Source organism: Molossus molossus, unplaced genomic scaffold (assembly GCF_014108415.1).
Source record: "Molossus molossus isolate mMolMol1 unplaced genomic scaffold, mMolMol1.p scaffold_m16_p_6, whole genome shotgun sequence".
In the NCBI taxonomy this organism is placed as follows: Eukaryota; Metazoa; Chordata; class Mammalia; order Chiroptera; family Molossidae; genus Molossus; species Molossus molossus.
This window is the reverse complement of record NW_023425399.1, coordinates 28,683,331-28,827,509: the sequence shown is the minus strand read 5'-3', so window position 1 is coordinate 28,827,509 and position 144,179 is coordinate 28,683,331. Positions and strand designations below refer to the sequence as shown.

The 144,179-nt window shown below is 41.6% G+C and overlaps 1 protein-coding gene and 1 pseudogene across 4 annotated transcripts; one reads left to right on the top strand and one right to left on the bottom strand.

The window, feature by feature from the left end:
* Positions 1-28,318: 28,318 nt before the first annotated feature.
* On the bottom strand, positions 28,319-28,427 carry LOC118619485 (annotated as a pseudogene).
* A 13,349-nt stretch (positions 28,428-41,776) lies between these two features.
* Positions 41,777-98,619, top strand: GPCPD1 (glycerophosphocholine phosphodiesterase 1). 4 transcript variants are annotated; one of them, XM_036244418.1, is made up of 20 exons: positions 41,777-41,820; positions 47,646-47,722; positions 50,816-50,912; positions 55,232-55,316; positions 61,418-61,493; positions 63,701-63,742; positions 65,129-65,252; positions 68,506-68,737; positions 71,799-71,961; positions 72,287-72,419; positions 73,696-73,750; positions 78,696-78,788; positions 81,979-82,056; positions 82,957-82,996; positions 84,872-84,933; positions 87,568-87,633; positions 89,573-89,709; positions 90,362-90,497; positions 90,921-91,081; positions 96,589-98,619. In XM_036244418.1, exons 2-20 carry the CDS (start codon positions 47,674-47,676, stop codon positions 96,776-96,778), a joined length of 2,019 nt encoding a protein of 672 aa, XP_036100311.1. In that variant the 5' UTR covers positions 41,777-41,820; positions 47,646-47,673; the 3' UTR covers positions 96,779-98,619. The 4 variants fall into 4 exon arrangements, with proteins under 4 accessions (XP_036100311.1, XP_036100314.1, XP_036100312.1 ...); XM_036244421.1 differs by lacking the exon at positions 96,589-98,619 and adding an exon at positions 93,349-93,370 and having other exon boundaries at positions 41,779-41,820; XM_036244419.1 differs by lacking the exon at positions 41,777-41,820 and adding an exon at positions 41,985-42,029.
* Positions 98,620-144,179: the final 45,560 nt, after the last annotated feature.

The following is a 144,179-nucleotide window of genomic DNA, read 5'->3' as shown; positions in this document are numbered from 1 at the left end:
CTGGGGCTAGGGGTCAAATCTGCAACCCAGGTTCATGCCCTTGACTGGGAATTGAACCTGAGATCCTTCGGTCTGTGGGCCAATGCTCTAACCACTGAGAAACTGGCCAGGGCAAGGAATTCTCTATTTGAGCTTATAAGGAAAGAGGTTTGATTGGTCTAGATAGTTGCTTTGCTCCAAGGAAAATGTCACTCATCCAGAAAGCATATGTCCCTTCTCCAAACCCCAAGGCTCCACCAGGGCACAGCACTAATAGCACCACAAAGGGGTCATGTTGGGGCAGCAGTAGAGGGAGTGAAGATACCCAGGATGAGAAAACATTTTGCTGTCTACGTAGGTAAACATGTCAGAGATACAAAAGGAATGTCCAATGACATTTTTTCTTAAATAAAAAATAGATTTCAACACAGCACAGGCACCACAGTTATCTGTTTTATAGATGGAAAAGTAAATTGCACAACTTTCCTGAAATGAAAACATGAAACTAGCCTGAAGTTTTCTAGGTGGTTTTGCAACACTTGCACAGCTGCTTGCCCTTCTTTTCCAGGCTGTTTAACTGGCCTTGATCCATCACTAACTTTTAAACTGAAATAATAATGTGCATTGTCTGCAGTAAAAGGAAATCTCTGATGGTGAAGGAGAAATATGTCAAAGTGTTGACATTTTTATTTCATGGATTTGAGTTCATTTCCCTCTCATGTAGTTCTGCATTTCATAACTCATTTAATGACAAGTGAAAACAAAATGCTTTGTTTGAGGTGATGAAACAGAGAAGTGAAGGCTATCGAGTGTTATAATGGAATACTGGATCTATTTCTCACCCCAAGCCTGCAATTTTCAGTCTCCTCCCCAGAGGCAACCATTTCTTGTTTCTCGAATATTGTCCCTGAAGCATTTCATGCACACATAAGCATTTCACATCTTTGGAATTTTTAAACAAATGCCAACTTTCTAACACCTGCTTTTTCACATCTTGTCTTTTTCATGTGGAAAAAATCTTGGCGTTCATTTTATAAGTGACTTGCATTTCAAGAGGATCCCTCCAAAGTGACAAGAAAACATGGGAAGCCAAGACAGTTCCGAGTTGTTGGCTAGTGAAACAAATTAGCAAGCCATCCCCACGAAAGCACTCAGCACGTTCTCTATTCGTGAGCTGTGTGTGTGGAAACTCAGTACAAGACTGAGAAACCGACTGAAGATCCATCTACTGCGAACACTAACAGCACTAATGTGTGCCTCATGATAATAACCAGTTTTGTGGTTTTACTGTCATTGTTGGAGATTATGAGGCATAGGACAGAGTACTCGTTAGCGGGGACATGCACATTAAATAGCAATGATCTATGATTTCAGAGCCATTAGATTAGCAAAGTTTTCAAGACTGATAACATCACCTGTGGCAACAGTGGAGAATCAGAAACTGGTTTTCATGTTTGGTCTGTGGAAGAAAAACATGGAATAATGACAACAGGGAGCAATTTTGAAATACTTAGTAATGTTAATATGTACATAATCTCAACTCAGCAAACATATATATATATGTATATATCTCCAGGCAAGGTTACTGCACATATGGGTTGGCCATGTGTACCTAAGCTTGTTCAATTCGGCACTGTTTGTGATAGTCAAATGATGGACTACTATAAGGCAGTAAAATAAATGTATAAATTAGAGCTAGATTTTTTTTTCAGCATGGATAAATATAAAAAATATAATGGCAAATGAACATAAGTAAGTTGCAAAAGCACATGTAAACATATGATACCATTTAAGTAAATCTGTAAAACATACAAACAATGCTTTGTTTTGTTGTGGACACAGATTCTGGACTTCATCTTCCAGCTCTCTTCCCTCTGGCTTTAGTTGGGTTCACCTGATAGGAGGCTCCGGGAGGAGTGTGAGGGAAGGAGAGAGGGAGACTGGGTATCACACCCACTACCCCTGGCAGAGGCTGCATTTGTTCACTGAGGGTCACAGGTATCCTGCACCTACCATGGGAGGTCTTTCTGGGTCTGTAGTGAGTACTTCCCCATGCCCCTCCAAGTCTAGGTGTAATCATGACTCCCTTTTGTTGCTACCTCCCAGGTACTTCACCACCCTGTGCTGAGCTCCACTATCACAGCCTACACATCTGCAGTAGAATCTTGAACAGAAGTTCTCAATTACCTGCCAAGGTCCTCAATGCTGCACATCTTTATGTGGGGAGACTTACAACTAAGCCTGCTAATGTTATACACTCAGTTCAGGACACTGGTTACCTCTGAGAGAGGAAGTAGAATTGAAGATGGGGTGAAAGCAGAGGAGAAGGCGTTAGCTGTATTTGCAAAGGTTTCTTTTAAATAAAAATTTAAAAATCACAGAAGCTATTATGTAAAAATATTTAAATCAGTTAAATTTGGGTGGTTAACACATGGGTGTTATGTAATGTTTTGATTGAAATATTTCTAAAAATATTTTCTTGTAATAACAAGCTTTAGAAAGTGAATTGTTCCTCATTCAGGATGACACAAGAGTGTCACATGAAGCCCTAGACACATGCATCTAAGGGAAAGTGCTTCTCCCTCACCCTAATTTTTTCTTCATCAGCACTTCTTCCAAAGACTGAGATAATTCCAGACAACTGGGTTAGGGGTCCCACCCTCTTTGCTTAGAAGTCGTGGGGAAATGCAGTTAGAACTATGCCACCTGAGGAAAGTGAGGTAAAATTGGCCCCCAGTCAACTCTGGAAGGTGTCATAGTAGGTGACAGGCAGTGTCTAAACAGAACACATCACTTATCTTTCTGTTTCTGCAAATTATTGTTAATCAAAGCCTCAACTCATTTGTTTCCATGTTGCTAAGGAAGTTGCTTGTCTCACCACAATAGACAGAAAACAGGTTTGAAAATTGCACAGTCATTCAACTTCCTTGAGGAAAACATGTTACGATACATCTTGGAACTTACAATCAAAGCCTGCACTGCCTTGCCTTAGGCTGTGTGTGTGTGTGTGTGTGTGTGTGTGTGAACATACACATGAGACTGTTATTTTAAGGTTTTTAAATATTTTATTGCTTTCTATAGTATTCATACAACTTACATTTATTTCAGCAGCAAAGTAATCAATACAAAGTGTAGAGTTGACAGGACAAGCCTCCTTGGCTCTTCCAGACCCTCTGTTCCCCAGGAATGAATGCTGTTATTAATGAGGTATGTTCTCCTGGACCATTTTCTATGCATATTTAGGCATGTGCATATAGAAATATTATCTTTGATATTAAAGTTTTTTTTGTAATCCTCACCCGAGAATATTTTTCCACTGATTTTTTTTAGATAGAGTGGAAGGGAGGGGCGGGGGAGAGAGAAACACATCAAATTGGCTGCCTCCCACACAACCCACACAGGGGCTGGGGATTGAACCTGCAACTTTTTGGTTCTAAGGCCAACTCTCTAATTGCTGAGCCAAACCAACCAAGCTTCTTTAATATTAAAGTTTTGATATTCTTCTTGGTGTTCTACAACTTACTTTTCTCATCTGATAATATGTGCTCTAGTAACATTAGATATATTTCTATGAATCAGGTACAATTAATACTCAATTTAAAAGAGCACTTACTGTACTATTATTTTCCCCATTTTACAAATGGGAAAGCAGAAGCAGAGAAAGCTTGTCTGAGCACAGACAGCAGGAAATGCCAATACCAGGACTGGAATGCAGACAGGCTGGTGTCAGGACCCTTATGGGTTACCACTGTACTATACTATTCTCGTCACTACATACAGGTCTTCCTAGATCTTTTTAGGTGCTGCATGGTTTTCAATAGAATGGATGAATTATAGTTTACATAACCATGACTCATGCATCTTCTCGTATGTACTCCTTTGTGTACATGGATAACTATTGCTCTGGGCTAGGTACCTAAAATTGAAATGCAGATGTACACACTTAAGAGTGCTGACATATACCACTAAATTCTTTTTAGAAATGGCTCTGCCCAATTTTCAGTAGTACATGTACTCATAGACACTGGTACATTTTTTAAGAGAATTCGCACCCTCACAAACTTTCTATATCATCAGTTTTTAAAAGTGTTTCCTTAGCTGACAGGCAAAACACACACACACACACACACACACACACACACACATATATATACATGTATTTCATCACTGCTTGTAACTTCTATGCCCTTGTTTTTTAATGAGGCTGAGATGTGTTTATATGTTCATGGGACATTTTTATTTAAATGTCCATAACTTGCTGCTATCTTTGGTCCAACTTTATTGGGTTCCTTTTCTTATTGATTTGCATGAATATATGCATATAATGATTAAAATTTCCACCAAACATATTGCAATTATTTTTTCTCAGTCTGTTTCTTCTTTTTTAAGTTTATTTTTGATTTCTTTGACTCAAATATCACTTAATATTTATAAAGACAAGTTTATCAGTCTTCTTTTTTGGTTTCTGAGGTTGAATCTTTCTCATCCCCCACTTTTAGATATATAATACATGTTTATTTCATAAAATACAGGCACTACAAATAAATAAAAATTAAAAGTAAAAATGATATATAATCTTATCCCCCAATACAAACAAAAATTCGGTACTATTATTTTGGATTATTCTTAATATTTTAAATTTAAGAACAAATATATAGTTGACCCTTCAACAACATGGGGACTAGGGGTGCTGACCACACCCCCCCCACACACACACACAAACCATGCGGTTGAAAATATACTTATAAGTTTTGACTCAAAAAAAAAAACAAACCCTTAACTACTAAATAGCCTATTGTTGACCAGAAGGCTTACTGATAACATAAACAGTTGCTTAATACATATTTTGTATTATATATTATATACATTTACAATAAAGTAAGCTAGAGAAAATATTAAGAAATTTATAAGGAAGAAAAAAAGCACATTTATAGTATTTATTTAAAAAAATTCATAAGTGACCCATGCAGTTCAAACACATGCTGTTCAAGGGTCAACTGTAGTTATTAAAAAATAAAAAATAAAATTTTTTTGGTACGTGCCCCTAGCGGGAACCAAACCTGGGTCCGCAGACCGATGCGCCAACCATTGAGCCAAACTGGCCAGGGCACATAGTCCTTTTGTAAAGAGTATCTGATGTAACTGTCTTTTAAGTTATGGTGTGTTGTTTTAAGACACTCAAGACTGTAGGGTAATCATATACCAGGGGAAGCACTGGGTCCTTACAAATCTGGGTTGGAAAAATGTAAAGGAGACATTTCCAAGCTGCTGTAGAATTTGCCTCTTCTATTCCCGGGCGAGAGGATACCCAGAGGAGCCCAGGCAGCCCCATTTGTTAAGGAGATGCCTCTGCCCCCACCAGGACTTTCTATCCCCTGTCCCCACTACTCTGGTTATCCCTTGTGCTGTAAATGGGTGACCAAGGTCCCTGGACCCTAATCCTCCCTCCCTTCACCACAACCCTAATCTGAGCATTTAACCCCTAAATGTTCTGGAACTTTGCCTGAGCCCCAAGTCCTCATGGGTCTCATTTGCTCTCTTGCTCCAGGCACTAAAGAGGCTGGGCACAAAGGTCTCATTTTTTTCCAGAGGGGACTAGCACTAACAGAGCTCCTGAGGCCCTTAGAAAAATATATGACTTCAAGCCCCTGAAGTTAAAGATGGGGATTTTTTTTAGTGGAAATAAAATAATGCATTTTAAGAGCATTGTTTCATTCTCAAGTTCAATTACTGCAGGAACACCATTACAATAACATAGAAGAAAAGAACACAATCATTTGCTGCTCCATTATGACCTGTTTTCACATTTTTAATGCCTTCCAGCAAAATCAGTATGTTTAAAAGAACAGCTCAATTTCTTCTTACCTAAAGTGAATCAAGCCCAGCTGGTGTGGCTCAGTGGGTGAGCATCGACCCTTGCACGAGAGGTTGGGGCACATGCCTGGGTTGTGGGCTGGGTCCCCAGTGGAGGGTGTGCTGGAGGCAGCAGGTTGATGTTCTCTCTCGTGGATGTTTCTCTCTCTCCTCTCCTTTCCTCTCTCTCTCTAAAGATCACTAAAGGGAAAAAAATTTACATAAGCGAATGAAAATACAGGCAGATTCTCTACTAGTGAATTTCCCTAGTTTGTGATAAGCACTTCTGTTACAACCTGCATGTGTTTATTTCTGTCTATTTCTCTCTCCAGCTATTAAACCCCTCACAGTTTAATTCATGTATATTGTCAGATAAGACTATTCTGAGGTGTGTTCTTCATACTTTCCCAGAGGTCCCAGTGGGATTGAGGTCCAACTGCCCATTCTTTACTAACATATCCATGGCTTCCTTTCTTTGTTGCTTCTCTACTTCCCTGCAGGTGCTTCCTGGGATCATCCCCCAAACAAACCACTTACAAGTACATCCTTGTCTTCAGGTCTGTTTCTTGAAGAGTTTGCAGCAATACTCATACAATGCAATCTTAGCATCCCAGCATTATCCAAGCTGAGTGGGCACCTGGCTATGCCAACTGGATTCCCTCTCCAGGTTTCTCATATTGGAAATAGATAGAACATTGGTCAGTTTCTGCAGAAGACTAGGGCTCTGACATGTGAATTTAGCAGTTTTGTAAGATTTTAATGTATCATATGTGTAGGAGAAGCAGAGAAAGCCAGTCTGAAGGTGAGAGAGAGAGAGAGAAAGAGAGAAAGAGAGAGAATGAGAATCAGAGGTGAGAGATGAGTTAGCTTCCTGTTGTAGGCTCCCTCCCTTCCTGAAGCCCTCTGACATCAGCTTCCTGGTCTGTGAATTACGCCAATGTAGGTGTAATAAATCTCTCCTTTTCTCTCAAACTAACTAAAATAACTTCTTTTCTTTTTTATCCTCACCCGAGGACATTTTCCATTTTTTTGTTCAGATAGAGTAGGAGGGAGAGAGAGAGAAACATCGGTATGAAAGGGACATATCGAGTGGCTGCCACCTACACGACCCAACCAGGGCTGGGACAAACTGCAACCGAGGTACATACCCTTAGCAGGAACTGAACCCAGGTCTCTCAGGACTGCAGGCCGATGCTCTAACCGCTGAACCAAACCGACCAGGGCTAAAATAACTTCTTAAATACTACTAAGCAATGGTTTAATGCTGAAGATCATCACACAATTAAACTTATCCTGGAAATTTATGTTCCAGGACACTCTCCCTCCCTACCCCCCATTCACTTCCCAGCCTAGTTCTTTGCTGGGACTCAGGAAGAGAGGAAGCTCTGACCTCTGACCTCCTCCTATGACTGGCTTCCTGGGAGGGCTCCCTTAGATTGGCCCTGCTGCTTGTGGTCCCCAAAGAGTTAGTGGGCTCTGCTGAAATGGTATATTGCTGCTAACCCTCAGGCAGGGGCAGTCATGTCTGCTCTCAGCCTGAGCCAGCCTCCACGCCCTCAGCCCTCTCTGGTTGAAGCATGTCCTTGCTGGACAACATGTGCAACCCCTTGCTGTCAGCCTGTATTTTATTCTGTGGTCCTTTATCAGGAGACTGGTGATCTTTGAGGTTCTCTTTCATGTCCTCTGCCAAAGGGAAACAGGGTGAAGAAAAAGCTCTCCCCACCCTCTCCTTTGGGGCACACTGCAATGTGGTCACTGTTCATCCAGTGCAGGCTGCTTTATCAGAACCCCGGTTTCAGAATTTTTTTTATTCAAAAAGAACTGATCTCTAAATTCATGAGCACCCCCAAACTCCAGGGGATATATGTCAGTTCTCTCAAAAATCTCAAATGCCCCAAACTGATCCTATGATATCCTCCCCAAACCTGTTCCTCTAGAGTCTCTTCCCATCTCAGCTGATGTAATTCCATCCTTCCCACTTCTCAGGCCAAAACCCTTCTTCACGCTTCTCTTTTTCCCTACTTTATACCCAGTCGGAGAGCAAATCCAGTCAGTTATACCTTCAAGATATATCCAACATCCTACCACTTCTCACCACCTTCACGCTATCCTCAAGTCTTGCCTGAATTACCGTAATATCCTCTTACCACATCTCCCTGCTTCCAGCTTGCTGCCTAAATCGGTGAAGAAACAACTGCAAAAACTCAGTGGCATTCAACAGTAATGCATCTGGGGTTAACTGGAAGTCAGCTAAGTGGTTAATATCTATGCCTGGGGGCCAGCTTGTTGGTTGACTGAGGTGGGTCAGCTATGCGCCATGTGTTGTTCAACCTCCAGTGAGCTCATCTGGGCGAGTTTTTAGGATGATAGCAGAGATGAAAGACAGCAAGTGGAAACTTGCAAGGCTCCTTGAAGCCTAGGCTCAGACTGTCCTGCCATCTCTTCCACCAGTTCATCCAGCCAAAGATAGTGACAGGGTCAAGCCTTGGTGAGAGAGGGCCTTACCAAATCACCTGGCTGAAATCAAATCAAGTGACAGGGAAACACATGTTGCCTTTTAGGAACAAACCCAGACATAATAGAATACACACAGTATGAATCCATTTATTAGAAATTCTAGAAAAAGCAAAACTGTATAGACATAAAATCAATCAGTGATTGATTGAGGCCTAAGGTTGGGGAAGAGGAATGTCAGAACATTTTGGGGTGGTGGAAATCTTCTGTCTTGATTGTGGTGATAGTGAAACTCTGTTGAAAGGTAGAGCTCCATCTACTCTTCAAGGGCAGATATACAGGGAGGGATGAAGGATGTAGTGTGTTTGGAGGGTGTCAGTCTTCCTGAAAACTAGGAATGTTTACAGATCTTTAGGCATAGGGCCTCTGAATAGACTGGCTGCAAGTATGAATAGGGTTTGGGACCCTAGATGCTTCTCAGGAGACTTGGCAAAGAGCCCCTCCCTGAACTTGAGGGGAGGAGACCATGGAGGAGGGTTGTTGAACTCCACTTTTTCCAACAGATCAAATGGCAAAATATTTGGTCTGAATAAGTCCTGGGTGAAGGTATAAACCTAAGTGAGTAAAGAGAAAAATTCACTAAAAGTCTAAGGTTCAAGTTCTCCACTACTAAAGCCAATAGAGGCTGAGTCAAATTTAGTTTCATTTGAGAATATATAAGAAGGTGACATTTCTTGAGTTTGATTTTTGGGGAACCGGTTCATACAGATTCCTATATATGAGCACAAATCATATTAATAGAGAGCTGTTATAGAAGATGTAATATCCAGAGGAAAGGACACTAGAGGTGGTTTTGGCACCAAGAGAGGTGGTGGGGAAACTCTTCGGCAACAACCAAGCTCTTTGCTCCCCTGTGATCGTACTAGAGAGGCTGGTGTTTCTCACCCCGCTTCTTTAAAAGGCTCAATTACTTGGCCTTAGAGACTTAGAAACATATTTCACTAGTTTGTCATACAGGAAATTGACAAAGTCAACTTAAACATCATGTTCAAATTTTCAAAGACCATCATTTGCCAGGCAATTTGTTTTGAACAGTTGCCCTGTCTGTGAAAGGCGGTCAGCAGAAGATAGCATTGTATTGCATCAATATGAATGGAGACTATCTTCTTATAAACATGTGCCCTAGCCCAGCTGGTGTGGCTCAGTGGTTGAGCGTCAACCCAGGCAACCAGAGATTGCCAGTTCAATTCCTGGTCAGTACACATGCCCAGGTTGTGGGCCAAATCCCCAGTAAGGGGCATGCAGGAGGCGGCCAATCAATGTTCTCTCTCATCGATGCTTCTATCTCTTTCTCCCCTCTTCCTCTCTCTCTAAAATCAATAAAGAAAAATAAATTAAAAAAAAATAAAAATAAACATGTGCCCTAAATATCATGCTCAGCTAACTCACACAACCTTGGGAGTTAGAATAGCTTGTTGATACCATAACGCAGAGTTTTCAGGAAGGGAAAACCGTACAAATCTATCCATCAGGGTAAACTGAAGAGATGAATTATGTTAATATCAAATTATTATACATAGTTATTGTTGCAATGGAACCAGCTCCTTTCACAGTGCTTGACTTCATGGTAATCGAGGAAAGCATTTCCTTATGTAAATAAGAAACTGTGATTATTTGTGGGAGTGTAGATGTTAATGGTCTTGCCCTGGCCGGTTTGGCTCAGCAATTAGAGCGTCGGCCCTTGGACCAATAAGTTGCAGATTTGATTCTGGTCAAGGGCATGTACCTCAGTTGTGGTTCGTCCCAGCCCTGGTAAGGTCGTGCAGGAGGCGGCCAGTTGATGTGGCTCTATCACATCGATGTTTCTCTCTTTCTCCCTCTCTCCCACTCTCTCTGATGATAAATGAAAAAATATCCTTGGGTGAGGACTACAAAAAAATGTTGATGGTCTTTAATGATTAATCAGTTAAGACTTTTGAAATGTCTAAGGTTTGTCCCAGCGCAGGATTTATCTGGATGGAGAGGAACTTGGAAGACTGTCTTCATCTACTAAGGCTGCCATAACAAAATACCATAGATTCCATGGCTTAAACAACAGAAATTTAGTGTCTCACAGCTCTTGAGACTGGAAGTCTGAGATCAGGGCACCACTGTGGTTGGGCTCTGGTGAGAACTCCCTTCCTGGCACGCACATGGCTACCTCCTCACTGTGCTCCCATGGCCTTTCCTCTGTACTTGTGTGTGGAGAGAGCAATCTCTTTCCCCTCATCTTCTCATAAATTCACCAAGTCTATGACATCAGGACTCCGCCCTTATGACCTCATTTAACCTTGAGTATCTCCTAAAAGCCCCATTTCCAGATATAGTCCCATTAGGCTTCAATATATGAATTGGGGGGGACACAATCCAGTCCATAGTAAAGAGTAAGCAGCTCTTCCCTTGTCTCAGATGAAACTTTCAGTTTAGCCACCATAGAACCTACAATTCATAAAGCAATAATAACTGGTAAGGATGGTGGAATTTACAGCTCAGAGAGAGGAGGGCCTTGGCCGGTGTGACTCAGGGTTGCTGGTTCTATTCCTGGTGAGGGCACATGCCCCAGTTGATATTTTGCTTTCATGTTGCTGTTTCTCTCTCTCTCCCTCTCCCTTCCTCTCTCTCTAAATATCAATAAAAATATAGAAAGAAAGAGGAGAGCTGGAGGACTCAAAGAAGACTTTCTAAGGTTGGGACTCCTGTAGGATAATCAAGCTTGAGTTCAGGTTTTCTAAACCCTGAGTCCAGCCAGATGCTCCCATGCTCAATGGCTTCCCATTGCTTTTAAGAAAACATACAGCCCTGGCTGGGTAGTTCAGTTGGTTAGAGCATTGTCCCGGTACGCCACTGTTTGAATCAAGATCCAGAGTTCATACTTTGTAAAGCAATACTTAAAACTTTCCACCGAACTATATTACATATAATATTTACCCACTGCACATCCCTTACCGCATTGGTTGGACCACAAAACATTTGTTTGCCCCTTATCCCCCAAACCACAAACTTGGGATGCAAACTCATAGTCCACACTCATATTTATAAAACTAATCTTAAACCACAAACTACAATTAACATTGTCCTTTCAAAGAGAACTCACCCAAATTTATTGACACACAACCCAGATATACCACCAATATGGTCATTTTCAGCACAATCTGCCCTCACCGCAGGGTTCTCCAAGGGCTAGAAAATTGACAATGTGCTTTAAAGGAAGAGAAGGGGGAGGATGTGTGCTGCTCCAGTTGGCAGCTGCAGGCTCATCCAGCACAGCCTTTGAGGGCATCTCGGGAAGCCTATAATCAGCTGGGTAAAGTGTTTGTGCACACGCACCCTGTAAGACATACTGTACCAAAAGCTAGATCTAAGTTTACATGGATTCCAAGCTCTTTCCCCTCCTGAGATCCTCTAAAAATAGTTTCTGTGTTACGTAGGAAATCTGTCTTGCTCCTGAATACGAATATGCTTTGATTTGATTCCAACAGAAAAAGATATTACTGGGCTCTTACTGAGGGACAAAGATGGGTAAGGAACTTTTTGAAATTATTTTCCTTGTCTTTTAGGTATACAGTGTGCCCTCTCCCCATCGCTGCCGTCTGTGCTGAGGGGGAGAGGGGGCTTCACCACTGAAATTCTGTGAGTGTAGGAGGGAGATACAGGCAGCATTCTAAGGCCTGCTTTGTAACACAGAACATGTCGGAGAGAGAAATGCTGAAAAACAGAATAGGGGAGGATTTATATTTCCGTGTTGGCAGTCGATCACATTCACTCTTATTCAGCGAAGCTGCTTCAGTGGCCGTTGCCATGGGAACCAGACGTGAGTAAGTAGTTTATTGAATGCAGCTTTCAGGGACTGACATTCTAAAGCTGGGTCAGGGTTTCGCCCTCACTCCAGGTGCCCTAAAGCTGCCAGGATGTTTTCTTCCCATAGATGTGTTTTTAATTGCACTGTCTATGAAAACCCAAAACATCTGAGATAAAATGGCTCATGAACCTAATATTTGTAGGATTGTGATTATTTTGTCAGGATGAATAATTGGGTGTACTTGCCAGAAGGGGCTGTGACCATCATTTCTGTGTGTGTGCACGCGGAATTTTCATCACAGTGCAGAAGGGATCATCTCACTTTGTGAGGTCACCAAGGCCTGATTTTCAGTATTTTCTCTTTCCTGACTCTGCTGATTCAGGAAAACATTCATCATTGTACTGACTTCTTTGTAAACCTTCCAAGTTCTTCATTATTCCTCGTTTGTTCAAACTGGAAAGTTCTCTGATGAGAGTCTGGCCAGACGTGTTGTCTCCCTAACCACTCAGGGGAGTGGAGCGTCACTGGTTTCCTCCTCACGCACGGTCTCTGCTTACTCACCCGCCACACTCGGATGAGCAGCTGACACTGAGACACTGTGTATCTGGGATTCTTTCCAGAAGCGCTCTACAGCAGCCAGTGTGTAAATCAGCACACACTGGGCAGCACGCACCGAGGTGGGGCAGTGCCCTCTAAAAGGCCTGCGTAGGGACCTGGGCTTTGCTTCTTAGAAGCTGGGTGACTTGTTTCCTTTGCCACAACTGCTTCACGACGCCTGGGATGCACTGCCCAGACTCCTTTTCCAGCCAGAAAGTCTTATTCTCCCAGCTGCTGAAAGTTTTGTCAGCTGACAGCCGAGTGCCTTTCTAGGAATTACCTTCTAAAAAGAGGGGCTCCCTCAGGGCCATGCCTGCTATCTAGCTCATGGGGTGGTGTGTGTGGGGGGTGATATGAAGGCTCCGCCCCCTCACTCCCATCCGTCTTGCTGTAACTCAAGATACCTCTGAAGGCTCATCCCAGCTCCAGAGGTTCCTATAGAGTTCTTGCAGCCCAGCTTCTCCCTCTGCTTAACCCTGCTGCCTTCCCCTCCTCTCCACAGGTGCTGCTCACAGGGCACTCCCTAGCACATGTGTCCACTCATGTTTATCTCAGAATCTGCTTCCCAGGAGAAAATCTGCAACAACTCCGAACTTGCTTTGGGAAGTTCCCTCCCCTATTTTTGCAATGCAGTTTTGGGGTGATTTACTCCATACTCAGCCTCAGGCTTGTGACATTTGGGTAAATCCATCCTCTCCTCCACCCCCAGGCCACACTGATATCTGAATTAGAACAATGAAACAATGAGAAGAGGTCTGAGGAAGGCGCTGGAAAAGAAGTTTATGTAGCTTTCCAACAGATCGACCAGAGAGATGTTCTGTCTGTCGTTGGATATGAACAGGAGGCATGCGTGTGGCCTCTGAGTTGCTGACAGACACCTTAAAATGGTGAGAGACGCTGGCAGAGATTGTAGCCAACACAAGAAAGTGGAGGTGAGCCCTGGCCGGTTTGGCTCAGCGGTTGGAGCGTCGGCCTGTGGTACAGAGAGACCCGGGTTCGGTTCCCGCTAAGGGCACGTACCTCGGTTGCAGTTTGTCCCCGGCCCTGGTTGGGTTGTGCGGGTGGCAGCCACTCGATGTGTCCTTTCACATCGATGTTTCTCTCTCTCTCTCTTCCTCTCTCTCCCTCCCGCTCTATCTGAACAAAAAATGGAAAAATGTCCTCAGGTGAGGATAAAAAAAGAAAAAAAAGAAAGTGGAGGTGAGAAGTTATCACAAGATTTGAGTCACTGGCTCAAACTACACCTGTACTAGTTGCATCTGAAGCCAGCCCACCTCTGGATTTCTCAAGAGGTGAACCAATAAATTCACTTTATTTTCTAAGTCAACTTCAAGGTCTCCAACTGTAAAATTGCACTGATGATACTGGAACCTACTTCATGGAATGTTTTGGAGAATAAATGATCAGTTCTTCCAGCACATCGGAAGTGCCCTGTGGATGTTAGCATTTCACATGGTTTGCAAACCCTGTGCTGATTTCTGTAATGGAAGGCCACACATTTCCCTTAAGCAGGGGTTCCTCAGAGGTACAAAGGTCTTTGTTGGACAACGTATCTGGGATTTTCCTTCTACTTACAATATAAAGCTTGATCCAGAGCTGAGAGTTTCGATTTTTAAGCAGTGGCATTTTTAAAAACTGAAATATGGCCCTGGCCGGTTTGGCTCAGCGGTTAGAGCGTCGGCCTGTGGTCCTGAGAGACCCAGGTTCGGTTCCCGCTAAGGGCACGTACCTCGGTTGCAGTTTGTCCCCGGCCCTGGTTGGTCGTGCGGGTGGCAGCCACTCGATGTGTCCCTTTCACATCGATGTTTCTCTCTCTCTCTCTTCCTCTCTCTCCCTCCCGCTCTATCTGAACAAAAAATGGAAAAATGTCCTTGGGTGAGGATAAAAAAAAAAAAAGAGAGAGAGAGAGTCTTGCCCTGGCCAGTTTGGCTCAGCGGTTAGAGCGTCCACCTGCGGTAGCGAGAGACCCGGGTTCGGTTTCCGCTAAGGGCATGTACCTCGGTTGCAGTTTGTCCCCGGCCCTAGTTGGTCGTGCGGGTGGCAGCCACTTGATGTGTTCCTTTCACATCAATGTTTCTCTCTCTCTCTCTGTTCCTCTCTCTCCCTCCCACTCTACCTGAACAAAAAATGGAAAAATGTCCTCGGGTGAGGATAAAAAAAAAACAAAAAACCTGAAATATGTAAAAACCACAGATACGTGTATTCATAATAATAACTTTTTAAAAATGCTCAGGGCACTTGCTATGTGCCAGGTACTGTGCTTAGCCTTTATTTATAGGTTATATGTGTGTGCTTGTGTTATACATGAATTCGCCAAAACTGCCCAACAACCTTGTGAGGTAAACACTGTTATTATCTCTATTGTAGTTTTCAGGAAACCTCTCCAATGCAGGCCCAAGAGTACAGAGAATCCTATGTGGAATTTGATAACTTGCACTCTTTATTGACTCCAGATAATAGGTAGTTTGAATGCACCTTTGGGTCACAAGACTTTTTTATTTTTAAATATGTTTTTATTGGTTTTTTTAGAGAGAGAGAAAGTGAGAGAGAGAGTTAGAAACATTGATGTGAAAGAGAAACATCCATTGGCTGCCTCCTGCACGCCCCCTACCAGGAGTTGAGCCCACAACCTGGGCATGTGCCCTCACCAGGAATCGAACTGGGACCTCTCAGTCCATGGGACAATGCTCAATCCACGGAGCCACACTGGCCAGGCCACATGATGTTTTTTAAAGCAGGAAATGGAGTATAGTTAGCGCTAATAACCTGAAGTTATCTCTCTCTCTCTCTCTCTCTCTCACTCACACACACACACACACACACACATACACGTGCACGCAGAGATGTTTGTTTGAGCTTCAGCTGGTCTTTGTGTAGCTGAGAGCGGTTGTTGAGAAATGTTGCAGCTCAGTCACTGACCTTTTTCACATTCAAAACAGGTCTAAGAAAACAATTTGAAAGGGAAATGGGGAGGGAAAGGCAGATTAAGGAAAGAAATGAATGCTACCTTATATAAAAATGTAAAATTTTATAATCACTGGGGAGAGAGAACTGTGCAAATTATAGGGTGTGTTAGGAAAATGTTTTCCTTCCTCATTTGGTGGTTATACAACACAGTCTGAGAATTAATGACTGTCCTTGAGAAGCAGCATGTGCGTTTGTGTGTGTAGGAGCCTTAAGTTCCCTGATGGGCAACTAGGAAAGTAAGAGTTATAGCTGCAGCCTTGGCCATGTTTCTCAGTGGTTAGAGCCTCAGCCCAAGGACCGAAGGGTTGCAGGATCGATTCCGGTCAAGGGTTTGTTCCTGGGTTGCAGGTTCAATCCCGAAACTGGGGCTGATCAGGAGACAACCAATTGGTCTCTCTCTCTTCCTCCCTCTCCTTCCCTTCTACTCTATCTAAAAATCAATGGAAAAAATATCCTCAGTGAGGATTAACAAAAAAAACTTTCTTTTAAGAGAGAAAAAATGAATTATATCTGCAACTACTTGGAGTTCAAAACTAAGGCTTAGGGACTCTTCGAAGGAACTTGGAATGCTAAAACCTTTGAGAACTGTCCTGACACCCACACTCCCAAGATGTTGATCCAGACCAAGTGTATGAACTTCAGGGCCATTTTCCGCTCAGGGAGGGACGTGATGAGGACCCAAGACCAAGTCTGATAGCAAGATATCTGGGTAACAAGAAAGAAGAGTGGTGTGGGATGGGGAGCCAAGAGCTCCTGTTTCAACCCACTGCCAGCCAACAGGGTAACCACGGGCATTTCTCCTTGGCCTCTTGGAGCCTCAGATCTCTCTTCTTTAAAGTGAAAGGTTTGCAGATTCCACAATTAGAGATTCGTTCTTTCAGCCTAAAGTGTTTCCTCCTGCTGAAATACACATTCATCTAAGAGTGTTGTCAGAAACCATAATCAGGCATTTATGCTGAAGTGCATTTATTCAAGAACAGGCTCTGTTGTTGTTAATCCTCAAATGAAGATATTTTTCCATTGTTTTTTTTCTCCTCATTGATTATTTTAGAGAGAGTAGAAGGGAGGGAGGGAGGGAGGGAGAGAGAGAGAGACATTGATGTGAGAAAGACACATCTATCGGTTGTCTCCTGCACAACCCCAGCCGGGGCTGGGGATGAAACCTGAGACCCAGGTACGTGCCCTTGACAGGGAATCAAACCTGCGACCTTTTGGGCTGTAGGCCGACACTCTAACCACTGAGCCAAACTGGCCACTGTTCAAGAACAGGCTTTGATGGGAGAACTGGAAGGGGCCAGTGAAGTGGATAAGGAGTACAGAAAGGGGAGGCCGGACAGGCCAGCACACATTTGTGATTGGAGCTAATAAGCTAAGAGAAGAAAAAAGTATTTTGACAGTGTCACCTTGTCATGGGAAGAGGGAGGTAGAATCTGTATACATGTCACCACAGTGAGAGTTGAGTTTCACTCTATATTTGTTCCATGGATAAACAGTTGCTAGCAGAGTTGATTGAAACCCCAGGATACAAAAGCATCATCTTGAGTTTCTTTCTACGTGGTGGTATGATTGCCAGGTATACCTCTGAGTGGGAAGATTAATTCCTTTCTTTCAGATCTCCTCTCCAAAATGTATGCCTTATGATCATTTCCTAACTAAGTCATTTATATATTGAGACTGTAGGAAAGCTCTACTCTGTTTTATCAACTCTAAAATCAAAGATTGGTCAATGAGCCCTGGTCAGTTTGGCTCGGTGGTTACAGCATCAGCCCACAGACCAAAGGGTCACAGGTTCAATCTCTGGCCCCTGTCAGGGTCATGCAGGAAGCAACCGCTTGCTGTGTCTCTCTCACATTGATGTTTCTCTCTCCTTCCTTTCCCCTCTAGCTAAGAAAACATTTTAAAAGATTGGTCAATGATTAATTTTAAAAGTAGAGTGTTAGAGAAGATAATCCCTATGTCCCCCTTCCAGCTTTGGAATATTTTGGCTATGTGTCATGCCTCAATTCCTGAAAGTGGGGGTGTCTGAAAGAGGCCCAGGCCCATAGGACCCAATTAAAGGAGAAGGCACCATGCTCAGGACTAGCCAATTCTGCTGATTCATTGAAAGCAGAAATACACTCTGTCTGCATTTATTGAGAAATAAAAGAAGAGCTGTGTTTTGTAACTTGTGGCATCTTATCATCTCTTCCAGAGGTTCAGCAGACTCTGTGAATTAGAAATCGAACTAATGTAACTTTCTACATAGAATTTAAGCCGGGCAACTCAGTACAGGCTTAGTATAAACAACTCCCTTTAGAAGCAGCCAAGAAAGTGGTCTTAACAGAAACAGCATGCTTAGATGGTTTAGAACAATCTCTGAGCCCAATCATCTGATCCTTAGAGTTCAAAAACAAAATTAAAATGCCTCTCTCCATATCATTTAAATTTTTTAATTAGGTCCTCATTAAGGACTTTGTTAAAGTAGCAGGAGAAAATATAAAGAAATTTTAGTTCTGAAATAAGCTTTCTTCCTCCCAGAAACAGATATGAATAATTGGGCACATTTCCTCCTCAAATTTTCCCCAGAGAATGATGAGCCCAGGATCTTTGACCTTGACCTTGACCTTGTGGTATCTGATGATTCACTTTTTACATGCAAAAGTTATTTTAGTTGTCTGAAGAAGATTTACTAGTACAGGCTTATTCCCTGCAAAATAAATCCACCCCCCCCCGCCCCCAAAAAAATTCTATTTATCTACTCACTGTTTTATAATTTATTTTGAAGCACTTGAAACGTTTTTGGTTTCTTGGGGGTGGGGTGGATTTGAATTCACCTAACAGCATGTAGGCTGCTTTGTGAGCTAGAATTTCAGGATCTATGATTCAACAAAGGAAATTTATGGCTTTTATGAATGTTGGAAAGTGGGTTATAATCCACTGAAAACCTGTTGGTGATTTGTACCCAACATTTAATGATTTATTGACAAAACATAGGAGAAGCTGTCTAAAGTATTAGAACAGAATTCAAATTCCTGAGTATGTTCTAACCAAGTAAATGATAAGTTCTAGTGCAAAATTATTAGGAGAGCTGTGGTCAGCTCAGTGTATATGACACAGTTTTGCCATAGACATAAAAGTGAGAAGTTAGACTTTAAAGGGTATATTTTTTTCAATGTTATTTTCTATCAATGTAAGAATTTTAAGGTACCAGAATCTCATCTGGAGTTTCACTCATGCACGCATACAAAAGAATTTAAGTTGAGTTCAAACCTTCTTCTCTTATTGCATCAAGACAATGCCCATCTCACAGGACTTTGGTCTTAGAGGAGGAAAAAAGAGAAAAACAATAAACTCCAATGGGAAACACAGGAAATGAGACTTGTGAGAAAATTCTCTCAGTCTCTGCATGTTAAATTGAATGTAGCTGTGTCATTGAAAGCCAACACCGCAGAAAAACAGGAACTGTTTAGATAAACACTTTTCACTGGTAGAGTCTCAAGAATGTCTTCATTTTTGGTTTAAGATGCTGATTCACCTTAACAATTTGTAGATATGGGTCCTGTTGAATGTAATTGGTCACATCCAGCAAGATCCCCAGTTGGGAGAGAAGTAGTTCATTGTTTATGTTGCCTTTGCTTTATTTCAAATCTAATAAGTTTCTTAAAAGTCTCCCAATGTCCTCATTTGTGGAAAAATTGGACAGGCATTATAACTATGTGAATAACTGTGATGATGGACATTTTAAAAAGGAGCTAAGAAGAGTACAAAAGGAACAAATAGGATTACTTCAGATAGAATGGTCAGAAGAGACCTCTCAAGTGAACAATAATTAAGCTAAGATCCAAAAAAAAGAGAAAGAACCAGCATAAGAAGAGTATGAGAAGAGCTTCTATGAAGAAGAACCAGCATATGCAAAGGCCCTGAAGCTAGACAGGGCTGGTGTAGTGAGCCAAAGAGAGGGTGGTATCACATGAGTTTAGGAAGGTGTGTAGGTCCTGCAGTAGTTTAGAGGGACTGCTATTTTATATTTAATTCTACGTGTAGAAGAAATCCATTAAAGGATATTAAGTAGACTGTGGCATAATCTGATTTTTATTCTAAGATCAACTTATTTTCTGTGTAGAGACTAGAATGGATTGGATAAGGCAAGGAGATCGGGTGGTAATGGAGGTGGACATGTTTCAAATGGGCTTTCAAGATAAAATCACGAGAACTTCTGATGAATTGGATATAGAGAATGAGAGAAAGAAGGAATCAAGATATAATGAAGTTTCTCACCAGGGCAACTAGAGAGAGGTGATACCATCTATAAGACAGGTAAGGCTTAGGGTGGGGCAACAAGTTTGGGAGGTGAGAAACCAAGAGTACCAGGAAACACATTGTGATATCTTTGAAATTCCCTAGTGGGCATATCAAGAAGGCAGTTGGAATCTTGAGTTCCAGAAAGATATCAAGGATGGAGATGTTAATGATAACATTGTTGGCTCTATATGGTAGCAAAGCCATGGGATTGGATAAGATCGTGCAGAGAGAGCACAGACAGGCAAGGGACAAAATGCTCAGGATTCTCAACCTTTAGAAAGAACTTACATAAATGGCAAGGAGATGGCAAACAGAAAGAAAATGGTATCCCAGAAATCAGGAGGAACACTTCCAGAAGCAATAGGGTGGTCAACTGGGTCAGAGTTGCTTAGAAATCAGTAAACACCCAAACAAAACAAAACAAAACAAAAATGCCCATCCAGTTGGGCAACAAGGAGGTTGTTGTTAACCATGATGAAAGCAGGTTTGATGAAATGGTGGGGCCAAAACCAGGCCAGAGGGAAAGGGGGAGGTGAAGTAGTTGAGACAGCATGTAGAGGGCATTCTTCCAAGTAATTTGGCTCTGACAAACGTAGTTAAAAAACTTCTTTCCTACATGTTGTAAAAGAACAAAGCTCTAAGGTTTTGTCATATTACAGTCTGGTTTCCCTTCCTGTTTTGAATGCAAAGTTCTTTTTGCTTCAATTTTCAATTAGCACTAAGCGGAAAATCACCTCCTTTCATCTCAGCATGAAACCTGGACATTATTGTCCTGTAAAGTAAGTACTAATTACGTTGGCAAAGGTAAACTTCCTGAAAGCCTACGTCCTTGCTGAATAAAGATATCATTTAGGTGACCCTGATTTCTTGTTAGAAGTTGAAAGTATCTTTCCACGTTCATAAAACCAATTAATTATTCAAGAGAAATATTCCCCTTATAGTCCAGCCAAGAAATTGAAGGGCAGGAGCAGCGTGGTTCCTACTGTTGGTATAAGAATAACTTTGAAAGAAGAGGAATTGGTCTGTATTCTCCTCACTTCTGTTTCACCTCCTATCTTTGGCAAAATGCGTGAGGAACTAAGAGCTCTCAAGACTTTCCAGCCCATTCCCAGCTCCAGAACCCAAATCGGTGCTTTAGTTTTCCTTACAATGCTCCTAGCTCCAATATGACCTCCTTTGTCTTCTCTTCTCTCTTCTCAATCTTATTATCTTTTCCTTGGCTTGACTGAATTCAGTTGCTAAGATGGCCCCCAATGGTGCCCACTTCCTAGTATTCATGCCCTTGGGTAGTCCTCTCCCTCACTTAATAGGGTTGACCTCTGTGACCAATAGGATATTACAGAAATGACAGAGAATGACTTCTGAGGCTGTCACAACAAGCACTGTGGCCCCCACCATGCTCTCTCCTGATTGCATGCTTTGGGCGAAGTCAGCCACTTTACAGAATTATGTGAGTGCACGATCTTGGAAATGGATCTTCCAATCCCAGTCAAGCTTGCCGATGACATCTTACTGCAGCCTCCCTTAAGACCCAGAGCTGGGCCCTGGCCGGTTTGACTCAGTGGTTAGAGCGTCGGCCCGTGGACCAGAAAGGCCCGGGTTCGGTTCCCGCTAAGGGCACATACCTCGGTTGCAGTTTGTCCCCAGCCCTGGTTGGGGTCGTGTGCGTGGCAACCATTCGATGTCTCTCTTTCACATCGATGTTGCTCTCTCTCTCTTCCCCCCTCTCTCCCTCCCGCTGTGTCCGAAGATAAATGCAAAAATGTCCTCAGGTGAGGATAAAACATTTTTAAAAAAGACCCAGAGCCAGAACTACTCAGCTAAGGTCTTCTAAATTCCTGACCCACAGAAACTATTATATAAATGATTATTGTTTTACAACACTAAGGTTTGGGGTTAATTTTAGAAAACAGAAAAAGTAGCATAAAAGTGTTGCCCTGGCCTGTTTGGCTCAGCGGTTAGAGCATCGGCCTGCGGTCTGGAGAGACCTGGGTTCGGTTCCCACTAAGGGCAATTACCTCAGTTGCAGTTTGTCCCCGGCCCTGGTTGGGTCGTGTGGGTGGCAGCCACTCGATGGATCCCTTTCACATCGATGTTTCTCTCTCTCTTCCTCTCTCTCCCTCCCACTCTATCTGAACAAAAAAATGGAAAAATGTCCTCAGGTGAGGATAAAAAAAAAAAGTGTCAAGGCAGGAGGTAAGAAGATGATGTAATTTTGTTGTTGTTGTTGTTGTTGTTGTTGTTGTTGCATATGTGTGTTTTGGAAAGCAAAAGAGGGCAGAAGATGCTAATATATAGTTAAGTAGGTCCTAATAGCCTGCCTTCAAAGCCAGCCCCTCCTAAACCTGTACTTCTTCTCAGAGCTTCTTTCCTTTAAAAAATATTTCATTGCCCAGCCGGTGTGGCTCAGTGGTTGAGTGTTAATCCATGCACCAAGAGATCACCAGTTCGATTCCCGGTGATCAGGTTGTGGGCCTGATCCCTAGTCGGGGGCATGCAGGAGGCAGCCAGTCAATGTTCTCTCTCATCGATGTTTCCAGCTCTCTCTTCCTCTTCCTCTCTCTCTAAAAATCAATAAAGAAAAAATATTTTTTTAAAATGTCATTGAAGTAGATGGCAGTAGATTTAAAATAGCCACTCTGGCGGAAGCCAGCCAACATGTAAGGTGTCTGACTATCTTTAGACCACCATGCTGGCAGGAATCCCATGACAACCGTCTGGAGACGTACTTGAAAGGAGTGATGCCCAACCAGCTTCCGGCTATTCCAGCCATCCCAGCTGAGGTTCCAGACATGCACGTAGAAAGCTCTCTTGGACATCTGGTCCAGTCTGCCTTTCAGTCAACTCCAGCCCCACCCATCATCTAACTGCAACTGCACATGAAACCCTAAGCAAGAACCTTTCGGCTGAGCCCAGTCAGCCAACAGAACTGAGACAATAAAATGGCTATTTTAAGCCACTAAGTTTTAGAGTGGTTAGTTCTGCAGCAAAAATAATCAGAATAACAAAAAGGAAATTTATCAGAGAACACTAGGAATCCTTGTCAAGGCTGGTAATGATTAATTTGTAATAGAACCACTGTCTGGCTGTGTGACTCTCTCCAGTTCAGTTTCTCAGGTTCCAGAGCAGAGAGAATGAATAGTAAGGCTTGTACAAGATTTCTACTTTGCCACATGGCATGAAGAGACATCAAACACCCAATAAGAGACAAATGGTCATTTAATGAGATTTTTGATGACCAAATTTTTAAATTTGATTTTAAAAGGAGAAAAGGAATCCAGAAAATAAAGGTATGGTTCCCAAAGCTTTGTGGTCTAGGCCAGTGTTGTCCAAAGAATTAAATTGTTTTTTAAAAAAATGTTTTTTTCTTATAGCTAACGGTTGACCATTAGCAGTTTTCTCTTCTGAATTCTTGGCCACTTTGTTTCACCCACACTTTTGTGCCTTCTCTTGTAATTACGTAGTCATTTGAGTTATTCCCCGCTATGAGATGGTGACATCCAATATGGCAAGGGCCTTCTTATTCTTTTGAACATCCCTGTAGCCCCCTTGCCCTGTGCTTCAAGTAGGCCTTCATTTGTAGTGCTGCTAAATATTTCGTTTTTAAGAGTATCAGTGTAAGAATGTCCAAACCTACCGAGAATTTTTATATAATTTACTTGAGCCAAACAGAAGACACCTAGAAGCAAGATCTTAACACACTGAGAAAAATGTTTTGGAGAACGTTTTGCAGTTTCTTTTGTGCATTTGAGATTGAGGAGAGAGTTGTAAGGTGGGAGAATCAGACTACGGGATAGTCAACATTATGTGCTCTCTTGAGGGTGATCACGCTTTAGAAGGAGGGATATGTACAGAAACAGTGAACAGGGCTTGCTTAAGGCAAAGAGAAGCCTTTTACTAAGGAAATTATATGCCTGGGGGATGACTACAAACCATGACCTGCTTAGTTAGGAATTTATTATCAGGTCACCCTATGAGGTTACTTTCCATAGTATCTCATTTTCATCCACAGAAGAAACATCAACGTCTTCTTATTGTTAACCTTTTCTTGGTCATGAAACAGAGCGTTCAAAACCATCTAGCCCTGGCCGGTTTGGCTCAGCGGTTAGAGCGTCGGCCTGCGGTCCTGAGAGACCCGGGTTCGGTTCCCGCTAGGGGCATGTGCCTCGGTTGCAGTTTGTCCCCGGCCCTGGTTGGGTCGTGTGGGTGGCAGCCACTCGACGTGTCCCTTTCACGTCGATGTTTCTCTCTCTCTCTCTCCCTCCCACACTCTATCTGAACAAAAAATAGAAAAAATGTCCTCGGGTGAGGATAAAAAAAAAAACCATCTAAAATATGCTTCCCGTCATGGTCTTTGGTTGCTCGAATGATTCCTCTTGGTCAGGTCAACCTTCCATTCTTGGGTAGCTCTTGACTTTGGTGAAGACTTCCAATGGCAAAATACTTCAGTCTTGGATGCTAAATATGCCATTTAATAGTAAAAATACAGGATGATTTTTTTAGTGTGAGCCTCTGGCAGGGCCTCTGAGTGACAAGGAGATGGCATTTGAGATTAGAGAAGGGGCCTTGAAAATGGGTGTCCCTAGGCTTGTCAAGTAAATGGTTTCTACTAACTATCTTAGATAGTCAAGGATATGGGGATGTCTTTTCAGAAAGTAGGGACATGCTATTAAGAGAGTCAACAGCCCTGGCTGGTTTGGCTCAGCGGTTAAAGCTCAGCCCACAGACCAATGAGTCACAGAGTTGATTCCAGTCAAGGGCATGTACCTTGGTTGCTGTTTGTCCCCGGCCCTGGTCGGGTCTGTGAAAGGCAACCAGTGGATGTGGTTCTATCACATCGATGTTTCTCTGTCTCTCTCTCTCTTCCTCCCTCCCACTCTATCTGATGATAAATAGAAAAATATCCTCGAGTGAGGAATAAAAAATAAATAAAAAAATAAAAAGAGAGAGAGAGAGAGTCAATAGCTGGCATCTCTCCCTCTGGGGCATGTCTGTGCATTTCCCTTCTCCTCTGTCGGCCACCCTTGCCTTTCTCTCTCCTAAGTTCCAAGGGCCCTTCTTCTGCCTCTGTAACTTGTTTCCTGAGTCTACACAGCCCAGCTGGCTCACTTCTGCTACCTCTGTAACTTTCTAAATAAACTGCCTCTTATAATTTGAAAAAAAAAAAAGAGGGTCACTCGAACCCAAGTTTATTCTCCTGACTTGTACCACCCACTGTTTTGAGGCTATTCTACTCAGAGAACAAAGTGTGAGACTTATTGCCTGGTGTTTCTATAGAAGCCAGCTCAGTGTTTCTTGATAAGTTGCAAACTCCACAACAACCAAACCATTAACAGGCCAGAACCCATTCTGACTGGTAAGTACCTGCTATTTCACAGAACAAAAGTGAGAAAAGTAAACATAGAGCCCAAGATTTCATCCCATGACTGTGTTGACTGGGTGTGGAATGCAGAATATGCAGATGTCTATAAAACTGGGTTTTTTAATACAGAAACTCTCAAACAATTTAAAGCCGAGACAATCAAATGTAAATGCCTGATCACATCCACCAAAGCCTAAACATTTAGGGGAAGGGAGCAGTAGCTCTTATTTCCCTTAAAAAAGTAAAGGACAAAGATTATTTTATACGTACCTTAAAAAAAATTTTTAGATGAATTAATATCTTCAAAATTACAGCAGCTGTAATTATCTGATCTCATTGTATCAAATACGTGGGTAGCATATTTTGTGAGTCTATCATTCAACTTGAAAAAGCTTTTTTTTTTCCTTCTCATATAAAGAACAACTTGAAAAGGGACCAATATGTCTCATCTATAGGGATTTTGTTAGTAGCTTTTAATTCTTTTGTTATTTGTGGCTGCTGCCTCCAGCTTTTTTTTCTTTCTTTTTTTTTTTTTGGTACATTCCCCTAGCAGGAACCGAACCCAGAACTCTCTGGTCCACAGGCAGACGCTCCAACCGCTGAGCCAAACCGGCCAGGACTGCCTCCAGCTTTTATAGAAACAAATTTTTTGGAGAAATATCACCCAACCCACTTTTTCACAATATCTTCGGTGAGTTGTAAATATGATTTTCTCTTTTTTCTAGCTGTAGAAATGGCATACGTAGTTAGGTGATTTATCTAAGGTCTCCACAGATGTGATGTGGGAAACGGTAAATGCAGCTCGAACCAAAGATGTTGAATATAGTCTTGATGTTTGATATTCACCTTCTATGTAAAAGTTTCCTCACTTTTGGTTTGCTTTCGTAAGTCATTATGTAAAAGCAGTTTACAACTGCAGGGTGTGGATTATCAACTGGCCTTTGCCTGTGGGGGAGGCAATTTAGACCCAAGATTGCAGCACCAGGTCATGCGCAGTAACTAGGGCTATGATTTTAAGTGCTTTGAAGTGTGGTAAGTGATCCACCATCTAGAGCTCCTAAAAATAAGTGATCCAACCCAAGAACATCAGAGGAGAGATGGATTCTAAAGGTCTACAAAATGACGTATTCCTTGAGCATTGCTCCCCTGTGGCTGGACTGTGGTGAGCTTGCTACTCAAAGAATACTTCCTACTTAAGAGACTGGTAGCATCAGCATCCCCTGGGAGCTCATTAAAAATACAGAAGCTCAGGCCCCAGACCTGCTGAATCAAAATTTGCACTTTAACAAATTCCCTCCATGATTTAAGGATAACTTAAAAGTTTGAGAGGCACTGATCGAGGCCCTAGGTTCTAGGGCATCCAATAATTGTATCTGATTCCTGCAAATTATCCAGTGACCCATGACACGTCTTTCCTCTCTTTTCTATTCACTTCTCTTCTGTTCTCTTTATCTCCTCCTCCCCCCTCTCTCCTCCTCCTCCTCCTCCTCCTCCTCCTCCTCCTCCTCCTCCTCTGTCTTCTTTTTCTTCTTTCTCCTCACCCCCAACACACACAGAGATTATTATTTATCTGAACCGTCTGTGAAAAGGCTGTTTCCATCATGCCCCTTACTCACACACACCCTTTTTATGTAGGGTGGGAGAGGATCACACAATATTTTCTCAAACTTGTGATTTGAGTTTTATGATATTGGAGATCATTTACACTAATTGTTTAATAAGAAATTCAAAGTTCACAATATTAGAGAGCTTTCTTTATTCATAAATTTTACTCATAGTTTTTTGGGGCTTTGTTTTGTTTTTTCTTTTATGCCTGCTTAAATACCCCATAATCTTTGGGAATAAATGACCACATTTTAACTATCATTCCAGTCATTTCTTATGTGTCATTTTATTGACATGTCTGAAAGGAAAACTGACAAGGATTAACCACCATTTGGGTCTGAGTATGGTATTTTTTTCTCCCAGATTTAGTGAGGTATAATTTGAGATAACATTGTATAAGTTGAAGGTGTTCAACATGTTGATTTGATACATTTATATAATGCAAAATGATTACCACCATAGCATTAGCTACCACCTCTACCCCACCATTTTTTTCTTGTGGTGAGAACATTAAAAATTTACTTTCTTGTGGGGGTGTGGAAGAGGGTATAGGGGGTAAATGGTGATGAAGAAATAAAATAAAAATATATAAAATAAAAAGTTTAATCTCTTAGTAACTTTCTTTTTCCTTTTTTTAAGAAAAGTTTTTAAATGACCTTGTATTTATTTATTTATTTATTTACTTTTTTTTTTTTTTGGTACGTGCCCCTAGCGGGAATCGAACCCAGGACTCTCTGGTCCGCAGACCGACACTCCTATCACTTAGCCAAACTGGCCAGGGCTTAAATGACCTTTTATTTATTTATTTATTTATTTATTTTTTTAATCCTCACTCGAGGATATTTTTTCCATTTTTTTGTACAGATAGAGTGGGAGGGAGGGAGAGGAAGGGAGAGAGAGAGAGAAACATCGACGTGAAGGGACACATCGAGTGGCTGCCACCCGCACGACCAACCAAGGCCGGGGACAAACTGCAACCAAAGTACGTGCCCTTAGCGGGAACCGAACCCGGGTCTCTCCGGACCGCAGGCCGACGCTCTAACCGCTGAGCCAAACTGGCCAGGGCCTTAAATGACCTTTTAAACAGACAGAAAAAAAACTTTGAGTTACATTCTTTTCAGTTTGTCTCAGAAGATGTTCACAAAAAGCCTTGTGTACACAGTTTTCATCATCTGGATTTTTTTTTTACCTTCAAAGATAACCAAAGTATTCAAATTCCCTTATCTATTTGAAAATACTAGATGGTATCCCCAGAGGAGTTTTAAAAGCATGCCTGAAGTTATGATCAAAGCTAAGGTTAAATTTAAATTTATCACTTTGCCATATACTGTGTAAAAATGTCACAAAGGTGCTCAAACTGAAGGGAAAATTTCTTCTGGTTTAACAGTGACTCTGGACAGGATCCAAAGAAGAGTTTTACACAATCTCTTTTCTGGGTTTTATGGAGACTTTAACCCTCCTTAAGGCGCTGCGTCAACCTTGAAAGGGCCCCAGAAAGGACGTCTTAGCAACTTCCAGGTATAGAATACAGTATTATTAGCTATAAGCACCATGCTGTACATTAGCTCCCATGTACATTAGCTCTTACAACTGTTTGTACCCTTTAACCAACATCTCTCCATTTTCCCCACCCTCCAGGCCCTCGAAACCACCACTCAAATCTATTTGTCTAAGTTCAAGCACTCCTTATCCCTTAATAGTTCAGTGTATATTCCTAAGAACAAAGATCTTCTCTTATGTAATCATAATGTAGTTATTGCATTCAGAAATTTAACATTGATATAAAACTGTTATCTAGCCCTGGCCGGTTTGGCTCAGCGGTTAGAGCGTGGACCTGTGGTCCCGAGAGACCCGGGAGCGTTCAAAACCATCTAGCCCTGGCCGGTTTGGCTCAGCGGTTAGAGCGTCGGCCTGCGGTCCTGAGAGACCCGGGTTCGGTTCCCGCTAGGGGCATGTGCCTCGGTTGCAGTTTGTCCCCGGCCCTGGTTGGGTCGTGCAGGTGGCAGTCACTCGATGTGTCCCTTTCACATCGATGTTGGCAATCTGCATTTTAACAAAACAGCCCGGTGATTCATCTGCACAGCAAAGTCAGAAGCATGGGGTAAGATGGGGGTCTCAAGGAGCTGAAAATAGCTGCAAACCAAGCCTTAAGAAACAAGAAACAGGGTAGTTTCAGGGCTGCAGGAGTACACAAGCCTTCCTGTTAGAGCTCATTATTAACATGACTCAGCATAAGTGCTCCACAACTCTGATCTCCAAGCTCAAAATTTCCAGTTCCCAGCAAAGTAGATTCTGTTGGCACCCTACCCATGGCCCTCAGAGATCACCTGTGCACAAGTCCCCTCAATGTTTATGGCTTCCCGCAACTTCTCTTTGCCCAGAGGGGTGTTTTGGCCACTGCCTCATGTGGGGCAAGCCAGCAGGTTTGCAAAATTCATATCCCCAAAAGCAGCCCTCAAAGAATAAGAGATGGAGTTTATAGATAAATGTCTCAGGGGTACAGCGTTGTGTTTCACATAGCCCTTTGGTGGGTCCCAGGAGAACTGAGCCCCAGCTGACCACAACAGTAACTCTCTTGTGTGGTATGCTGTTAGATTTCCAAAAATTTTGCAAGCCCAGAGCCATATTAAAATAAATTATATTAGCCTGGCCAGTGTGGCTCAGTGGTTGAGCATCAACCCATGCACCAGGGGGTCACTGGTTCAATTCCCAGTCAGGGCACATGCCCAGGTTGTGGGCCAAATCCCCAGTGGGGGACATGCAGGAGGTGGCCAATCGATGTTCTCTCTCATTGATGTTTCTATCTCTCTTTCTCCCTTCCTTTCTCTCTAAAATCAATAAAGAAAAGTTAAATAAATAATATTAAAGCAAAGGTAGTCAATATTCAAAACTCACTTCCTAATTGCTCTTGAGTTTTTTGTTTTTTGTTTTTGGCACATGCCCCTAGCAAGAACCGAACCCGGGACTCTCTGGTACGCAGGCCAATGCTCCAAATGCTGAGTCAAACCCGGCCAGAGCTGCTCTTGAGGTTTTTGCACCTATTATATTTGTATGGTGAAAATACTATTTCATGGTATGCAATTGTGCATTTTCATCTCAACTCAAACATTGAGTGATATCACATTGATAGTTGAAAAATGGCCAGGATGGGAGTATTTATATCATGAAAACTGGCAAATATTTCAAATCAGAAATTTTTTCTGGAGAGCCAATTGTTCAACATTTACCCTTAAACCATTGCATTACACTTTTATTTTATTTTATTGGTTTTTGTCCCTCCCTGTCCCCTTCCCTCCCCCTTACAATACTTTCTGTGATGGCCCCACAAATAAACTATTTGCACACAAATCTTTGTCCCAAAGTTTGCTTTGGAAAAATGCAAACTAAAATAATAAGAGAGAGATTCAATTGTTCCAAGCTGACACTCTTTTTCACCTCTGGATCAATTAGCTAGAGCCAGGGAGGCTGAGTCTCTTAGCACAGAGCTGGCCAGCTCTTACCCACCCTTATGGGTAGATGAGCGCAATTTCCAAGTCATGAAAAGTTGTTGTGAGCCCCGTAGTCACTGCAAGGGAGACCTGAAGGAACTCTTAGCCTATGATCATTTATATGAAAGGAGACATTTGAGGGAAAAGAAGCTGATGTAGAATCAAAGAATTGCATCTACTCAGCAAAGCATGTGGGTGTGATGTGTGTAAAATTCATGGACTTCAGTGTGCTTAGGTAATCAGACTGAGAAATTTTGATCCAACAAAGTAAATTATTTTTTTAATTCTGGGTCTAGACATAGGATTGCCAGCTTTTAATTTTGCCAAATAGAACATTATAAAACAAAACAAACTCCTGTTATTTCCACTTTAATGGATATTTTGGCCTTTGAAACATAAAAATGAATGACATTTATCATAGGATATCTTTTTATGGGATAAATTTGGTACATGGTGAACTTACGACATTTCCTTTCTATTTCTCACTGTCTTGTGGCTGGTAAATGTGCCTTGAGAAAACATCGCTTGTTCCACCTGGACTTTGGGAGACATCACTCTTCTGGTCAGGGTTCCTTTTTAATTGTTCAAAGTATTACAGATGTCCCCCTTTTTTCCCATTGACCCCCTCCTTCCCGTTCCCTGGTCAGGGTTCTTTCTAATGGTTTCACAGTATACATTTTTTTATTTATTGATTTTAGAGAGAGGAAGGAAGAGGGAGGGAGAGATAGAAACATCAATGAGAGAGAACATCGGTTGGCCACCTCCTGCATGCCCCCCACTGGAGATTTGGCCCACAACCTGGGCATGTGACCTGACTGGGAATCGAACCAGTGACCTCTTGGTGCATGTGTTGATGCTCAACCACTGAGCCACACTAGCCCGATGGTTTCACAATATAGAAACAGAAACTTTCTCAGGTGAACAAAAATAAAAGACAGGAATGAGTGAATTACTGGAAGGGATGAAGTAGAAACCACACTCTCCATCTTTCAGAACTGTCATCTCTGTTTCCCTCTGCACACCTGTTCTGCCTGTCTCTCTCTCTCCCTCTTCTTCACTGACTCATCTTGGACTTGGTCTGATAATTTATAACCTCTGGGCCTAAATATATAGCATTTACTGAGGACTTTCTTCTCAGTGTCTGTTATGGGATGAACTAAGCCCCACAAAAAGATATATTCAAATTCTAACCCCCATATCTGTGAATATGACTTCATTTGGATAGGGCCTTTGCATATGTAACCAAGATGAGGTCATTAGGGTGGTCATTAATCCAATATGACTGGTGTCCTAGAAGAAAAGGAGAAGAAACACAGACACAGACATGCACAGAGGAAAGACGACGTGAAGACAGACACACAGGGTGAATGCTATGTGAGGATGGAGGCAGAGACTGGAGTGATGCATCTACAAGTCAAGGAATGCCAAAGGCTATTGGCAACACCAAAAACTAAGAGAAAGGCATGGAGCAGACTCTCTGCTAGTGCCTTCAGAAAGAGAAGGGTTCTACTGGCAGCTTGATTTTGCACTTTGGGTCTCCAGAATTATAGCAGGATAGATTTCTGTGGTTTTAAGCCACTACGTTTGTGATACTTTGTTGCAGGACTACTAGGAAACTAATACATTATCCTGGCTGAAATTGCTGAGAAGCTGATTAGCTTCCCTCTGATCAGGTGTCAAACCCTGGTCCAATCAGAAGGCAGCCTAGCTTTGCTTGCCAGCCAGGGCAACCAGGTGTAGGGCAGTTTGACCCACGTGTCTAACACAGGAAAACCGGCAGGCTGAAACCCACCAGGAAAAGGCCAATGAGTGTGGCCAGTGGATTGAAGACACTGAGGGGAAAGAAGATTCACCTTCAGCTCCCCAAAGGGTTGAGCTTGAGTTTCAGGAAGGCGCAATGAACTCCAATAAACAATTTCTCATTTCTTCAGCCATAATGAAGGAGTCTTGATATTTTATCATGGAGGAAATGAAAGCTTTTCACGGTTGAACACCAACCACTGAAATAACATTGACCAATACTGCCTTATTTTGATAAAATATCTTAATTTCTCCATGCCAAGCATTCTTGCAAGATATGGTTCCACAATGGGGAGGAGGGTGTCAATGGGGTAAAAAAGGAGAAACATCTGTAACAAAAATAAAATAAAATAAAATAAAATAAATAAACAAATAAAAAAGATATGGTTCCACAGGAGAAGAAATAATGTCTGGTTAATGAACTAGCTACTCCAAGGCACAAGTATGACAAACAAAATGGGCTATTCAGAAAATTATTAATCTGGGCACACTCTCCCTCTCAGGAGCACACCTATGCCCCCAACCCCCCACCCCCCACCCCCGTCCCCGGTACATTACTTTCGCCTTTCTCTCTCCTAAGCTCCAAGGGCCCTTCTTTTGCTTCTGTAACTTGTTTCCTGATCTTATGCAGCCTAGCTGGCTCACTTCTACTACCTCTGTAACTTTCTAAATAAATTTTGTCTTATAATTTGGAAAAACAAAATTATTAATCTGGGCTCTTTAAGGCAACAGACAGGATAGAGACTTAACAACAACAACAAAAAGTGCACATCAGCACCCAAAGACCTCGTGTGGAGTGTATTCTGTTTCCCTAATCACATTGGCAAAGCTGAAATGGGAAAAAATCTTTTTCTGAGCTTTCTTGCCATTCTTGAAATTCCTTCACATTCCAGCTGAGAAAATAGGCCTCAGGACTTGCAGAGCCAAGTTATGAATCACTCCCCCAAAATAAATAGTAAAACCTGAATTTGAGCCAGACCCATAAACCCATTAACTTTCAGTCTGGGAGCTGTGATGCCCTGGTCAATGGCTAACAACCCACTCTCCAAGGGGGAAAGGCCCTGATTTGCAGAGTTTGCTGAATTTCGACTCCATGGCTAATTTCAAGTCACCAACCTATGACTAATGAACTTGAAGTTGGAAGGAGACGTGCACAACTGACACTTGGGCTGGCTTCCGCACGCTGCTGCTTGGGAGTCTGTCTTAATAGTCATACTTGACGTCCATAGAGAACATGACAAATTGTGTTTTCTTTATACTAGGTGTTTTCACCTAAGATCTCCTTGATACTTGACATTTTTTTTTTTTTATCCTCACCTGAGAACATTTTTCCATTTTTTGTTCAGGTAGAGTGGGAGGGAGAGAGAGGAACAGAGAGAGAGAGAAACATCGATGTGAAAGGAACACATCGAGTGGCTGCCACCCGCACAACCGACCAGGGCCGGGGACAAACTGCAACCGAGGTACGCGCCCTTAGCGGGAACCGAACCCAGGTCTCTCAGGACCGCAGGCCGACGCTCTAACCGCTGAACCAAACCGGCCAGGGCGATACTTGACATTTAAAAAAAAAAAAATGTTTGTATTGGTTTTTTAGAGAGGAAGGGAGAGATAGAAACACCAATGAGAGAGAAACAGCAATCGTCTGCCTCCCGCAAGCCCCATACTGGGAATCGAACCCGCAACCAAGTATGTGCCCTGACCAGAATCGAACTGGGACCTCTCAGTTCATAAGATGATGTTCAATCCACTTAGCCACACCAGCCAGGCTTGACATTCTTATTTAATCCTTGTACTTGATGAGGTAGATACTATCTAAATTTTATAGACCATAAAATTGAAAGCCTAAACAAATAAGCAGTTTGTATAAAGCCAGGTAGTTGAGCTGAAGTAGGCAAGTTATTTAACCTGAATAACCTTTTGTTTCCTTTTCTGCAAAGTGGGCTATAACAGCACCTCAAGGATGGCTGGGAGGATTTAATAAGACAATGCATGTAAAATTCTTAACACATTACCTGGTGTGCTGTTTTCTCCATTTCAAGTGCAATGAATATTTATTGTGAAACATTAGAAAGTACCAATATGCAAAAAAAGAAGAAGATTTAAAATACTTCTGACTGCTAACAATCTTGATGCAGAATTCCGGTTCTGGCTTAATATGATTTATGAACAGCAGTCCAAGCACATGAAATACTTTTTTCAGCAATGAAGCATTTGAGTAATTGTTGAGTGCAATACTGTTTGGATCATGATGGAAGCTTAGGTTGCATACCAATGTATGTAAATTACTTTAAAAAATAAATTAGAGCAGGAATAATACATCATTGTCACTTGGTGTGCTATGATGTTCTTTCTGGAGTGGGAGTCCTAAGAAAGGAAATGCAGTCAAAACCCAAGGCATTTAATAACCATAATGGAACACCCATGGGGACCCATGGTATCGGTAAATTATGCTTCTCATGAATGCTGCAAGAGAAATGGAAGAACTGAGTTGGACAGATTCAGTTAGACAGGGAGAGCTAATGTGTTTCTTGCAAGCCCAGTCTGTTTTAAGAGCTCCCTGGAGCACTGTATTGAGAAGGGCAATGGGGCCTGTCTTCCAGGATGGGGTTGTGTGTGTGTATGTGTGGGGGGGCAGTTGAAAAAAGACTGTGTGTGCATCATGTCCACACTGGGCAGAGGAAGGGGAGCAGTGGTTTGAAAGCCAAGTATACACTATTTTTGGCAGATGGTCGATCTCTACCTGATTTGACTGAAAATTTTCAGCGGAAACAAAAAGCGATATTTTTGTTTTAAATTTTTCACATACTCGTGTTTTATTTTTGTTTCCTTTGTTGCCATAAATCGGTATGTCTAAGATGAGCTTGTAGTTTAGTTTGCTTGTATACAAAAAAGTCTTTTCTATCATCTTCAGGCATAATAAAAAAATTAACACAGTCACATAGAATATTTGAAAAATTTAGAAAAATACCAAAAATCAACTTCCCATATCCCCACTACATTTTCATGCATTCATTCAGCCTTTTAAAAAATGCTATGCCAACATATAGCTCTATAAATATATACATATATCAATCTAAACTTTAAAAGAAAGTAAAGTTGCCCGGCCAGTGTGGCTCAGTGGTTGAGCATCAACCCATGCACCAACAGGTTCCATTCCTGATCAGGGCACATGCCCGAGGCAGCCAATTGATGTTCTCTCTTATTATTATTTATTTATTTATTTATTTAATCCTCACCCGAGGACATTTTTCCATTTTTTGTTCAGGTAGAGTGGGAGGGAGAGAGAGGAACAGAGAGAGAGAGAAACATCGATGTGAAAGGAACACATCGAGTGGCTGCCACCCGCGCAACCGACCAGGGCCGGGGACAAACTGCAACCGAGGTACGCGCCCTTAGTGGGAACCGAACCCAGGTCTCTCAGGACCGCAGGCCGACACTCTAACCGCTGAGCCAAACCGGCCAGGGCGATGTTCTCTCTTATTGATGTTTCTATCTGTCTCTTCATCTCCCTTCCTCTCTCTAAAATCAATAAAGAGAAAAAAAAAAGAAAGTGAGGTCCCTCGTTGGTTGGGCATCATCCTGTGCACCAAAAGGTTGCCAGTTCAATTCCCAGATGGGGCACATGCCTGGGTTTTGGGTTTGGTCCCTGGTTGTGGTGTGTGCAGAAGGCAATGGGTCAACGTTTCTCACATTGATATTTCTCTCTCTCCTTCTCCCTGCCTCTCTCTCTAAAGTCAATTTAAAAAATCGTATATGAAAAAAATGTGGGATCATACTATACTCTCTACCATTTACTTTTTTTTTTTACTTAATAGACTGTAGACATCTTTCCAAGGTGGTATATAAGGAGTAATCATATTTTTTTAGTGGCTATGTATTTTTGTGTAAATAAATGAGCATATCATTCATGTAACCATTGTCAAATATCACACTGAGGATGTTTACAAGGTTTTTACTTAATTTTTTTTTTTTTTTGGTGGCGGGCAATTTCAAGCTATCATATATGAATATTCTTGGTATATCTATGTGCCTATATTAGTGTTTCTGTAAACATACATTTTTAGAGTATAGTTTCTGGGTTGAAAGCTATGTACACTTAAATTTTTCATAGCTATGACCCCAATATCCTCCAAAAAAGTATTATCAATGAACACCCTTAGCATTAATGTGCCAGATAATTCATTTCCTCTCATCCTTCCAAAACTACGTGTTTCAAATCCTTGTTTTTATCATTGATAAGTTTCAGTGGTTTCCTCCTTGATAAGGAATCTTGGAAACTGGGGAGACTGAAATCTACTAGAGACATGGTGGAGCTGTTTGTTCCACTGGCTGGTAAAAGAGGTCTTCGGACCTGCAATCAAAGGGAACTGTTCTGGGGTCTGGACAGAAAAAGACTCATGTTTGCCCTTAGACCTGTGGTAGCAGTAGAGTAGCACAGTAAGATGACAGACCCCTTCATTTTGGATCAGGGCAGCATCTTTTGTCCTGGAAACAGGATCAGAGCGTTTGCATCACCAAGAATAGTTTAGTGCTCAGCCCTGTGCCAAATTTAAATAATACTGTGAGATTAAAGATTTTTGATTCTGAAATCCTTTCAAGCTCTACAAAGATTAGAGAATCCTTTAGGTGGCTAAGTCTAATTACAGGAGAGGGTGGGCTTTAGACGTGAATCCTTTATTTCTTCAAGCAACAGAATTCATCAAGTCCATTTTACAAGCACTATTCTAGATGTTGGGGCTTCAAGTAGAAATAAGTTTCATGACTTCCATTTTACTCTGTAGTTGGAGAGGGTGGGGGAGATTGAGAACCAGAAACCTGTACCTTCCACAGAGTGTAATCTAGATGCAATGAACATTTGTCTGTGCAAATTTACTCATGCAAATTGTCACACCCTTGAAGAAAGAACTAAGGAGAAGGGAGGAAGATGTTTGTAAGGAAATACTTCCAAAATGAGCAGCAGATCACTAGATTGCTCCTTGGAGCTAATTTTACAGTGGTAGGTGGGTGGGTGGCCAGTGGAGAAGGCTATTCTAGAGCAGTTTTCCTCAAATTTTGTGTTTTTATGAATCCCTTAGAGCTTCTGTTAAAATGCAGGTTCTGATTCAGCAGGTCTAGGGTGTGGAGGGTGAAGGAGGCCTAAAAATGGTGACAGATGGTTTGACTTTGGGTGATGGGCACACAGTGTACTACACAGATCTTGTAACAGAAATCGACACCTGAGACTTATAAGATCCTATTAACCAATGTCATCCCAATAAATTTAATTTAAAAAAGTATTCACATAATAAATACACCACCATGGCAAGGACCTTTGCCTTCCTGACTTCCATCCCAGCTGTCTCTGCCCACTGCCAGCCTGGTGTGAGCAGCTGGGTGTTTTTAACCTGGTGTGTGGTAGCAGTGCTGTTAGATTTCATTTGTTCAGAGTAAGGATATGCCCTGAAAACAGCAGCTCATTCTGCAACAGCCATCAGTATTTTTACTGAAATGATAGAATGGCGGCCAGTCAATTATTGAACAATTTGAGCAGTAAAGGGAATTCCCTTGGGGAATTCACAGTAATGCAGAATGCACAAGACTGAGAGGCATTTGGAAAAACAAAAAAATAACAAGTGAAACAGGCTTTTTATAAAAAAGGCTCAGTTCAGTGTTTTCTGATATAACTTTTGTTTGTTTCTTTCTTTTTTTTTTTTTTTTTTACACAGTCTGGACTCCAAAAGAGTCCATATGATAGACACTTTTCAGAGTTGCAATTACATTAAGTTATGTACAGGTGGTGATTTTTCTTTAGAGACTGCTTCATGATATCCAGTTTTACCAATATACCAGTAACTTACAAACAGTACTCACTAGTCAGGATGTTTCTGTAAAATGCTGCCCTAACTAAACATGAAAATTTGAACTAACACTTGTAGGGGACTGGTGGTCCACAAATGATTTCTTTAGAGATAAAAAGTTACTTTAGTTAAAATTCAGTGGAGGATTTTCCCAATCAGTTATGAAAAAATGGTTATTCTGTCCGTTTTTGTGGAGGAGACTCCATATAGTAACTAACAAATGTTTCCAGATTATTTTTCCATTAAATAAAAATGATTATGAAGCTCTCCCTTTTTAATGATATAAATTTAAAACATGTGTAAAGAGGTCCTGGCTGGATAGCTCAGTTGGTTAGAGCTGTCCCTATACCCCAAGGTTGCTGGTTCAATCCCCATTCAGGGCATACACAAGAATCAACCAATGAATGCATAAATAAATGTGATAACAAATCTCAATCTCTCTCTAAAATCAATCAATCAATCAATAAAAATCATGTGTAAGGAAATCTAATGGGTAAATAACTGTAGATTGATCACCTATCTATGCAATTAGTTTGATTGCCACACTTCAGTGAGTTAAGGTGGATATTACTTTATTTCACCCATTCTAAGGTCTCCCTTTTATAATTTTAACCTCTGAAATCACTGGGGGCCTGGCAGCCTTCCTCACATACTTGTCATCCCCTGGACTTACTTTATTGTGGTTGTTTTTTCTGGTGGCATGATTAATGGCTATAACTCCTGGGTATCTCTGTGTACAAACAATTTGAGGACCATCTAAAGATGAAGGAGGAGTTCTGGCTGTTGTCTGTAGACCTTCATTAATATCTTCTCTTGGATCAACAATAGTAATGGCATCAAAACTTGCCCAATGGGTATCAGTGGCTTGGAGAAAATCCTAGGGATATTATTTGAGCACTTGAAAAGAATGTTGCATCATTAATGTCATTGGATAATATTGTTTAGAAAAACAAGAACATTGTAATGTTTTTTAGCGTTGAACTATAAATGTGAAAAAGTTTGAGGAATCCCTAAACAATTTATTTCACTTGTATTTTCTTTTGTATGCATGCATAAGAAGGATATATAATAAAATTTATATCTAAATAAGTGTAAAAGAGTACTTTCAGTAAGTAAAGTGAAACATTCTAAGTTATAAGAAAGTATTATGGCATGGTTTACAGAGCAGAACATTTTTTATTTTACTATTGTCTTATAATAGACTTCTTAGCCCAGCTAGTGTGGCTCAGTAGTTGAGCATTGGCCCATGCACCAAGAGGTCGCCAATTTGATTCCCAGTCAGGGCACAAGCCCAGGTTGTGGGCCTGATCTCCACTGAGGGTCGTGCAGGAGGCGGACAACTGATGTTCTCCCTCATCGATGTTTCTATCTCCTCTCTCTCTAAAATCAATACAAAGAAAAAATATTTTAAAAAATAGACTCCTTAGATTGTATGAAACCGCGAGTTCCTTCATAGAACTGAGGTTCAGTGAAGGCCTAGGAAGAATGTAAGCATTAGGGATCAGCAGATACTGTGTTAGGTGCTAGGTGCCTTCTCAAACTTCACCTGAAATAACCTGTGATGTTTAAATTCCCATTGTGCTGATGAAGAAAAAGGTCAAGGAAGACATTTTGACCTTGCCATTTGAATCTTTTCCACTCCAGACATTTTGATCTTATGATGCATTTGAGAACTTGGAAAGCAATACCAGTTAAGCTGTAGCCAATTCGAAATTAGTTTAAAGGTTCAAATTTGAGACACCTAAATAGTTTCAGAATTAGCAATTTCTTTGATTTCCTTGATATAGGATTGATCTTTATGTGAAAGAAAAATCAGTTGCAAAAAACTAAACTGTAACAATTGTGTCACCTACATGAAGACTAAGTATTGCATACTGTAATTTGGGAAATTGTTCATGGGCCAATGCAGAAGAAATAAAAAGTATGGATAGTAACTTTGAAGAGTAGAATAACTAGTGAGATAAATGAAGCCCTCAACATTGATAGTGTTTTGAGTCTGATAGTAGAACAATTGTGAAATTTCTCAGGCGAATACTTACAATATTTTCATTAAATGATCAGACTTTTATCCAAGTCATAATGAATATTTCTGGGAGAAGAATCAGCCCAAAACAGACCTAGTGGCATCCTGTGAATATGTATACTACCTCTGTCATTTCGGTAGGATTTAGGGAATGAGCATGGATTAGGTCCATCAAGTTGATCTATGAACATTAGGCAAGTAATTGCTTGACTAAATGGTGATTACAGGTAAATAAAGATCTATAATAAACATTTGAAGGAAGTAATCTCATATGAAAGAAATTCATCACTGGAGTATGAGTTACAGCAGAGGAATGAAATAAGCTCCAAGCTATTAGGAAATGTACAACAGTATACAATTAGTATACAATTAGGAGAAAATTTTAATTCTTTAAGAAATGTGGGGTTAAAACGAGTGCCATCAAAAAAAACATTGCATCCTGTTGCCTATTTTTTTTTTTTTAGCAAAGTAGGCACTTAATAATTTATTTATTAACTGAATGGATGACATTGTCAGAAATGTCCTGGGATCTAATCCAAGCTCAGATATCAAACGTGGTCATGAAAAATCCGCTTTATAAAACTAGAAGTTGTCTAAAGCTAGAGCTCCTGTAATCCAACAGCCTCCTCAGCAGGCTCATTCCAACCAATTTACAACTCAGGCTATCTCTATTAGGCGTCCTTCCACATTCCCTACAAAAGTGGTTCTTTTTAAGTTCCAGTATCTCACTGATTTTAATGAATCTGATAATAGTTTGTATGTTAATGGTTAGCCAGCTGGAAAAATAACAGTTTAACTCAGGTACCTAGCAAATGCTGATCAATTTTTCTGGGACCATCAAAGGAGAGAAAAGAAAAATAAAACCTTTTTTTTTTTTTTTTTTTGCGGGGGGGGGGCAATTTATTTTTCTTTTCAGAAAATAAAAGTCTACAACTTTGGCAGAGGCTCTTTCTAGCTTTCAGAAAGTTCCTTCAAATTTTAATTTGCATACAAATAACCTGGGGGGGGGGGGGGATCTCGTTAGGCAGATTTGATTGGCAGGTCCTGAGACTGCAATTCTGACAGCTCCCAGGTGATGCAGCTGGTTTGTACACCCTACTTTGCGTTGCCAAAGATATAAATTCTCAACCAACGTAAGTCACCTAATTCTCGCTTGCAACTTCAAAATGTGACGCAAGTGTGCTTGTTTTGCAACAAAAGAAAATTTCCACAAAACATCTGGCTTGCGAATTTTCCTCACGTTCGAACGGGAAAAAGGCAATTCAGAGCTGCAGCTCCAGCCCTTACACGTGGTTGTCCTAACCGGGCTTCGGGGCCAAGGTGCGGTCTTTCACCACGGGCCAGTCTGCGTCGCCGCTCGCAGCGGCTCGGGTCAGGCAAAAGCGCGGACCACCGGAGCCCGGGGGTCCCCGGCGACCCGGCCCCCGACACTGCCCCTTTCCACGAACGCAGGGCCGACCCGCCCGCGCGCGGCCGCCGATTGGCCGGGAGGGCGTCGGGCGTGACGTCAGGCCCCGCGCCGCCGTCCCTCCGGCTCCGCCCCGCGGGGTGGCCTGGCGGTTTGGTCTGGAGCAGCTGAAACCGGTTTGAGCACAGCCGCTTTCTGCCGCCGAGCGCCGCCGCGGGCCACCTTGGGGAGCGCTGGCGAGGCGCGGACGGCCGGAGCCCGGCTTCTCGGCCCGCGGCAGTCGCTCTCCGGTGCGGCGGCGGGTCCGGCGGACCCGCGGACCCGGCAGGTGAGACGGACAGCCGGGCGTGCCGGGCGCTGGGTGCGGGGCCCGGGGCGGCCGCTCACGTGGCAGCCGAGCTGTCAGGGCGGCGCGTCCCCGGGACGCGGCGGGGCGGGGTGCGCCGGGACCGGCGGCGGGCCGAGGGGTGGGCAGTGCCCCCCAGCCCGGGCGGGGCACTGCCTGCCGGGGGAACAGCGGCCTGGACGTTCGCTCCGGTAAGTCTCTGGGTAACATCTTTAATCGACTTTTATTGTTTGCTGCCACGTTTCCGCTGGGCTGCATGGGGCTTAGTTCCTCTCTGACAAGTTGGAGAAGTATACTCGATATACCAGAACCAGAGAGCCTAGGACCGCCGCGAGTATACGAAGGACCAAGGGAGGGAACGGGGAAACAAGAATGCAGCTGAAGCTTCGGTGTACCCCAGCCCACAGCCTGCCCCTGCCCCTCACCACTCTCGTCATCTAGCCCTAAGTCGGCGTGTTTTGACAACTGCTTATTTTCCGAAATTGCCTAACCTCGTAGTCTAGGGCACGCTTGGATAATTCAGTTATTCCAAGAAACCAAAGTGCCTTACTCTCCTAGGAAAAGGTTCCAGGAATAGACATCAGTGCCCTGGATACAATTTTAAGACAGCAGCGCCCTTCTCGCCAAATCCTACTTTTTCCAGAGCTCTTTAGTTTGCCTTGAGTTCTGGGAGAGCGCCTCAGTCAATTAGGCGCTTCATCAATCCCTCCTCCTACCCCAGGGCCCTGTTCTGAAGGGGAGTCTGCCATGAATTGTAGAGAATTCTTTCACCTTGAGGCAGCTGTGGAGTCTGATGTAGCACCAGCAGAGGGGAACTATGCAGGATGTTTGGACCTGATGATGTCTGCTTTCTACTTTTCTTTCACCCTCCCCATTTCTCCTCAGTTCCTGCCCACTACTCCTCCTCTTCATGTTTCTCCCTCTTGTTACATTTCTGACAGTTGTGACTTAGCTAAAAAGTAAATACAAGCTATCAGTACTTTTCCCGACTCCTAATGTTCTGGCTACAAATAACACAAAATAAACAGGTAAAACTGCCCATGGCCCTATCTGTTCTTGATTTAAAAGCGAGGGGGAGCCCTGGCTGGGTGGTAGCTCAGTTGGTTAGATATGCCATAGTTGTGGGTTTAATCTCCAGTCAGCGCACATACAAGAAGCAACCAATGAATGTTTAAATACGTGGAACAACAAACTGATGTTTCTATCTCTGAAAAAAATCAGTTAAAAAAAAAAAGAACTAGGGAGAACCGATATTTTAGATAAAATAAGACTTAGGAAAGTTGGATTCAAAGAAATTATGACCACAAAAGAAATCCCGCAGTTGCAGACTGAAATTTGTATGTCCAAAAAATAGATTGATGAATCAAATCTTTATGTATAACTTAACCAGGAAAAATATATGAAATACATATGAAAATAATGTCAAGATAACATGAAATGGAAAACATTTGGAAAAACTTTACTGCATTGTTTAGAAAGTGATTAAAGACTTAACTCGGCTTAATGAAATCCAGAAATGCTTTCTTAATAAAAATCCATTCATGTCTGCATACATTTGATTAAAATGTTGGTTCAAAGTATAATGGGGTTACAGTAGTGGGGTCAGAATGATCCTCCACCAGCATCTCCAGAAATTAACTCAGGAAAATATAGGCATTTTATTTATTCTTTCTTACAGGCAGTTAGGAGACTCAAAGCTGTTGGCCTCTAGGAAAGAACAATGAGAATTGGAAACAGCTTTTTCTTTGAAAAAATTTTGGGGAAAACAGTGAGAGATGTTCTTTTTGGCCAGAGAAACACGGTTTAGCTAAAAATATTTATGACTTCAATTTAGCTCTAAACTAAATGTTCCTGTACCTCGGTTTGCTTAAATCTCCATTTTGTCCCCTAAGCCGGTATACTAGTAAGGTCATGTATTGGAATAGTTTCTTTGACTAAAAGAAGAGAGTAAAATTTATTTTGCCAGGTGGTGTAAACTCAGAAATATTTTAAAATGTAAATTACAGTGTCATATTTTGCTAGTTGTGTCTTTTTAAAAAAAATAAAAATAGTATTAAATGTTTCTCAAAATCTCAGATGAGAATGCTATTCAATAATTACCTTCAAAAAGAATGAAATGGAAGTTATATTTAAAAACAAAAACCTACCTCAGAAACCATAATCTGTATGTGAGGTAGTGAGTTGGTTAAATTACATATACAGTCAGCTCATGTATGTAGCATTTTTCATCTTATTTGTGTATATTTGGAAGACCTACCCCTGTGAAGATTTTGTGGGTTTTTTTTTTTTTTTTTTTTGGTTTGGAAGAAGAGGAAGTATTGTTGGGTGTGTACATTTTGCATTTCACCCCAGAACAGTATTTTACTTCGTCACCACTGTTTTGGTGATAGCTGGGTACTTCAGTCCTGCACCAGAATTTTGGCTTCTGTCCACAGGCAAGTAAACTGCTGTAGCAGCAGCTCTCCTTGGCTTTTATTTGGCATGGTATTAATCTGGGGTAGTGGGGTGGTAATTAAACCAAATTATATGACTTTTGGCAATTCAAGTGGAAGATGATGCTTTGTTGACATTTGGGGAGGTTTTTTTATGGGTTTATCTTTGTGCTTTTATAGCTTTGTAAAGTACATTTGCTACAGCCGTTACTATAGCCACTCTTACTGCAACCTTACAAATAAAAAACTCAATTTTAATAATTGATTTTCTTTTTATTAAATTAAATTTATATAATTTCCTATTTAATGCAGTAGAAATTTAGAGATGATTTAGTATCAGTTGTTGAATTTAATGCATACGAATAATTACATCTGATTTTCCTAAACTTGGTTAAAATCGTTATTTAAAATTGATCAACTAAAAGTTGAGTTCTATGTAATTATGTGGACAAGATTGTCCATGGTGGAGAACTGTGGTAGTAAACACTGGGTGAAAGTACAAGTTCTCGGTTGAGATTAAGGTTGGTTATTCAGCATTTTTACTGGATGATGGGGTTTTTTACTGTCTCTCTAAATTAATTCAGTAACTTAAAAGCTGAGCTTTTTTGTTAGCCTTAAGGTTTCTGTCTAATATAAATTTAAATGGAAGATTGCAGTGCTTCAACAAGCCATTTTATTAATTAGAAAAGGAAATATTTGTACTCAAGGTTATATATTCAGATTCATATCATATGTCATGTTAAAAGAGAACTATTAAGGTATTTGGATAATAATAGGATATTTGGGGGGGTTAACAATCGAGGTATTTTTAGATTTAGGACATTCTTTGGTAGTGCTAGAACTGGATGTATGTACTTTAAATAGATCATGTTTGCTCTTAGAAAGTAGACTAGGTATTTTAGAAGTGATTTTGGTCAAGGACAGATTTTTCTCCAGTGCAGAGTCTTAGGTTTTCTAACTGAAATGGTTGAGTTGCCAAATAGGGAAGACTTAATCTAAATAACACGAAACCACATTGACTGATGGTCTTACTTATATATATTCAGCACTTACATTTTATAATTGATGTAAATGAGATGATAATGTAGTTTATAGCTAACACTGAACCTGGACCCTTTAAAAAAATTTTAAATTTATTTATTGATTTTTTTTTTTAATAGAGGAAGGGAGGGAGGGGGAGAGATATTTGAGAGAGAGAGAGATATTTGTTGTTCTACTTATTTATAACCAATATATTCATTGGTTGATTCTTGTATGTGCCCTGACTGGGGATGGAAACTGCAACTCTGGTGCAGTGGGATGATGCTCCAACCAGCTGAGTCATCCAGCCAGGGTGAGCGTGGACTCTTGATCCCCATAGCAGCCCCCTGTGGATAGATATTAAAGATCAAGTTTCTCATTCTCAGCCCTGTTGATATTTGGAGTTGGATAGTTATGTGTGGAGAGCTATTCTGTGCATTCAGTGGTGTTTAGCAACACTCCTGGCCTCTACTCACTAGATGCCATGAGCATCTCCCCTGATTGATTGTGGCAACCAGAAATGTCTCCTGATACTGCAAAATACTCTTGGAGAACTAAATTCCCTCCAGTGAGATTGGGGTACAAAAATTTGGGGGGAGTATTGGAGAAGTTATGTAGAGTATGATGTGTCCTTGTGTGGCATATATGTCCTTTCTCCTCTTCTCTTTTCACCTGAGGATCTGCTTATTGATTTTAGAAAGAGAGGAAAGGAGAGAGAGAAACATCGATGTCAAAGTGAGAAACATCTATGGGTTGCCTTCCAATTGTGCCCTGACTGGGGATTGAACCCGCAGCCTGGGTACATGCCCTGACAAGGAATCAAACCCACAATCTTTTGGTGTATGGGATGATACCCCAATCAATTGAGCCACCTGGCTAAGGCATGTTCGTTCGTTCGTTCTTTTTTAAATTTTTTTGTTAATCATCACCCAAGGATATTTTTCCATTGATTTTTAGAGAGATTTGAAGGGAGGAAAGAAGAAAGAGAGAGAGAAACATTGATATGAGAGAAACACATTGTTGGTTGCCTCCCGCACAACCCTGATCTGGGCCAGGGATCGAACCTGCAAACCAGGTATGTGCACTTGACTAGGAATCGAACCCATGACCCTTCAAGCCACAGGCTGACACTCTAACCACTGAGCCAAACCGGCCAGGGCGTCATGTTCTTTCTGTATAACCTTGAGAATTGATATTGTATATTTTAAAAGAAATCTAGTTTCTATCTTCCCTCAGGTACTTAAATTAGGGGATTGTAAACATTGGTTTGGCTGGGGAAGACAGTGAAGAAGTGAAAATTCAGAGAGAAAATGTGGATAGGCAATAAAAGACATCAACGGTTTAGGGTTTTGATTTCTATAAATAATTGAAGTGATTCCAAGAATACTGAGGAAGAATATTCTAAATGACATAAAATGTATTACTGGAAAGAGATTTAGAAGCCAAAATACAGGTAAGATAATTAGGGTTATGAATGAAGTTCAAACTTTAAAAAGAAAGGCATATTATGTGAGATCAAATTAGGATTTGGTAATAAATTGTAAACTTGAGAGTATAAATTTAAGTCCGCTGAACTGGACTTGATGGTCCTAAGGATAATAAAGAGAAAATCTGAAAAGAGTGATTTGTCGGGGAAGGTTTTTGTTTGTTTGTCATTAATTACTAAGAAGCACATTCTCAAACTTGTTGCAGAACATGACTTGTTTGTTTCATTGGGTGATATTTTGTTCTTTGGTGGTTTTCTTGTTATTCAAGTTGAAACCTTTTTGTGAAGGTACAAATCCTCTCTTGAGCTAAGCCTTTTTCTATCTATAACGTTTGTTTGTTTTTCCTCCTACCATAACATGGCCTGGTCCGGAAAGATAGGTTGAGTTCAGAACAGCTGGTTATCAGAAGAGAAAGTATATGACAAGAGAATCTTGCATCCTTAAAAAAATTTGTGTTGCGGGGTGGGGAGGGGGTGGGCACACTGGTTTTGCAGTTTTTATGGTCCATACATTCTTGTAGAACAGGTTTGTAAACATTACAGGCCCTAAAACTTGCTAGGTACTTACTAAGTAATTCAGTCTCTTTCAGTGGTGGGGAACATCTGGCTCATGGGCCTTACAGTGCCTGAGAAATCAATACCAGCAAACATCACATGATTCTCCAATTTAGCCTGACCAAATATAAATATAGCTGGCTAATTTTTAAGTTGATAATTTTGTATGGCCCTTGGCAGAAAAAAGGCTCCCCACTCCTGAAAGGTCTCTGACATCTTTTGCTCACCATTAAGATTCATTTTTGTTTTTGTGGAGCTGTCTAGAGCTAATATTTTCATATACTGTAAGTGACATCTTCTCTTTTTCTTTCTAGCACATCATCCTAAAATAAATCCGTCAGAATGACACCTTCTCAGGTTACCTTTGAAATAAGAGGAACTCTGTTTCCAGGTATTGTAAATGAGCATTTTTCTTATCTGGCTTATCTTTTTCTTATTTATTTTTCTTAATCCTCACCCAAGGATATTTTTTCATTGATTTTTCAGATAGGGAGGGAAGGAGGGAGGAAGGGAGGGAGGAACAGATAAAGGGAGAAAGAGAAAGAAACATAGATGTAAGAGAGACACATTGGTTGCCTGTGAAACTGAGGTACATGCCCTTCACCAGAATCAATCCACAACTCTTTAGTCCTCAGGCTGACACTCTAAATGCGGAGCCAAACCAGCCAGGGCTGTTACCTCCTTGTTTAATATACACTGACTATACTGGCCAGTTCCTCAAATCTGTTGCTCTCTAGAACCATTGGGACTTTCTCAGAGTATTTTCTCTGCCTAGATCTGTGTGCCCTCCTTAACTCTCTTTACTGCAGTCTCCCACTTTCAACTAGGTTAAGGTCCCTGTGAAATTAAATATTCCTGGAATTGTATGAGTAATTTTGTTTGTGGCTAGATTATAAACACTATAAAAATGTTACTTTGTCTTATTCATGCTGAATTCCTGTATCTCACACAATGCCTGGCTCAGAGCAAAGGTAAATATATGTTATAGGAATGAATAAATGATTGATTCACTTTATATATCTAGCATCCTTGTTTTAGGAGCATTCACAGCAGTTGATGTGTGCCTAAGTGCAAATTCTTAGCCAAGATGGTCTGGGCAAGATTCTACTGATTGAAGGTTGCTAGTCAGCTGATGGGTTGGCTCCCTTGGGTCAAGTGCTTACCTCCAGTCCAATGTACAGCCTTCTCTGGAAGAAGACTGCAGAACTATATCTTACCCTTTTAGAGAGTTGTACAAAGGCAGTTTAGCTAGAAGGAGCTGGCATGTCAGGTAAAAAGACTGACCACACAATGCGCCATAGAAGGGTCAGATTGGCAAGAGGGGACTCTCATTTTCAGGGCCTAGACGGAAGATAATGGTGGGTATGAATGCAAATGAATATGTAGGTGGGAAAGAGATGATGTAGAGGAACAGGGAGGGGATGTTGGGAAGACCCCCACCTCCCCCAACTCTCTCCTTGATGTCCTCGCCAAAGAAGGAGCAGGTGTCCTCTGCTGAATGTTGAGAGAGTGAGGAGTGCAGAGAGGGGTGAGATTAGAGGAAGAAGTGAAAAGAATATGTGGGGGTGCTGTTTGCAAATTCCCTCAAAGTCTTTATCATCTTTTATAAATAAAAACGATCTAAAGAGATTTGTCTGTTCTAGTAAAAAGTTTCCCCTTTTCCCTCATAGAAGCCATCTTCAAAGGCAATTAGTAGAAAGACAAAGTACCATTGCAGGAGAGAACTGGTAAAATGCAGGAGCATTTAGGAGGAAACAGTGAACCACCAACTGATTGCCTAAGATGTACTCTTTCCATTTTGGGGCAAAGAGTAGCTGCTGTTTTGTGTGGGGTTATGACTCCATGGAAAGGTTGAATGAGACTTTCCTTTCTAAAGAAAGTGTAATGGGCTTGAGTTAGTGATTTTATGGTAATCTGTACTTCGAGCTAGGAGCCACAGCATATGCTATAATATGCATATCAACATTTACAATCTTGGGAATGAATATTTGTGCCTTATATTTAGCAATAGTGTTTATCCTTATTTTATTTTTTTTGGTATGTGCCCCCAGCGGGAACCGAACCTGGGACTCTCTGGTCCGTAGGCCGAAGCTCCAACTACTGAGCCACACCGGCCAGGGCAGTGTTTATCCTTAAAAAAAAAAAGTCAGAGAAGTTGTGGTAACCTAAGTTCATCGTAAAAAATCTGTTTACTTGAAAGGATTTAAGTATTTGAAATACTTTGACATGAGTTCTTCATACACAATCACCCTGTGCTTTACGCAAATGTATTTAGAACTCTGAAAACTGAATTACTCTTATACCTAGAATTTTATTAAGTTTTATAGTCCATGCTTACAAAATGCCCGTGCAGGCTAAATAAACTATAATTCTAGTTTTACCAGAGTAGTGCCTAAAGCTGGAAACCAAGCTAAGTGCAGAATGTGGAGGAATTTGTCTTGAACTTTATTATTTGGGGTCAGTTCATTATCTTTTTCTTTATGAATTTTAAATATATTAATTCAGAATATATTAATATAAGTCAAAGACTTCTGCATATTTATATCCAGGAAGGTGTAGACTTTTGCTAAATATATGAAATTTAGCAAATATAGATAATTATATGTTGGTTCGTCTGTTGATGAGAATTATTCTGATGAAACAATAATCATTTTTATAAGGGGTACTAGATTTTTCAATGTCTTTTTTTTTTTGAGGATTATTATTCTTGTTACATTGCTCCTGTCCGCTGATAATTTTCTTGATATTTAACATGTTAATAGCCATTGTTTGAGTTTCTGGAAAATATCAATTGCTATTTCTTTTTCTTTTTTTGAAGGATGAAATTAAGAACTACTTTTATTTTATTTATTTATTATTTTTTTATCCTCACCCGAGGACATTTTTCCATTTTTTGTTCAGGTAGAGTGGGAGAGAGAAAGAGGGAGAGAAAGAGAGAGAGAGAGAGAGAGGAAGAGAGAGAGAAACATCGACGTAAAAGGGACACATTGAGTGGCTGCCACCCGCACGACCAACCAGGGCCAGGGACAAACTGCAACCAAGGTACACGCCCTTAGTGGGAACCGAACCCAGGTCTCTCGGGACCGCAGGCTGATGCTCTAACCGCTGAGCCAAACCTGCCAGGGCAATTGCTATTTCTTTAGAATACTTGCGTGCATTTAGCCATTGCATTTTAAATTGGAGGTGCTTTGAAGGCAGGGACTATGGTATGATTACTTAGTCTTCTTAGTGCTTTTTATTGACTCAGTAAGTAGTTGAACAAATGAAGAAAAGTTCATCCTTCCATATCCCTTTACATCCCTTCTTGTCTTTGGCTTTGGTTCTACAGAGGGTGTGTCAAGTTAATGCAGGTGCTTGTATGGTACCTGAGTCCATACAAATATCTGGTGGAACTAATGAACTGACTACTCTCTTCTTGCTCTCTCCAACTAAAAATGTAAACTTGCCTATTTATGCTGCTGTAACTGGTGTTCTGTTTCTTTAGGAGAAGTTTTTGCAATATGTGGTAGCTGTGATGCTTTGGGAAACTGGAATCCTCAAAATGCTGTGGCTCTTCTTCCAGAGAACGAGACAGGTGAAAGGTAAGCATGGAAATGTCAGGTTACAGAATAATTTTAATATTCAGATGATAAACTAGGGGACTTCTAAGATAGCTTAGTATATTTTTTCTTTTAATTTTAATATTTCTAAGAATTATCACATGCACATGGATAAAGAGTGAAATAGTTTACAACGTGTTGTGAGGAAAAAGTTTGTTCCTCAATTTCCACCTCTCAAACAACCACTTTTAACTCTTAGTTGGTTCTTCTGGTACTTACCACCACATTTCTAAGTAATAGGCTTATATTGCTATTTCTTTCTTTTTTTAATCTTCACCCGAGGATATTTTTCTATTTATTTTCAGGTAGAGTGGGAGAGAGGGAGAGAGAAACATCGATGTGAGAGAGACACATTGACTGGTTGCCTCCTGCACAACCCTGACCAGGGCTGGGGATGAACCACAACCAAGATAAGTGCCCTTGTCTGGAATCAAACCCACAACTTGTTGGTCTGTGGGCCAACACTGTAACTGCTGAGCCAAACCGGCCCGGGCTATTTCTTATTTATTTATTTATTTTCAAAACTTTGTTTAGGCAGTATATTTTGGTTTCTCAGTACATATTCTTGATAAAAGATCAAATTTTTGCTATAAAAATTTTTTTCAGGCATCTATAGTATTAACTAGGAGTGACAGAGTAGAACACATGCTTATTTAGATATATTATCTAATGTAATGAAGTGAGTTCACTATGAACATTAAATGTAGCACTAAACTTAACATGGGTGTATTGGGATATTGGGCTGAGGAAGGTGGATCTGGGTGCTAGTTTCAATTCTGCAGTTAATTTTGATCTTGAGCTGATCTAATATCTCTAGGCCTTGGTTACCTCATCTGTACAGTAAAGGGGTTAGGATAGAATCAGTGAATCTCAACAAAGGTGGTGCTTCTCCACTTGGGGTTGTCAGGATCTATTTGTGTGGGGGTGGTGAAGATGAGGAGATTCTAGATAGTAGATAAACACATGCAGTATCCCTAGGGAGAAATACCAAGTTTGGTGATGATGCAGCTCAAATTCTGTTTTCCTGTGGAGTCGTGCTACTAAAAATGTGGCCTGTGAACTGGTGCTAGAAATTTTTTTTTATCCTCACCCGAGGACATTTTTCCATTTTTTGTTCAGATAGAGTGGGAGGGAGGGAGAGAGAGAGAAACATCGATGTGAAAGGGACACATCAAGTGGTAGCCACCCGCACAACCCAACCAGGGCCGGGGACAAACTGCAACTGAGGTACGTGCCCTTAGTGGGAACCGAACCCGGGTCTCTCTGGACCACAGGGCGAGGCTCTAACCGCTGAGCCAAACCGCCAGGGTGCTAGAAATTTTTAAAAAATCAGTGCATGATATGAGAAATGCAGACGTTGAGAGCAAGCATTTAGAACTGTTTTTAGCAGTTTGATATGGGTAGGGCATCCGTACATACCACCATGGACTCATGGGTACGGAGACCAGATATTTTGATTTTAGGACAGGTTGGGTAAAACAAATGAGCAAACAAAAACTGGGCCTTCACAGCAAATGGTTTGAGAAGCACTGATGGTAAAGCAAAGGAAAATTACAAGGAAAGTAAAATAATACCATAATGTAAGCTAAAGAAAAGAAAACTATTATGTATTTATGAAACACCCTTTTCACTGTTTGTCACGAGTATAGCATATTTTCTCAGCCACAAGTAAAGTCCCTTTGTTTGATAAATGATACTGGAATCACAGAGGCATGAGAAGTTTATTCCTTTCAAGTGGCTATTTTTTTCCTTGATTTTCGGATCAGCCACTCCTTTGAAGTGAAACCTAGTATCTTTCTGAACTTGTTCCTAAAACACCCCTCTGCTCTGAACTTTTGAGCTTTCCTGTCACCTATCTTAAGTCCATTTCATCCTGCCTCATCAAAGTGATGTAAACAGAATGACTAACAACTCCTTAACTTATGTGACCAGCCATTTTCACATTGCTGGTGTATCCTGAAATATAATTGATTCACATATGGCAGATAAAGAGTGCTTCACAAGCAGAAAGGAAGTAGATAATACAAGATGATATAGGTAGGTGATACAGAAACTATACCAGTTTTTCACATTTCACAGAATTTCTTAAGCCTCTCTATACCTACAGGCTTGTGGTGACAAGACCTCTTGTTGGATTATTTCCTTCTACTTGAAGTTAATTTGAAGGTCTTGGTATTGTTGCCTAATAACAAAGAAAATGTGGGTTACTTTTTGTTTTTCTTGCCCTCCTTGTAGATTTTGGGGAAGGATATGAGGGCAATTCAAAATAAGGGAGGTGCACTAAACCTTTTTACTGCCCCTCTTTCCTGGTTTATTTCTAATTTCATCAGGTTTTGTTCATTGTTGACATCACTGAGCAGTGCTGGTTCATTTTTAACTTTGCTACATTTGCTTAAAGAACTGGAGTAAAAACGACTCACTGCTTTGCTCTTTCCATCTCTTCTCTTCATTTAGTGGTTCTTAACCAGGAGTACACAATAGAATCACTTTGGAGGGCTTTTAAAAAATACAAATGACTAGTCCTGGCCAGTGTGGCTCACAATATGATGAGCATTGTCCCGTGCACCTAAAGGTTGCTGGTTCAATTTCCGGTCGGTGTACATGTCTGGATTGCTGACTCCATCCCCAGTAGGGGGCATGCAGGAGGCAGCCAATCAGTGTTTTGCTCTCATCTTTCTCTCTCTCTCTTTCTTCCCCCCTCCCTCTCCGTCCCTCCCTCCCTCCCTCCTCTTCCCTTTCCCTCCGTCTCTGTAAAAATCAATAAACTGTTCTTTAAAAAAACAAACACATGCCTAGACCTTACTCCTAGAGATTGAGAAATAGTGCATTAGAGAGAGGCCCCAGTATGTTTTTCAAAGCTTCCCTCTTTTTCTAGTGTGCACATCTGGGACTAGTTTCATATACTCTAGCTTATTGTTTTATGGATGAAATAGTACTGAGTATTTGCCTTTTTTTTTTTTGTAGCAGTGATGGGAAATAAACTTCACCTTATAGTTGGTAGAGTTTGCCTGGAGTCCTGTGTTGAAAATGATTCTGAAGCCTATCAGGGAAAAGTAATAGGTGTACATATGTGATTCTCAGCCAGTCGTATATATCCAATGAACAGTAAAGTTTTATCCAACTCCCCGTGACCAAGCTCCACCTTAGACCTATGAAATTAGACTCTCCCAGGGTGGAGCCAGGGTATGTGTATTTTGTTACTACCAGATTATTCTGATTGTTAAAGGTAGGACCATAGGTGACAGCTGGCTATAGATATTTCTTAGGAACCACAACTTAGTCAGAGTGAGGACAATGTCCTAAAGCCTGTCTTGGCAGAGCCAGGTGGGGAGCAGTCTTAGCCATCTGGTGTCACCGAAGAACATTTGGAGCTGCCATTTATTCACTGAACAGTTCATGTGGAATTAATGTCTGGGTAAAGCTCTCAAATTTAAGTGTTTGTCATCACAGTCACCTGTTAAATTATAGATTATTGGGCCCCACCCCCAGAGTTTCTAATGAAATAGGTCTAGGCGTAGGTGTGGCCTGAGAATTTGCATTTCTAACAAGCTTCCAGGTGATACTGACTGCCCTGGGACCACACTTTGGGTACCATTGGTCTATGATTTGAAGCTAAAAATCAGTTGTAATCATGAATTGTAGTGAATTTTTTCTCTTGTGACTCAAGTTTTAGAATAACACTGTTCAGAGGAGGATATTAGGTTGAAACAGGTAAGATACAGATACTGAAAGCTTGACTAGGGGAATAGCTAGAGGCTGGGCAGGACAGTTAGAACAAGGGACAGTTGGGAACATGAGTGTAACTTGCTGGCCTTGGCTCCAAAGCCTCTTAGCAGCAATGTAACATCTCTAGCTAAGTGGGAAGTCTGGTTCTGGCTTCTGCCTCTGCACTACTTGCTTTTTCTGGTTGGAGTACTTCTCCTGGCTCTTTGTAAGGTTGGTTTCTTCCCATCATTTAGGTCTCAGCACAGACAGTTTTTTGTCATTGAGGCCTTCTGTCCAAAAGCCTTCTCCAAAACTCCCTGTCATATAAAGGTCAAGTAGTCCTTACTATGTATGTTGTTTGGTTGGTTGTCTACCCACACAAGAAAGCAATCTTCTTGAAGATAGGGTCTTTCTGTCTCATTCATCAGTGTATTTCTAGTGCCTGATTAGGAATAAAATTTTGTGTGAGAATAAATAAGTGGTATGAGTCATAGACTTACTAGATGGATTTTATGAATTATTAAATCTTTATGCATTTTAGTTTGATATTGATGCTACTTGCTTTAATTTTTTTTTTCTTTTTTTTGGCCTCACAGCATACTATGGAAAACAGCCATTGTGCTCAGTAGAGGAGTATCAATTCAATATCGCTACTTCAGAGGGTGCTTTTTAGAACCAAAGGTATGTTTTCTTCATCTAGTTTCCAGTTTCTTTAGCAGACTTCTTTCAAAAGCAACTAATTTAAGTTTGGAAACATTAAAAATAAAGTGAGTTTGTTTTGATCAAATAAGGAAAATAGAACTCTAGACTAATAACATTTTAGTACCAAAAAGCAATGAAGTAACCACTTCAGAGGCAGATGGAATTTTTAAAAGACTAATAGTAAGTATGTTGCAATATTGTTATCATAAAATAGGTTTTAATGATAAATAAATGTTCTTGATAGGTAGGTATGCATTTGCTGTTAACTTTTGTAAACTAATTAGTAACCAGTTGCAAGGGTTTTTCTTTTTAATTTTTATGTGGTGTAAAATACATTTACAGGAGTATATAGCCAGCTTTAAGTGAGTAATTATTTTAAAAAAATATTTCCCAGCAGCTGTCTCTTAGTGGCTGCATTGTTTAACTTTTATAAAAACTGAAGTCATTTCTCTTAGATTTTTTTCAACAGTGGTGTTGATAGACCAGGATCTTTCCTGAAAGCCTACGGAGTATCTATTAAATAAATCTTAAATCTGCTTGCTCACAATGATTTATTATTTTGGGAGTGTTTACATATTTAGAAAAAAAAAGTTGATTCTTTTCCTCTTAATTTAAAGTATCTTATTTGCTGAAAGGACTCTTTTCCTTCAGAGTTTTACCTTTAAGCACACTTGGGCTGCATGTGAACAAGGACTTAGGCAGGAGTCTAGGAAACAAAACATGGATTAGAACTTTTAAGAAAATTTATTTCCCTTTGAGGTTATTGAATACTTGTTACATGTGAAAAATGCAAGCAGCCATTGTTAACCTCATTCTGTTAGCCACCATTATAAAAAAGAAAAAACTGACAAACCCACTTCAGCTGTCTTTTGCACCTATTACGTTTCTTATTCCAAGAATATATTGTAAATAATCAGTAATGAAGCTTAAATTACATTATGGTTAATCATTGTGTTGGCTTATCTTGACAGTAGTCTCACTTTATGACTTAAGATCATCTGTTTAGTGTAGCGTTATGCATCATGGCATAGTTCTTCAGTATAAATTGAACAGTTGTGTCTAGACACATGTCACAGTATTCATGACAGTGAAAGCTTATTTGTGGATCCTGGTATGTTAAATGTATAATATGTGAAATCAACTAAATTTTACTTAAAGGGGCATTTGGGCAAGAAAAATCATATGAGTCCTTTGGGTATAGTTTTCTAAAGTAAGACTATTGTCAACATGGGTTAAATTAAGCCAACCTACAGTCTTCCCCCTCTTCATTGAAAATGTAACCAAAAGCAGCAAATCTATCCAAAATGCCTTTTTAAAAAATTTGGCAAGAAGTCTGCTTACAATAAGAAACAAGTTTTCCCCCTTGTAATACTTGCAAAAGTTTACAGTATTGTTGGTGAGTGTGTTTCTTTAAGTAGGTGCTCTGTATCGTGTACACATGTACCGTGTGATGCAGGGGCTGCCATGGTAAGTATGTTTTTCATGGAATAGAGTAAATAGCTGCATAAAATCCCATGCATATGGCTGGAGGTTTTTTTCCCCATGTGCCAGCTTAAAGTGACACTTTTTTTTTTTAAGTTGGTGGCGCTTTTTAAACTTAATTTTCAATAAAAATAATTGTGAAACTTTGTCTCAATTGTGCATTGTCAAATGATAGAACTAATGTGCAAGGACTCTTAAAACATGAAATGATTTAAATTATTGGAATATATATGTTATAAAGAATAATAGGAAAGCAAAGTAATTATGAAAGCATTGAAAAGCTTAAATGGGTAATAAGATTACGTTTACTGGGTCAAAGTTTTAGGAGGTAGTTTACCCAAGCGGTTGTAAAGCTAAAAATCGTGTGCTCTTGTCACTTGACCATTAGACTTTGGCTTCCCCATTTTAAATGAAGGGTTTGAACTACAAATTTCTTAGGTCCCTTCCATTGCTAATACTTTATTATAAATAATGTAAAATTTTACCATATATATTCTCTCTCTTATTTGGCTCCTTCTGGCATATTCCTTTTTATTTAGAAGTTGAGTCTTGCAGTCCTTCTTCTCTTAATTTTTCATAGTTACATGTTCTCTTATACTTTGTAGAATTGGATTAAGGTGTTAATATGTTGAATTTTAAGATAATTTTACAGGTGACAAATCAAAATATTAACTTATATAAACATAGAAAACAAAGGTAGTAGATATTACTGGAATGAAAACATTGATGTGAGCCTGCGGGTAGTCCATTCATTTGATATCTTTACTAAAGTAATTTTTGAGTTAACATGCAATTGAAACATTTTTATCTGTGCTGTCAGAGGCCAAACCTTAGTTATTTAAATATCATTATTTTTCATAAGACCATTAAGAAAACTGGTCACCTAGGAATGATAAGCAAAGAAAAAATGTTCCAAAATTGTGGAAGAAAATATTCAGTAAAAATTTAAAAGTTCACCATTTCTATTTTTCATGGTATTTCAAAGCAGTGTTATTGCATGAGTATTTGATAATTTTTCTTGGTGGTTTGCTAAAACAAATACTCCAGTCTACATATTTGATAATAATTTTATTTCTCTCAGTGCTTGATATAGCTGAGTAATGTCAATAATTGTTAAGAAAGCAGTCATTAAGACGTGTGTATGTGTGGAAACATAGTTTTTTTCCTGTATTTTTTGTTAGTATGCATTTTGAAAACATTCCAGCAATCATCTGATTTAACATTTGGTAAATTGTGCAATAACTCTACCAGTACTAATGGAATACTGTCTTGGACTGATATTGTTCCTTTTTTTCTCCAAAGATCCACCTTTCTCTTGACTCCAAAATGCTTAAAATGGTGGCAGCCTTTTACAGAATGGAGCTGTTCTTTTTTTCTAAGATTTTGAAGATTGTTTTTCATGGAATTAGAACCTTATAAAAGGATTTCATATTTTGGAGTCATTACTGAGATTTTTAATATATCAATGCTCAGGTCTTAAATTTTTTTCAAAGAACTTTAGTAAGCTAAAATTTAAGATTACCTTCCAAAGTTTAATAAAGCTCTCATTGCAATCTTGGAAATTCACTGTTGTTATTATTTTTTTAAAACATGTTTTTATTGATTTTTTTTAGAGAGGGAGAGTAGAAGGGAGAGATAGAAACACCTATGTGAGAGAGAAACATTGATCAGCTGCCTCCTGCACACCCCCTACTGGGGATCAAGCCCACAACCTGGGCATGTGCCCAGACAGGAAATTGAACCCAGGACCTCTCAGTCCATGAGACAACGCTCAATCCACTGAGCCACACCAGCTGGGCAGGGAGTTCACTGTATTTTAAAACATGGTTTATTTTTTTCCAGTATGGTAACACTTTGTGTACCAAACAACGTGGATTTGTAGTGTGAACACTAGTAGACACAGTTGTAAGTCATCTGTTGAACCAGCCCTTTGGACTGCTCCTTAGATATTTTATTCTCTTCAAGCCCAAATTGTTTTATGCTGTGAGTGGATTTGTAACTAAAACATATGAGGGTAGAGTAATTAAAATTACTTCTGAAATATATTCCCTATCTAATGTTTAGTCCACAGGGCTATTCTTACATGATTAAGTATGGATACTATACTCAACACATGGTAAAGTTCCCCTGACACCTGAATTAAAACAAAATCAAAGTCTCTCTTTTTTTTCCTACCTACTTTTTAATCCTTGCTAATGTTTAATATTATATTCATGTCACCCTTTTAAGTCACCTTTGATTAGTAATCTCTAAGAATATAGATAGATCCATACATACCATCTTTGTAGTGATGAGGATTTGGGAGGGGGGAGGGGATGCCGAGGACATGGGAGGAGTGGAAGAAGGGAATAGGTTAGTTTTTCTGGCTGCTCATTGCTAGGAAACATCATTCCTATTTTTAATGTACACATTTGCCTCTTTTGAAGATTAGAAAGTTTGTTATTTAAAAAAGAAATTCAAAATATGACAGGGAAATTTGTAGTAAAAAATATCTGGGAGATGTATAAGTAAATGTATCTCCTTCTTTTAGTTGTAATAAAAATTAAAGTCACCATATTTTAAGAAGAGCAGTTTACATTTACATTTTTAAAAACATCTACCCGGTGTACCAGTTTATAAGTAAACCCTTACAACAAAGGTATTTGTCTAGAGAAAATGAGCATTTCCTCTGTTATCTCAGGATATGTGGTTTGAATGAGTATTTTCTGCTGGTTTAGTTTTCAAATTTCAAAAATTTGCTAGTTTAGAAAAAATTTTAATCTCTGGTTAATTTAAGTGACAGAATTATCTCTTGTGTTTACCTAATGTGCCTAATTTATTACCTACTTATTATCATTTGGCAAATTAAAAAAATATAATCAGTATTGAAATCCTGTAACATGTTATAGGAGAGTATTTAATGCCATCTAAATATGTATAGTATATAGAGAGAAGATTATATGTTTCAGGCCTCTTAAGAGTATATTTAGTATATGCCTAGAAAAGAGCTTGAAGATTATGTGTGAAAATGTTGATAGTGATTAACCCTCAGTGGTGTGATAATGGTGACTTGTTTTTTCTTTTTGCTTCCCTGTATTTTACTACATTTCTTCTGAAAACATGTAAAGAACAAAAAATTAAAGTAACTTGTAAGGTTACAGTCAAAAATTTCCTTTTAAAATATGTAAGGGTTTCATTTAGGCACATAAGTTTAATCTTTTTTTTTTAAAGGAAAATTTGTATGCATTTAATACTTCAGTCTCTTATGTATATGCCAGGAATCTTTGTTGATAGCTTCACTCTTGTTTTTAAATTGGCATAGAGGTTATCAGCAACACACAAAGCTTTATTTTCTTTTTTAGTGAGAGAGCTTGATAATGGGACAATATTAGGAATGATCACATTGTATAAATTTAGAAACTCAAAGGCATAAAGAGTAAGACTAGAAATTAGTTCCCCTTTTATCAAACTTATTCTTTTTTTTTTTTTTTTTATCCTCACCTGAGGACATTTTTTTTTTCATTTTTGTGCAGATAGAGAAGGAGGGAGAGAGAGGGAGAGAGAGAGAGAGAGAAACATCAATGTGAAGGGACACATCGAGTGGCTGCCACCCGCATGACCAACCAGGGCCGGGGACAAACTGCAACCGAGGTACATGCCCTTAGCGGGAACCGAACTCGGGTCTCCCTGTACCGCAGGCCGACGCTCCAACTGCTGAGCCAAACCGGCCAGGGCCAAACTTATTCTTTATATATATATACATTTTTTAAATTGATTTTTAGAGAGAGAGGAAGGGAGAGGGAGAAACATTGATGCAAGAGTAAAGTATTGATCAGCTGCCTCCTGCACACCCCCTATTGGGGATTGAGCCTGCAACCTGGGCATGTGCCCTGACTAGGAATTGAACTGGCAACTTTTGGGTGCATAGGATGACATCAGCCAACTGAGCCACACTGGCCAGGACTCAAACTTGTTCTTCAGATTCACCTGTGTGTGTCCTTTTAGGGTTTCCTGTGCCCTTTAGAAACACTGGTTACTATGATATGAGAAATCTGATGTACTTCCTATTATCTACTTACTATGTCCATAGTAAAGAACTTTATTATGCCCCCAGATTTCTTGAGTAACTTGTGATAATTGATCTTGAAGTACTTGTTCCTACAATTCCTACAATCACAGAGTTTAGATTTTTTCAAAACACTTCGAGAGTTAAGATGAGATACTTTATCCAGTAGTACCCCTATTGACTACTGACATACCAAATATAAAGTATATTTGTGGTTAACTTTAATTTAGGACAGACTATCAGTTAAAAAGGTAAATTTCTTTGAAAAGAGTTAAGTATCATAGGCAGATTTAAGAATGGGTTTAAGATGGTTTTATGTGCCAGTTCATCCCATTTTTCTTTGTTTACTATCTCATCCCCATTTTCCTCCAGCACTCGTCATGTTTTGTGACCTGGTACATTCCTGATTGGGGGCATATAATACTGATAATTAACAAGATGAATCTCTTGGTTTCATATTTAGTATAAACTTAGGCCACAAACATCTAATGGAGACATGGGTAGAAAATAAGATATAAGAAATTATTGCAGACATTTAACTTTTAAATTGCAGACTATCGGTGGTCCATGTCAAGTCATAGTTCACAAGTGGGAGACTCATCTACAACCACGATCAATAACCCCTTTAGGTATGGGCATTCACTGCATCTGTTTGAGGCATATGCATAAAGTTACTAATATGCTGCACAATGGCTTAGTGGGATTTAATAAATTTTATTCTAAAGTTTAAGGTCAATTTTCACTTAGCATATCATGAATCTTACTTTCAAAACTAAATAGTTCTTAATTGCCTTTCTTTATAAACTTTATTACAATGCTTGCCTAGTTATTTTCATTTTCTTAGATTAATTTATTGTAGAATATTTATTTTCATCTGGAGTAGTTACAAACTTTATAAAGTAACATTCTTCTTTGCTGAGCATCCATGATTTTGATTGCTTGCTTAGAGAACAAGAGAACATTCTTTTTTTTTTTTTTTTTTATGTATTAATTTTAGAGAGGAAAGGAGAGAGAGAGATTTATTGTTCCACTTATTTATGCATTCATTGGTTGATTCTTGTATGTGCCCTGACCAGGGATCGAACCCGAAACCATGGCGTATTGGGATGATGCTCCAACCAACTGAGCTACCCGGCCAGGTCAAAAACAAAGATTCTTAAATTTTTAACTTTAAATAGTAAGAATAGGACAGGTTCCTCTTTTTTTTTAAATATGTTTTCATTGATTTTTTTTTTTTTTTTTTTAGAGAGGAAAGGAGAGGGAGAGAAGAAATAGAAACATCAGTATGAGAGACATACATCCATCGTCTGCCTCCTGCACAACCCCCTACTGGGGATTGAGCCGGAAACCTGGCATGTGCCTTGATCATGAATTGAATCGGGATCTCTCAGTCTATAGGACTACACTCAGTCCACTGAGCCGCACCATCTGGGCTCTTTTTATTCTTTGTAGTTTTTTAAACTGGTAAATACTTGAATAAACTTGTATAAATAAATTCCGATTTCTTGATTTTAGCAGACATATTTTCCTCCTAATTTACTTAAATACCTTTCCGGCTATGTTAAAATTGATACTCAGATAGTTTTTTGTTTTTCAACATTATTCAGTTTTCTTATGCCTAAAAAGGCATTTCTCTTCATACAAGTTTTTTTTTTAAATTTCCTTTTATATAGAAGATTAAAATTTGAAATTTATTTCACATACGTTAAATTATCCACTTGGATTCATCTGTAAGTTGACTCAATGCTGAGAAATGCATCTTTCAATTTCTAAGAAAAATTAGAATATAAAGATAATAAATGGCTTTCTAGTTACCAGCTTAGAAAGTAGTGAGAGACTCTGCTTTACCCGATAGTGGACACATCTTGTTTAGACAGATATCTCATTCCATCCTTTGTTGGATTTTCTTTTTATATGTTTAATACATTTTTGATAGTGTATTTGGAATTTTTCTGATAGCATACTTCAGAGTCATAACAGTTCTGTATTGATGTTGGAAATTATTAGGTAATGAATATTTTTAAATTTGCATTTTGAAGCATCTTGTAGTTAAATATGTTATTGTGAGAAGTGGGATGATTTTGTTTCTGATCTTTTAAAAAATTTATACTTTTGAAAAAATAGAAGTTCTTAAGAGCTGCGTGAAATCTATCAGACTCTTAATTGGGAACGATCACACTGATTTTGACAAATATTTCAAGCTTATGTTTAAAGTAAACTGGGAAAAGAAAGAACAGGGAATTAGTATATTACTCAGAAGGTGGGACTTAACAGCTTATCGCATTTAGTTGACATTTCTGTTAGAAGGGCATGTGCTAGAACTTACTCTTTTGATAGTTCCTCACAGCTCTGAGTATACAGGTAAGTTAACACTGTTTAGAGCTTTTAGCTGGCTATAGAGAATAGTGGAGATTTGAGGAGAATTACATTTTAGATAAGTTCAGAATGTGCACTACATAAGAATAAGCATTTTAATTGTGCCAAGACCTTCTGTTTGAAAAATGAAATACCGTTGCCAGCACCTGTCAGGCTCACATATTGTGGGTGTAGAAGTTTTATCCCAGTGCCTGTAGAGCACCTGTCTGAGGAGTTCTCTTTCTCTTGTAACATCGTGAATAATCACCAAGTATGTAAGAACTGTGATTGTTTAATAGCCTTCTTAAAAGTGAATTCTTTATTGAGGGCTACAATAAATATGCTTATTCACTTCGGGCTGCTTTTTAATTTTAGATTTCATATTTTTTTTAAAAAATGCTTAAGGTGGGTAATTTCTCAATTGTTTATTCTGTATACATTGTGAATTTTAACTAGGTTTTCTATTTTCCTTCAATTCTAGAAAGTGAAATTATTATTGACGACGGACAATTTGGAATCCACAGTAAGTGAAACTGAGCTTTAAAATTTTTACTGATATGGTTGAGATGTTACATAACATTCATTAGAAACAGCATAGGGAAATGTGACAGAGTATGATATTGAAAATAGAGGCTAAATCTAAGAAACATAACATGCTCTTATTAGTTTCCAATACAGGTGGGGCAAAAGTAGGTTTATATTTGTGAGTACATGAAACACAGATTTTATTCTTGTATTATTATTTATTGACTGTTGTATTGTTTTCCATATGAACAAGTGCAAACCTACTTTTGCCCTAGGTTATCCATATGCCATATCTCTTCAATTGAACTGTGAAATTCCATTGGACAGGTAGTGGGGGTTTTCTTTTTTCTTTTTCTAGTCTCAGTACCTAATCTGTGCCTAACACACAGTACCTAACACACAGGGTACACTCAATCTATACCATTGAATAAATGACTAGATGAAAGAATGAGCAAATGAATAGCATTTTCTGCATGATTTTGTTCTTAAAATTATCCTTGAAGGTCCAAAAGGTCTTTTTATGCAGTCTATGAAACTGTATAAAATATGAAATAAGTATGTCTACAAGTATATTGAAACGGTGTATAAAATAATCATCATAATCTACTGTTATAACACCTTTTACAACTTCTTCAGGTATTGATTAATAAAACAATAATTTAAACTATTTAGTACATAGGAATTCTTTTTTTTTTCTTTTTTGGTTAATCCTCACCTGAGGATAATTTTCCGGTAGAGTGGAAGGGAGGAAGGGAGAGAGAGAAACATCGATGTGAGAGAGACACATCGATTGGTTGCTTCCCGCACGACCCCATCTGGGGCCCGGGATCAAATCTGCAACCCAGGTATCTGCCCTTGACCAGAATTTAATCCTTAACCCTTCAGTCTGCAGGCTGACTCTAACCACTGAACCAAACCACAAAGTCAAGTTAGCTCTTGACTCACAGTTTTATTCTTACTTTCTCATATCTCAACCCCTAGCACTAGAGGTATAATTAGTTTCAGCTGAATAAATACCTCATGTGAAGCTTTGAAAGTTTAATAGTATTTTCCAATTTGGAACAACGGTGTGTTAGAAGTCATCTTGGAACATGTATTCTTTCTGAATGTATTGCTTCAATAATGGATTTAATAAGAATATTTTTTATTTACTTAAGTTGAACTATGGCTATTATAAACATTCATTTAACTTTTTTCCCCCTTCTTTCTATAAAAGTTCTTTATCAATGACAAATTTAGGACTATCTATATATTTGCTTTGGATAGACCTACCAGTGACAACCTGAGTGTATTAAAATCTGAATGTGAGCTAGAATTGTCTGCATGTATTGGGTTGTTTAAAAAATATGTATAATAATTACTGTTCTTCCTATTTACTTGCTAGATGGTGTTGAGACTTTGGATTCTGGATGGCTGACATGTCAGACTGAAATAAGATTACGTTTGCATTATTCTGAAAAGCCTCCTGTCTCAATAACCAAGAAGAAATTTAAAAAATCTAGATTTAGGTATGACCACGTGTATTTGTTACTTAGACTATTTATTTTCACTAATGCTATAGATTTCTGGTTTAGCCTTTAAGTGTATGAAGTAAAAAAAGAGTACCCTATAATGTCACATTTTCTAATAACTGCAGGGTCTTATGAGAGGGAACTGCTTCCCTGCTTCAGATTGCAGCAGCTCCACGAACTTATGTTAGTCTTAATCTCTAAATTTGAAACTGGAACATTTTATTTTTGCAAAGGTAAATGATTTCTAAGTTTATACATCTGTGTAGTTCATACCATTTAAAATTTCTTAGTGTAGCAATAAATTGTTTTAAAATTGATATAAGAGAAACTAATGATTTTGTGCTAAATGAGGGCAGAATGGCATAAACAGAAAAATGATTGTTGGAAATATCCTTCAGTGTCCTAAACTTTCCTGTACCTTACAAATGAAAACCTTTCCATGAAAAAGGCAGCAGTTATCATAGCAGTTCCATATTAGTTTCTTCTTAATCCTATATTAATTTAAGAAATAGATGTCAGGCCAGGGCTTGTGTGAATAGCTAAATAGTGAGTAACTTTATTTTTTTCTAATGTCATCATATCTACCTTTGAGCTGGCTTCTCAGTGACCCAGGCAGCTCTATCATTTGGATATAATTCATAACAATACTGCAGTTTGAAAACCCATAAATGTTTTACCTTAACTGCTTAAATATTATAATACTTATCCCAGTTATAAAATACATAAGGGAAAGAGTATGTAACACTTCATATTTATTTGTATTGGCTGTTCGGAGAGTGAGTAAAGGGTTTTGGATGTACCTTGTCTCTGCATTTCTAGGCCTCTGCTTTGCTTCAGAAAAATCGAGGTTATTGGACCACATGGTTGATCTGCAAGATCCATTTGACTGCAAAGATTCTCTAACCAGTTAGTCATATATAATTGAATATTTTATTAAAATGTTAAAAGAAGCAAATTGTGTCACAGCTATGAAGTGTCTCATTAGCAAAGACCTTGAAATAAAGCTAGCAGTAGAAGATAAAGCCTTTGTTGGTTGGGCTTATTAGGATTTTTTTCCTTGATTGTAGTTAAGAAATTAATAGATATAATGGTTGGGGTTCTGATTGGTTTGCAAATATATAATGAGTCCTATACCATTCTTGTTTATAGAAATTGCTTTGAGGGTTTGTATATATTATAGTGTTGCTTAGGCTTAAATTGGAATATTTTCATATAATCATACTTAGTTGGACTCTACAAATTAGTAACTGATTCCTATTGAAATAGTTGTGCATAGCTAGAAACTGATGTTTGTTCTGTCTTCCTTCTTCCCCGATTTTAATGATAGACTAAACCTTCATGGGGTACTAAATAAATTTATCCGCAAGAATATAAGGTCTTTCAAAACTTAGCAACAGCTTGTGCATTTTAACTGAAACACTAGATGTGCTGTTTTATCTTATTACCATCAAATTTTAAGCACAGGTTTCTCTTTCAGCTGACTCCAGCAATGAGTGCAAAGCAATGTCTCTTTATGATAGACCATAACATTTATACAGCTATTTAAAGAAAACCTTTAACAAATTCTTTCATAGATTCCTTTAAACATGAATTCTCTTTATCTTGTTTTTTTTGGGGGGTGGGGGATGTAAATGCACATTGTTGTTGGCAAAACAGCCTTTTTATCTTCCATGCCTTTCTTGCCTGTTCATTTGTGGTCTCTTCTGATGTCCTGTAGAGAATGTTTCTCCTTCAGGTTCACCAACAGAGTCACTTATCTAGAACTATTCCTAAGAGCTTGGTTTATGAGAAGAGATGATAATTTTGTTTGCATTATTGAATTGCTATAGTATGATTACAGAACAGTATTAGTAGTTGAATAATCTTGATAGATGTCTCTTCTGGGAGACCTCAGAATTATGTGATTATGAGACAAGTCTCAGCAGTGGTTGGAGGCAGGAGGACCGGGCATTATTTGTGTTATCAGTCAGATCCCATTTAAATCTGGAATGAAAAGTTTTTGTAGCTCAGCTGTTACTCTGTACCAGCGATTTTTAACTGGTTGCCACAAGGATTTTTAAAACATGCAGCACCTGAATATTTAGTCAGGGGCAGGCACTACCTCTTTTCCCTTAGATTGTCAAATAAAAAAATGACAACCATCACAGTAATAGCCGTCTGGTATGAATGAATCAAAATTATACCTATTTTTTTTTTTTCAGATAGGCAAAAAATATATTTTTTGGTGTGCCACAAAATTTTATTTAGTTTATGTGTGCCATGAGATGAAATAGGGTGAAAATCACTGCTCTATACACTAACATTGCTTCCTACATTAATAGTATTAACATTGTTAAAGTGCATTTCAGTTGGTGCAAGAAATATTCTAGAATTGAATACTTTTTGGCATTACAAGTGCTCTGTGTAAGTAATTGCCTTTCATTGGGAGCAAACTAGTCTCTGACCCTATGGCTTGGGTAATTGGTATTTGTTTTCATTGCTGTGAGGCCTTTATGAGTTTTAGACTCTTAGTTTATTTTCTTGTTCATTTGTTTTGTTTGAAAAAGTACATGTATATAAATACATACACAAAAAGATATATATATATACTTAATACAATGTTTTTCTTTAACGTACTTTTCACAAAGTACCTCAACTCACTGTGGTAGGTAGAATAAGAAGGGAAATTTTTTAGTTTACAGCCTCTAACTCTAAGTCTTTTAATGCACACTAACACAGTATAGTTCAATTTCGTGCTTGTTTTATATACATGCATTTGTGAAACTTCTCAAAAGAAATTATGATAGCCAGTTATAAATGAAGTAATAGTAAAAATGCCTTTTTAGATCCATTTTTAAAAACCCAAAGAATTAATTAAAACAACCTTAGGCATAGAATGTTTTCTCATTTTAATCCTTTACAGAAATATATGTAGATTAGAACATGAGTATTTTATAAAATATTGCTAATACCTTAACCTATAGGATGTGTAGTCCTTGTATAATATACAGAGTGGGGCAAAAGTAGGTTTAGAGCTGTTTATATGGAAAATAACAATAATTAGTAAATAATAATACAAGAATAAACTTTGTTTTGCATACTCACAACTGCAAACCTACTTTTGCCCCGCCTTGTTATTGCCTTTGTTATTTGAAGATTTCACATATTCAGGTAGCATGTCTATACTTTTAGCATTTAGGTAGCATTTGTATGTATGAGTTTTCATTCTGTTGCACTTTTTGCATTTCATTATTTTTTAAATTTTGTTTAGGGTAAAGCTGACACTAGAGGGTCTGGAGGAAGATGATGATGATAGGGTGTCTCCCACTGTTCTTCACAAAATGTCCAATAGCCTGGAGATATCCTTAATAAGTGACAACGAGTTCAAGTGCAAGCATTCACAGCCGGAGTGTGGGTATGCCTTACAGCCTGATCGTTGGACAGAGTATAGCATACAGACAATGGAACCAGATAACCTGGAACTAATATTTGATTTTTTTGAGGTGAGTAATTCTTTAACTTGAAGGCCTTGAGAAAGAATGCAGGCATGAACTTATTTTTACTTTCATTGTTGTTATTAATCCTTACCCGAGAATATTTTTCCATTGATTATTTAGATAGAGTGGAAGGGAGTGAGGGGGAGAGGGAGAGAGAAACATTGATGTGAGAGAGACATATCAGTTGGTTGCTTCCCACATGACCTAGACTGGGGCCAGGGATTGAACCTGTAACCCAGATACATGTCCTTGACCAGAATAGAACCTGATACCCTTTGGTCCACAGGCCGATGCTCTACTGAGCCAAACCAGCCAGGGCTACTTGTTTTGATTTGTATTGTAGTCTAATTTGTGTAAACCCATGATTTATACAGCATTTTAGATGTTTAATCATCTATACATTTTCGCAGGCTTAAAAAACTTCAGAATTGCCCTGGCCAATTTGGCTCAGCGGTTAGAGCGTCAGCCTGCAGTCCAGAGAGACCCGGGTTCGGTTCCCGCTAAGGGCGTGTGTCTAGGTTGCAGTTTGTCCCCAGCCCTGGTTGGTTGTGTGGGTGGCAACCACTTGATGTGTCCCTTTCACATCGATGTTTCTCTCTCTCTCTTCCTCTCTCTCCCTCCCACTCTATCTGAACAAAAAAATGGAAAAATGTCCTCAAGTGAGGATAAAAAAACAACTACTTTAGAATTGACAGACTCAAGTACTATTAAGAACATAATTAAGAGAACTTCAGCAGAATTGGTTTCAAATCAAGACCAGATGTCTTGATGTCTGTGTCTGTTCTAAATATAAATGAATTATATCAAAACAAGCCTGTAAGGATAAATTGAGGGATAGGCAGGCTGTATGTATAATTGTTGGTGGGCAATCTGATGTAACTGGCATGATGATTGAGTCCTCTTCATGACCGAAGTCTGGTTTATTGAGGCATTTTATTATAAGAATTCATTGTAACAATGGACTCATTTTTGCAACTTTACTTGATATTGTAAATATGTAATAAAAAAAGAATTGCTAAAAAAATTGTGCCAGGTTGTTCAGAATCTGTGCTGTCAACTCTCCAGAGCTACTTGTGCCACTTACACTAGAGCTTTCTAGCTCACTGGCTGCTCAGATGCTTCCCACACGTGATACCGGGGCCTCCCCTGAGGTCCTTGCTCTATTATGCCTGGCTCAGTAGTTAAGTGTATCACTTTCCTTAAACTCTTGATCTTTGGGACTTCCATTTTCACTTTTTTTAAAGTTTAAATCTTTGACAGTAGGGAATATGTATTGCCCAACATAAGCAACTAGCCACAGTTTCTTGAAAATGGCAAAATTCAGAATGGATTTAAACCCACTGAGTAGCATTTATTGCATATAATTAAAATTATAATCTTTGAGTTAATTTGATGAGTCCTTTAGACAAAGCTGTTGTGAGTGGCTTTTTAGCTACCTTACATTGGATGGAATTCATAGTATTTTTTTTTTCAAAAATATAAAAATACTTTATTTGCCGGTGTGGCTTAGAGTATTGAGCATCACCCCCATGACCTTAGAGGTCCTGGTTAGATTCCCGGTCAGGGCACATGCCTGGGTTTCAGGCTCCATCCCAAGTAGGGGGCGGGTAGGAGGCAGCTGATCAATGTTTCTCTCTCTCATTTCCTCTCTCTAAAAAAAAAATCAGTAAAATATATTTTTAAAAAAACCGAACTATAACTAGATCTTACCTAAGTAGTAAGATCTGTGGGATTTTATTATAAAAATATGAAGCTTTTGTTGAATGTTTTCTAGTTCTTTAAGGACCTACCTTTTAGCCCTGGCCAGTACTCAGTTGGTTAGCGCATCATCCCAATATGCCAAGGTTGCAATTTAGGTCCCGGGTCAGGGCCCATACAAGAGTCAACCAGTGACTGCATAAATAAGTGAACAATAAGTTGATGTTTCTTTCTCTCAATCTCTCTCTCTCTCTCTCTCTCTCTCTCCCTCCCTCTCCCTCTCCCTCTCTCTCCCCACCCCCTTGATTCTCTCCCTCTCCCTTCCTCTTCATCTCTCTCTTTTCCTTTCCTCTCACTCTAAAATTAATAAATAAATTATGAGCCCTGGCTGGTGTTGCTCAGGGGTTTGAGCATTGACCCATGAACCAAAGGGTCTCGAGTTTGATTCCTAGTCAAGGGCATGTACCTGGGTTGCAGGTTCAATCCCTGTGAGGCAACCAATCAATGTATCTCACATCTGTGTTTCTCTCTCTCTCTCTCCCGCTCCCTTCCTCCCTTCCATTCTTTCTAAAAATCAATGGAAAAAAATATCCTCAGGTGAGGATTAACAAACAAACAAATAAATAAAAGACCTACGTTATAATAATCTCTTGAACAACCTAACTTCCCTTTCATTTGGTTAGTAGTTTTAGAAATACTATTTTATTTACAAACTAGGCTGATAAACAATCATTGTAATCTCAAAGTGCTCGATTTTCTGGGGAGTTACCATCCCTTTGTCATCTTTGTGGGTGCTTTTTTAGAAAATATTTACATTGAAAGCTCACTACAGGTATATCTTAGTCTTTGAATATAAAAGTACTCAGTAACTTTTAGTTAGTGCTTTAAATTCACCTAATACATATTAGACTATCAGAAGTGCACAGTTATGATTAGTAAAGTAACATATAAAGTCTTAAAATATTATATGTAAAAAATGTAGTTTACTACAAAAAATGCTCTCTAAATTACGTGGATATAAATTTGATTGTATTTCTTATTGATCTTCCTTCATAGAGTTTTTTGATCTTTAAATGGAAAATATTAAAATATAAGAATTTGGATTATTCTAGCCCTGCTGGTATGGCTCAGTGGATTGAGCATCGTCCCATGGACTGAGAGATCCCCGTTCAATTCCTGGTCGGGGCATATGCCTGGGTTGTGGGCTCGATCCCCAGCCGGTGGGGTGTGCAGGAGACAGCCAATTGATGCTTCTCTCTCTCTCTCTCCCTCTCCCTTCCTCTTTCTCTAAAAAAAAAAAATCGGTAAAAACATTTGGAATAAAAGAAGAATTTGGATTATTCTAAACCTCATTTTTTTTTTTTTTTAGGAAGATCTTGGTGAACATGTAGTTCAGGGTGATGCTCTTCCTGGACATGTGGGTACAGCATGCCTCTTATCATCCACCATTGACGAGAGTGGGAAAAGTGCTGGAATCCTTACTCTGCCTATCATGAGCAGAAATTCCAGAAAAACAATAGGCAAAGTGCGAGGTAAGCTGGAAAAGCAGGGTGGCCCTTTACAAAAAAGCAACGGTTAAGTTAAAATTTTTATTAGTTGCAAATTGGGCTTTTGAAAATGGCGAAGATTAAATTAATTATTTGTTTCAGAATATTAACAAATAAAATAACAATAGGATATATCTATTGAATTATCTGGAAGCTTTACTCAGAATCAGTTTTGACTTGTTGATTTTTTTCCCCCTATTTCATAGAGATTGGTAAAGCTAGTTTGGTATTTAAATGTACTTGAACTCATCATGGCCTTTTTAATTGTTTTTATTTTCATCCCCCCCCCCCCTTTTTTTCTCTGCAAAAGTCGACTATATAATTATTAAGCCATTACCAGGATACAGTTGTGACATGAGATCTTCATTTTCCAAGTATTGGAAGCCAAGAACACCATTGGACGTTGGACATCGAGGTGCAGGGAATTCTACAACAACTGCTAAGTAGGTTAAATATTTGAGCAGTATTAGCATTTGATAGCTCAAACATGATAATGTTAAATTGGTTTGACTGACAAAAGCGGAAATGATCTTTTATTTTTACCCCAGAATTTAAATTTAATTTGGTAATTGGGGTTCCCAATTCAAATTAATTAGAGACTATCTTCTAAGATTCTGGTTAGTATTTTTTAATATTCTACTGAATTGATGATTAGAAAGCCAGCCCCCAGAGGGGAGGAGAATGGGGGAATGAGTGAGAAAGGTGAAGGGGGATAAGAGGTACAAACTTCAGTTATAAAATAAATAAGCCTTGCCCTTGCTGGTGTGCTCGTGTTTAGAGTGTTGGCCCGAGCACTGAAGGGTCATGTGTTCGATTCCCAATCAAGTTCACGTACCTGGGTTGCAGGTTTGATCCCTGGCTGTGGTTGAGGTGCATGTAGGAGACAACCAATTGTTGTCTCTCTCTTACATTGATGTTTCTGTCTCTCTGACCCCCTCCCTCCCTTCCACTCTCCCTAAAAAAATATTGGGTGAGGATTAACCAAAAAAAAAAACCAAAAAATAAATAAGCCTTGGGGATGTAGTATGCAGCACAGGGAATATAGTCAGTATCATAATAACTTTGCATGGTGACAAACGATTATTAGACTTATTGTGGTGATCATATCACAAGGTATATAAATGTAATCACTGTGTTGTACACTTAAACTAATATAATATTGTTTGCCAAGTGTACTTTATTAAAATTTGTTTTTAAAAAAAGACAAGCTAGAAGGCTAGCAAGAAAAGCTTAATACCAAAAGAGTCAGCCTGATGACATCAGTGTGTCTGACTTTTGGCATGTTACTCTTTCTGGATCTCAGTTTCCTCACCTATTCTCAATATAGTTTCCATGCTTCCACCCTATTGATGTGTCAGCCTTTCCCATTCCCTCAGTCTGCTAGTATTAAGTCATCTGAGGTTCAGCAAAGAGCAAGTTTCTGTTTCTCTACTACTTCTTGCCATTGCAAAGATTCTTTTCCTTAATTGGTCACCTCACTTGGGAGGTTGTGTTGGCATAGGCTATATCTATATTCAGCTTGTAAATACTTAATACTTTATGGAATAAATGCACACACCAACCAAGTGATAGTCACAGTCTTATTTTGGGGAATTGCAAAATTAGACTCAAAATAGAGAATAAGTACTATTTCCATTGTTGAGAATATAGCTGGCTTCTTTATTACGTTTATTTTCTTTAACTTCTCTATAGTATATAACTGTATTTGTATTTTTTTAGGCTTGCTAAAGTTCAAGAAAATACTATTGCTTCTTTAAGAAATGCTGCTAGTCATGTAAGTGAACCTTTCTTTCTTCAAACAACTGCACTGTTGGTCAAAAGGTTGAAAAGTAAATAAATGTAGGTCTGGGGAGTCTTTTCTAGTCTGCATTAGTAGGTTAAAAAGAGGAATATTTGTGCTTCTTCTGAACAGATTTCTAAGTGAAGATGAAGTCAGTATCTCTAGACATTTGTATTTAGATTCATGGTGCAGATTGAGATGAAAGCAATGGAATTAGCTTTGGCCAGGTAGCTCAGTTGGTTAGAGCATCATCCCAATACGCCAAGGTTGTGGTTTCCATCCCTGTTCAGTGCACATACACATGAAAGATCCCTGTTAAAGAACTTGGCAGGGTTTGTGGTGTTTGAGAGAGGATTTCATTAAACCTTTTCCTTTCATATTCCTATGAAACTCTTTGTAACTCATATGGATCACATTTTAGAATGTCTTATGTTATTTAGTTACTAATGGGTGCTTTGTTTTACTGTTAAAAACTATCTTTGACCATATAAACAAAATGAAAGAAAAAAAAAACTATATGATCATTTCAATAGATACTGAAAAAGCATTTGACAAAATCCAGCACCCATTTCTGAAAAAAATGCTCAGCAGTGCAGGAATAGAGGGATCATATCTCAATACAATAAAGGCCATATATGAAAACCCTATAACCAATACCATACTAATTGGGCAAAAACTTAAAGCATTTCCCTTAAGAACAGGAACAAGATAGGGAGCCCACTTTCCCCACTCTTATTTACCATAGTACTGGAAGTCTTAGCCACAGCAATTAGAAAAAAATAAAAAATAAAAGGGATCCAAATCAAAAAGGATGAAGTGAAACTCATTATTCGCTGATGACATGATATTGTACATAGAAAACCCTAAAGACTCCATCCAAAATCTATTAGATTTAATAAGTGAATCTGGCAAAGTAGCAGGATACAAAATTAATATCCAGAAATCAATGGCATTCTTATACACCAATAATGAACACTCAGAAAGGGAAACAACAACAACAAAAAACAGTCCCCTTTACCATTGCAACAACAACAACAAAATACCTAGAAATAAATTTAACCAAGGAGGTAAAAGATGTATTCTCAGAAAACTACAGGACATTGAAAAAAGAAATAGAGGAAGATATAAAAAGTGGAAACAGCCCTGACCAGTTTGGCTCAGTGGTTAGAATGTCAGCCTGCGTACCCCAGAGGCCTGGGTTCAGTTCCCACTAAGGGCACATACCTTGGTTACAGTTTGTCTCCAGCCCCGGTTGGGGTTGTGTGGGTAGCAACCACTCAATGTGTCTCTCTCACATCGATGTTTCTTTCTCTTTATCTCTCTTCCTCCCTCTTCCCTCCTGCTCTATCTGAAGATAAATGCAAAAAGTGTCCTCAGATGAGGATAAAAAAAAAAAAGGAAACATATACCATGTTCATCGATCAGAAAAATCAACATCATTAAAATGGCTATACTACCCAAAGCAGTGTACAGATTCAATGCAATCCCCATTAAAGTACCAATGGCATATTGCACATATCTAGAACAAATACTCTAAAAGCTTATATGGAACCATAAAAGACCCCAAATAGCCACAACAATTTTGAAAAAGAAAAACAAAGTAGGAGGGATCACAATACCACATATCAAGTTATACTACAAAGTCATCATAATCAAAACAGCCTGGTGCTGGCACAAGAACAGACATATAGATCAGTGGAACAGAACAGAGAACCCAGATATCGACCCAAGACAGTATGCACAGTTAATATTTGACAAAGGTGACAAGAGCATACAATAGAGAAAAGACAATCTCTTCAATAAATGTTGCTGGGAAAATTGGACATCTATATACAAAAACATGAAACTAGGCCACCACCTTACACCATACACGAGAATAAACACAAAATGGATAAAAGACTTAAATGTAACCTGTGAAACGATAAAAATCCTAGAAGAAAATGTAGGCAGAAAAGTCTCAGACATCATATGTAGTGGAATTTTCACTGCTACATCACCTAGGGCAAGAGAAACAAAAGGAAAAAATTAATAAATGGAATAAGAAGCTTTTGCATGGCAAAAGAAACCAGTATCAAAATGAGAAGGGAACCCACTCTGGGAGAACATATTTGCCAACGATACATTAGACAAGGGGTTAATGTCCAAAATATATAAGAGTACTCATGCAACTCAACTAAAGGAAGACAAACAATCCAATTAAAAAATGGGCAGAGGACCTGAATAGACGCTTCTCCAAACAGGACATACAGATGGCCAGGAGACATGAAAAAATGCTCAACATCTCTAATCATCAGAGAGATGCAAATTAAAACAACTATGAGCTATTAACCTCACACCTGCCACAATGGCAGCCATCAGCAAATCCTCAAACACAAAAGCTGGCGAGGGTGTGGAGAAAAGGGGACTCTAGTACACTGCTGGTGGGAATGCAGACTGGTGTAGCCACTATGGAAAACAATACGGTGTTTCCTCAAAAAATTAAAAATGGAATTGATGTTTGACCCAGTGATCTCACTTCTTGGACTATATCCTAAGAAGCCTGAAACACCAATCAGGAAGAGTATGTGCACCACTATGTTCATAGTAGTGCTATATAGAATAGCAAATGTCTGGAAACAGCCAAAGTGACCGACAGTAGATGAATGGATAAAAAAGATATGATACATTTACACAATGGAATACTATGCAGCTGTAAGAAAGAGATCTCTTACCCTTTGAGATGACATGGAGGGACCTGGAGAGTATTATGCTAAGTGAAATAAGCCAGTCAGAAAAAGACAAGTTCCACATGATCTCACTTATTTGTGGAACATAATGAACACAATAAGCTGTCGACCAAAAGAGATCCAGAATCATGGAAGTAGGGAACAGACTGACAAACCTCAGAGGTATGAAGGGTGGGAGAGGTGGGAAGAGATAAACCAAAGAACTAATATGCATATATGCACAACCAGTCGACAGGGACATTATACTGGGGAAGGAAGAAGGGGGATGGGAGTGGGAAGGAGGGAGTCAGCAGGGAAAAAATGGGGGACATCTGTAATACTTTCAACTTTATTTTTATTTTATTTTTTTATTCCTCACCCAAGGATATTTTTCTATTTATTATTAGATAGAGTGGGAGAGAGAGACAGAGAGAAACATCGATGTGATAGAACCACATCAACTGGCTGCCTCTCGCAAGACCCATCCAGGGCTGGGGATGAACTGCAACTGAGGTACGGATGTGCCCTTGACCGGAATCAAACCCGAGACTCTTTGGTCCGAGGTCCAACACTCTAATCGCTGAGCCAAACCAGCCAGGGCCTTTCAACTTTATATTTTTAAAAAAAGCTTAAAAATAAATAAAAGATAAAGACATATCTTTGAAGAGGTTTTGGTCTGTTATTGCCTTATTTCCTAAACTCACACATGAATTTTGGGATCAAATTTTATCTTAGTAAAATTATCGTGTCAAATTAAACATTTAAAGTAGAAAGTTATAATTTAATATGCTTAATAATTACAACTATTTGGAGGTGTAGTGGTTTTTTTTCTTCAGTAGAAATGTTTTGTGTTATTGTCTTGTTTATAGGAATAGAAGGAACTAAGCTTATTTCCTGCTTCAGAAGTCATCAAGGAACTTTGCTTCTTTGGTTCAAGTCTGTTTTCCATGTTTACTCGCAGTTGAGGAAGGATTTGGAAACATATCCACCCATTCTTATTCAGTACTTCTGTGGGCCATAGCAACATGACAGAATTCTCAGACCTTGTTTCCTTTGATCCCAGCTGGCTTTCTTGCAGTGAACACACAAATTTGTATGCCAGGTTATATTCTTAGCCCTTTCTTCTTTTTTTTTTTAATATATTTTTATTGATATTTAGAGAGAGAGAGAAACATTGATCAGCTGCCTCCTGCATGCCCCCTACTGGGGATCGAGCCCTGAAACCTGGGCATGTGCCCTGACTGAGAATGGAACTGGCGACCTCTTGGTGCATGGGACAAAGCTCAACCAACTGAGCCACAGTGGTTGGGCCTGTTCTCGGCCTTTACTTGGATTAATTCATGGATCTGACTTTTTTTTTAACCCTCACCTTAGGATATTTTTCCATTTATCTTCAGATGGGGGTGGGGCATCAATTGGTTGGCTCCTGCACAACCCCAACTAGGGCCAGGGCCAGGGACCAAACCACAACCAAGGTACGTACCCTTGACCAGAATCAAACCCACAATTCTTTGGTCCGTGGGCTGATGCTCAACCCGAGCTAAACCAGCCAGGGCATAGATCTAACTTTAAAACATACATCCTTAACTCTGATTTATGTCTTCCTGTTTAGGCTTCTATCAGGACATTTGCCATTTGCATCATTCTTGTTGCCCATTTCTGCTTTCTCTGTCTATTCAGCAGCAGTTGAAGTTTCCTCTTTAATCTGATTACAGAGGTTTTGCTAAGAAAGACCTGTAATGTTGTGCTCAAATGTAGCAAGGAGCAGAGCGAAGAGACTGCAGCTTGTTCTTTTTTTCACTTCATCTTTAAAATGTAGCTGTCCAGCTAAGGTCTGCAGGGGCAACAAGGTATAAGGTAGCCTTGTGTTCCAAGCTCCTGTTAAGGTCCATTTCTGCAAATAGCAGTAGCAGAGGTGACACACTTGTGAAGGCTGTCCCCTACCACAGAGGGGCCCCAGGGCATGTTCAAGTGGATCAGTGCCAATTTTTTGCCAGGAAAAAAATGCTGTGCTATTGAAAAAGGAAAATAACTTATAATAGCTTTAAGAGGAGAAATTACTTTTTAGGATAAAGCTTGAAGTGTAGCATTAAATAATTCATGAGGCAGTTTGTTTTAATGTACAGGTCTGTGATTTTTATAATGAACAATAAATTTCTTATGTCCTTGTTGATTTATATGTATTGTGAGCCAGATAATATTTTTTCAATACTTGTTTCCTTTATTTCTGTCAGGGTGCAGCCTTTGTAGAATTTGATGTACATCTTTCAAAAGATTTTATACCTGTGGTGTATCATGACCTCACCTGTTGTTTGACTATGAAAAAGGTATGTTGAAATTCTTTCATTTATAAGATAGATAGATAGGTATTTATTAAATAGAGTTGGCCAATTCATTTTCTTGCTGAGTTACTGCCAATCCTTGTCTTTCTCAAGCTCCTACAGCACTGAGAGACAAGAATGTTTTTTGTTGTTGTTTTTTTTAGTTTTTTTTTTTTTTAAAGAGAAAAGAAGGGAGAGGGAGAGAGGGAGATACAAGCTTCGATGAGAGAGAACATCGATTGGCCGGCTCCTGCATGCCCCCAACTGGGAAGTTGGCCCACAGCCTGGGCATGTGCCCTGACTGGGAATCAAACCGGTGGCCTCTTGGTGCATGGGTTGACGTTCAGCCAGAGTCATACAGGCCGGGCTAGAGACAGGAACGTTAATGTCCTAGAGTAGGATCTCTGTATTGTTAAACTGACTTTTTCATATTGTCTAACAAAAGATTATTCTAGGTCAGTGGTTCTCATCCTGTGGGTCGTGACCCCTTTGGGGGTCGAATGACCCTTTCACAGGGGTCGCCTAAGACATAACAGTAGCAAAATTACAGTTATGGAGTAGCCATGAAAATAATTTTATGGTTGGGGGTCACCACAACATGAGGAACTGTATTAAAGGGTTGTGGCATTAGGAATCTAGGTGGTTTCTTTATCAGCCTGCCACGGTCTCTGTATTGAGGCAGGAGAGGAAGCTATTAGAGTGTTTTCTAGGCTCCCTTCTATTTCTGCTTCAGGATTTTTCTCAAATTAATAGGCTAGTATGATTTGGCTAAAGTGGGAAGGGCCACAGTGAATAAGGAAATTGGAAGTGCTTTGGAGCCAGATAGTGGAGGGCCTCTGTGAAGGGGTTTAGACTCAGGAGCTATGGAAGATACGGAGATATGGAAGACTTTTGAGCCAAGAAGGGAAATGTTCAGAACTAAACCTCCAAATGAATAATTTGATGCCTGATGTAAGGGAAATTGAAGAGGACAGAGAGTAGAGGCCAGGGGAACAGTAATGCAGGCCAAAGGTAAAGTAAGGTAAGCCAGAACTGAAGTGGAGACAGTGAGAGTGGGGAAGAGGGCATGATAGAGGAGATTTGAAAATGCATATAATTTCTTAAAAATTGTAATTATATAGTGCCTACACTTAAGTATACAAATGAATGAAGTGATTTCTCAGGGACTTACACTGCTAAGGTTTATTTGGCATTTTCTTTAAAACTGTATTAGGACCTGGCCAGTGTGGCTCACTGGTTGAGCGTTGACCCATGCACCAAGAGGTCACAGGTTCGATTCCCAGTCAGGACACATGCCTAGGTTGTGGGCCAGATCCCCAGTGGGGGCGTGCTGGAGGTGGCCAGTCGATGTTCTTTCTCATCAATGTTTGTATCTCTCTCTCCCTCTCCCTTCCTCTCTCTAAAAATCAATAAAGGCAAAAAAAGTATTTAAAACTGAATTAGGTATTATTTTCACTGAGTTGGTTGGAAGTTAAAGCTAGTTTGCTAACATGTATAACACTGCACCAGACACTGCATGTTGTATAAGTAGATGACAAGGCACCTGGCTCTGCCTGCTAGTGCATTCTAACTGGTCATATGGGTTTGGATTACTATTACTTCTGTTTCTGTGAAACAATATAAGGAGAGGGAGGGAAGGAGATGCACCTGTTAGACGAAAGAAGTAAAATAACTTAATAGAATTGGAACGGGTTGTTTTTGCTGTGGGGAAACATTAATGCAGAGTGAAATGAGAAGGAACGGAGGGAGTGATAAAGGATCTTACTAACCAAAATGGACGTTAATAAATCTAGTTCTAATTTCTAAAAATCAGTTAGAGTTAATTGAAGAATATTATTGGTTCATCTTTATCACCAGACTTTGTCTTGCTCTTTTTTTAATTCTTTTTGTTTTTCTTCTTTAAATATATATTTGTAATTTTCTTTTTTTTTTTAATCCTCACCAGAGGACATTTTTCCATTCTTTGTTCAGATAGAGCGGGAGGGAGAGAGAGGAAGAGAGAGAGAGAAACATTGATGTGAAAGGGACACATCTAGTGGTTGCCACCTGCACGACCCAACCAGGGCCGGGGACAAACTGCAACCGGGGTACATGCCCTTAGCAGGAACCAAACCCAAGTCTCTCCGGACCGCAGGCTGACGCTCTAACCTCTGAGCCAAACTGGCTAGGGCTGTAATTTTCTTCTTCATCTTGCTCTTAAGTTGAATCTGGATGAGTTGATTGGGGAAATGAAAGTAATGAATTATAAATATATATATATATATTTTAGTCTTTAAGCTTATATTTTCCAATAAAACCAATAATTCATAAGATTATGAAATGAATATCATTTTTTTTCCCTTGGCTGCACTCCCTTACTTTTAAAGTTTCTTATATATTCTACCAGAAAAACTATGTGTATAGAGACTCATACCATATGTATATTGAATGAGTATAAAAGTAATACATTTTAGTATACAGGGGTGTGCAAAAGTAGGTTTATAGTTGTAAGTACGTGAAATAATTTATTCTTTTAGTATTTATTGTTATATTATTTATTTGTATTGCAACTGTAATCCTACTTTTGCCCAGCCCTGTATTTGTTGGATTGATGTTTTATTGGTGGTACCTTCACTCATTTTATTAAGATAGAGGTGACTAAACAGTGTGACATTTGATATGGCATTAAAACAGATTTGCTCATGGGGAAAATGTTTATAATAGATTAGAGTTCCTATTAAGTATTACTGCTTACTAATCAGACATTTAAATTTTTTTTTCTTTATTGATTTTAGAGAGAGGAATGGAGAGGAAGAGAGAGAGAGAAACATTGATGAGAGAGAACATCGATTGGCCGCCTACTGCATTCCCCCTTAGGGATTTGGCCCACAATCTGGGCATGTGCTCTGACCAGGAATTAAACTAGCAGCCTCTTGGTGCATGGGTCAATGCTCAACCAGTGAGCGACACCAGCCGAGCACTAATCAGACATTTTTAATAACAGTTGGTTTCTGTGGCTATTTTTAACCAAACTTGAGTTTAAATGGTTTAGAAAAGATTAGAAATGTATTGACAGAAATTAATTCTTACATTGTTCTTTTATGCTGACTTCCTAGTCATTGTTCTCAACTTTCAGTAAATTAAGATATTCGTCCTGTCTAGGGTAAACATTCAGTAATAATTGGGGGCCTGTTTTTTCTCTTTATTTTCTATTTAGAAATTTGAGTCTGATCCAGTCGAATTATTTGAAATTCCTGTAAAGGAACTAACATTTGACCAACTCCAGTTGTTAAAGGTAGTAATAATAGCATAAAATGTAAATTATCTTTTAGTTTTAAGACTGTTGGTACCTGTCTGTGTATGGTAATATTCTCTTTGTACATGGAGATGATATAGTTAGCATGCATAGAGTGTATGCTTTGGTTTTCTGTTCTATTAGCAAGAATGGGTTTGTGCTAATGCATCTATCTTCTGTTTTCATGGACCCCATTGGTTTTTGCATACACGAAGGTGCTAGGTTAAAGTCTTTGCAGGCCATTGGGGCCAGCCCTTCTCATCCATAATCTTAGATTGCCTATGGTCTGCTTTAGCCCTTCTTCATAGAACCCACTATTTTATAATTGGCCTTTTATGCTATTGTTGATGTTACTATCTAAGATCTTTCTATATTTTGTTATACCATGTAATCTTATATAATCCCCCTTTCTATTCCCATTAGATACCTAAATAAATGGTTGGTTGAGTATAAACAGTTTCCTAACTTAAGAGTTTTTATTTATTTATTTATTTATTTTTAGAGAGAGGAATGGAGAGAGAGTAACATCAATCAACTACCTCCTGCACACCCCGTACTGGGTATCAAACTCAAAACTTGCCATGTGCCCTGACTGGGAATCGAACCAGGACCTCTCAGTCCATGGGACGACGCTCAATCCACTGAGCCACACCAGCTGGGCTAACTTAAAAATTTTTATATTCTTCTTTTCTACTTGGGTATGGGTATTTGATTATGATCTTATGTGTATGTATGAATATATAAAATATATACAGTGGTCAGTGCTTATTAAATTTATAGTTATACATTTTATAGTTTTCTCTAACTTGCTAGTTCTTTAAGTTACAGTTCTTCATAAACTACATATCTTCATAAACTAAGGCTTTTTTTAATGATTGCATTTTGTGTGTGTGTTTCTAGCTCACTCATGTGACTGCACTAAAATCTAAAGATCTAAAAGGTATGTACAAATATGGAAACACTGTTTTACTTTTATAGTTAGCATACAAACAGTAGTTCCTTATCCATTTTAACACACTCTTGATCACTTTAATGAATAAAATTCTGGGCTGTCCAAATGTAATTTTATAAACATGAAAGCTTTACGTATATTATTCTTCAAATGCACATAGATCATGTGTATAGTAACCTTTTTTTTTTAAACTTTTATGAGCTTTCTTAGCTTGAGATCAGAGTTCTTTATAATTTTGTACCTTTCAATGTTTCCAACATTTTTCACTTTACAAAGTAGAGAATATATCAAGCATAGAATCTGGCTCCAGAGCCAGGAGTTTGAATCCAGCTCTGTCTAATATTTATCAGTTGTGACTTTGGGCAGTTTACTTAACTGTCTGTGCCTCGGGTTCCTCAAAGCTTGTCCTGCCTACGAAATCCCTTTGTAATTCCACTTTACTTTCTACTCCTGTGGAACTTAATAGTCTACGCCATTCATTTGAAGCTTAGTGTACCCTTTTTTTAACCCTTTATTTTTGTATATGTCCTGTCTCTTTAACTAGAATGTAAATATCGCAAGGGTGGGGTAAAATGTTTTTATGTATTCCACAGCATTTACAGTATTTTGCATATAATAGGTACTCATTAGATGTTTGTCTGCAGTTGTAATAACAGGATAGTTGGGATACCTGTATGAAGAAATATAAAGGGCTTAAAGACTCCAAAGATTATCCCCAGAGCACTTATATGACTTAATAGGCTTATAGATATTTATTTTTTAAATAATTTCTTTAATTGATTTTAGAGAGAGAGAGAGAGACATCAGTGAGAGAGAAACATCAATTGGTCACCTTCTGTATGCCCCCCACTGGGGATCAGACTCACAACCTGGGCATGTGCTCTGACCGGGAATCAAACCAGCGGCCTCCTAGTGCATGGGTCGACACTCGACCACTGAGCCGTGCCAGCCAGGCAGCTTATAGATATTTTATAACTGTTCATAGTAAAAAGAATTTCACCTTTAATTCAACCAAAAAATTTTACATGATTTTCTTTGAATTTGTAATATATGGGCTTTTTTGTTTTTAAGAAAAGAAAAGCTTGATATTAAATTTTTTTCTCCTTTGGAAAAAATTCTTCGGTGTCTCAAGGTGAAATCTATTTTGGATTAAACGTAATGGTAAACAAAGCACATTAATAGCTATAAATTCTCTTAATTTCTAGCTTCTAAGCTGGTTTTGATATTTCAAATAGTCTTAGCAAGATGACATAGCTCTTAATTCCGTGAAGAAATAACAAATCGCTCTTGTGACTACTGTTTTTAAAAAGTAGTATTACAACTTTTGTTGTTAATCCTCACCCAAGGGTATTTTTTCCACTAATTTTTAGAGAGAGTGGAAGGGAGCAGGGAAGAGGGTGAGAGAGAGAAAGGGAGAGAGAAACATCGATGTGAGAAAGACTTATCAATTGGTTGCCCTCTGTACATGCCCTGACTAGGGTCTGAGATCAAACCTGCAACCCAAGTATGTGCCAGGAATCGAACCCATGACCCTTTGGTGCACAGATCGACACTGACCACTGAGCCACACTGGCTAGGGCAAAAGTAATATTGCAATTTTTATAAGAAAATAATCACTGTTGGTGCCACAGACTATGGTGTTTCTATTATTACATGTTGCAAACTAGTCTTTAAAAAGGATGCTTATTTCAAAGTCTAGGTTTTAATGGTTAAAAATAATAAATGCAGGAACTTTCAAAAGCTATATGTGAAAGGATTTCATAGTTACTTTAGCATGTCTTTTTTCGCCCTGAGCATTTAGGAAAAGATTTAGTGATAAAATCGTATTTTATCTACTGAGTTTTTATAATTTAAATTTTTCAGAATCTTTGGTTGAGGAAGAAAATTCTTTATCTGAAAATCAGCCATTTCCTTCTCTTAAGATGGTAAGTTCCTTAGGAAAACTAGGACAAGGCTGTCTCATTAATTTTGTTATATCTGAATATTAGTTTTATTCTCTTAAATGGGCACTAAAAAGGTTGTGTCAGAGGCAATATTAATATAAACTTGTCATCATTGATGTTTTTTAGAGAAGATACATTCTTATGTGGTATACCTATGCTACCTTTTTAAAAAAAGAGTAACTTATCTGCTCAAATGACTAAAAAGTCCCAACTTAATTGGTTAATTTGGTAAAAATAGGAAATTCATATATTTCTTTATATAAACAGGAAGAAGAGGGCACGGAAAAAGGGGTGGGTGGGAGATATAACAGTAAGAGGCATTTTTACAATATATTTTTAAAAAATATGTTTATATTGATTTTTTTTAAAGAGAGCGTCAGGGAGAGTTAGAAACATTGATCAGCTGCCTCCTGCACGCCTCCTACTGGGGATTGAGCCTGCAACCCAGGCATGTACCCTCACCCAGAATTGAACCAGGACCTCTCAGTCCATGGAATGATGCTCAAATCCACTGAGCCACACCAGCTGGGCCGTTTTTACAATATTTTTTTTTATTTTTTATTTTTTATTTTTTTATCCTCACCCAAGGATATTTTTCCATTTTTTGTACAGATAGAGTGGGAAGGAGAGAGAGGAAGGGAGAGAGAGAGAGAAACATCGACGTGAAGGGACACATCGAGTGGCTGCCACCCGCACGACCAACCAGGGCCAGGGACAAACTGCAACCGAAGTACGTGCCCTTAGCGGGAACCGAACCCGGGTCTCTCAGGACCGCAGGCCGACGCTCTAACCGCTGAGCCAAACTGGCCAGGGCCGTTTTTACAATATTTTAACTATTCCTTAGCTTTTGGAGATTCTCCAAAGAAAGTAAGAACCCTGGTTACTTACAATGAAACACTGATTTAAAGAGTTTACTCTGAAAAAGTATAACAAAAACTAGCATGAAAATTTAAAAACTAGACACAGTTTGTACATAAATCTGTTTGATGGTATCAGACAAGCTTACATGGACACCAGACAATCTTCTTAGCTATGCTGAGTCTCCTTTTTATTCTGCTGCCTTCATTTCCTAACTGCTACTCTTCTCCATCTTCATTGTCTTTTCTTGGTGATGTCACCCATAGTAGATTTCTTAGGCAAAAATAGGTCATTTCAGTGTATCACAGTTATTCACCCTACGAAAAGGATGCTATGAGAGACCTTCTAAAATGGACACTGTCCTAGTGCATTTAAAATATGATTTGAATAATTTTTCAGATGTTTATGAAAGCCAGCTAAGTAAAGTCATTCTTTTTGTTTCAGAATTCTGAAATCATTTGGTTCTCAGAAGTCTCATAATTCCTAGACATGTGTTTAAAAAAAACAGTTTTAAAAAAAATTGTTTGTGAAAGGTTTGACATTTGCTTAGCCAAATAAGTTAAACGCACACACTCCTTTATTCACTCGCTTTACCATCACTATAATTGAATTACAAAGAAAATTTAAAGCCAAAAAAAGGCCAAATGCAATTTCAGTATAAAGGAGGATCTTGCTACAAATTTGATATCTGGTAATCTCAACACTATTTACTATTGTCCTTACTTTTCTAATTTTGCATTGGCTCAGTAAAAATGTGACAGGTATGGTAAATAAATATGGTTAAAAATATCAGAGAAAAAAGTCAAAAGCCCCACAAGAAATTGAGTACAAACTCATTTAGGTAATGTACTTTTCATGCACCTGCTTAGTATAGACCTAGGGCTAGATCCCAGGTCACCAGACTCTCAGGTTATGTTCTTACTATTATATTGTTCTGTTAGTGTGCTTTATTTGTGGTTATAAAAATCAAATATCATATATACTATGCATGTTAAATTATCTCTAAGCTTTCGAAATAAATTGAAGTTAAAAACAATTATTTCAAATTTATTTTGCCCCAAGCATGTTTATGTATTTGCCTGGCCTTCATGTTTGAAGACTAAACAAGTCAGCTCTTTGTAGGTTCATAACCAGGCTTCATATTTTCAGTTTTATTTTCTAGTTATGCTGCCAAAATGGTCTTCTTACAAAGTGTCTTTAGATAAGTTAACACCATGTTACTTGTTCATTTATATAGTCATAGTCTTATTTATGAGCCTTGACATAATCTTTAATTTGGAGATAACATCTTTTCAGGGAGTTATCAGTATGATATTAAGCATCACCCCCTTCAAAACAAGTTAGGAACCATGGTTTCTCATAAAACCATATCTTAGTATGGTAGATTCACGTACCTGAATGAAATTCAGAAAACAAAACAAATGTTATCTTAAACCCTTGAGGTCACCTAAGTTATTGCAACTCACTTTGGATATCCGGTAGTAATGGTGAAAAGGATTTTAGGTTAAGGATCCATCTTTGTGTACTGCTCGTGCCATTTAATTTTTGATGCTCTTAGTTAATCAGTGAGGTGGTCAGTTTGCATATGTGAAAACATAGTGGTTTATGCTGAAGGCACAAAACATGTTAGTCTTACTAGTGATGTTTTCTTAAAGATTGCTTTTTGTAATAATTTTGTTTTCCTTTTTTTTTCTCTTTTTCTACCATTCATTTCACCAAAAATAAAACAAAATTCACCACCACCTAATAAAACTCTAGGTTTTAGAGTCTTTGCCAGAAGATGTGGGGTATAACATAGAAATAAAGTGGATCTGCCAACAAAGGGTAAGTGATTCTGTGTAACATGTTCTTCTTTCCCCATCCCGTTTCTTTAAATGCATTTATTCCTATCTCTTTATTTTAATGGAGTAAGGGAAACTGAAAACTTACTGTGGTTTCTTCCAGTAAGCACAGTGCTTTTAGACCTTTTTAATAAAGCATATTTTATACTAATATGAGAATACTTAAATTAATGATGAATGTATTATAGTAGAATTTTCATTTATATGTGCCTCATGTGCACATTTATATGGGTGGGTTCTGGGCATGCTTATAAGGTGAACAATGAAAACAATAGATAGTCAGAACTCTATAACTGACTAGTTTTTGTTTTATCCTCCCATCTAAACACACATTTAAAATAATGTCCTAAGCAGTTTTCTCTTAAGTGCTAGTAGCTAGTAATAATTGACCAGGAAAAGAAATTTCTGAAAATGTGTTTTATTTTTTTTAAGATTGGAGGGGAGGGCGGGAGGGAGAGAGAGACATCGATGTGAGAGAGACACATCAATTAGTTGCCTCTCACATGACCCTGACCGGGGCCAGGGATCAAACCTGCAACCCAGGTATGTGCCCTTAGTGGAAATTGAACCCAAGACCCTTTGGTCCGAGGGCCAACACTAACCGCAGAGCCAAACCAGCCAGGGCTGCAAATGTGTTTTAAATCACTCCCAGATTTAGTCTTTCTTTTGTTCACCAATTATATATTGAACAGCTGGTATGGGCCAGGCATTATCTGGGTCTAGGATCAGGTAGTAAAGAAAACAGAATAAGCCCTTGCCTTCCTGGAACTTAATATTCTAGTCCAGCAGAACAGCTATTGAATGTGTCCGATGGGGATACATGTAAAGGGTTGGGATGGGATGCACGGTAAGAGGGTTGGTTTTGATGGGGGCGTTAGTAGTAGTTAATTCAGATCTCATGATTGGGCAGTCAGAACAATATTCTGAAATTCGTTTTGATCAGAATAATCATAACTTCCCTAAGGTCATGATTTCTAAGTAACACTTAGGATAAGCTGTTCCTGGTTAGCATAGCAAGTGCTCAACTGAAGTAATTTTTAGTTTTCTGAGCTTTTAGATTTATTTTAATGAATAAGTTTGTTTTTATTTTAATGAATATTTTAATTAAATATTTAAACTATTTTATTTCTGTGTAGCAACCGGACTCTTGGTATTTTAGCTATATTTAGGGAATTATTTTTATTATTTGTTCAGGGTACTTGATATGCCTAAGATCCAGAGAATGAGATATTTAGCTAGTAATTAATAATTACCGGGTTTTTTGCTTTGGTTTTTTTTTTTTTTTTTCTCTTTTTGTAATGAGTTAGCAAATGAAGTGGAGTCCTTTTGTTCTAAAGTTTATGAAGAATATATAACACTATTTTAAATCCCTGGCCGGTTTGGCTCAGCAGTTAGAGCATCGGCCCATGGTCCAGAGAGACCCGGGTTCAGTTCTTGCCTAGGGCACATACCTCGGTTGCAGTTTGTCCCTTGCCCCGGTTGGGATCGTGTGGGTGGCAGCCACTCGATGTGTCTCTCTCACATCAATATTTCTCTTTCTTCCTCCCTCTCTCCCTCTCTATCTGAAGATGAATACAAAAGTGTCCTCGAGTGAGGATAAAAAAAAACCAAAAAACTATTTTAAAGTTCACAGTAGATTGCAGATTTCCAGATTTTTAGCTTTTATTTTGTTATCTTACTAAAACAAAAGTCTATTGATGATATAATTGCTTTGCATATAAGTGTCTCTTTATCTGGATTGTGATAGCTGTACCATCGCTAAGTAGCTGTGTGGTCATGGGTAAATCACTTCATCTTTCAGACCTTTGCTTTTCTCGTCTATAAAATAAGAGTTGGACTAGATGCTCTTAGTATTTTTTTCTAGCACTATGATTCTAGGTTAGTTAATGGATTTTGTTTTCCTATTTATTTCTTCTACATAGGATGGAATGTGGGATGGTAACTTATCAACATATTTTGACATGAATGTGTTTTTGGATATCATTTTAAAAACTGTCTTAGAAAATTCTGGGAAGAGAAGAATAGTGTTTTCTTCATTTGATGCAGATATTTGCACAATGTGAGTAATAGTCATTTTTCCCTCTATACTCTTAGACTGTATCTAGGACTTACAGTACAAAGATTATGGTTGGAGATGGAGAAGTGCCCAAAATTCACCCTTTGTCAGCGGTTCTCAACCTGTGGGGGGTCGAATGACCCTTTCACAGGGGTCGCCTTAGACATAACAGTAGCAAAATTACAGTTATGAAGTAGCAATGAAAATAATTTTATGGTTGGGGGTCACCACAACATGAGAAACTGTATTAAAGGGTCGTGGCATTAGGAAGGTTGAGAACCACCTTAAGTCAAGTTATGTATATTCTCACTTCCCTTCAGAAGTGCCTGCTGGGATGGCCTTCATTTCTGTGAACTCCATACCCACTGGTCCTCCTGCCTCATACCTACCCAGTGTTGCATGTAAAATCTCCTTCCCAAATTGTAAGCCCACAAGGGCTTTCTTGTTGCCCATTTCTGAGAACATTTTAGCTCTTGTGTAGAATAATTGAAAAATTTTTATTTTTTGACTGAAAGGCAATATGTTAATGGTGGTTATATCTCAGTAATGGGATTATTCTTTGGGGAGGGTTGTTTTCTTCATATAGTTAATATTTTCTAAAGTTTCAAAATACTATCTCCTCAATGAAAAGCAATTTTTAAATTGTCATCTTTAGGGTTCGGCACAAGCAGAACAAATACCCCATATTATTTTTGACTCAAGGAAAGTCTGATATTTACCCTGAACTCATGGACCTCAGATCTCGGACAACTGCTATTGCAATGAGTTTTGCACAGTTTGAAAATCTGCTGGTAAGTTATGTTTGAATTTCTTAATTTTAATTTTTTAAAATGTATTTTAGAGCAGCAGTAAATAAAGTTTCATGTTACTTTACACATCTAATTGGTTAGTTTTGACCTGTGTATAACAAGCAGATAGTTCTACTTTTAAAATGTGAGTATTAGATCTCAGAATCAAAAGCAGTTACATGAACAAAAAGTAAATATTTTCTTGTAGCCCTGGGTTAAGTAAATTTGTAGTTGAGTAGATTTTATGAATCATCTAAAATGGCTAGCCTGAACACTTGCTTGATAAAATAAGTTCTATAAGAAAAAATTGTACATTTTCTTTTCCTGTCCACTCTACTTTGGAGAGCACTGATCTAGAGCATGACCATTTAGCATTTGCAATTAATAAGTTACTTTTTCATGAGTAACTTATTTTTCTTCCATTAGGGGATAAATGCACATACCGAAGACCTGCTCAGAAACCCATCCTACATTCAAGAGGCAAAAGCTAAGGGACTAGTCATATTCTGCTGGGGTGATGATACCAACGATCCCGAAAACAGGAAGAAATTGAAGGAATTTGGAGTTAATGGTCTAATTTATGATAGGTATTTGTTTTTCATGAAAAATTTTCATGAACTGTTAGGGGAAAAATAGCTTTCATTTTATAAAATTATAAGTAATATTAAACTTAGTTAAGTTAAAGTTCTGTAATTCAGCCTGAGGTTTATCTTAACATTTGTCAGTGGAATTTTTCAAACTTTAGAATATACCACAATCACTTGGGAAGCTTGTTCAGGTGACTGGGCCCTAAGTCACCTTGAGGATGGGGGTGGCTGTCTGCCTCAGACCTCTTCTCTGTCTACACCAACTTTCTTCATGATCTCATCCAATTCTGTGGCTTTTCATACTTTTATACATTCCTACATTTTTAGGTCCAACTTAGACCTTTCCCTTAACCTCTAAACTTATAACCAACTATAGACTTTCTGATTTCAGTATAAATGACAATTTTGTCTTTCCAGTTTCTCACGCTAAATCCTTGGAGTCTTTCATAACTCTGCTCTTTATCTCATATCTCAAATCCAGTCAAACAAAATCTTGTTGATTCTATCTTTAAATATATCTTGAATCTATCTACTCACCATGTTTACTATTGTCACTGTCCCAGGGTACCTCATTCTCACATGCATTGTTGAAGGAGCCTGCTCACTGACCACTGCCTTCCCAGTGCCTCCCTGCTGTCTGTTTCTCTACATAGCAGCTGGAGGGAGCCTGTTAAAACTGAAGTCAGATCATGTTACTGCTTAAAACTCTCCCACCGTTTTCTGTGTCACCAAGAGTAAAATTCCAAGTCCTTATGTCTCCACCACCCCCAGTCTCAGTAAAACCTTCCCTGAATATCCTAATTCAGATAACAACTGCCACTCACAGTGTACTTCTGACTTTCTCCATAGCATTTACTACCATCTGACATATAATATTTTACTTGTTATTTTCTTCCTGGCCTCCCCCACCCCCATCCACCCAACACAAACATAATCTCCATGAGGACAAGACTCTTTGCCATTGTTCACTGCTATATCTCCAGAGGTTAGAACAAATCTTTTTATTTTCTTTTTTTATAAGCTCCCTGGATATTTATGATGTAAGTTTAAGAGTCACTAATCTGAGATTAATTTACTCTGCTTGCCTCATACTTGAGAAGCATCATGCAAAGAGTAAGTGATGAAGTTCTTACCAGGCCTGCTTTAAAAATACTTTCCTTGGATTTAGTTCATATTACTGTTTGTCCTATAAAGTTATATCACTTTCTTAATAAAGCTTTTATATATACATATATTTTTTTTGTCTGAATGAGTGGTTTTAAAATTGCAGCCCAAATAATGCTTGCCTTTCTTCTTAACTATACTGTTAATTTTGCTTTAAGCAAAGGTTTCATAGGTCTTTTTAATAGACATTTCCAACTAATTAAAGGAAAATTAAAATTAACAATTTAAAGAAAGTTTGCTCTAGCAAAATTTGAAGAATGTTTTTTTGTTTCTTTGAGGAAGAGGAAGGAATGATGGCAAATATTTTTCAGGCAAGAAAAGGTATTGTGAGGTTATACTATGTACAACTTTGTAGGGCATACACATTTTAGGCAGATCCATCATCTCAAGGGCCTTGTTTGGTTGGAGCTAAATACTGACATGTAATGGAGAACAGGCAGATACTATGCAATATAAAAGGCCCTAAAGAGTGTCAGTTCTTCCTGGCTTGGGGTCAATAAGAATAATTTTAAAGAGGAAGCATTGAGGTGGATTTGGGGGTGTGGTTAAATTTGCTTTGACAGGATATGCATTTTAGACACAGGCTAGAACATAAACCAGGGCTGAACTGTGTTCAAGGTGTGGAGAATTCTGAGGAGACACCCAGCATTGGGCTTCTGCTAGGGTCTGATGATAGGTGAGGTGGATTGTGTTAGAGTTGGTTTTTACCCTTGAAAGGTTTTTTTATTTTATTTTAATCAAAGCAGTACATATATATGTATGCATAACTGTATATGTGTGTGTATAGTTTAAAATTATATATAGTGTTTAAAAATTTAGATAGTTTTCTAAGGCTTGTGGCTTACAATAAAAAGCAGTAGGCCCTATACCTGTCCCTTTCATTGTCTCTAGTTGAGTTTCTGTGCCCTAATTATTTTTTTAGCCGTTTCTTCCAGTACTTAATTGCTTATGCTATAATTTATTCATTATCAAATTTAGACATTATATAAGTTTTGAATGATTAGTGATTGAGAGACTTTCGTGCATTTTATATTGGGGAGAATTTTGATGAGGATAGGTATTTTAGTTTATGAGAAACTAATTTGTTCTCTTCTTTCACAAAGGCTTTAACACACAGTAGATTTTCATTTCATCATGATTTTGTGATATATTATATAAACCGGTACGTTTAATTTGCTGATATTTGGAATTTTTGCATTTATGATAATGACTAAGATGGCCTTTAATTTACCTTTCTTGAATGGTTTGATTTTGGTGTGGAAATAACACTTGCTTCAGAGAGTAAATTGGGCAGTGTTCTCTCTTTTTATAAAAAAATTACTGTGTATGCTCAAATAATTTTTAAAAATATGGTTACGTTTTTAAAGAACTTTATCATTAGATTTTGAAGTCCCCCATGAGCCTCTTCCTAACTCGGTTCCCTTGTCTCCTCCCTCAGCTGTAACTGCTTATCAAATTATTATTTTTTTTAACATTTCTTTTAATTCTTATTTCTTTCACTAAACAATATATACCACTTAGTTTTGCATGGCTTTACTCTTTATGTGTATTTTGTTGCATGTAGCTATAATCTTTCCATTTTCATGGCTGTATAATATTTATGATTATATGAAATTGTCTACCACAATTTATCCTACTATTTGATCTTTTTGGTGGTTGCCAAGTTTTTGCTATTAAAGTATTTGCTGTAAACATTGTTGGCCAGGTCTCCTAGAATACATGTGTAAAGTTTCTCTAGGGCAATGATTTTCAAACCTTTTTGACCCCAACCCAATTAGAAATACTATATTTTACCCCTTGCCCTCTTACAGAATAAAAAAAAAAAAAAAAAGAAAGAAAGAAATATATTTTACATTGCAACCCAGTGCTCACATAGATAAGTGTATCTACAAGCATTGTGGTCGGGCATAACATTTCATGTTAGAAATCATTTCCTTAGAATTTTGAAAGTAGTTCTCTGTCACCTTCACAATTCTAGTGTTGCTGTTGAGGAGTAGGAAACCATGTTGATTTCTTTTCTCACATGAGTTTTCTTTGTTTCTTGTCAGGAAGCTTGGAGAGTCTTCTTTTTGTCACCAGTGTTCTAAAATGTCACAAAGATGGGTCTTATGGGTCTGGTTTCACCCATTGTGCCGTGCACTTGGTAGCCCTTTTAGTCTGTTGATACATGTCCTTGAAAATGCAAAAAATTTGTGATGAATGATTTCTTCAGTTTTTGTCCCTTCCATTTTTCTGAGGGTTTTTGTTTGTTTCCTTTATAGGAATTCTTTTGTGTGCATATTATATACTCTTGGATCAAATTTCTAATTCTTAACTTTTTTCCTATTTTCTATCTTTGTCTTTTTGCTCCACTTGGAAAGATTCTTCAACCTTATCTTCTACCCATTCTGTTGAGGTTGTCACATCTGCTATTGTGTTTTTTATTTCCAAGAACTTTTTTCCCTAATGCTCTTTTTTCTGTATATGTAATGTCCTGTTTCCATTTGATGAAAGTACTATTTTTCTGAAAGCAGGAAGGACTTTTTGTTTGTTTGTTCTTTTGGAATTTTCTTCTCTTTTGCTCACTATCTTACCTGTTAGAAGTTTTCCTCAGATGTTTGGAAATCTGTGCTGCTTCTCATAAGAAGTTGGAATCTAAAAAGCTTGTTGGAAGCTGGAGTGTGTTAACTTGGATTTCACTATGGGTGATCTGGGTTGCCTGTTTGATCATACCTCTGATGTCACTAGATTTAGAATTTTACTTTTTTAAAATTGATTTTTAGAGAGAGAGGAATGAAGAGGGAGAGAGAGCAACACCAGTGTGAGAGCAAAACATCCATTGGCTACCTCTTGCACACCCCTCACTGGGATCAAGCTCACAATCCGGGCATGTGCCCTGACCAGGAATTGAACCAGCAACCTTTTGGTGCATGGTGCTTGGGATGATGCCTAACCAATTGAGCCACACCGGCCAGGGTTAGAACTTTACTTTTTGACTGTTCAGATTGCTCATAGAAGAATCTATATTATATAAACTACCTAGAGGATCCAGGTCTGGCTGCCAGGGTTCTTGGAGCCAAGTGAGGGCAAAGAGCTGGGGAACGGAGGGCATGTCTTTGTGTGGGCATTGGTTATATGTATGTACTAATTGCCTGGTGCTGCTGCAGGTTTTGTAAAATGTCCAAACCCTCACCTGGTCTTGTCTTCTATTCCAAGAGATGTCGTAGTTTAATTCTTGAAATAACCTCAGTCAGGGTAGGGGAGGAGCTGCTTCAGGGCAGAGAGTTAGGAGAAAGGGAGTTAACTTGCTGCCGCTCAAAGCCTTCTCCCCACCCTCCCTGTTTCAGCCCCCTTCCCTTTCACTCCCAGGTGTGGAGTAATTTGGTGCTGCTTTTAACTCAGCCTTTTCATTTTTTCCACTACTGGCTTATGATTTGACCTCTCCTGTTCTGCTAACTGAAACACCTTATTATTTAGCTATCTATTTTCTAGCTTCCAAAAATTTGTTGCTGTGTCTCTGGTGGATTTTTTTTTTTTTTTTCCAAAAATCTCTTTGCTTTATTTTTAACAGTATATGGAGGAAAGTGAAGTTAGATGCTTCTGTTCAATCTGATTCCTTGGCCCAGAGGTCACTTTTCACTCTTATATTTGTCAATAATAACAAGGTTTTTATTTTATAATAGTTAAATATTGCATAAGGTCAATACATATTTTTATCTTACGAAATTCTTCCCCACCTGGCATAAAGATTATCTTGTAGTGCCTCACATAAGTCGCCTCGGTTTCACAGTTAGGCACAAAAGGCTACATTTTCTGCTGATCTGCAGTGACAGTGCTGCCATATGACACTCATGGGGCTTTTTCTGTGCTTTTGCCTCTGGGTACATCTGCCAGTACTGCATAGGTTTGGCATAGTTCTCACATGGGTGACAAGTTCTCATCTTGCTTGGTCTTTGTGCTTTGAAGTCAGAACTGGGTATTAATTGCAGCTCTGCTTCAAACAGCTTCCCGTCTGCAAAATAAGGCATTGCCAGTTGATTGACTTGGAGCAAAGGTACTTGGAAGAATCACTAGTAAACTACATATTCCATTTTCTGGTTCAGTTGCTTTCTTATCAACTCTTTTGCATCTGGGGTGCAAAAGGAAATGCTGCTATTCTGGATCATCAGAAAGACTGGGGAGAAGAGAAATATTTTTAAATAGAACCAGTGCTTGCTTACATATTAAAAGGGGTGGGGGGACTCTTATAATATGGATGCTCTAGGCATTCTGTAAATAAATTCTTCTAAAAAGGTTAAGTCAGACTGGTCTTAAGTAAATCATAAAATTACCCTATTTTATGTTTTGTGTTTGTTTCATCATAGGATATATGATTGGATGCCTGAACAGCCAAATATATTCCAAGTGGAGCAATTGGAACGCCTGAAGCAAGAATTGCCAGAGCTTAAGAGCTGTTTGTGTCCCCCTGTTAGCCACTTTGCTCCCTCATCTTTTTGTGGGGATCCTGGTATCCGTGTGGATGCCAATGGCATTGATAACATGGATAGTGCTTAGCTTTTATCAGGCAGAGGCCATCTGGGGGCATGCACTGCTGTTCTGGGTATTCACTTTTCACGAGCATTTATTATCTATGCCTTTTAGGTTTCTCAGTCCAATGAAGCAATAATGAAGTATTTTACTGTTTCACTACAGTTCTTGCTAGAATTTCAAGTATGCTATTTAAATCACTTGGCCAGGTATAATTACCAGTCAGCCTCTTTACAATGAGAAAATATATTGGTTGGTGAAGATTTTTAAATTATATATGTAAAAGGATAATGTTAAACAAATGCCCATTAAAAGCATAGCACTTTGAAATTAACTGTATAAATATCTTATATTTGCTCTTCTTACAGTTTTTATTCAATCAGGTCTGAAATATTTAGCACTTGAGGAACATGACTATGCATAATTATACCTGACCATGGCAAAAATAAGTACCTCAAATGCATGCATTTGCACTGGTGATTCCAACTGCACAGATCTTTGTGCCATCTGTGTATATATGTGTTCTACATGGACTGACATGCACATACACCATTTTCATTCAGTGTGAACCTTGAGGCTGCTGCCATTCTCCCACTTAACCAAACCAATGCCTATGTAAACAGCCTGGAGGTGATCCTTGAAAATTTGTTTCAAAAGTTGTTTTGCATAAATGTTAAAATTTTTAAGTGCTGCAGGGTAATTTAATGTATAAAATATTAGAAGAAGTATGTATTGCATACTTAGTAGAGTAGATTATTATGTATAAATTCTATTCAATGCATGCTTTAGATTTTAAGCATGAGATTGTACACGTTTACCGTAAGTCCTTGCATCTGTGGTGCTAGGTAAGTGTGAGAAGGTGTCAAGGACTAAAAATATTTTGTTGCCTAAAAAAAACAAAAAAACAAAAGCCTGTTTGCAGGCATTTTAAATATGCTTATTTTACATCTTTCTCACTACCTATTACACACCGTTGCTTTATGGGTTTGGTGTGTGTGTGTGAGTGTGTGAGTGTGAGTGTGTTGTATAGTAGTTAAATCTCCATACAGAAAAATAAATGTCCTGAATTCTCATTTTGGTATTCTTTATTGGTTAATGTATATCATGCATGTAATTTATTGAGAAATGCAGAACAACCAACTAAATGTAGATGCATGTTTTGAGGGTTATGCTAAGGTTCTTTCATTAGAAGCAAATTGTTTTGGGCGTAACTGTAATTTAAGAATGAATGTTAAATAAAATACACAGATTTATTTTCTTCATTATAAAATGAAATTGCAAGAAGGTATTACTTTTGTAGAATTGGTTTTATAATATTATGACAAATTGGAATTTAGAGTCTACCCTAAAGGGATGGCTTATTTCCATCTACCTTTTTACTACATGTTCTTCATGACATTTTATTCATGTTTTGACATGTTTTGGTAGTAGCTGAGAACCTAAGACTTGGAACTGCACGTTGTATCTTTTTATTTCTTAAGCCAAGCAATGCAATTTTGGTCAGATTTTAATTGAAGATAGATAGGCTTTGAAATCCTATGGTATTGTGTTTGTAACACTGATATTTAATGGAAAAATAGTTTTGGAAATGGAGTCTTCTGTCAGGGTTCTATATATATATATTTTTCCACATTGAATGAGATTTTCTAACACTTTTGGTGTGCATTGGGTACCTTTAGAAAACTCCTGAAAAATAATTAGTTTTCCTCATCTGCAGACCCATAAAACACAATTACCATTACCTTGTGGTAACTTGACTAGCCAAATGTGTGCATTTCTAGTGCTGTTCGGTAGTTCCTTCCCTATGCCTTTCAAGTTCCAGCTTCATTTGGAAAACCTGCAGATCATAAAGGGAATGAAGGGAGGAAGGGGATAAGGGGTGGGGGTGGGGGTGGGGGGTCCTAAACAGTGTTAATTTGCTAAGAAGACTTTATAGCTTCACTACTCACTTTTCTGTAGATGATTAAAGCATAACAAGCAGTGTCTCCTGTTTTTCTAGGATTAAGTCCAGGTTTCCATACCACTTGTTTTTGTACGCTCTGCTCCAGCCACACTACGTGTGCTCGACCTGGCCATGTCATGCTCCCTTGTCTGTAGCCATGTGCCCTTGCTCCCCACACACATTTTCTCTTGCCAATCATTTCTCCTTGAGCCAGCGACCTCTCTCCCCTGAGCCTTTAAGAAACTCCTTTGGAAGGGACGAATATCGTTTGTACCCCCTAGCCGTATGGTCATGCGTTCATCATGCCATGCGTCACAGGACATTCTAGGTAGGCATAGTTGATGTTTGTCTCACCTACCAGGATCCGACTCTTCAAGGGCAGGGCTGTCTTACTCATTTTTATTTCCACAGTAAGCAGAACATAGTAGAAAATAGACGTTGGAACTATTGAGATAATATAATTTATATCAAATTTCTTTTTAAATGAAGAGGTTTAGTTATGTTTACTAAGAATGTGAACTTTTAATTGATTTACATTTTGACAATTGAAATGGTTTATTGATGTCATAGAGGTATAATGTTCAATTATTTTCTATTTTCTGGAAATTGAGTGAAATGTTTGATACAATGCTGCCATTCTTTGTTATTTTCTCTCTGGAATTATGTACTGTAACTGACTGGATTGGATGTCAGTGTGAGGAATACAGCTCATCTCTGTGTCGGTAGCGCCTGCAGGCTCCACGGCCTCCCTTTACCTCACTCCCATTGCTCCTTGCGGTGCTGTCCTCTCCCCCAGCCCCGCGCTCCCGCTCCCTCAGCCCCTGTCCTTGTCCGATGCCTTCTCTGTCTTCCTTCCGTGCCCAGCCCAGGTGCCGCCTACTCCATAAAACTGCTCGACTTTCGATCAGAATCCTGATGCAAACAAATGCAAACACATCTCACTACTTTATTCTGCAGCCGAGGTAAAAACCCAGAGAAGTTAACTGACCGTGGTGGGACTAGAACTGGGTTTTGTGACTACGCTGCCTTCTGAATTCTTGTGGCATTTGTAGCATATCTTATAGTCCAACTTTTTATGTGCCTGCTATATTTCCCTAATAAGATTGTAAGCCCCTTAAGGGCAAGGATTTCTTTGCATTTCTAGCACTACTGTAGTGTTCTATACTTAGTTATGAACTAGATAAATAAATGGCGGTGGCAACAATCCTAGTTTCTTAACTCAGATTGCTTCACAGTATATGATACAATTTTGTATGGCATGCTTGGCCATATTGTTTGCAGTGTGTGTGCTCATGTGTGCATGTGTGTTCATGTGTGCTTGCATGTTTACACATGGAGTTCTCCACCCCAGTTGGTGGAGGTCACATATTTTGTACTTCATTCTAAATGAGGGCATGAATGGGAATAAGGGAGGACCGTTATGGGAATAAGGTATGGTTTTCCCCAGTTCTGATTGCCCCTTCTGGAAAGTGCTGCCTTGGACAGGACTTGTGGACCCGTGGGGTGGCTGTCTCATGAGTTCTGGAGGACCAACATGGCCCTTTGTGCCTTGGCGCGTCCCTTCACGGCTGGCCTGCATTTTGTCGTTCGTATTGTTACTGGTTTGGTACTTGAGGCTGACAGTGGAGTCCTGATCTTAATTTGGATATAACTGACTACTCTTGTGTTTAGGTTTGGAGTGTGCCTTCTGGTGTAGAAGGCAAAGTATACTAGAAATACTGCATTATTTTGGTGTTTTGAGTGGAGATTTATTCAGGTATAATCTCTTAGTGGGTTTATATAGCCTGAGAAATCAATTTGAATGTTTAAACTGCAAGTGAGCATGTGATTAAGACCCTATGAGTGTGTTGGAGGTGAGGAGAGATCCTGGGGTAGAACAGAGACTGCACAAACCCCTCGAGCTCTTACAGCGTGGGGTAGACCGGTGTGGGCCTGCCTTTGTGACCTCAGGCCAGGGGAGGATTCATGGCGTGTCCAGGGAAGATGAACATGCCATTTCAGCAAAAGAGAGGATATTTGAATGCTGGAGGCTTCGCATTCTTGTAGGAGATAGAAATTTATTCATGATTTTAAAGGTAAATGACATTAAAATAAAAATGTATTTTAAAATGGTGAAGAAGGTATTAGTATAGGAATAATAAAAGAAGTACAGAGGTTAAGTGATTTAATCCTCTACTGAACTGATGCACATACTCTACGTTGTTTCCTTAGAAACAGAAATGTGGGTGAAATGGGTCAACTTCTGAAACTTATTTGCAAAGCCAAGCTATGTAATTTCACAGGAAGAAAACTAAAAGCCTAGTACAAGTTCCATGGCTCTCCTGGTTTTCAGTCTATCTTTCTGCAGCCCAGACTGCTCCCCAGGCTCCAGATTCGAGCATCCAGCCGTCTGTCCATCTCCACTTAGAGGTCCAGTGGGCATCTCACATTCGAGGTACCCCCGCTAAGCTCTCTCTCTGTCCATTGCTCCCATCCCACCTCCTCCAGGGTTTTACTTCTCAGTAAGTGCCTAGAAATCTTCCATGATTTTTCTCTTACTAAAAACTTGGATTAGTGCACGTTTTTATTAGTTTATTAGTGATGATATGTGATGGGTCAATTGCCCATTTGTTCTTTTGATGAAAAAAAATTGTTTCCCATGTATTTTTTGTTTAATTATATGAGGCTCACCAAGGGCCAGAAAAGTTCCCTTGGGATTTTGATCAGTGTTGGATTGATTTTCTAGATTAATGTGTGGGAAGAATTAATATTTTAAAAATATGAAGTCTTTCTATCCAGAACAGTGTGTCTCCATTTATTTGGAATTTGTATGTCCTTCAGTAAAATGAGATTTTAAAAATATAGGTATTGTGTATTTTTAAGGTTTATTCCTTTATTTTTGAAAAACTACTTCTCTTATGAATTTTTTTTTTTTTAATTTCCATTACAGCCCTGGCCAGTTTGGCTCAGTGGTTAGAGTGTCGGGCCACAGACCAATGAGTTGCAGGTTTGATTTCCATCAAGGGCATGTATCTCGGTTGCAGTTCGTCCTGGCCCTGGTCGGGGTCGTGTAGAAGGCAACCAGTCAGTGTGTCCCTCTCACATTGATGTTTCTCTCTCTCTCTCTCTCCCTCCCCCTCCTTCCCACTCTATCTGAAGATAAATAGAAAAATATCCTCAGGTGAGGTTAAAAAAAAAATTTCTATTACCTTTTCTTAAAAACATTCTTCACCAATACTGAGCTAGTTAACCTTTGTTTCTTTTATCTCTAGTGACTCTGTTGAATTCAGTTAGTCAAAATAGTTTGTTATTTAAATCTGGGATTTTCTAGGTAGTTGATAATTTTATCTGAAAATGCACTTTTTTAACTTTTAATAACAGATCTTATTTCATTAGCTAATAACAATTGTAGGCATTCTGTTTCTTTCCTGAGTGTCATGGGAAATAAGTACAATGCTGCTGAAGTTTCTAGTAGATACCTTTTATTAAATTAAGGAAATTTCTTTTTCTTGGTTTGCTAAAGGATTTCTTCCTCCCCCTCTCTCCCCACCCCCAAGGGATAGATTTTGCATTCATCCAGTGATTCCCTAGGTGTGACTACTTTTAGGTTAATATTTTCTTATTCATTTATTAATTTTTTGTTGTTACTCCTCACCCTGAGGATATTGTTCCATTGATTTTTATTTTTAGAGAGAGTGGAAGGGAGGGAGGGGGAGAGTGAGAGAGACACATTGATCAATTGCCTCTTGAATGACCCCAACCAGGGCCAGTGATCGAACCTGCAACCCAGGTACTTGTCATTGACTGGGAATCAAACCCGAGACCTTTTGGTCTGAGGGCCGTCACCCTAGCCACTGAACCAAACTGACCAGGGCTTATCTATTAATTTTATTTTATTTTTTAATCTATTAATTTTAATGGAGTGAATGAGGATAATATATTTTTTAATGTTGACTTACTCTTCAATAACTGGCATAAAACCTATTTATGAATGTTTAATGCTGATTTGCTAATTTGTTTCGGATTTATTATCTATACTTATAAATGAGATGACTTAGTTTTTTATGCTATTATATCTAGTTTAGAGACCATTAGGATAGCCTTATAAAATAAATAGCTTTCTTTTTTTTTTTTTCTATCTAATACAATTTATATAGTATGAGAATCATAGGTGCATTGAAGGTTTGTTAAACTCCTATAAAACTGTGTGCATATTTTCAAGTATTTTTTATTGCCCTTACAGTTTCTTCTTTAGTTATAGTCTGTTCGTGTTCTCTACTTTTTCATTAAATTTACATTTTCTTGGGAAAATCATGCAGTTTTCCTAGATTAAAAAAAAAAGGTATATAAAGCTATGTGTTGTATTTAGTAAGAGTGTGTATATAAAATCTTCCCTAGATGTGACCACCTTTTTGTTCTTAATATTTTCTTTGGGTGAAGGGCTGCATTCTTGATTAGAGTGCCAAAGATATATATCTTTTCTTTTTTAAACTAGGTTCTAGTAGCATTGAGCAATGTTTTTACTATTTCATTAATTACTGATTGCTCTTCAGTTTTTAGAATTCTACCTAATTTGGATTATTTTGTGCCTTTTCTTGCTTTTTGAGTTGAATCTACCTCATTGTTAAATACAGTTCTGGTTCTGCAACAGTGGAATAATAGACCTTGGAGTACACTATTTAAACATAAACCTTATTTTTTAGTTTCTAGCTAGTCTGATTGAACTGGATTTCCTTATATTGTAATTCATTGATCAAATACATGTTGAGGGTTTGCATAGGGTAATAAAACAGCTTCTGTCTTCAACACGCTCATTAATTAGTTGAGGTAATATATGTTTTTAAAAATGCAAGATTGTAGCAGTGTCCAAGAGAGCAATAGGAGGATTACCAGGTTATACCATAATGGTCATTTACTAACACAGATCAGTCCTACCACCTCCACTTCAACAGGAATGGCTATGCTTTGACCTGTTTTGTTTATCCTACTAGAGAAGTGATTTAAAAATGGGGTTCCTTGGCCCTGGCCGGTTTGGCTCAGCAGTTAGAGTGTCGGCCTGCAGTCCAGAGAGACTCGGGTTCGGTTCCCGCTAAGGAAGCATACCTCGATTGTAGTTTGTCCCTGGCCCTGGTTGGTCGTGCGGATGGCAGCCACTTGATGTGTCCCTTTCGCGTCGATGTTTCTCTCTCTCTCTTCCTCTCTCCCTCCCACTCTACCTGAACAAAAAATGGAAAGATGGCCTTGGGTGAAGATTTAAAAAAAAGAAAAAGAAAATGAGGTCCCTTGGCTAAAAATATTTGAAATGCCTATTAGACATGTAAGTGGAGGGGATGTGTATTGCATTTTGGGTGATTTTCTTGGAATTGTCTTCCAGTTCACTTATTCACTCTTTTACTATTTCTACCTTACTCTGTTTATAGCATTTTAAGTATTAAACTATAGTTTTTATTTCATGATTTCTGATTGTGTCCATCTGATTTTATTTCATTCACGTTTATTAAGTGACTTACAGTTCTTTTTTAATGGAAGTGTAACTTTCATTTATCTCTTTAAACATTCTCAGTATAATTTACTTTATCCTTTCAGGCTGTTCTGGAATGAATTCCTGTTCTGATTTTGTTGATTTTACTGGCTATCTTAGCATTGAGTTTCCTTGTGTGTTTTGGAATTTTGGTATGCAAGATTAGGTATTTGTTTCTTCCCTTCCCTCTTCCAACCTCTCTGATGGTCTTGTGGTTGTTTCCCTTACAAGCTTCAGGACCTCATTCTGAATCCAGGTATATGATTGCACCTGGTAATTAATGCCCATAAGGACACTGGGAATATTTCACCCCACCCCAGAGTCACCAGGTGGCATCATTTTGATTTTTGGTTTAAGGAGATTGTGTGTGTGTGTGTGTGTGTGTGTGTGTGTGTGTGAGAGAGAGAGAGAGAGAGAGAGAGAGAGAGAGAGAGTGTAGTTTTCTCTTTTCATAGTCTGCTCATTTTTTCTGTGAGTTTGGAGCAAAGATTTGTTTGGCATTTGTTGTTTTTAGCATGAATTCATCAAATCATTATACAGTGTTAAAAATCCCATCATCCCAGAGGACTATGTTGTAGGTTCCTTCTCCCCAAAGGAGACCAGGATTAATGTGTGTGTAGTAGAGGTTGGTGGTTCTTCAGCTGCCTAGCAGCCTGCCTGCTACATGGGGAGTAGCATTGCCTTTTCGGAATTCTCTCTCTCCTGTTGGGTACAGTCTTTGGAGAATATACTCCTCTTCTCCCGGCCACAGAACAAAGCCAAACCAACTGGACTCTCTGGACTCATTCCTGGATCATCACATAGTGATCAGAGCAACCAGAGAATGGGACAACTATTTAGACTGTTGCAACTTCAGTGGTTCTGCAGTGAAGCCACAGGATCTTCCTGGTCCTTGTTCTTTCTGACCTCCTTGGCCTTCCCTTCAGTTCTGCTGATAAATTCCTTTCTTCTGATTAGAGGCAGTTCAGTTGCTTAACTCAGGAAAACTTGACTGATAAAATATGTACCCTTACAGATGTGTATGCATCTACAGCATGTGTATTTTCTAATGTAATTTTTATATACGATGCTTACAGCTCAGCAGCTTGCCTTTTCTTCACACATGTATTTGGCATCAAACAAGAAGTGTTTGTTAGGTAATTCAAGTTGGTAGGAGCCCAGTCTCCATGTCTTTGTTTTCACCATTTTTTCTTATTTTACTTCTCCTTTCTGCAAGACCAGCTCAGTGACCTGAAGCCTTTGGTGAAAACCTCAGCCTACAGGGTGGTGCTCTTCCTTTCTCCACTGAATTCCCATAGTAACTGGCTACTACTGACCAATAGTTACTTGCCATGTTCACTTACGTGTCTGAGTCCCGGTTGTAAAGAACAATGAGACATTGCATTGATGGCATGTCAGAGAGGCTGTCTCAGGGCTGGGTACACACACACTGCCTTTGCGTTTTGAGTGCCTGTGATGGCATTATGTTCATGCCGTTTGATCCAGTAAGTGAGCAGATCCCACACTCACAGGAAATTTACTTCCTAACCCAGCACCAAAGATAGTGAAGAACCCTGTTGCAAAAGGATTTGACTCCACTTTCACCTCAGTAGCCTGCTTCCTGAAACATTCAGCGTGTAACTGTCTCCCCAGCATCTCTCACCTCTTCCTCCCTCACGGCTTGAAACCCCCCAAGTTTTCTGTGCCAGTCTTGTCTCCCTGGCACTGGGGATCTTTGTTGCCCCTCCAAGTGGCTGATAATTGGAGAGGGGACAGCATTGTTATCTGAGAAATTCGTAGATGGCCTTTCTCTGTTGCTAGTGATAGTGGGATCCTTATGATATTTCAAGAAAAATAATTTTCTGAGACTCGAATGGCAGGATGAGTGATTTTTAAAGTCCCATTTTCCTTAAACCCGTCCTGGAGGAAGTGCAGCTGGGGATTCAGGAGAGCTCAAAGCAGAACCAGTGTCCAGTTTCTGCTCCATGGTGGAGCTGGGTCAGGTGTAGCATCAGGCTAGTTGCAGACTATTGGTCCATTGTGTGGGGTCCACACGACTGTGGGCCATGTGGGCAAATGCAGGAGCATGAGAGCTTTGCAAAGCCAGGAGTCAATAGAGTAAGAATGCAAGTGGGCAAGAGAGACTCCTTTGTTTAAGAAATTAAACATCTTAAGTTTCACACCCTTGCAGTGGCCACACCTGTCCTGGCCAATGACCTTTTCCCAGGTGTGATTGACAGGCAAGTACCTTCCCTATTTTACCTAGACCTTACTGGGCATGCGTCTAAACTGCAGCTTCCTGGCAAAGCTGCACACATGGCAAGCCTATAATATTTGGCCTTTCCTTTGCTTCTTCCCAGTTATTCATAACTAGGTTAAATTTCAATGATACCAGCATCATCTACCTTGGGTTAGCCAATGCGTGACAATCAATGGCCATTTTTTTTCTGTGACTGGTTCTAGTTCCTAAACTGTCAGAAACTTTCTTGGGGGTTGCATATTGAAGAGACCAAGGTCCTGTATGTCCTCAACCAATGCAGCCTGGATCTGTGGTCACCAATCTGGCCCTATGGGTAGCCCCTAGGATGCCTTGTTTATAGAATAGGGATGACTTGGATTAAGTCTTCCAATCCATTAACTTACTTTCAGCATGTGAAATACCTGAAGGGGATTAAGAGGCACCAACTTCCAGTTCTAGAATAAATAAGCCTTATGAAAACGAGTGTGGGCAGATCACACATCTCCATTCCAGGGGACCTGGTGAAAGTAGGGGCTTTACTAGATAACTGCTGGCCGGTGAGGGGCTAGCAAGGTCCTGGGAGCAGCAGGAGCCTGGCCTGTCATGGTGACCAGGGATGGCGGGGACCTTGTCAACAGGCCTCACCACACATGCCATTCCCCGCAAAGGCCCAGTGGCGCACGTGGGCAAACGTGCCCACAGCCGACCCCTAGAAGGGGCTTCTTAGTCAAAAGCCACATGGTGCTGGGGCTGTTTAAAAGCTCTTGCCTGTTAGAAATAGTTCATGATGTAGTAAAGTAACACTATTGATTTGCTTTAAAATAATTCAGTCAAAAATTCAGGACTGAATGTTGGGGAGTGGGTCATGCAAGACAAGAGTGACAGAGCGTCACTGAGTGTTGAAGCTGACCCATGGGTCCTGTATCAGTGAGGGTTATAAGAAAATAGCACAGACTGGGTGGCGTGAACAACAAATTCATTTGCTCACAGCTCTGGGGCCTGGAAATCCAAAAGCAAGGTGTTATTTTGCTTATTACGCAAAAGGAAACCCAGCTGGTGTGGCTCAGTGGTTGAGTGTCGACCCATGTGCCAGGAGGTTGCCGGTTCGATTCCCGGTCGGGGCACATGCCTGGGTTGTGAGGGGCCTGCGGGAGGCAGCCAGTCGACGTTCCCTCTCATTGGCGTTTCTCTCCCCCTCCCCTTTCCTCTCTCTAACATCAATAAAGAAAGAAGAAAAGGAAACCCACTTTCAGCAATATGGCACATAAGATACTCTGAAATGGCTTCCTACCACAAAACAAACACTTATTTTAAATAATAGATAAACTCACAAGAAAGCAAGAAAAATCCACAAAAGACGAAACCAAAATTGAGGCCACAGGTATCCTGAAGAGTCTGCTATTCCAGGACACCAGAGACTGGGTTTCAAAGGTCATGTGGAGAGACAGGAGGGGGAACTGAGACCCTGTAAACAGCCAGAGGGTTGCAGTTTGAAAGGGAGATCTAGAGAAAATTAATTACCAACATGTCACTATCTGCTCAGGGTTAAGGGGCAGAAAAGTCTCCCCTAAAATATCAAATTATAGGTCCAACCAACCTCACACTAGTTCCAGGTTTGAATTTACATTACCACATAATAAAAAAATTTAAAAACAACTCGACTGAGAAATCATTTTCACGTGCTTCCCAGTTGGTTTAACCTGGGCGACCCGCAGAAGCAAAGTTCAGGTGAAAGAAGTCGCTCATCCAGGCCCGAGAGGTCCTTGAAGGTAAGCCAGAGAGTACACAATAAAAAGTCACCAGGAGTGTCAGCAGAAGTGTCAAGCAGCGATCTGGACCCCAAGGACTCCAGGCAAGAGGTTTACCCTCCCGGTTGGACGTGGCGGAGGTCAAACGAGGTAGCGGTGGCAGAAGCAGCAAACAGCCCTGGGGCTGGTACAGCAAGTGCTGACTCCTTGCAGGAGCCGCAGGCTACATCGAATGGGCTCTCGGGTACAAGACCAAGGTCAATCTGTTGACTACTTAATGGCCATGACCCATTAGGTCCCCTTCTCTCCTCCACAAACTCCCAATTCCCTTGTGCTGAATGGGCCACTGGCTTCCTCCACTGTGTCTCCCTCCCACAGTTCCTACAGAGGCGTCTACTTCAGCACCTGGGACCTTCATCTCAGTGTTCATGTGTTGCTTCTATTAGACCACAAGCCCTCTGAGTGCACACAAGTTATCTACTTGGTCACATTAGCGCACATGGAATATGTATCGAATGGGTGGATATGTAATAGAGGAAAGAGGAAATTGTTGCTTTGTGTTTATTACACGCTTTATTCCCCACCGCCACCCAGTGAGGCAGGTACTGTCATTCCAGAGAAAAGACTGCTGCTCAGTCAGGAGAGAAGTAATGACGTTCTCAACACCAGCCTGGCAGGAGCGACAGGGCAGGTGGGGTCTGCAGATTGCTGTGGGTGCCTGATGTGAGGGAAGGGGCCGTGTGGATCAGGACTCCGAGGCCCCTGGTGTGGGCTGGGTGGATGGCACTGCCATGTGCTGATGGGAGGATACAGTGATCCCCCCCCGGGCCTGTCTGGTTTTAAGTGTCTGGGGATGTCCAAAGGGCAGGTCCCCTCGGCAGCTGGATATATTTGTCTGGAACTGAGCAGAATGTCTGGGTGGAGAATTTGGAGGTATCAGCACAAGGATCTGCCTATCATGTTCCCTGTCATACACACACACATTCACACTCAAGCGAGGAAACTTTGTTGCACAAATTCCAACAGTGGTTTATCAGAGTCATGGGCCTAATTTAAAAATGCAAATACTCTAGGACAAGGTTCCACTGTGAGTGCCGTGGAATTCTGGAGCCAAAGGGCCATGTGAGAGGTGTTCCACCAAAAGGGTTCTGTAGGTGCAGGGGTACACACCTTTCCGAAATTTTGACAACATATCAGAAACTCTGGGAAATCAGTAGCAAAGACATATGTTTAACTTAAAAAATCACTGTCTACCTCCTCTTTCTGGAAGTGCTATGGGACGTCAGCCCACCCGTTCGCAGCTCAGGGTGGTTCATTCCCACGCGCAGGTGCCGGAGTGGATGTTCTGGGGGCGAGGGCGGCAGGCTGATCGTTTAGCAGCACCGGACATCAGGGCCTTGCTCTGACCTCCAGAATACAGGGGCACAGGCAGCCTGGGGGACGAGCGCGGGTGGAAGGGGACGGGTAGATGTGAAGAAGGGTCTGAGAGGGCGCCCAAGAACACAGAAACTGAAACAGCACTTAGCCCAGCGTGGCCCTGCCCCGGGAAAGACGCAAGGCGCTTGTCCTTTCACCTCGGTCCCAGCTAACCGCCCGTGCCCTGCAGGTCAGCAGCAGTCACGGTCCGGGAGTGGCAGGCCGTTCAGAACACGCCCAGTGGGTAGCTGGTACCCAAGCTCCAGGGGTCGACTTATAAGTGACCTTCAGCAACACAGTTTCTGTGTCAAGAGTGTCTCCCTCTGCGATGGAGATGAGGGTCTGACTCCATGGACTTTCAGGAAGGGCCAAGGTTTGGGGCCGAGTGTGATGGACGTGTTCAGGCTTGGTGGTGTGGGGAAGGAGGTCATGGAGATGGAGGGCTCTGCCGGAAGCATGGGACTCATGCCTCAGGACACAGTCCTCTCCGCCTGGGGGCATCTTCAAACATCCCGCTGAGCAGGGTGCACTCCAGCGTCCAGCAGCACCATCTTCCTCTCCGAAGGCCTTTCAAAGTGTTTGGAGCTGGATCCAGCAATTTTACTGACACATTGATAAAGTCTGAGTGTGGTGCCTTTGGTTCAGAAGTCTCAAAAATGTTTGCGCTTCTTGTAATTATTTTTAAATTTGGGAGACACTAGGAGACAAGGAAGCCAGTGGCTAGTGATGTTAAAATGTAGAAGCAGAGCCCTGGCCAGTTTTGCTCAGTGGTTAGAGTGTCGGCCTGCGGACCAAAGAGTTGCGGGTTTGATTCTGGTCAAGGGCATGTACCTTGGTTGCGTTTTGTCCCTGGCACTGGTCGGGGTCGTGCGTGAAGCAGCCAGTTGATGTGTCCCTCTCACGTCGATGTTTCTCTCTCTCTCCTTCCCTCCCTCCCACTCTATCTGAAGATAAAATAGAAAAATATCCTTGGGTGAGGATTAAAAAAAAAAGTAGAAGCAGAGACCCCACTGCTGTGGTCCTTGTGATGTGTCCTGTGGTGGAATGGGTCAAGGATGGGCAGGGTTCAACACTGCAGCTTCTGTTGCTGAGTCCTCAGTTTCCCTGTGGGGTACTATTTGGGGTGCAGGGACTGCTCATGACTTTACATAATCCAGAGACACCCACAAGAAACCCTGCATTTGACCAAGGCATTAATGGTGCTAGGCTGGGCACTAGAGCCTCAATGGTGAGGACATGGTTACCCCCTCATGAGGCTTAACATCAAACAGCATCAAGTGCATTGGAATCGTGGCTCCACCTGTGTGAATCTATCTGTCTGAGCTCTAGTCTCCTTGCCTGGAAAAGGGGTACTAGTCCCAAGCAGACAGAGTATGGTGTGGGTTGTAGACACGTGTGCAGCACCTCGCCTAGAGCTAGATGGGTGCTCGGTCATCAGAAATCATTGTTATGTTACCTGCTGGTGGAAAGTGTTTAAGCCTGAGACTTGGGAAGCTCCCGTGGACCCCTCGTGGTGCTCCACCATAGAGCATCCCCCCACCCCACCCTGGGGGAACACAAGGCCACAGTCCGCTCAGACTCCAAACACTGTCTCTGCTGGTGCCAGGTCATACCTGGGGCCAGTGTATCCTGGGAAAAAGCAGAGGGGCTTCCTGAATAACAGCCTTGAGTATTCTCACCCTTATATTATCCAGATAAGTCCCCTTAAGCCACACCAACCTATGTGTCGAGCCAGATTGCATCTGTGCCAATGAAAGTATTTGGTGCTGAGAACAATCAAAGCCCCCACCCGCATCCCTGCCCAGTTCCTGAGGAGCCTTCCCTGAGCCATGTGGCCTGCCCCTCCAGCCAGCGGTGTTCCTGCCCCAGGGCGCCCCGCAGCTTGCACAAGAATCGGGTTTATCTGGAACCCTCTGGCATCATCTCCCCACCTGGAGCACTTAGCACCCTGCTTTGTGCTTTTGATTTCTGTGCCCTTTGTCTTACTCTGCTCCGGCTGCTGTAACGAAACACCACCAACCTGATGCTTAAACAACAGAGCCTGATTCCTCACAGTTCTGGAGGCTGGGAAGTCTGAGGCCAGGTGCTGCAAGATTGGTTCCTGCTGGAGGCTCCCTTCCTGGCTTGCAGAGGGTCTCCTTGCTGCGTCCTCACGTGGCCTGTTCCCACGTGGCCTGTTCCCACGTGGCCTTCCCTCACGTGGCCTTCCCTCACGTGGCCTTCCCTCACGTGGCCTTCCCTCACGTGGCCTTCCCTCGTGCACGCTCGTGGAAGGAGAGCGACCTTGCTCTCTCCTTATAAGGGCATTGATCCCATTGTGAGGCTCCCACCCTCATGACCTCTTCTAAACCTAGTCACCCCCGAAGGTTCCATCTCCTAATATATCACGTTGGGGGTTAGGGGTGCAGGGGGTGGGGTGGACACAATTCAGTCCCTGCCCCCCTTCTCCTCACCAGGACAGAGCTCAACCCCAACACGCCTTTCAGAGCTGAGCACTCGCTGAAACATTTCGGGTCTGTCTCCGAGCCTCCAGAATGTCCTGCTGTCTCCTCCTTTCCTTCTGTTTCTGCCTATGTGGTTATAAAGCAGTCATGTTAAGAGAGAAACAAACAAAAAACAAAGCATGAGATCTGGGCAGGCAAAGGACCTCCAGAGCTTAAGGGAAAGGGGCCATAGAAACTCAGAGTAGAACTTTCCAGGTGTCTTGTTGGCAAACAGGCGCCTGAGATCAGCTTCTGATGCCCATAGCTGTTAACTACGGCTGGGTCGTCCCCAGGAGCAGGCAGGGCAGGAGAAGCCACAGAGGGTCACACAAGCCTCTCTGGACCAGCAGCGAACAGACTTTAACAGGTCCAGGGTGGGGCATGAAGGAGACATGCACGGGACATCTTAGTATGACAAAAGCAAGGAAGGTGTCACAAACTAATGGAAATACACCAAAGAACGCAAGAACCAGTCTGAAGAGACTTTCATTTGCCTGAGGTTGAACATTTTTAGCACCAAACAGATAATGGACTAAAATATATCATATGATACAAGAACCACATGAAACAATAACCCCCCTACATTTGTTACCACTAGAAGTTGCCAGAACACAGCAGGTTCTCTGGACAACGGATAAATAGAGAGATAGAATCAGGCATTTATCATACCCTTTATAAGGAAAAGTTTTCCTTTATAGAAGAATTCCAGCTATGAGAAGCAAAAGGAATGATAGAACTTTAAAAATCACCATCTTGCAAGCAGTAATGAAATAATAAACTCAGGTAATGTCATCACGAGATGCTGGAAGCACAATGTGAATGTCGATGGGCGGCTTTATAATGGAAGGATGATCCTGCCGACAGGACCTGAGTCGGCAGAGCCAGCCTAGCATCACCAAAGGTATCCAGGGGCTAAGATATGCCCTGGACAAAGAGCCATAGCGAATCCACAATCCCTGCTCTCAATTCTTCTCGTCTAAAAGGCTGAATCTGAGCAAACATCTGAACCTGACTTCCCATGTACAGGAAATACAGGGACCAAGAGCACTGTGGGAAATAGATGACATCTTAGGAAGTAAAAAGCCAAACCCAGAACATGGAACAATGTGTTGATTCTGATACTTACACACTGCAATATGAGTATCACCGTAGTCTTAGTTAACACCTCCATCACGTCACATACTTATGTTTCCTTTTTGTTGTGAGAACATTTAAGATCTAGCCATTTATGCCCTGGGCAGTTTGGCTCAGCGGTTAGAGTGTCGGCCTGCGGACCAGAGTCCCAGGTTCGGTTCCCGCTAAGGGCACGTACCTTGGTTGCAGTTTTTCCCTGGCCCCGGTTGGGATCAAGTGGGCGGGTGGCAGCCACTCGATGTTTCTCTCTCACCTGGATGTTTCTCTCTCTCTCTTTTCCTCCCACTCTATCTGAAGATAAATGCAAAAAGAGAAAAGAAAAGATCTAGTCATTTTAGTACTTTCAAGTACATAATGCAATACTGTGAAGTACAGTTGCATCGCTGTGCATTACATGAATTTGGCATTTTCAATGATAGTAATTTAAAAAGACAGGGACTTCTGATTTCCAACTTACCTTATCCTAAACCAAAGCTTGTTCTCTTTCCCCACCAAGCCGGTGCCTCGTCAGGTGGGTGAGTCAACCGCTGAGCCGACAGGGAAGCGGGGTACCATGGGCGTTCCCTAGCAGATGCCGTGTACCTGCGTCGAATGAGCTTTACCTGTTTCCCTCCTGCCTGTCACCTGTCTTCTCACGCAGTCACTATTCTATTACTTAAGCACTTATATAGTATGGAGTATCTTAATCCCCACCACCACCACCATGACCATAAATAAGAATGAGAAAAAGTCAACTTTAAAAAGAGAGAGAGAGAGAGAGAGAGAGAGAGAGAGAGAGATGTAGCCATCCATGTCCAGCCATGCCACCTGTCCCCTGCCCAATGCCAAACTAGCCATGTGGCTGGAAGTAGGTCATACAAAATCAGCTCTGGATGCTTACCTGTGATCTGCCACTTCCGGGGTCATTTGTCAACTCATGGTATTTTGGGTCAACTCAATGTAATTTTTTGTTGTTATTAATCCTCACCCAAGGATATTTTTTCATTGATTTTCTAGAGAGAGAGGACGGGAGGGAGGGAGAGAAACATCAGACACATCGATTGGTTGCCTCCCACAGGACCCTGACCGGGCCTGGAAATCAAACCTGCAATCCAGGTACATGCCTTGACCGGAAATCAAATCGGCAAGCCTTCGGTGGGAGGGCCAACACTCTAACCAAATCCGCCAGGACCCAGTGTAAATTTACCCTACAATTATCGAAGTGAAAAAAAATTCAAGTGTCTGTGTAAACTGTTAGGAATCTTATGAATGTTTTTCTTGATAAATTTCTGGTTACTATTCGTACTATTCCAAGCTAAGGACTATTCTCCGCTGGTGTTGGATGGAACATACCGATGATTATATTAGTTACAAAATATTCTTGATGAAAGAGAAAGAAGACCCTCGCCTTCCACCACCACCAAGCCGCAAAAGCTTACACATGAGCGCCACCTAGAGGAGCCAGCGTGACCTGGGGGAGTGTTGGGAGGCAGGTAGGCCCGGCAAAAAGCATGCTCTTGAGTATTCTAGCTCTGCGCCATTACCAAGCTTCCTAAAGGCTTTAAATCTTACTTTTCGTGTCTTTATTTATCCTCACCCGAGGACATTTTTTTTTCCATTTTTTGCACAGATAGAGTGGGAGGGAGAGAGAGGAAGAGAGAGAGAGAGAAACATCGATGCGAAAGGGACACATGGAGTGGCTGCCACCCGCACAACCAACCAGGGCCGGGGACAAACTGCAACCGAGGTACATGCCCTTAGAACCGAACCCGGGGCTCTCCGGACCGCAGGCGGATGCTCTAACCGCTGAGCCAAACCGGCCAGGGCACTTTTCGCGTCTTTAAAATAAGAATAATAATAATCGCTACTACAGCAGCTGCAGTAAAGTTTAATGCATAATACATGTAAGGCATTGCCAATGTGCCCAGCATTGGGCTAAATTCTCAATAAATGAACAGCAGCAGTTAGAAGATGTAGAGGCTGTCATAGCTGATCTCAAACCATGATCCCAAACAGGAAACCTGTGCTGAACAAATCCTTTTCTAAAGAATCACTGGTTTTTGGCTTCAGGTACAAGATGTATATTCTATACCAAAAGGTGACGAATTCTAACTACATGATCTGTTGTCATCCTTTGAATCTATGTATCTACCTCAAGATGTGTTTGCAACACATTATCATTAAAACATGCTTCATCGTGAACCTTTAAGTACATAGGACTTTCCATGCGGTGCAAGGGCGTTACTGGAAGACAATTGAACTGCAAATGTACTCTCCTGGCGAAGGAACTTTAAATACGTACTGTGTGCGTGTGCTGCCATCTAGTGGTAATATGTGGAACAGGGTTCTGATGTATTCTGGAGCTGTTAGCAGACCTGGTGAGTTCTACCCTGAGCAGGATTTCTAGTTTGATTGCTGGGCAATTGGCCTTGTATTCCTTTCTGAGCCCTCCTGGCCAATCCTAACCCCCCTTCTGATGTGTAGGTTGGGAGGCGGGGTCACAATGGGACCCTTATGACATCATTGCCCCTACCTTAGTTACCTGATTCTGGGAATTAATTGCCTCTCAACCTGCCCCAGCCCAACTCAGTCTCTGAAGGACTCATCCAATGAGTGTCCTTCCCTCCTTCCAGTTCTTGCTTCTCTCTACCCCTGTCCCTCCCCTATCTGTCAAGAGTGAAGTAAATGGCATGACCCAGGTTTGCACCAGAAAGAAATAACTGAAGTTCAGAGAGTAACACTGCCAAAGGCTGACAGTCCAGATGTGCAGAAGCAGTAAACACAGAGAAACGAAACCTCCAGGTGAGTGGCCAAGCCTTGAGAAGTCAGAAAATGAAAGGGGAGGCACTAAAGCCTGGATCTCTAGACCTGGGGATCCGGGTGGCAGCAGCCAGGATCACAGCAAACCAGAGTCTCCATCGCTTAAATTGGGGAACATGGGAGGAGGTGTGGCTGAGGGATGTTCCAGGTCTTTCTTGGTGGCCAGCAGTAGGACCAGCCTGAGGAAGACACACTGGGGCACCTAAGAAGGGCTCTGCCTATGGAAGACGTTGGAAGGGACCGGGCATGGGGAGGTGGCTCTGCCAGCCTGGTGCCGTGTGAGCAGAGGCCTGGGACTTGCAGGAGCACCCTCAGTGGGTCAGCACTGGGTGATGGCCAGGAAAGAGGCTCCCTTTTATTAATATCTATTTTTAAAATTCAATTCATTCATGCACATGGATTGAACAAATAACTTCCAGGAGGTTTTATTTCAGGAAACAGCAACCTCCTCCGCTGTCCTCTCCCCATTGCCTGATGCTCAGAAAACCATTTTCTTCTCTTTGAGCAGAGCAGCAATCACCTCCTCTCATGGTCCCTCCCTCTCCCCATGTCCCTGCTTTGCCAGCTCCAGTTCAGGGCACCCTGCAGTCCCCCTTCTGTTCCGTGAGCAGTTAGATCTCACCCTTGCTGCTTTGTAATTTGTTGCAACAATTTGGGTCATAGTTGTCTTTGCTTTAAGGCAGTGGTCTTCTGGTGAGTGTCCTCAGTAAGCCTTGCTTCTCCATTCTTCTTTTTGTAGTGTTGTGTAGTTCTCTCCAGCTCTTTCTTACTTTTGAGTGTGGTAAGTTTTTCCCAAATCAATTTTTAGCAGGATGCTCGTCTCGGGGAGGATAGAGTGCTGTGGCCCCAGTTCTCATAAATTATCATCAGAGCCAAGGTTTCTGTTTTTGGTGGTTTTCTCCATCTTAAAAAATGAAATGCAGTTGCCAACATGCAAAACCACATAAATCGTGTATGTGAGGCAGGAGAACTCATCTCAGAATCTCGCCCGCTGTGGCTTTTCCTTACTCCAGAAACACCCCTGTGATGCTGTCTGCAGGTCCCCTGCACCGGACACCAGTCATCCTGGAAAACCACGATTTGAATGTTATGGTTCTCAGTCAGTGCCTTTGTCTGTAGTTTAATTACAATGGTGTGTATTTGCCAAGATACAGTGAAGCGTGTTGCATGGGCTCCCTCTGCTGCTCTGTAACCTTGTTTGCACGTCCTTGCACTTTGGAGCCTAGTGGTGGTTTGCACATTTCACTTCTGTGAAGCAGTCCACTGTGATGGCTCTACCACTCGCTCATTCATTCTTCCGTCCGCGTACAGCCGGGTTGTTTCCATTTCGCTGCCATGAACAAGATTTACTGGTGCTCTGGGACATGTGGAGTGTTACCTAGCAGAGGATGGCAGGGCCAGAGGTGCCAGTCCACTTCGCTGGATAAGGCCAAGCTCTTTCCGGGAGCGTTGTACCCGTCTCAGTGGGAGCGAGTCCTTCGTGTCTACTTCTTTGCGAATACAGTGCATTTTGCACTAACATTGACCCTTCACTTTTTACCCAACTGACAATGAAAGGTAATGTAAGGCTGTTCACAAGAATAAGTCTCCCCTCCCTCCTTCAAAATGTTTTTAGTTATAGTAATTGTCAGCACCCCCTGCCACTCTGTCCTTATTGTGGTTCTCCCTCCCTCTCTCAATGTAAGTTCCAGGGGGCAGGGATTTAACCTGCCTTTCAAAGATTGTTCCCAGGGTCCAGAACCATGTAAGGCACGTAGGTACTGAATACATATTCATTAAATCAATGAATTAATAAAAAGATAAAATAAATCAGAATTATGGTGAAAACACTAAAACACTTATGAAGAGGGCTGGCATCCATAAGGAATTCGCAGTCTCCTGGAGAGTTTTCTCCCCCTCTCCCCCTCCCCCCTCCCTTTCTCTCTCTCCCTTCCTCCCTCTCCCTTCCTCTCTCTCTCTCTCTCTCTCTCTGGGGTTAAGCTCTCTTACAGACTCATTTCTACCCATGGACCTACCTTTGGTCATTTCTTTTTTCCATTCATGGCAAATATCTTGAGATAACAACAACAAATTCTGAACAGCGTGGCTCAATCCTATCTGCTTTCAGAATCTGCTATCCACACCCTGCTTGCCATGGTTACCAGCCCTCCCCTTCTCATCTGACCCTTCACTTCTGGGTGTGGTTCTCGGGCTGACCACTCTGCTCTTCTTGGCCCCTCTTTGCCCCGAGCCTCACTGGCACCACCTTCCCACAGTTCCATCTTGGCACGTTTAGTCCCCCCCCCCCCCTACACACACACTGGATTCCCCCGGCCCCCACCAAAGTCGCTGTGCAGGATCCTAGAAGCAGAGCTGGGTGCAGCTCTTAGGAGCACGTGACTGACTCACTGGGGCTGCCCCCAGGAGAAACTAATGGAGTGGGCAGGGGTTTTGCCCACTTGTGGTTGTGGTGAAATCTAGCCTCTACTTGATCTTGGGGTGCTGTGGAGTATGAATGTCACTGTAGAGTCTGTCCTGTCTCCAGACAAGTGGCCCAGCTTTTGTCCACCTCACCCCAGGCCAGCCTTTGCAATAGTCTGGGTTTATTTTAACCTCCTGATATTCACTCAGCATCACAAAACAACTGTCTGGGGGAGGGGAAGTGAGGTCCTGGCGGCCTCGCTTTGGGCATGCTCCCAGGTGGGCCTCTGTGCAGCCAGGATGGTAGCCACATGTTCCAGCAGGGCTCTAACCCTAAATCCCAGCCCTGAGACCCAAGGAAATGACCTTGCCTTTGGTGCCAGGGGCCAGCATTGGAGGGATCCTCACGAGGGGCCCCCACCCGGCGGCCTTGGCCTTGTGAGACTCTCTGTGGAGAGCTCCTGGCAGCGTCCGCTCCTGGCACACTAATGATCACAGGCAGCACACCAGGTCAAGCCCTACAGAGCTTTTTTTTTTTTAATCCTCACCAGAGGACATTTGTGCATCTATCTTCAGATAGAGTGGGAGGGAGGGATAGGGGAAGAGAGAGAGAAACATCGATGTGAGAGAGACACATCAACTGGTTGCTACCTGCACGACTCCAACCAGGGCGGGGACAAACTCCAACCAAGGTACGTGCCCGGAGCGGGAACCGAACCCGGGACTCTCTGGTCTGCAGGCCCACGCTCTAACCACTGAGCAACCGGCAAGGGCCCTACAGAGCTTTTGAGAAGAAGGGTGGTGGGGTCTAAGACTCCACCTCAGTGTGTGGCCACCACACACAGAGGTTCTCAGTGATCAGCAGGGTCACAGGGACATGATCAGCTATGTCGTGCATGCAGATGTCCAGAGAGACTCCTGGCACAGATGGTCTGGGCTCCCACCTCCCTGCCTGCACACAGGTGCATGGCCCTGCTGCCCCCATGGTGCAGGGAGGTATCTCAGTTTCGCATAAGGGCCTTGGGTCTGAACTGTGGTGGGAATTCTCCACTGTCCTGGTGTTTGAGACTTTCCCCTCATGGCAGTGCCCCTAAGGCACAAGGACTACGCAGGGGAGATTGCTGAGCAAAGGTGCCTTCAGACCTCAGACTCCATCCACACCATTGGCCCTCCTGGCTCTGCAGCTGGCAACTTGGGGCTGAGACTGGAGCAGAACCTCTCCTGGTGTCTGCCTGCTGGACTTAAACTGGAGCTGTCCATCAGCTCTTCTGGTCTTCAAACCAGAGCTGCAAGATGGACTCCCCTGTCCTGAGCTTGCTGGCCCAGACTGCAGGTTTCAGAATCACCAGCTTCTATAATCATGTGAACCAATTTTTTAAAAATCATAAATCTCCTATATATGTACATTCCTATTCTGTTTTTCTGGTGAACCCTGACTAACACCATACCCCCAGTCAGTCTACAGGTTCAGCACAATACCTTTCAAAACTCCCACTGGCCTCTTTGCAGAAACTGACAAGCAGATCCTAAAATGTGTGCGGAAATATAAGGAACCCAGAACAGCCAAACAATCTTGGGAAAGAAGAACAAGGTTCCTGATCTCAAAACTTACCCAAAGCTGCAGTAATCAAAACAGAGTGAGGCTGGCAGTAAGGATGGATAGACGGACAGATCAATGGAGTAGAATTGACAGCACAGAAATAAACCCTCGTAGTTATGGTGAGTGGCTTTTCAAGAAAGATGCCAAACACTTCAATGGGGAAAGGACATTCTTTTCAGAATTGGTGCTGGAACAACTGGACAGCCACAGGCAAAATAATGAAGTCAAACCCCTACCTCACACCATGTATAAGAATTGATTCAAAATGGATCAAAGACTTCAATGTAAGAGCTAAACTATACAACTTTTAAATATTTTTTATTGATTTTTTTTTTTTTTTTTTTTTTTAGAGAGAGGAAGGCAGAAAAAGACAGAAACATGGATGTGAGAGAGAAACATCGATCAGCTGCCTCCTGCATGCCCCCTACTGGGGATGGAGCCCACAACCCTGGCATGTGCCCCAACCCGTAATTGAACCAGAGACCTCTCAGTCCATGGGACGATACTCAATCCACTGAGCCACACTGGCCAGGTTAAACTATAAAACTTTTAGAAGAAGACATAGGAATGAATCTTTGTGACCTTGCATTAGGCAACGTTTTATTAGACAGAACACCAAAAGCACAAGTGACTAAAGAAAATATGAAATGGAGTTCATCAGCATTTAAAATCTTTGTGCTTTAAAATCACCACCAAGAAAGTGAAAGGACAGCTCACAGAATACATGTAAATATTTGCACATTATGTATCTGATAAAAAACTTTCCAGGGACGGGAAAAATGGCGGCGGAGTGAATGGAGCTACACAGACCATCTCCCAGGACCAAACTGGATTTACAACGAAAATAAAGGCAAATCTTCAGGAAGGGGCAACGGAAAGACACCTTGGAGGACCACATAACCAGGGACACCGACTCAATCCTGGTAGGCTTGCGAGGACGCGGGAGGGGGCCAGGAGCCCAGGGTCCGCAGCGGCCTGGGAGGGGACCAGGGGACTCGGCGGGAGGCTGCTGCCGCCTCAGCTGCGACCCCGCCTGAGTCCTGCGAACTCTGCTGCCTGCTAAGCCCTCGGCTGGTGCCGCATGGACTCGCTGGGACCAGGGGGCTTGGCGGGAAGTTGCTGCTGCCACCTCAGCTGCGACCCTGCCTAAGTCCAGCGAACTCTGCTGCTTGCTAAGCCCTGGGTTGGTGCCGCACGGGCTGGCACAGACTGGCTGCGACCAGGGGACTCAGCGGGACGCTGTTGCCGAGGCTGAGTCCCGCAAACTCTGTGTGCTAAGCCCTCGGCTGGTGCCGCACGGACTCGCGGGGACCAGGGGACTCTGCTGGAAGCTGCTGCCACCTCGGCAGTGTTCCGCTACCGCGGCTCAGTCCTGGGGCTTCTGCTGAGTGCAACCCCCTCAGCTGGTGCCACAGCCGCCGCCGCCCTTGGCTGGAAGCAGTGCCCTCGGGTTAAAAGTCCCAGGCGGCTCCACGGCGCAGAGTCTAGACAGAGGCTAAATTGGCAGCAGCCACTCACCTTGGGCTCCGGCAGAGGGAAGGCAGACTGGACTGGAACTGTGTGGGGACACTCAGGTTTTGGAGGGTGCTAAGAGCTTTCGCTGAGTGCAGCGACGCAGGACTGTGGTCATTTTACTCCTTCCCAGGGCCCTGGGGAGAGGCAGAGGCCCCTCCCTCAGAGATTCAACCCCACCTGGTGGCCATTGAAATGCTAATTGAGGCCCATTAACAACCAACAGCTGCCCCACCCTCGGGAAATCCTCTTACACTGAGCACCTGAGGGGGTTTTTCAGGCAACTCAGAAACCAAGGGTCTTCAGGTGACCTTTACTAATAGCCTCCAGGCAAAAAAACCTAGAGGATAACTACCATTCCCTGGGCTAGTAACACTAACCAGAAAAGCTAAGACTTGAAGGTGGTGTTTAAAGTGGGTCCTCCCTGGCTCATCCAAACCCAGGAGAGGGAGCCACAAACAGCAGAACACCAACACTCACAGGGAAAATTTGGCAGACTCCAAAGCCCACGGTGATAGCCAAAATGGTGAAAAACAGAAACAAAAGCCAAATGAAAGAACAAGAGACCTCTACAGAAGATGAGATAAATGAGGTGTAGTTAAGCAAGTTAACAGAACTAGAATTTAGAGCCATGATGTTGAGGAAGCTCAACAGCATGTGTAAGGATATGAGCACCATGAGTAAAGACATAGAAATGTTGAAAATCAACCAGTTAGAAATTAAAAACCAACAGGAAGAAATGAAGAATGACATATCAGAAATGAAAAACACATTGGAAGGTCTAAAAAGCAGAGTAGGGGAAGCTGAGGACCAGATCAGTGAATTAGAAGACAGGCTAGAAAAAAATCAACCAATCAGAAAACCAAAAGGAAAAAACGATTAAAAAGCAGGAAGACAGCTTAAGAGAACTGTGGGACAACTGGAAACGGAATAATATTTGCATCATAGGAGTCCCCAAAGAAGAAGAAAATAAGCAAGGGTTAGAGAATATATTCAAAGAAATAGTGACAGAAAACTTCCCTAATTTGGTGAGCGAAGAAGGCATTCAAGTTCAGGAAACACAGAGAGCCCCAAGTAAGAGGAACCCAAACAGGCCCACACCAAGACACATAGTAATCAAAGAGCCAAAAATTAAAGACAGAGAGAGAATCCTAAAAGCAGCAAGAGATAAGCAACAGGTTACCTACAAAGGAAACCCCATAAGGCTCTCAGCTGACTTCTCACAAGAAACACTACAGGCCAAAAGGGAATGGCATGAAGTAATCAAGGTCATGAAAAACAAGGATCTGAATCCAAGACTACTCTACCCATCAAGGCTATCATTCAAAATAGAAGGTCAAATAAAGAGCTTCTCAGACAAAAAAATGTCTAAGGGAATACATTAGCACCAAACCAGCACTACAAGAAATGTTAAAAGGACTGCTGTAATTACCAGGAGAAATGGGAAGAAAAATAGAACCACACTAAACAAAAATGGCAATAAATAAGTACATATCAATAATCACCTTAAATGTAAATGGATTGAATGCTCCCATAAAAAGACACAGAGTAGCTGATTGGATAAGAAAGCATGACTCATCTATATGTTGCTTACAAGAGACCCACCTCACAACAAAAGACTCGCATAGATTGAAAGTGAAGGGATGGAAAAAAATCTTCCAAGCAAAAGGAAAAGAAAAAAAAGCTGGGGTAGCAATCCTCATATCTGATAAAATAGATTTCAGAATGAAGGCCATAATTAGAGACAAAGAAGGCCACTACATAATATTGAAAGGATCTATCCAACAGGAAGATATAACCTTGATAAACATATATGCAACCAATATAGGAGCACCAAAATATATTTAAAAACTTCTGGAGGACTTCAAAAGAGAAATCCATAGCAATACAATCATAGCAGGGGACTTCAACACCCCACTGACATCACTGGATAGATCCTCTAGACAAAAAATTAGCAAGGAAACAGAGATTCTAAATGAAGCACTAGACCAAATGGATTTAATAGATATCTACAGAGAACTACACCCCAAAACTACAGAATTCACATTCTTCTCAAGTGCACATGGAACATTCTCAAAGAGAGATTACATGTTAGGGCACAAACTAAGTCTCTACAAGTTCAAGAAGATTGAAATCATATCAAGCATCTTCTCAGATCACAATGGCATGAAACTAAAAATCAATGCAAGAAGAACATACAAAGACATTTGAACACATGGAAGCTAAATAGCATGTTATTAAACAATGAATGGGTCACCGAGGAGATCAAGGAAGAAATCAAAAACTTCCTGGAAACCAATGAAAATGAAGACACAACAACACAAAATCTATGGGATGCAGCAAAAGCAGTTCTGAGAGGGAAGTTCATAGCGCTACAGGCCTACCTCAAAAAAGAAGAAAAATCTCTAATAGACTATCTAACCTCACAACTTAAAGAACTAGAGAGCAAACAAAAAGAAAACCCCAGAGCAAGTAGAAGGAAGGAAATAGTAAAGATCAGAGCAAAAATAAACGACATAGAGACCAAAAAAAAAAAAAAACAATTCAAAGGATCAATAAAACAAAGAGCTGGTTTTTCGAAAAGATAAACAAGATTGATGGACCCTTAGCTAAAGTCACCAAGAAACAAAGAGAGAGAACTCAAATACACAAAATCAGATGAAAGAGGAGAGATAACAACTGACACCACAGAAATCCAAAAGATCATTAACAAATACTATGAACAATTATATGGCAACAAATTCGACAATCTAAGCGAAATGGACAAATTTCTAGAAACACATAGTCTCCCAAAACTGAATCAGGAAGAGATAGAAAACTTGAACAGACCAATAACAACAGAAGAAATCGAAAATGTAATCAAGACTCTCTCAGCAAACAAAAGCCCAGGCCCGGATGGCTTCACGGGGGAGTTTTACTGAACATTCAAAGAAGAACTAATACCCATTCTCCTCAAACTATTTCAAAAAATTCAAGAACAAGGAAGCCTTCCAAACTCGTTTTATGAAGCCAGCATAATTCTAATTCCAAAACCAGAAAAAGACACAACAAAGAAAGAAAACTACAGGCCAATATCCCTGATGAACATAGATGCCAAAATCCTGAACAAAATACTAGCAAATCAGATCCAGCAATACACCAAAAAAATTATTCACCATGACCAAGTGGGATTCATCCCAGGGATGCAAGGCTGGTACAATATTTGCAAATCCATAAATGTGATACACCACATAAATAAAATGAAGAATAAAAACGACATGATAATATCAATAGATGCTGAAAAAGCCTTAGACAAAATCCAGCATCCATTTCTGATAAAAACGCTCAGCAGTGTGGGAATAGATGGATCATATTTAGACATAATAAAGGCCATATATGAAAGACCTACAGCCAACATCATACTCAATGGGCAAAAACTAAAAGCATTTCCCTTAAGAACAGGAACAAGGCAAGGATTCCCACTTTCGCCACTCCTATTTAACATAGCACTGGAAGTCTTAGCCACAGCAATCAGACAGGAAGAAAAAATAAAAGGGATCCAAATTAGAAAGGAGGAAGTGAAAGTGTCATTATTTGCAGATGACATGATATTATACATAGAAAACCCCAAAGACTCCATCGAAAGTTTACTAGACTTAATAAATAAATTTGGCAAAGTAGCAGGATACAAAATTAATGTCAAGAAATCGTTGGCATTCTTATACACCAATGATGAACTCACAGAAAGAGAAACTGAGAAAACAACCCCATTTACCATTGCGGCAAAAAAAATTAAGATACCTAGGAATAAACTTAACCAAATAAATAAAGGACCTATTCGCAGAAAACTACAGGTCATTGAAAAAAGAAATAGAGGAAGATATGAAAAAGTGGAAGCACATACCCTGTTCATGGATTGGGAGAATTAACATCATTAAAATGTCCATATTACCAAAAGCAATTTATAGATTCAACGCAATCCACATCAAAATACCAACGGCATACTTCACAGAATTAGAACAATTATTTCAAAAGTTCATATGGAACCAAAAAAGGCCTTGAATAGCCACAGCAATCCTGAAAAGGAAGAACAGAGTTGGAGGGATCACAATACCAGATTTCAGGTTATACTACAAAACCACTGTAATCAAAACAGCCTGGTACTGGCACAAGAACAGGCATATAGACCAGTGGAACAGAACAGAGAACCCAGAAATGGACCCAAGGCAATATGCTCAATTAATATTTGACAAAGGTGGCAAGAGCATACAGTGGAGTAAGGACAGCCTCTTTAATAAATGGTGCTGGGAAAATTGGAAAGCTACTCACAGAAAAATGAAACTAGACTGTCAACTTACACCCTACAAGAGAATAAACTCAAAATGGATAAAAGACTTAAATGTAACTCATGAATCTATAAAAATCCTAGAAGAGACTGTAGACAACAAAATTTCAGACATCATTCGCAGCAGAATTTTTACTGACACATCACCTAAGGCAATAGAAACAAAGGAGAAAATGAACACATGGGACTACATCAAACTAAAAAGCTTCTGCACAGAGAAATATACAATCATCAAAACGGAAAGGCTACCCACTGTATGGGAGAGCATAATTGCCAATGATGTATCAGATAAGGGGTTAATTTCCAATACATATAGAGCACTCATACAACTCCACAAAAGGAAGACAAAGAATCCAATTAAAAAATGGGCAGAGGAACTAAATAGACACCTCTCCAAACAGGACATACAAATGGCTAAGAAACATATGAAGAAATGCTCATCATCACTAATCATCAGAGAGATGCAAATGAAAACAACAATGAAGTATCTCTTCACACCTGTCAGAATGGCCGCCATCAACAAATCATCAAACAACAAGTGTTGGCGAGGGTGTGGAGAAAAGGGGACTCTCCTGCACTGCTGGTGGGAATGCAGACTAGTGCAGCCCCTATGAAAACAATATGGTGTTACCTCAAAATATTAAAAATTGAACTTCCATTTGACCCAGTGATCCCACTTCTAGGAATATACCCTAAGAAGCCTAAAACACCAATCAGAAAGAATATATGTACCCCCATGTTTTTAGCAGCACTATTTACAATAGCTAAGAACTGGAAACAGCCCCAATGCCCATCAGTAGACGAATGGATAAAAAAGCGGTGGTACATATACACTATGGAGTACTACGCAGCTGTAAGAAAGAAAGATCTCTTATCCTTTGAGACGACATGGAGGGACCTGGAAAGTATCATCCTAAGTGAAACAAGCCAAACAGAGAAAGACAGGCTCCCAGGTCCTGTCTGTCTCACTTATTTGTGGAATATAATGAACATAACAGTCTGAGGAATGGGGTAGTCCCAGAGACGCGGAAGTGGGGTACAGACTGACAATCCCCTAAAGAGGGGGGTGGTGGGGGAAAGATAAACCACAGAACTTATATGTATGCATGAACAGTGAACATGGACAACAAACTGGGGACAGGGCAGGAAGGGAGAGGGAGGGGGGAATCAGTGGGGGGAAAAGGAGAAACATCTGTAACAAAAGTTAATTAATAATAATAATAAAAAAAAGAAACTTTCATCAAGATTACAAAAAAGACTTTTACAACTCAACAAAAAGACAAAAAACCCAACTTAATATGAGCAAAGGATCTGAATAGACATTTCTCAAAGGGTGATATACAAATAGCCAATAGTTCATAAAAAGATGCTGAACACCATTAGTCACTAGGGAAATGCAAATCAAAACTACAAGGAGATACCAATTCACACCCATTAGGATGGCTGTACTGAAAAAGACAGTAATATGTATTGGAATAGAGAATAACGGAATGGTCCTATATTGCAGGTGAGAACACAAAATGATGCATGCACACTGAAAAAACAGGTTGGCAGTGCCCCAAAAGGTTGACCGTAGAGTTCCACTTGACCCAGAAATTCCAGTCCTAGGTATATATACTTAAGGGAAGTGAAAATATATATCTACCCCCAAACTTTACACAAATGTTCACAGAAGATCTTTTTAAGGAACGTTTATTGGAATCAGCCCAACAGTCCATCTGTGCTAAATGGGTGAACAAGTGTGGTTAGTGCACACAACAGGACATCCTTTAGCAGCAAGTGAGAGTTCTCATACGTGGTTCACCAGGTGTAGACATTGAACACATACTACCTGAAAGAGGATAGTCGCAGAAGACGACATAGGGTCTAAGTTCTGTTTACAGGAAATGTCCGATCGGCAAATTTATAAAGACAAAGTCAGTCAGTCCTGGGAGGTTGTAGTGAATAGAGAGGACTGTCATTGGGTGCAGAATTTTCCTTTGACGGTCATAAAATGTCCTAGATTAGATTGTGGTGATGGATACACGTCTCTGTGATACACTAAAAACCATGGTGCATTTTAAATGGGTGAATGGTACAGTATGTGAATTATATCTCAATAAAACCCTTTTTAAAAAGGGAGAAGATAGAAAATGACCCTAAGAGCCTATGGATGAGCCCCAGGCACACCCCATCCAGCCTCCCCTCTCCTGTCTGACGTCCATCTGTCAGGTCCTCCTGGCTCCCAGGTCCTGTCTGTCTCACAGGCACCTGGTGGTCAGGCACTTGGTCACCAGTTGGTCAGGTGGGCCATGGCTCTCAGCCAATCAGAATCATTGGCAGTTGATTCCCTGGAGACAGAATCAGTTAAACCGACAAAGGCTCCATCAGACAGTCCGGTGTCTCAGTGAGTCAGGAGGTTGATCCAGGTTCCGGCAGGAGGAGGGAAGTTCCTGGAAGGATCCTGGTCAGGGAGGTGGCAAACGGTCAGTAGGTCAGGCCACACTGGGACAAAGTGTGAGCCTGCACAAGGGTCTGGAGAAGTGCAGGCACCTGGTGGCTCATGAGTGGGCAGAGGAGCTTGTGAGGATGAAAAAGGTCGTCATCTGCCCGGTAAGAGGTGACAGTACACGGCAGCCACCGCTCCTGGGTCAGGCCCTCTCCCAGGGGCTGGTTGGCCTCGTGTGACCTGAGGGAAGGCCTCCTTGGGAGCAGGCTGGGGACAGGCCGGGGCTTGGGAGCAGGAGGAGGAGGAGGGGCTCTGGGCACAGGGATTAGAGAGGATCCTGGATCTGAGCTGCTGGGGTGCAGAGCGGCTGCCTGACCCCTGGGGAGTGAGAAGAGCACCCACCATGGCTCAGGTTGGAGATCATGGTCTGAACCTTGATTGGGTTTCACCCAGTTCCCACTGGGCACAGATGGAGGGGCCATGGCGGCTGCAGCCCGGTAGGGAGGGACCCTGGTCCTTGCTGAGCTCCTTAGACCTAAGTGCCCTCACCTGCTGACCTCCCAAACCTGTCCTTGGAGGCCGGGCTACACCAGGACCAAAGCCCAGTTCTGACATGACAGCAAAGCCACCCTCTGCAGGTGATGTCACCTCCGAGTGCCTCTGTGTCCCTGTATTTTAGAGCCAGGAACAGCCCCTCCAAGGGGGATCTCATGCATTCAGGACCGTTTTTTCCTGAGCAGCCAGCCTCCTGCCCCTCTAGGAGTCCCCCCCCCCCCAGGAATGGGACCCTCCTGCTGATGCACCTGGGCCCCAGGGCTGGCCTTCCCTTACAGCCTGAGTCCCTGACGCCCCCAGGTAACTGGTGAGGAAATGGAACTCAGACAGGTTCCCCCGGGCTCTCCTGTTCTTCTCCTGGGGGTCAGCCCGATGCCTGCTGTGTTCCGTTTGTAAGTGACCAGAGAATGACAAGTACCAGGGAAAACGTTGCCACTTGTATCATTTCTTTCATCTGAAAGAAAAACCAACAACACAGAGTTGTTGGTGGGGAAATGCCTCTCTCCAGCTCCAGGAACTGTGGTGACCAGAGGCCGAGTTTGAGAATCTCTGGGTTAAGAATCAGGGCTGGGAGGTGTTGCGGCTCCATGGATGCAGGAAGGAGGTGAAGGTGAGGACCTGGGCCGGGGTGGGGTTCCAGTGCCCCCCATCCAACCCTCACACCAGCCCCAGATTGGTGGTGGTAAAGATGCTCAACTGGCTCTTGAAGTGGCCCCCACGGTCCACCAGAGGGCACAGGACCGTGGTGTTGGGAAGTGAGCTCTGGACAGATAGCTGACGGGGTCCAACACCAGCTACCTCACAACACCCGCTGTGGCCCTGGGCACTTAGGGCCCTTCTCTGGGTTTCCACCTCCTCCTGAGAGGCGGGGTGAGGACAGCCTCCCACTGGGATGAGTCAGGATCTGGAGAAACGTGATGGGCCCAGAGCACTGCCTCCAGGAACCACACGTCAGAGGGAGATGGGAGACAGGAACTAAGCAGCACAGTGTCCTGTTAGCAGGGCAGACACACGCCAGCCGCGGTGACCTGGGAGCCCTGCCTGGACCGGGAGGGACTGCGCTCTGTCCCCTGTGCACGGGTCCCATTTGGAATGTCTCTGGGTGGATTGGAGGATGGAAGGACCACAGCCACCAGCAGGACGGCCAGGGTCCCTTAGCCACTGGGCTTGGCGGGTGCAGTGCCCAGGGCCACACCTTATGGTGCCAACAAAAATGGTCTCCTGAGCTCATGAGAAGAATCACCTGGGGCCTCAGGTAAAGGGGAGGTTTGGCCCAGAAAGTTCCCACAAACACAGAAGGACACGTACACACAGAAAAGGGGTGCACTGAGATACGCCCACATTCAGACACACCTGTCCTGTCCTCCCTGCAGTCTAGGTAGGGGTCCCGCATGCTGCATACCCAGGGGGCACGTTCCCGGGGCTCCCCTGTCAGGGCCTCTCCCCTCTCTGTCCAAACAAGCTGGTGGGAGCTTGATCGTGTGTGTGGAGATGGCGATGGGCCGGAAGACCGGGGAGGACCGCCACGCAGAAATGTCTCATAGGGAGACCTGGACCCTAGAGCCAAGAAGAAAATAGGACAGAGCAGCGTGAGGGGCCCACAAGAAGAGGGGGCTCACACCAGCTCCATCAGAGTAGCAGGTGGGAGTAACATGGGGATCTGCCACGCTAGGAAGGGGGCCCACACATGCTGAACGTCCAAGCCAGTCCCTCCTGTTCCTGTTGAGACGTGAAGAGAAACATCTCATTCATTTTCCCTCCAGCCATCAGCCACGGCCCACTCACATCGCCAGCCCTCCCAGCCACCTCCTCCACCTCCCGGGGCTGCTGCTCCGAGCTTGGCCACTGGAGTGGCAGGCAGAGGACAGGGACGGGCCAGCATGCTCCCCCAACACGTCTCAGCCCAGCACGAACGGGGACCGAGGCCCAACTCCTCCACGGCTGCAGGGGCCACGGCCACACGGAGAGGAGACACACACACTGGACCTGGGACGGAGCGGCTCAGAGGAGGTGACAGCGATGGGGGATCGAGTCACCAGGCCCAACACACTCGGAGGGCTCGCCAGGCTCCCCTGCACAGCCCACTCCTCTGAGGACAGGTAAGGCCTGAAGCACTCACCTGGGCTCGCCCATGGTGAAGATGGGCAGCCACTTCCGCTCTAGGGACCAATTTCCCGCATAAAATACCTAATTTCCACCCCCACCCCCCCCCAGGCTGCCATAGCAGCACAGCCTTCCACCAGCACACCTGGGCGGACCCTGCAGCTCCGGTGACAGGAAGATGGTCACTTACTCTAGTGCCTCTTAGGGGACCAGAGTCATGGAAACAAAACAAAACTGATATTAACCTGTTGGGTGTGATATTATTTTTAAATAATCCTTGTGTGTGAAAAACCCAATTCTAAGAAGAGTGAAGGAATTGCAGACACATCCGTCAGCAGGTAGCCCCAGAGCTGAGCCTGTTCTCCTGGCTGATTGTGCTGCAGCCCAGGCTTGGCTGTGCTGCGGGCATCAGGTGGTCAGACTCCCAGAGGGACCGCCAGGGAGCGCCTAGACACAGCCGACTCTGCCCCAGCCAGTGGCCCTGACCACTGTGCCCAGGGGGGAGAGGAAGCACAGGCTGGCCTGACATCTGCTCTCCCCACCACCTGCCCTGTCCATCTGAGCCTCTCATTTTGAACAGAAAATGAGCAATGCAGAGAAAGACCCAGAGAACCAACAGAGTCAGCTGGGATCATGGAAGCCCTTGGGCCTTTCATGGTTTTTTCTTTTTTGCCCATTAACAGGTGCAGATTGGTTTGGATGCTGATGAAGCTGGAGGTGGTGGACCCATGGCTGGCTCCCTCCTCCCAGAACTGCAGCACGCCCCTCTGTGGCCTCAGGGTGGCGCTCCGGCACTGAGGGAGGCCGTGGGTGCCCTCACCACCTGCGCCTGGAAGAGGATGGCACTTGGTCACACCTTGGAGATTCTGCAACTTCCAGCACCCCCTGGAAATGTCTGCCCAGCAGAGCACCCTGCGCTGCCAGCCAGGTCTTAGCCCTCATTCTGCCGGGAGAGGGGCTGCACTCGGAGGGAAACCTGGAATCCGCGCGCGGGCCCTGCAGTCTGGCTGGTCCCCTGGAGCTCTCAGGCTCGGCCCCTCCTCGGGGCAGTGAGGCCCAGGGACAGTGAGAGCGGCAGAGAGCAGGGGCAAGGAGCCCACAGAACCAGACTGACCACGACGGTGCTCTTCAGGGGCTGAGTTCACAGGCTGCTGGGCCACTGGCAGCTGCGTGCTCTTGAGCAGGTTTAATTAGCCCCTGTGCCCTCGTCCCCTGCCCCCCACCTGGTGATGAGAAGAGAACTGACTCCACTACAACTGGAGGTCTCGACTGTTCGATGTGCACAGACCGGGGGCCGCCTGGGGCTCCCTGGGAGGCCTGCCGCTCCTCCCCATTTGCCTTCAGGAGAGATTGGAGAGGATGACCCCTCAGAGGCTGCCCTCCTCCTGCTCCTCATGCCTCAGTCTCCAGGGTCAAAGGAGGTCAAGATCCAGGGCTCTCTTCAGTAGCCACCCTGCGGGGCATGTCTAAGTCCCTCCAGACTCCAAGGCAGAGTCCTTTTGACATGGCCAGTGGGTCCAACTCCCAAGGGAGACGCTCCAGGTGAAGTTATTTGTGTGACTATTTGGTTTTAATGACAGGAAACGAAAATATGGGAATGCATTTCATTTGAGTTGTAATCAAGTTAGTATCTCCTAGAAGTGACATGGAGGCCCGTCGTCAAACCCAAGTTCAGTTTAAGCCAGTCTCTCTCATTAGAAGGGAAGAAGGTCCTTGCACCGGGAACATGACTGGGGGTGGGAGGCCCGGCCTGTGTTGGTCTTGGCTCAAGCAGTGAATTGGGGTTTGAGGGCCTCTTTCTGGATGCTTGCATGACCAGATGGTCCTGGAGATGGGGTCATAGGTTTTGGCCACTGAAGTATTCCTCCTGCTGGGCCATGACCCCCCTTCCCTTACTCGGTTCTCTTCCATTCTCATTTCCTCTGGGCCCCTTGCTGGTTGTTCACAGGGTCTTGCAGAGTGAATGTCTTGCAGGAGCTCAGCTCCCCTGAGAGTAGAAGTTCGCCTCCTCCCATTCTTTTCTGGGCTCTGCTTTCTGGGGTGAGCTGTGCTGGTGTATTCAAAAGGTGCCCCGCTGATTTAATATCTCTCTATAATTTGATACTATTCTAATGCTTTATTGCATTTGGACTTCTACGCGTCTGTCCTTGCGTCACTACCTTCTCTTCATGGTGAATTCTGAAAGAAAAGAGTTCACTGTAAGTATAGGCTCTCAGAACTCCTCAAGAAAACTGGCTGAATCTTAGGTCCCCAGGCCACATGGCCTATAAGACTCTTTACTTTGAAAGAACTGCCTTCTTCATGCTCCCGACAGTCTCTCGGGGATCTGGTGCTTCTCAGCTCAGGTGGCATTGCATTGGAGGTTGCTGGGGGTAAATGATCCGGAAATATTGGAAGCTGACGAGTCATCTCTTTCTGTACAGACTGTTCTCTGGTCTTGGTTCTGGCAACCCAGACAGGAATCCTTCTCCCCACAACTACCTGGCTAGTTCCCAACACTTCTGCCAAAAGTAGTGCTCAGACCTTCACATCCATCCCACCGCACGCACTCCTTACCTCAGCCTCAAACTCTCCTGCAGGCTGCGTGTTCTCCAACAGCATGCTGGGGACGTGGCCATCCCACCACAGTCCTTCCCTCTTTGCAGCTCTGGCTTCCCTCGCACCCCGACTCCACCAGACACATCTGTGTGGAGTCAGGAGATAACTCATATTTTGCAAGTGAAGGAAATGATTGTCCTAAGAAATGCTCGCAGAGGATCACACTTGGAATTGGAAGTGGGGCAGACCTTTGAAACAGAGCTCCACCGGGCTGTCTTCTCTCACGGACTCCCGGTGTCTAAGAGTCCCAGCGAACTGGGATGAGGAGGGAACCCAGGATTGTGGGGCCTGGCACCTCCTAAGCCCCACCCAGTGTAATGACCTGAGGTTTTCATGGTGATGGTAAATAAACCCCCCACTACTGTCATGGCCCCTCTCACCCACGTCCATGCGCAATGTCCAGATGTGCACAGATCAGAGGAAATGGAGCCTGGAGGTGAGGGCTGCACCTGGGAGAGGGAGCATCTGAGTCTCAGTGGGCGGGGCTCTGAGGCTCTGAGGCTCTGAGTCCAGGGGCTCAACCAGGAGCAGAGCAGCAGTGCCCAGGGGTACAGGGCACTGAGGGTCTAACTTATACTGAGCAACAGTGCAGGCCTGGTGTAGAGAATGCCGACGTCACGTGGTCCCAGCACGCACAGCTGGGCGGGACTGGTTGGAGGGAAGACAGTGCTACAAGGTTGTTGAGAACAGGGCAGACACCTGGATCCATGTGGGGTGTCTCAGGCAGGGGAGGCCCAAACTCTGCCGCAGGGACAGGACCAGGGGGATTCAGACATGGGGGTGGGGGTAGGAAGGGCTCTTTTTATCATTTTCCAAAATATGGCAATTTTACATGCACTTGGTTTTGAGCATCAGATAGCTCTTTAATGAAGAACTCTGTATTTCCACTCTGCTCCCAGGAGAAACCATTCTCAACAGTTTGAGCTGTTCTTCCCTGAGCTTCACCGGTTTTTTTATTTTATGCTCTGGCCTCATATCTTTTTCCTGAGCTCTTGTATCTCTACATTTGCCTCTTGTTTATACACAAGATTGATTCATTAAGCTTTTTAATCTGTAATTATTGTTCCATTTTTAAACTTGCTTTGTGGACTCAGTTTTTTCTTTCTCAGCCATTGTTTTCCTTTCTTTACTTAATAATTTTGATCAACTCTTACGCTCATTTCTTATATTTCCTACCTGTCTTTTTAAGAACTTATGTGGAGGACAGCCCAGGGCTGTGTCCTAGGCTCTTGTATATCTTAGTATTTAAGGTTTTTGCATGTAGTTATTTCCTAGTTTATCATGGAAATAATCCATTATAAATGACAGGATATATACGGTTTATATATAATGTATAGAGAATACTAATGTCAATATATCCATCTCTCAGCTTAAGAAATGTAGCACTACCATTACCTTTGAGGTCTTCTATGTGCTCCCCAACAATCATACCTCCTCCTTCACCCTAAGGGTAACCCACTTATCCTGGATTTAGTTGATCACTTGCTTTCTTTTATAGATTTTTAACAATTGTTTTTATAATTTAAAAATTGAGCAATTATTTATCTTTAATGTTATTTATTTTTTAAATCTTCACCCGAGGATACTTTTTCCATCTATCTTCAGTCAGGGTGGGAGGGAGAGAGAGAGAAACATTGATGTGTGAGAGACACATCGACCAGTTGCCTCCCACACGACCTCAACCAGGACCAGGGACTAAACCGCAACCAAGGTACATGCTCATGACTAGAATTGAACTCGTGAGTCTTTGGTCCATGGACTGATGCTCTAACCACGGAGCCAAACCAGCCAGGGCGATTTTTATTGAATTTTAGAGAAAGGGAGAAAGAGAGAAACATCAATTTTTGTTCCACTAATTTACATATTTATTGGTTGATTCTTGTATATGCCCTGACCAGGGATCGAACCTGCAACCTTGGTGTATCCGGACAATGCTCTAACCAACTGAGCTACTCAGCCAGGGATTGAATATATTTATAAAAATGTTATGCAGCCCTGGCCAGTTTGGCTCAGCAGTTGAGCGTCAGCCGGCGGACCAGAGAGTCCCGGGTTCGGTTCCTGCTAGGGGCACGTATGCAGTGTGTCTGTTCTAGTTAATTATTGCCCAGTGATGATGGATAACAATCCCAAAATTCAATAGCTTACAACAACAGCAGTTATTTCTCATTCATTCATCTAGGGGTTGGTTGGGTTTGACTGAGCTGGGTTCGGCTGGTTTGTGGTTTGGCTCCAGACCTGCTCTGTGTCTCCCAGTCTCATAAGATCAGTGTCTTTCTGAGGCATCCTTTTCCCATGGCGAACAGCAGGAGCACAAGAGAGCAAGCCCACCGTGCAAGCATATTTTCCGCATTGGCTTGTGGCATGCCCACCGACATCCCAATGGCTAGAGCAAGTGTCACGACTCAGCTTGAAATCCAGAGGCGGGGATCTCCCTCTGCCCTCCTGAGGCCTTGGGAAGGGTGTGGACCTGTGGTACAACAGCAGGAAGTCACAGATGGAGGCTATAACTCAGCCTACCACAATGACACACTTGCATTATGATTCCATCTAGGAACATGTAGCTGTATTTTCATTTTAAGTGACAGGTAGTACTCCACTGTAATGAATGTAATTTGCATTTCCCTGGTTCTCTCCATGGACATTTGAGTTTTGCTAATACAAACGATGCTATTTTGAACATGCTTGTTCGTGTCTCCGGGGGCAGGTGTGTGAGAATTGCTCAAGATTAAGTTACTATGTAGAAAAATGACCACAATTCTGTAATAAAGCAGAAAGATGATAACATGAACTTTAAATGGCATTCTAAGAGTGTTTTCATTAGGCCTCTTGGAGATCATCCAACTCTGTCAGGGATGTAACTTTATAGACTTCTTAATGATTAATTTTATAGATAAACTTTTATGACTCAGTACAGGTAGATAGAGGTGAACTTGTAGAAAACTTAAATCGTGATGATTTTTGACTTTGGTAAAGAACCCCAAAGGTGGTAGTTTTATTGCTTTGTAGTACAATCATGTTTTGTATTAGATTTAGCAGTTTCCTTCTGATTATATTAATCCAGCATCTCATATAATTAAATTTGTTGTCATTCTGTTTCTTCCTTCACTAAGGAATTCAATAAAACTTGATGTATGTTTACTATTTGTATGAGAACCATTTTTGAAAATAATTTGAGAATGCCACTTCGCAGTACCTGTACCAGACACTTGCCACCCAGTATACTCCATTTGAGAGACAATCATTGCTTGTTAGCGGGTTCTGATGGTCCTGAAAGGTTACAGAAGTAACAGCAGGTGCTGTTGGACCTTTACATCCCTATCCTGGCATGGGTCAGAAATACGAACACCGAAGGAGTGGGCATTGCCTCACAAGCAGCCACTACTGACGGAGGTGGTGTATGCAGGAGACTAGCCCAGGCATCAGCGACATCTCTCAGCTGCATGAAGAGTGCCCGCTCACCCTTCAAATACGACGATCTCAGATGCAGTGTCCATGCCAGCCCTCGGCTTCTTTTCTGAACAAACCTGGGCCTGGATCACAGATTGACTGGCTAAGTTAAAGGCTGGTGGAGTATACTGAAAAACCCCAAAGAAAAGTGCTCGACACTGTTCACGGAAAAGGGATTTCTGCTCAGTGTGAGGAGTGACAGACTGTGATGCTGGCCCCGGAAGCCTTGTTCCATTTTCACTGACTCCTGGCCAATGGCCACATTGTGGGACAACTGGATGAAACGTGTCCTCTGCTGTGAGAACCACCATTACAGCAGCGCATTGCACAGCACGCGGACCCCGTCTGTGCCTCATGCAGATGCCAAAGAGAAAGGCCTTTGAGGCTAAACATCACAGGAATCCACAAGCCGATCCCACCTGCACTGCAGGTGCCACTAGAGGATGGCGCCTCCTATCTAAATAAAGTGTTTGGGGACAGAGGAGTCCCAGATTGGTGGTCCCAAACCACATAGTTACCCCTTCTTGCTCTGCCTCCCATGCCTGCCGCTGGGACACTGGGCTACTGGAATTCAGGGAAGCGAAGGAGAACCTGGAGGTGGCTGACAAATCTGGTGCTTCTCTGGCTGTCTGGCTATGCTTGCCGACCAGGCAATTATGGACGTTACACAATCGGGAATATGAGGTGACAGCTCCTAAGGTGGTCCCAGAACATGTTAGAGAGATTTCCTAGCGTGGTACAAAGTACATAAGGAAGAAACTGCTGAGCCGCCCTGGGATCATCTGGGGATGTGGTACAGCTGGGACCTGAGAGCGGTCGCAAACATGATGGAGTGACAGCTGCAAGGACCACTCATACTGCCCCGGCTGTGGAAGGAGACAGACAAGCCGGTAGACAACGCCTTAGACCCGGAGTGTCGGGATGGACGGGGAGACCTTATCGCACTCTAAGCTATTGTCCACAGGCCCTCTGGCCAATCTGACCCAGAGTGCCACCTCCCCCCCCCCCCACTGCTGGCCAGCACAGAGTCCTCATCAGAACCCTCCAACAGCCACTGACTCCAGGGAGAAACAGCCTCCACCTGAAAGACGGGACCCAGGTAACTTCGTAGACGCATAGTTAGACCTTTTTGTCTGTTTTCACCAGTCACTGATCATTCTCCAAGCTGCGTAGCACAAGGGATGATGGACAGTCACGTTGCCCTGGACTTCCTGCTGGCCCTCATGCTGCGCCTAGCTTAAGGCATACTGAGCCGACTTGGCCCTGACAGGGACTCTGGCCGTGGCCTGTTGGGTAGGAAGGTAATCACAATAAGCGAATCCTAGCATGGACTCTCGCCCAGTGTTGCCCAAGACACGCCGGAGTTGGTCTTGGCCTCTATCAGTGCAATCACTTAGAACACATAGTGGGATGGCCTAAGTTACCAAGAACTGTTCCTGGATATGTGAAAGGTCAAGGAGGGGCGGGCATGCTGGGGAATGGCTCCCCTTGGCACCCTGGCACCCTGGCACATGTACACATAGGCCTCACAGGGAAAGGCTTGGACCACAGGTACCCTGACTCTTGGTAGAACACTTTGTGATGCTCCTGAGCACACGAGGATGCGAGCTGCTCTGAGGGCCATTGCCCAGTCATCCCGCTCTGCTCCCCACGAGGCTGCCCTGCCTCTTGGGCTTTGATGGGGGTGAGGCTTCCCCTTTCAGAATAGAGCTGTGGAACGTAAAATCGCTCAGCTGCGATCGAGAACTTGCTTGTCAGCAGTAGGTATCTCCCAGCCTGTTGCAGTCACCTGGCTCCTTTCATTCCAGTGTCCTCTGTGTGTGTGTGTGTGTGTGTGTGTGACAAGGACACAAAGAGCTAGCACCGTTGGCTATTCATTCTTCCTTTCACGGTCTTTGTACATAATAAACCGGCTGAATCTAATAGCTGCTTTTGTATCTTTCCTGGCCAAAGCAGTCATGTCTTGCCCTGTCTTTGCATATGCGGACAGACAAATGAAAGACCCTGCAACTTCCCCTCCCTACCAAGAGCAACCCCAATGTAAACGGCATCTCCTGGGGGCTTGATAGATGAATGCCACAGTCCAAGACTTGAAAGAAGCAGGAATGGTGAAGCCTACTGCATTTAACTCACCGGTTTGGCCTGTATGGAACTGAGGTGAGTTTTGGAGAGTGACTAGGGGCTCTAAATGCAACTGTAGGTAAAACTGACCTGCAGCAAATCAGCCTGGCTTCCGGAACCTGGTATGCAGCTACTGATCGGGCTGATGCCTCGTTCTCCATATTGATGTGCACAAACCACAAACAGTTTGATTTTACCAGCAGGGGTACTACTTTACCTTTACAGCATTGCCAGAGAGCTAGGTCTGTTCTGTCCTCTGCCATAATATAGTCCGTAGAGATACTGATTGCTTGTCATTCCACAAAACATACCACTGGTCCACTCTACTGACAACAGTATGCTGATTGAATTTGACGAGCAGAAAGCTTCAAGTACTTTAGCTAGCTTTACTAAGATGTATGTGAACCACCTGTGGAGGATACAGCCCATGAAAGTCCAGGAGTTTGTCACCGGAGGGTAGTTTCTGGGGGTTCAGTTGTCTGCAGCACGTAGAGAGATCCTTCAAGGCAAAAGGCCAGTGTCTGTACCTTGTACCATTTACTATGAACAAAGGGGCATACCTCTTGGTAGGCCTGGGTGGGTGTTGGAGGCAACATATACCACATCTGAGTGCACTCTTTTGACTCATCTGCAGAGACACTGATGAGGATGCCAGTTTCATGTGGGGCCAGAGAAAGAGGGGGCTGTGCAGTCAGCTCAGGCTGTAGTACAAACTGCTCCATGATTTTGTCCTATGATCCAGCAGATCCGGCGAAACTCGAAGCAGTTGTGGCAAATAGAGTTGATGCATGGAGCTTCTCACAGGCATGAAAGGGAGAAGGACGGTTTGATTTCTAGGATTTTTTAGAAAATTCATATCCTCTTCTGAAGATAAGTATTCTTTTGAGAATAGCTTCTGGCTTGCTACAAGGCCTTTGAAGATATTAAAAGATGCAGGGCCTACCTTTTGGATATCAAGCAATTCTGTGTCCTGAGCTTCCCGTCATGAGCACACCTAGCCACAAAGTTGGGCATGTGCGGAAGTACTCGTCATCCAATGGAAATGGCATCTAAGAGCTCAAGTCTGAGTAAGTCAGGAAGATTTGAGTAGATGGCAAGAGCAGGTGCTCAGACTCCCTGACAAGAGCTCCCATTGCATTGTGTCCTCTCCTTCAGTCCTCACCTGTCGCCTCACGAAGTGTTCCTCACAACCAGCTGACTGAAGAAAGCACTTGAACCTGGTTTACAGCTGAGCCTGCACAACAAGCTGGTCACACACAGAAGTGGTCAGCTGCAACACTGCAGGGGTGGCCCTGAAGTACAAGGGATTCGCCTTCCTTGTCTGTGATGCTTCTGCCAGCAACACCATCTGTGACCTCGCAGGATGCCTCGTGCACTGTCATGGCCGTCCATCCATTCTTGTGTCTGATCGAGGAGCTCATTTCACAGCAAAGGATGTTCAGCAATGGGCTCATGCCCATGGAATGAACTGTCCTTACCATCCACCCCATCACCTGGAAGTGGCTGGCCTAACTGAAAGGTGGAATGGCTTAGATTCACTTGGGGCATCAGTTGGGAGAGAACACCTGATAAGAATGGGTTCTGCTCTACCTGATGCATTATACGCTTTGAATCATAGACCATTATGTGGTGTGCTCTCCTCAACAGCCAGAATACACTGGTCTGTGAATCAGAGGTAGAATTGGATCTGGCTCCTTGGACAATTACAATTAATAATCTACTTACAGAATTTTTTCATCTTGTCCCAGCAACTTAGAGTTTTGTTAATTTATAGGGTTAGTCCCCAAGGGGATAATACCAGAGGAAATAACAATGATTCCATTGAGCTGAAAATGAGACTTCTACCTTAATATTTCAGACTCCTGATTCCATTAAACCAACAGATAGAAAGGGATCGCTTTACTGTCTAGTGTGATTGATGTAACTGATCCTGATTTCCAAAGGGTCCTAGTGGGGGCAAGGAGGGCTATGTTAGGAGCCCAGGGGACTCAGTGGAGCCTTTTTGTGCTTCTAGGCTGAACTGTAAGACACGACAGGATGTTTGAGGAGGCAGATCCTTTGGACATAGGGATATGGGTCATTTCAGTAGATACAGAGCTGAGACTGATTGAAGTGCTGCTACAGATTTCAATCATGACCTCATGACAAATTCCAGAAACAAGTATGATCGTAGCTGTGCATATTTTTTTCTTTGCTTGTAATAGGTGTGTGTGTGTGTGTGTGTGTGCATGTGTGTGTGTGTGTGTTGGTAAATACCACTTTGATCTTTTTCTCTTCATTTTATATACACATCGTTCAAGTGTAATGTTATCATTTAGATTCAGGTAAGAGAATATTCAGTGATACCACAATAAATTTTGAGGAATAATAACATAGTCAGTGATGAATACAATGACTGTTGGAACTGTGCATTTTGGAGAGAGCATGAAAACATCTTCAGATATATCAAGAAACCTATGTTTTGTTTGGTGGAAATGTTACATTGTTTTATGTAAATTCTGATGTGTGTTGAAACTCAGGAGTCAGAAGGTTGGATGAGTGTCCCTTTTCTTTCTCCTTGAAGGTGAATTGAAGGGGTAGAGTCTGTTTTAGACTACTCTCTCAAAGCAAATTTTGAGAAGTATGTTCACCATATTGACTCACAAAGTATTAAAGTCAAATAAGAGATTCAGAAATGCAACTGTTCATCTGCAGTCTTGGGAGTGTGGGGTTGGGTATGTGGATAACATGTGAGAAATGAGAGAAGCCAGAGAAATAAGAGAGGTAAAGTCAGAAGGAGCAGAGGCACCGACCATGATGTTCTTTTTAGAAGTGAGCATCTGAGTCCTGATTTGGAGAATTACTGTAACCGTACGGAGCAAAGAGAGAGGTGAGCAGGGAGAAAGAGGACCAAGGAAGAGGGCCACTGCCACACAGTGCCTCCTGGCCCACTCTTCTCCCTACCCCCTTTAAGAACCCCATTTCTGTTCCAAAGCTCAGCTCAGGTATCCCTTTCCAGGAAGGCTATACTGATTTCAATGGCCTTGAAGTCTGCGTCTCTGAAATCCTACCTGTGTGCTCACCATCTGTGATTAGAGTCAATTGCTTCCTTTTCTGATTCAGCCAGTGAACTGTGAGCTCCTACAGAAAAGGGACAGTCTCACCTCTGTTTTCATGCTCAATATCTGGCACATAGGAAGTCACACAGAAGACAGATTTAAATATGTCCAGGTAGTGCATGACTCAGAGGTACAGTAGGGGACAAAATGTCCTTGCCCAGTGGTCATCAAATTGCACCTTTGCAGGGTAGTTCTTGGGGATTCCCTAGGTGGGCACGGGCAAAGGCGGACATACACCTGCTCTTCGGCCTCTGAGAGCCCTGGCGCGATCCTGGGAGGCTCTTTGTACACAACTGGGGGCCAGGACGCTTCCCTACGGTGCCAGCAGATGGCGTCCTGCTCCCCAGGCCGCTGCCTTAAACCACTGCAACCTCTCTGCTAGAATTTCAGAGTGCGGTCTTTGTGGGTCTCTCATGGACTGGATTTAAGGGACATGTGTCCTCTGAGCCCATCTTCAAAATGACGCTGCGATGAGCTGATCGTTTTGGCCCTGAGAGGGCGGGTTTCTCGCCTTCACTGTGGTCCAGGAAACTCAAGGTGCCCTCCCCAGCGTGTTCGCCGGGACTGGGAAGCAGCCCTGGTGACGGACTGCAGGCAGATGCGAACCTTAAGGGGCTGATGAGCAGGACAGTCAAAGGGGAGCCTGAAGGAGGAGGAACCACAAAGGGGAGAGGAGCTGGAGGCCGGCGGCACAACGGGAGACCTAGCGGACTGAGCCGGGAGAAGAAGAGGGCGAGGGCCGCGGTGCGTCCCCAGCGGAGCCGGAGTAGGAGGCCCCATCGCCCTGCCCCTGCGTCGGGGGCCCCATCGCCCTGTCTCTGCGTCGGGGGCCCCATCGCCATGTCCCTGCGTCGGGGGCCCCATCGCCCTGCCCCTGCGTCGGGGGCCCCATCGCCCTGCCCCTGCGTCGGGGGCCCCATCGCCCTGTCCCTGCGTCGGGGGCCACTTCGCACGGTGCAGCCAGCCCCATCGTGTCCACTGACTTGGCGACGGGCCCTCAGGGGACCTCGGGGGCTTCCGTCTGAGCCAGACCCAGGAGACCAAGACGGGAGGAGGTCAAAGTCAGCGTCAGAGGAGGGTGTCAAGTGTTGGGGTGCAGGGGGTCCGGAGCAGAAGCCGAGCCACGCTCACCGAATTCCTTTGCCCTGGGGCCCTGGCAACCAGACCCACCCCTTCGGGTGGGTCTGCCAATCCCCGCTCCGCTAGAGGAGGGGGTCACAATGGGGCCTGTGACGTCCCTGCAGCGCCCTCATTCCTTCCTGTTAAATGCCCCTACAACTGTCCCTACCCTCATTTCTGTCCCAGAGGAACCCATCCAGCCAGTCCTTTCTTCTAGCTCTTATCTCTGTCTTACGTCATCCAACCCCCATCTGTCCTGTGTCGCTCAGAATGTATCCCAAGTGTGCAGGAACAAAAAAAAAAATGGGGCTTAGAAAGGGTGACATTCTTATCTTACTTCACACCGTCGGGTCGAAGGGGTCAAGCCTTTCCCCTGAGTTCTCAGAGTCAGATTCCCAGCTGGACCTGGTGCTGAGGGGCGGAGAGAGGCGGGGCCCTGCACAAGGCTGCCCCAGAAATACTGGGGGAGAGGCGGAGGGGGCGGAGCCTCTCATCTGACCCACCCCTTGAACTACTGACCTGACCAGTTTTAAAACACGTTCCAGAGAGGGATGCTTGGGGTTTCCATGGTGATGGAAAACAAGGCTCTACTGCCTCATGCACCTCTGCCGGGACACCACAAGGCCCCCAATTTACCAATGTTATCAAGAGTGATAGTCCAGACATGCAGGTGTGATGAGCAGGGACGTGGAGATGTACAGTGAGAAGGTGGGAGCCCCGCCTCAGGAAGGGGAGGGGCGTGGCTCTCTGGTCCAGTCCTCTGGACGCGGCTCCGGACAGCGGCTGGAGGGAGAGGGACTGGAGCGATTGGAGTGTGTGTGTGTGTGTGTGGGGGGGGGGGGGGGGGGTGTCTCTGTTATCCAGCTCCTCTGACAAGCAGAAG

Coding starts and splice junctions, on each gene's coding strand:
- GPCPD1 (XM_036244418.1), top strand. CDS start 47,674: ATGACACCTTCTCAGGTTACCTTTGAAATAAGAGGAACTCTGTTTCCA. Junction 68,738..71,798: donor TAATATTTGATTTTTTTGAG/GTGAGTAATTCT, acceptor TTTTTTTTTTAG/GAAGATCTTGGTGAACATGT. Junction 84,934..87,567: donor CATTTCCTTCTCTTAAGATG/GTAAGTTCCTTA, acceptor ATAAAACTCTAG/GTTTTAGAGTCTTTGCCAGA.